Source organism: Labrus bergylta, chromosome 10 (assembly GCF_963930695.1).
Source record: "Labrus bergylta chromosome 10, fLabBer1.1, whole genome shotgun sequence".
In the NCBI taxonomy this organism is placed as follows: domain Eukaryota; kingdom Metazoa; phylum Chordata; class Actinopteri; order Labriformes; family Labridae; genus Labrus; species Labrus bergylta.
Genome location: NC_089204.1, coordinates 5,696,041 through 5,840,219, shown reverse-complemented (window position 1 = coordinate 5,840,219; position 144,179 = coordinate 5,696,041). Strand labels below are relative to the sequence as shown.

Sequence of the window (144,179 nt, the reverse complement as noted above, 5' to 3'; positions counted from 1 at the left end):
ATGTGCACACCAATTCTTTTTTGGAAGGAGTTTTTGAGGGGACAAAAAAAAAGGTGGAGGAGTTATTTGTATTCTTTTCTGGCTCTGCTAGGGAAAAAAAAACTTGTGCGCCTCGTGCATGACAAATACACACCTCTATCTAGATGGTGCTTCATGTTTATATTGTTAACTACTTTCCAATATATTAAAGGAAGAATATGCAACTTTTTAATCAAGTAGATGCCGCGCTTAAGCTCCAGCACTAAACCAAAACAAACTGCTGTTTGGTGACACCTCTGCTGTTCTGACGCCTCTGCTTTCCTCCAGCGGAGGACTAAAACAGCTTTTACACACAAGGGGAGGAGCCGGCCGTCCCGTCCATGTAAACACGGCTCGGACTCGAGCTTCTCACTCATTGTAGACAGACATGACTCAGAGACACATTTACACAGGATAGACTTGATTTCTGATGTTATGTGTAAAATGTTGCACATTCTGCCTTTAATAAAGAAAATGCATCACGTCGCTGCTGAATTATAGCAGTCAATATATAAATGAACATCTTGTCCTTTGTACCCAAATCACACGGTTTCTCTTCACTTCAAGCTCTGAGAGCTAAAATGCAAAATTCCACCAATGTGACACACATATTTTCATTATACTAGGACTTTATCAAAAGAAATATCTTGTTTTTCTCATATTGCAACTAGTATAGGTGCTTTGGATGTCAGCTGGCTGTTTGTTGTCAGCTGCTCTGACTCCATTAATCATGTCTGGGCACCTGTTTAGCAGCAGATTGTTGTGGGGAATGCCAGTTTTTCCGCTAACACAGATGCTCACAGACCGAGAGGTAATCGGTCATAGGCTTTCTGTCTGTTGAGGCTAACGTTGCTCTCTTCAGTGATTCAGAGTACATTCATTTTTATTTTGCAGAGAGGGTTTAGAAACTCCAAAACAAGTGACTTCACGTCAACCTTCATGGAGATCTGACTGTATGTGACAAAGGTACAAGGAGCCTCTGCATTACAGAGGCACATTAAACTTGCACGTATTACCCCATTTTTTAAATTCCATGTTTAATTTATCCTAATAATACAAGATATCTATTAATCATGAGTCAGAAAAGAACATGTACCACACCTTCTGTGTTCATGCACTCAAATTCTGTTCTCCAAATTTCTCGTGTTTCTTGACCTACTTAAAATAAGATACAACAGGGGGACACAATATAATCTGCTGCACAGAAGTAGGTCACACAGTGCGCTTTGAGGAGTCAATTTAAGTTTTTTTGGAGATGTGAAATCTAGCTTCTCTTCATTGTGAACTTTCCCAATGTTCTCCCAGCTCTGTCTTTGGCTTTAATAAGAGCCTGTTTTGAATCTACTCCATATTGTTCAATGTTATTGAACAAACGTCCAGTGCAGGAATCTCTTTGGAAATTGACTCCTCCTAGCAAGACGGATGAGGATAACGTGAAAAACCCTGCCATGAGGAAAAAGCACACTGTCGTCAGTGTGGGGAAGCCCATTAGCGTCGATAATTTGCCGTCATCTCCTGCTGGAAGTAAATGATGCAATGCTGCAGTAGTCTAAACTAGATCTGTACTCCCCTCCCCAAGGACGGATTTGTCTAATAACAGCCGCACCAACTAGCTGAGGCTGAAAGACATTTGTCGTCTCCTCCTGATATTCTCTTCTCCTTCTCATGACTAATCCTCTGTAATCACTCTGGTCATGTGAGCAAATATGATTGTCCTTGTATCAACACCACAGCAGCAAAAACCTGATTTGGATGGAGTTTCTCCCTTATTCTTCTTTTTTGTGGCGTTGCAGGAAAGAAAAAAAGAAAAACAGCTGCTGTGTCCTGCGGCAGAGTTTGTACTGAGAGATTACACAGTGAGCCTCTCTCTGGCACTTGACAGGGTTTTGTAGTCTCCCACACATTTCTGGATAATATGACAGACTTGCTAATCTGACATGGTGTTACCCCCCTGTCACCTGATCACTTGCAGGATTCTGATATTAAAAAGACAGCATCCCAATGACGAGGGGAGACAGGCGGAGAAAGGGAGAGACATTACATATGAGGAGAGAGAATAATAATGGAATGAATCCCCAGACAGATGGTGCATGCAGGAGAGATGAGATATGCAAGGCGATACATTTTACACTGGGTGTGGGTTTAGACAGACTTTAACTCACACATTGTGGTGATGAAACCTTCAGTTTGACTCTTGTTACAAGTCCTCATAAACTTTCATTTTATATGATAGACTTGATCGAGTGCACAGAGGGGAGTTTCTATTTTTAACTTGCTGGGATTGAGCAGGTGATGGATTAAAATATCTATGGATGAGTGCAGTACTGGAGGCTATGAAGAATACTTATTCATTTACTTGTTGCTTGGAAACACTGAAACTCTGCAGATTCGACTTGCAGAGAGCCTCCCTGTTGGATTCATATCTTTAGCGTGATATCACACACTTATGGCAACACTGCCAACCTGGCGGGCAAGAAAGGCTTCCTACACAACGCGCCGTACGCTACAGAGAAAGTTATTGGTCTAAGTTGCCACCTACGTGTTTAAATCAGTTTTATTTTGAATCTTTTAATAGTTGAATGTGATGCTCTCACAGGCGAACGAGAGGAGCCTGGGTTTTGCTTCTACAGAATTTAATGAGAGAAAGAAAACCCAGCGAGGAGGAGATTGTGGATTAATGATGTAAGATGCTGGCTGTCCCTGTGAGGGAACAAAAGAACAAACTTTTTCTCATCCTGACATCAAATATTGTCTATACTTCATCAAGATATATTTCTGCCTTTTAACTAAAATGACTGCCCTAGAACACTGACAGTGACAGTTGACAGGGATCCTGATACTATTATTAAGAAAAATTAACTAGCTTATGTAAGCTAATTAGCACTTACTGATGCTTGGATGATGAAGAATTTCTTGCCCCTCACTTCCCAAACGGGCATTACTGACCCAGATGAATACAAATACCGTTACAGGCCTAATAGCTATGGCTATTGCTGTAGCTATAAAGCTGGAATTTTTGCTAGGTTCAGGCTTGAACTGTTGTTGTTTTCTATCGTTATCTCCTTAGCAAAGCTAGTTAAGTTGCTAAGGCTAACGCTGGAGTTGCAACTGGGTGATAGATGTAGGCCTAGCTTGGGTTGTGGTCAGGTTAAAGCCTGATTTATACTTCTGTGTTTAATCTATGACGTAGGATAGCATAGCCCTGTAGGCTCCATACACAAAAGCCTACGCACGTTTTTCATTTCATGGGGACTTTGCATTACACTTACACAGACCTCAGCAAACCATGTTTGTATCTCAGCCTTGGACATTGAAAGCCAGAACCACTCCATCAGGTTGTGTTGAACTGTCCTATGTCTTTTTATTTGTTTTGTTTTTGTCCACTGCTGTAAATCAAATTTCTCTTCCAGGGACGATAAAGGTCTGAACTGAACTGAACCTTACACTCGGTCCTCTTGGTCTCTACCTAAGTTACCTTGGTTCCTGTGTTGCCTGAGTTTGGATCCTGATGTTGGTCGGGTTTTTGTTTGGGTTCTTTTACTGTCAGGGTTTTATTAGTTGTTGTTTGTGTGTCTCTTCTGGCCGTTGCGTTGTAGGCTTCATTTTCTGTTGTGATTTGAGTTCTTATGTGTTGTTGTTATGTTTGCTTCTGCACCCGTCAAAGCACTTTGTAGAACCTTGTTTTTAAAAAGTACACAAACAGATAAAGTTATTAAAGGGACATCAATGATCAATGATCAATAATCACAACTACAGTCTTAACTTGTCACAGTCATGGTGGGACATTAGCACTTCCTGTAAATTGATTCTAAAAATTAGGTAGCACAGTGGTTGTAGCCTGGCCTTTATCAAGGTAGTTTCATATGCCTGAGACCGTGCATTTGTTACTTTGAAGCCGTTGCTACTATAGGAAGCTGCTTGATTAACCTACTTTGCCTAGTTGCTAGTTTCACAGATAAAGATGTTATATGTGGAGGACAGGTTGTTAATTAAATGTTTTTGAAGTCCATAAGATAGGTCAGAAAAGGGCCATGTATTACTTAGCCGCCTGCTCGACCCCCTTGTGCTTACACATCTTTTTTGAACGTTGCATGCTCTTTGGTTCATTAAGAGTGTCTCTGAAGTGCTAAAGCAATGTGTTCAGAATACAGAAGACCCCAGAACAGCCTTACCACGGACACAAGGCATATGGCATGTTTGAAAATGCTGTAAAAGACCTTTAATACTTGATGAACTGCTGCTGGTTTCAGGCTAAATCTCAAAGTTATTTGACCTTCTTTTTACCCGATCAAGCTGTAAAGTTTTAAAGTAGGCTAGAACCCTATAGGAGGAAGATCTAAAGAAAATCATTCTCACATTAACTCCATGAGAGGTATAATGACCAGGATTTGCCTCTTGTTGTTTAGCATGAGGGAGCTGTGTAATGGAGAGCACTGAGTCAGAAAGATATATAGCATTATTCTCTCATCATATCATGAAAGTTACCCTCTAAAGCTCATTATTTTCTCAGAAAAAAGTCTGCCTAATCCTGCTCTACTTTGCCATGATTGGCTTGTACCACTGGGCTGAATTTGGTCAGTTCTTGTTGCCCAGAAAATCTGCTGAAGCTTTTTGTTCAAGAACAGGAGACAGATGACCATGTTTGTTGTATAATTCCATTGTAGATTTCTTCTCTTAATCTTTGATGTTTTCTAACATTAACCAGGTAAGCAAGCTGTGGTCCCTAAAGATAACCAACCATAGACTGTTTCACTATTATAACCAGGATTTTCGGTGGGCTAGGGCAACAAAAAACTAGAGAGATATTTGATTAGATTAGACATTAGATGTTATCCAAATTCCTTCTATAAACGCACATCTGTATTGGCATTCAACTAACAATTTGGTAGTTAACACAATCTCTTAACTCAAACTCAATTCTTATGTCTGAAGTCGCTGACCCTAACTAATGTGAATAACTACTGGCTTTACTAGAATATAGCCAGTAAGTAAGTTCAGCAATTACACGGCTACTCAAAGCATACAGTATGTTGGGTGGAAATGGCAAGACTTATAAACTTATGCTTTAGCCTAATCCTTTTTGATCGGTCTTATCACTCATTGTATTTTATATAAATGTACTTATAATTTCTCTACGCTTTTTTTTGCAGGTAGACATTGGTAATGGGTCTCAGAGGCCAGTGTGCGACTTTTTGATCCAGTAGATGTCGCACTTGAGCACCAGCATGAAACCAAAACAAACTGCTGTTTGGCCACACCTCCTCCATACTGAAGCCTGAAGGAGTTATCAATTAGAACGCACCATAATTAAACACCATTTAGCACAAGCAGCAGACAAAATTGTCCTTTGCTCGAGCTGCAAGCACCTGTGTCCTGCCTTGTTGTGTGAGCATGCTAATGTTAGTTCTCTTTAGTTAGCTCGTAGCTTCACATTGCATGTAAATTGACACAGAATGACCGTGATCTAAGAACTCTTACTAACATCCAAATAATCAGTGAGTATGTTTTTCTTCTTCTTCTCTTTAGTCCTTCACTAAAACAGTTTTTATACACAAGGGGAGGAGCCGGCCGTCCCGTCTATGTAAACACGGCTCTAACAACAACACAGCTAGCGGTACTCAAGCATTGTAGACAGTCATGACTCAGAGAGACATTTACATAGGATATACTTGATTTCTGCTATTTATGTGGAACATGTTGCACATTCGCCCTTTAATGTCATCTTTATGAGGTATTTCTTTGAAAAGTAACTCGGGGGGAGGGGAAGGGATGAGCTGTGCGAGTAGTTCTTCAGAGTTGAACAGTCATTTAACCAGGATCACAGTCTCACTCCCCCTCCAGTGTAATACAGCAAAACTGTGCTACAAAAGCTATGTCTGCATGGCCCATTTAGCACATTTAGAAAAAAGCAAGATCAAGTTTGTCACTTAAAGTTAAAAATAAATGTTGTGTTGTCTCCTCCTCTACCCTGAGGGGGCTTTAAGAGTGGGAGGTTTCAATTATACAAAATTAAAATCTAATGAATTTCTTAAGAGCTTTGAAAGACTCCTCTCAGTGCTCCTTTATTTTTTTCATTCTCCCTCTGCATTCATCATCTCCAACTTTAAGGGCTTTCACGCTTGCCCAAAACTCCTGAAAAACTCCTGATATCTCCAGGCGGAAACTCAAAGCAGATTTTTCACTCGGACTTCACCCAGAGTTTCTCCTGCCAGCCTCCTAGTATTTTTCCGCAGAGAACACACCAGGATACGATCTGGAGAATTCACTTCAAGCCAATGGCCCAGGTGTGATTGTTAATATCATTTGACAATCTCCGTGCATGTAATTAAACAGCTGCATTATGTTTCCTGTTCGATACGTTCTTCTCCACTCTTTTGTTGACATTGTGATCCCGTTGAACTACACGTAGCATTGATATAAAGGCAACTATTCTCATTTAGTAAAGCGGACTCTGTTGCTTCATCTGCTACTTCTGCGTCGTTCTTCTTACATCAATTCCTACCTAAGGAGACCCCCCCCCATCTTGTCTAACAGTGATAGTCTCCCACTGTGAGGTGCATGTGTGATCATGTTTGAACAGCTAGGTCAGGAGAATCATCTCGATATTTTCAGGAGTACATATGTGATGCAAATTTTTTTAACTCTACTTATGTTTGTTTCCAGCAAATCTTAACACTCACCTCGTTCATTTTGCCCTTGATTAAGCGTCCTCATCAAACACAGTAACTTTAATTACCACTGAGTAGTATTGATTAACCGTTTGATAGTGCTGTCACATAAAGGCAGGGTCTGGAGTCATAGCTGCGGCTGTGAGATAAAACTGCTTCTCTTGACTTCATGTTGAAATTCTGATTTGGAAGACTTTGTTTAAGTTTGTTTGAGATGCATTCTTTAAGTACAGTATGTATACAGCTAAGGTCTCTGCATGTAAACTCATTCATAACAGAGGTCTATTCATTTCCATGGTCGTTAATCAATATCTCTTTGTATAAGCTAGCTTGTGTTGTTCAGAAATCTCATTTACTGATCAAATAATCATTTCAAAGCATGGAGAGCGGGTGTGGAGTGTATTGATGTTTATTGTACATCTTCTGTAATTACTTCCACAGCCACAAAGATAACCTCAACAACGACGGCCTTGTTCAATGGACATGTGTGTTATTTATCACACTTACAGACATGCAGACAATTGCTCTCTGGAAACGTGTCCCTCTGTTTTTCACAGACCGTGCCTCTTTATCCAAACCAACGATGTGACTCTAATCCTTCACAGAATATTTATGTCTTTGCACAAACTATTTTTGGTGACTTTGAACATTTTTAGCCACTTTGAAAAGCATCTCCAAATACATGTGGTGCAAAAACACAGCACTCTCCTGGTGCACTGTGGAAAAGTAATTCATGCTGTGAGTCTAGACATGTCTTTAAATTGCAGCGTGTTAGTCAAACCTCAGTGAGTCTTGTTCAAATATGAGATTGATTCAGATTTCAGGAGTGCAATTAAGTCCACAGCCTATCAAGTTAGACACCAAAACAACACAAAATAAATCAAAACAAAATAAATAAACCAACACAGGCAACAGCAGCATTCAGACAAACATGTCAGTGACAACAGATCTTAGGGAATACTAATGAGCAGGATTTGGGGTTACTGAGGTAACTTCAGGGTTAACTCTCTGTTTACAAAACTTTGCAGGTGCTTTCCACTTACTTTGGTAACTTGCCATGGTAACTTATACTGAATACTACACCTGCTCCAGAGAAGAGGTCATGTATATATAAGAGATCAACCTGTGTGAAACTCTGCCTACTGACCAATCAGATGTCTCGATCACAGAGGTCTTTGAGTTGAGCGTGAGAGGAGGAGAGAGAGAGAGAGAGAGAGAGAGAGCAGCAAACACTTTTTGTTTTCCATTAACATTTTATATAGGCCAGTATAAATATATTATTGTAAGATATTAGGAAAGCTTTACACTAATCATCCTGCGGCAGAGACTAAACAAAGCACTGAAGCTTACTTTGTAGAAATAAGATTTAAAAATAAGCGTACTGACCTGCTTGTCAATGCCCAAAGCAGGAAAATGATTGGGGGCCCAAAATGTGCAAATTTTGCAATGACAGTTGGAAACCTCCCTAAGTGGGGCCCCATTTGTCAGCACTCACTCTCATTGCCTTGCTGAACACTACATGGATTGGAGGACCCCCCCAATTAGTTTTTGACCCAACCGACTCTAGAATCCCCATTTAGGGCAGACTGTTGTTAATGCTAACACCGCTAAGCTTGCAGTGTAGGTACACGAGTACTTCAAGACAAGACCAAGATCGAGACCGAGTCAAGACCAAGACCATAAATGTCACTAAAAAATCATCATCTTGTGTGTCACTCATTAAGACTGTAACACCGGGAAGGTTGCGGCCGTAACCGGGGGAGAAGAATCTAATTATGAATAAACTAAAGTTAATTGTTCTTTAAAAAGAGGTGTTTTCCATCTTGACTGGTTTTGATTTTAAAATCTGGAGTCCGCCCAGTCCGAGACCAAGAAACGGCCGAGTAAAAATGCTTTCGATTCCGAGACGAGGCAGATACCTTCAAAAACTGTCTCAAGATTTTGAGCTCTACAACACTAGCATAGCCCGACCCTGGGTATGCTGAACTTAATTCAGAGTACAACCCTCTGCAGTGTGGAGCCAGGTCATAGAAGAATTTCAGAATCAAAGCTCCACATCAATAAATGAATGGATTGTTATTATAAAAACCTCATAACATATGCAGGTTAAAAGGGACTGACCTGGATGTGTAGCTGTTATGTGAATACATGTAGTATGTGTCAGATGTATGAGTGGACAACCATCAGGGCTGCACAATCAATTCCATTATGAGCATTCACAAATAAACATCACAAAGACTGAATCTATAGCTGTAAATAAGACAAACGATGTTCTGTTAATGAGCAAAGCTTTCTCACTCAGCATACACATGTTTAACCTGCTGGAGGAGGCCTGGTTATTATGGCCATGCTTTAACATTGTTTTAATGGAACAGCAGACAGACTGAGTGAATGACTAATACTCACTCTTTAACATTTCTTTATTCATTGCCCATGCTTCTTTATACTCATATTGTGTCGGCCTTATAAATATCGCTGCCTGTGATCACATGTACGTGAGTTTATGTACTCGTCTGCAGCTCTGTAGAGACAGATGGCGGTGTGACTATGTGTTTTTGTTTACCTTTGTTTTTGTGTTGACAGCGTGCAGACAGAGACCGTATGATGAGTTTTCCCTCATGGTGTCACTTTATGCAAAACCATGTCCTAATTACAGCTCGTAAAATTTTGGAGCAGAAAGCCTGACGCAGGAGAGGCAGACTGTGGGATGACATGTAAACAAACTAAGTGCAGCTGCATCCATCATCATCATTATCCATCTTCATCCATCATCCATCATCATCCATCATCAGTCAGTCAATGCCAAACTACAGGTCCATAAAAAACAGATACTTTGATCCCTCTTTGGTCAATAGTATTACATTCTCAAATCATCTTTGCTTACCCCTTGTTTATTTTCTTTATTTAATTCCTAACAGGGCATATAACAGCATGTTTTGGTTACTGTATAATCACCTTTAATTAATAAACTTTGCATTTTTATTCATCTTAAAATTAGCTCTATGTAGAAATGGTATATGGGGCCCTCTTCTACAGTGTCAGCCATGTTGAACGAACTTGAGCTGTTCTCACTCCGTTCTTTTCTCACTCCGTAAAATATGGCAGGTTGATCAGTGATTCAATGTGTAGAAATATGTCAACACAAACAACAGGTTATGTCGCTGCCCTTTTTATGGAGAAAATCTGGAAAATCTGCAGGTTTTCTTCACAATATCTACATTGCTTGGATGGATTAAGAGAACACAGAAAATCGACAAATGATCCCTTTAACCGTAGACGAGGACACGCCCTGGACAGCTACATTACAAGACCAATGCTGATAGACATGTGCATTTACAAACTTTTAGTCATCCCCTAATTTGACTTACTTTTAAGGCATGAGTTTGTATACTTTGCAACTTTTTGCAATGTTGGTGGAAGGGACAATTATAAGATAAGATTTAGAGGTTTAGAGGTGCATTAGGGTTAATAGGAATTCTTCTCTCGGTGTAAGGAGAGAAAGAACTCGGCACAGGTTTGAGACCTGCAGGCTGAACTCTGCATGGTCAGGGATAAACAATGCATTCAGACGATGGACATTGTAATGATAATGCAATCCAAAAAAAATAATGGTGTGCAGTTGTAAAGCTTAAGGAACATTGTGTGATATTTGTTTGTTTTCTTGTTGCTTCAACATTGTTATTTTTAAAGACAGAAGTTTTTGGTTTTATAAACTCATATTTTTCGTTGTGACATGGCAGAGGAACACAAACAGACACACACACAATGGTTCTTTGTGCCATGGCAAATAATGTAGCAGTTTCTTGTTTTTCTGACCGGTTGGACCTTTCCTTGTTGCTTTCCAAAACACCGGAGAAATGTTTGGCTGGTGTGAGAAGCATTACCAGTTTATGTGTCTGACCCTGTGGCTGACTGCTGCTGGAACATTCCTCCTGCTGAACCTCTTACTGTTTATTACAGCAGCCACAGTCTCACAGAAACTCATACAAACAATGTGCCAATCAGAAAGTTGGTGTTCTCTCAGGAGATTAGCAATGCACCAACTTTTCTGTGCCAACAATAGAAACTTACAGAAGCTCTCTGAACCTGTGGATTCAAATCAGCCGGTACATCCAGTCATGAAGAATAGAGTTATTTACACTCAGGCCCGATGAGGCCGGGCTCAATTCCTTTGTTCTGTTAGCTTATACAACTTCTATTTGTTGTGTGGGTTTAAAAATACCCCTCTTCTTTACAGCTACAGTTTGAGGTACTGTTATATTCATACAATGCATACAGTTGTTCACAGCTCATTATCCGCTAACACAGACGTGTCCTGTAGTTGACCAGCTCAGAGTATGTGCTTTATTAACAACCTTTAAATAATATATGCAGTGTTTTATTTTCATACTTTGATTTGGAACATATCCGCATAGGATGTTTGCTATGATCTATTCTCCTTGCACAATTTTTATGCATAATAATGTAATTTTCCCAGTGGGTTGTTTGACCAGGTCACTGAATACTGATGGTTTATCATTAGCTCCCTTTGGCCTCTTAAAGAGACATACACATAGTAGCTTCTGTTTAGTGGTGGTAACAAGGTACCCTTTAATTTTAGTGTGGGTGTCAAAGTATCCTTTAGCTTCTGTTTCAAGGAACCCTTTAGCTTCTGATGTTAAGTCTGTCTCAAGGTCCCCTTAAAGGTAGGCTTGTCCCCAGCTAGCTTTCAAGGCACTTTTCAGCATCTGTCTCAAGTACCTTTTAGCACCTGTTTAAAGAAACTCTTAAGCCTTGGTTCTAAGTTTCCCCATGCACACTTTTACTTTACTTTAAATATCAGTTTTAGTGCTGTTTTAAGGTGCTTGTTTGCCTCGGTTTTAAGGTACCGTTTGTCTCTTAAGCTCTCTTGAAGTGTCTGTTTTTATGGTAGCAAGTGGACCCAGACGTCCTTCTCCCAAGCAACATTTTCCAGCCTGTTTCGGGGGATTCAGAGGCTTCCCAGTCAAGATTGGCTTTATAATCCCACCAGTGAGGTTTTGGTCTCGAGATGCCCTTTGTATTTGTTTTATTCCCATTGGATGTTTTGATTGGCTGGGGATGTTTCTGGGTGGGGGGCAGGTGTGTCAGCAAGTGCCAGCGGGCAGGTGAGTTTAGGAATGGATGCAATTCAGCGATCGGACGCCATTCAAACCAGCAACTATGGCAGATAGCGGCAAAAAAGATACAATATTTTCATAATGAGGCGAAACACCACATGGTGAAAACTCGTTCCCAAATGAGGGTAAATCTTCAGTAGGCTTTAACCTGCGGGCGCAGAGTTGGTCTGCTTCCTGTTGGACAGGCAGGTGCCAAACATCCGCTGGTTAGCTTGTGCTAGTGTACAGTGTAGTTACAAGCAGTAAATGTACACTCTACGTCCTGCAGAGAGTGTGAGCTTCTGGTAGCGATGTTTCCAGGAGGAGGAGGGGCCCAGTTTGAATGTTGTGTTCACAAGCTGCAACAAACAATGCAACTGACTCCACCTTTAAAGTACAATAAGCATACTGTATCAAGTCAAACTATAGTGTCTAAACAACTGTTTCAGGGTAATATTGGAATTTGATGTTATATAATATAACCTGAAGGTTTGCACTCAAACCTGGTCTCCTTCATGAAAGTCTCGACTTCGACTGCCTCCTTAAGCAGACTTCATTGGTCTTTGTATTACATCACCTCTCTCTGCCTCAGGTAACACTTTATGATTACATAACATTGCATTTGTTTTTGTAGGTTATAGTACAAACACAGAATGAACCATTTTTCAAATTGGCCAACCCTGAAGCATTCAGTGTGTGAGAGAAGGCGAACGAAACAGTAGAAAAGAGACAGATAGAGAGGAAGTAAATATACTCAAAGGGAGCCAAAGAGTTCCACTGTGCAGCACAAATGTTACCCAGGCACCAAAAAGCACTGCAATGATGAAGCTGACCAAACAAAAGTGCAGGTAGAGCCAAATGGATCTGCTGCCGGCTTGCCCTGCAGAGTGATTTATACTTTGCTAACAGTGTGGAGGCATGTCATGAATGCTTAGTTTACAACATTAAGTTAAAAATCTTTTCATCAATATCTCTGCAGACACCAACACATGGCACATTAAAGATGTGACCATGGAAAACTAAAAACGCTCTACATCAGTAAATTGTACATTTGCCTCTGTATATTAGTGTTTAATTGGCCTATTTTTCAAACAAAACAAGCCCAGTGGGAGTGTGCTTCTGAAATTGGGCCCCCAAACCGTTTGATTTTTCTGTGACCGAGGAGGTGAGAGCTGGAGGATATCGTACAGGGTTTGTTGTACTTCTTTAAAAGTATCACACCAAGATGTAACCATAAAAGCCAGCTTATGAAATATCTCCTGTAGGGTAATATGTTCAGTTTTCATAATAACATTATAGTTTAATTTCACACTCTGCATCTATCAGTTTGGTAACGAGCTGTTGCTGAAGAATCCTCGACAGAATGCAGTCATGGATGTTAAAGTTTTTTTTAAAAAGATGATCTCTTCAGACGCCTCGCCATCCCTTCATCCATCTGGCTGATGCAAACATCGAGGTATTCAGTGTAAATCCAACGACTGCACTGAATCCTCTGTTGGATTTCCATTGAAGTGTGTTAGTGTTTGGATTTCAAACACCATCACAGTGGAGGGCACACTTTAACAGACTTGAAAAGTTAAGTTTGGATAAAATTATTCATTCTCTAAGAGTTAGATGAGAAGATTGATACTGAGTTTCTCGTGTCTGTCGACCGACTTTTAGCCACACGGGCCAATGGAAAAGGCTCTGCACGCAACATGGACATTTCATCATACATTAAAGTTGAAATGGTAAATGTACAACTTGAGCTTGGTTTTTGGACTTTAAGAAACTGCTCAATTTAGCAGCTAAATGTAATGCTATGTTCAATGGTAAATGGACTTAAGCTTGCATATCACTTTTCTAGTCTTCTGACTACTCAAAGCTCTTTTACACCGCAGGTCACACCTACACATTCACACACTGATGGCAGAGGCTGCTATGTAAAGAGTCCATCAGAAGTAACTGATCCCATTCATTCACATTCATATGCCGCTAACAAAGCAGTGGGAACAACTTGGGGTTAAGTGTCTTGCCCAAGAACAGATCGGACATGTTGATGCAGGAGCTGGGGATCGAACCCCCAAGCTTCCAGTTGAGAGACAGCCGACACTACCAACTGAGCCACAGCCACCCCAATCTAACCCTAACCCCTGTCCAGTTTGGCCAACAATTCCACTAAGAGAGCAATAGAGGTCAAATAGATATCAAAAGTAGGGTTAAATGTGCTTAAACTCAAAGTGAAACTCTATAAAGCTGAATATTTAGGTCCTGGTTCTCTTTGTGGTCAGTAGAGAGACACTTTTTTGTCATTGTCAGGAACTGGTAGTACAGAGCAGAAGCCAGCATGTGTAAAAGACCAGGAGCAAGAGGAAAGAGCAAGCTGAGCTGTTTGTAGCCTCAACATATCTCATCTGATTAGCTCTCAATATCTAATTTGTTCAATCTGCATTAATCTTTACACTTTTTAATGTTTAATGTGTTTTAATACTTCTGTCCATGTCACTTCTCCCCCCCTGAAGGGTCAGACTTCAAAAATCCACTTTGTCAACAAAACATGTTGGAGGAGAAGCTTACTGGGTGAACAGCAGGTCCAGAGCTGCCTGTGTCAGCACACAAACCATTTCCATTGCTCTTATGTCTTCTTGGTGGAATTTCCTTGAACATTTTCTTTAAATGTGAAGCATACAGAACAATTTCAAACAGACCTTACGTTCACTACCGAGGGAATCTGAAGTGCTGTGAGCAAACTTTCGTAACCTAACAACAGTAAGCGTCAATGAGAAGCATATTGAGTTTGAGTATATGAGCGCTGCCACCGTTAAAAAGCTGTCATTGAACACTGGCCCTCGCTGTGCCTGGTTGAATTTGCTAAGAAGAAGTAAAGGTAATTTAGCCCCCGTCTGGAGGTCTGAATGCTATGGGGTATGCTAAATGCCTTTGTTGGCAATTGAAAGGGCTTCTGATCTTTTATTTTTTTTAAATTAGATTTATCTAAACAGCAAAGCAGGTGAATGTTGTTCTTCTCCTTTATTGGAGTTTTCCAGAATTTGTATCAGCAGTCCGGTTTGTTTGGCACCTTAGAAAAGCACATCTCAGATGAGGACACCCAGATGTTGCTTGTGTGAGGTTATCAGGCTGCTGGAAAGACACAACCTGTGCCTGGCATCACATTCAGCCATATTCAATGCATCCTTTAACAACGTGAACAGCAGTGATGAAGAGCCCAGATGATGATCCTCAGACCAGATTTCATCAGCTGGACCTGCATTAACTCTTGACATGTTCACGGATACGTCTCGTCCGACCTGGAGGGAGACACTATCTCTCACTCTAATTCTTAGACTTTGTGACATTTCTCACAGCCCCTGGTTCATCTGAGACCGAACGGCTTTTAGTGAAGCAAATGTTTCCAACAAAGAGAAACAAGCTGCAGTTGTGAGAGAGCTGGGATTGTCTCCTGTGGACTCACAGGAACACTTTGAGGACGATAACAGCACAATTCCATTTCAGGTGAAAAGGTTATTATCTTTTTATAGCCTTATGTTTACTTCAGTTGCTGCAAGCGGGTAGAAAATCACTTGGTTTTTCAAAGTTAAGGGCATAACTTGCTGGATTTTCTATCTGTTGAAATTTCCATTTGAGGTTAAAAATCGCCGAGCATTGACGAGCTGACAGACTAACAGTCAATGTACCCTCAAGGCTATTTTTGACAGGACATTTGATGGAAAAGGATGCTACATATTTTCCCCTCTTCTCCACATCGTGTCTTTCAGAAGCACATCCTTTTTATTTGACTCTTGAAAGTCTGAATATTCCTGGAATCTCTTTCTGCACCTGCGCCAAGCTTTTTTCCCTGGGTATGTGTGGAGATACATGTGAGTAAAACAAAGGCAGAGAACAACAAAGTGAGCGCTTGAATGAGCAAGAGATCAAGTGGGGAAAATATTTACAGAGAGCAGTGAGCGCTAAAGGGTGCCACAGACAGGCAGAAGGGGAAGAAAACACAGGGAACCAATTATATACCTGGTGTGCTCCTACCTGAGCTAGCAACGCTGCAATGGGCTGTGCGTGTGCCTTTGAGGAGCATTTGCAGAAATAATTTTCTGCCATTTTTATTACCATTCTTAAGTGAGTAAAACATCTCTGCACGTTCTCTGATAACCAAAGATCCCCTCTAGCGATGCATACACATGTCTTGAATAGGATGCCATGTTTTAGCTTCATGATTACCTTTTCAGCTAATGAAACTCTATTGCAACACGCACACTTTGATTTATTCATCAACCAAGCGTGACAGCTCGTTCTGAGAGTTACTGCAGTCAGCGCAGCGCCAAGTTTCAAACAACTCTAGCCACAAAAACAATTTAATTCGCAGACACCAGAACAATGAAACCTCAGGTGGAATGACAAGTCAGCGGAGCGCCTTGTGACATCTGTCTGTGTGAAAGGAAAGCAGCGACGCCACTTCCAGTTTACCCCACATACCACCGTCCCCTCTGGCAGAGCATCTGTCTAATGAGGGTGCAAACTTGTTCCTGTGAAGACTGAGTTTACGATGCTTTCATATCAGCAGGTTTCCAAGTCTTCCAGGAAGTCTACATACAGTAATTAGAAAAAAAAAACACCCAGAATGCTTAGCTCTATAAGATGCTTTGCATTAGCCATATCTAAAAACCCAACAAGCTGTATCCTCATGCTACATTTTATGCTGTATTTATAAAACGTGTTGCACAGACAAATCTTGCACGTGTGTCTGCAGTCAATATATTTTGACTGGTTTCCACTGTGCAATCCAAGCATTGGGCCTTTAATGATTTGGACATATTTAAAGTTTAATGAAGTGGTTTTTTACTCTGCCAGCTAGGTACGCCAACCTGTCAATAAATCCAGTGAGTGTGACTGATGGCTAAATCTTCTTGCTCCATTAAAGATTATCAATATTACAAGACCTCCAAACAGTCTGCATGTGTGTAATGCAAACTTTTCGCAAAATAAGGGGGGTATATTTGTAAAATCAGTAAAATGGTGTTGTTGGAAGCCCTGCTTTTTGACATTGTTAACGGTACATGATTGATTGTTTTTTTGAATGTTTAAATATCCTTTAATGTTAATAAGTAGCTACTATTAGTCAATAAAGTTTAAAGAATGGGCCTTTGGAGGTATAAAACACAAGATGTCTTCATGAGGTTGTAGTTGTTCTTTGTCTTTGGAGTAGTTTTTGTCAATATTTGTGTTTTTAAAATGTGTCTCTTTGTACTCATTTGTGTCCCAGCAGTTGTTCTGTGTATCTGCCTTTTTTTTTTTTCTGTCGGTGATAGTTAGCATCTCTGTCATCATTTTTTCCCATATTTGTGTTAATTTTGTGCTTTCTTGTATAAACTGAGTCTCTCTGCAGAGCTGAGCTTTTGTGCTCTGTCTTCATCTTGTTGCAGTTTGGGTAATTTTTTTGCAGAATTTTTTATACCTTTGTTGAAGTTTTCTCTTCTGTCTCTTTGCCTCACTTCTTCTGTGTTTAATAGAAGCTTTATTGGGCATCATCTAGTTCTTCTGCATTTCTATGTGATCTATTCATCTTGACTCTGCAGAGATAAGTAGAATCTATTGTCGCGGGTCTTCAGCATGTGAAGTGTTCTGGTTTTTGTTTGTAGTACATTTGTAGTCCCAGCTGTATTGACCAATTACTTATCAGTAGGCTTTGGTGTATACAAGATTAACATTCCCTATGGAGAGCAAAAATCAGGCTGAATATTATCAGTGCTAATAACATACCAGCTCCCATTGGCGGTACTCTAACAGTGATCTATTTGTCTCAATGAACAGATATCTGCATTAGTGCAGCTAACAATCCATTATTGATCAAACAGTTCAACTCGAGCCACAAATCTGCTTGATGCTGTGTCACAAAAGCTACTCACTCACTTTAGATTCCTCGACTACCTGTGAGACATCAGAAATGATTGATCCGACCTCAATTCCACCTCCATGTTTTACAAATCTGCATCATCATTTTATTTTGACAAACTTTTTCCTGTCAATTGCAAGTAAAGCATAACAATTATTGTTTTTCTGGGCTGATACCGCTGTGAGAGTGAAGCCGCTGTATGATTTATTATCTACTGTTAAACTGAGACTCTGAAGATGAACAGGTGCTACTCTGGGATGTTATAGACAGGTGTGAAAATGGGGGGGAAGCCATTCTGGGAGTAAAAGTCGGGAGGGATCAAACCCCTCGGGACCTGAACAGATTATGGTCCCCCAGTAAAATTTGTCCATTTCCAGCACTGGTTATAGATCTAAAAATGGTGTTTGTACATGTAAACGTTGTCCGTTTCCAGAAACATATTTTATCAGAAAATGAATTGGCGTTGGAGTCAAGAGTACACTAACTGGGACCATAACATACCCGAGGCCAAGACAAGACCAACATTTAGGGATCAAGACCGAGTCAAGACCAAGGCAGGGCGAGACTGAGATAAGACCAAGACCATAAATATCACAGTAGAATCATCAGCTTTTGTTCAGAGGTCGTGTCACTACCTTAGACTGTAACACTGGATAGGTTGCGATCGTAACCAGGGGATATAAATCTAATTATGAATGAATTGAAGTCATTAGTTGTTTTAGAAAAACTGCAACACGAGAAAAAATGCTTTCGATTCCAATATGAGAAATTCAAAAAGAGGTCTCGAGACCAAGACAAATTTCAAGTACTTCAAACACTACGATGAATGACTATGGCTTCCAAGACTGGAGATCTGCTGATTGATTTCTGAAGAAGGGAACTGAGCTTTTAGCAGGTCTGAAATCCATGATCATTCATTGTGAGACACAGGAGGAGTCTATGGGTGTAAAGACGTAAAACGTTATTAAGGCTTAAATTGAAAAATCGTTATCTTAGGTAGAAATGTCTCAAATGAAATCAAATATCAAATGAAATTCACCTCTGAAGATTAAAGAGAAGCGGAGATTTAAATGTTCCTTTGTGAGAAATGTTCGCTGTCCATGGTGCTGAAATATTTCGAACAAAAGGTTAAGATTTATTGTTATCCCTCTTTAAAAAATAATGATGCTTTTATGGTAAATGGATTGTTGCCCTTTAGATCAGCTAGATCTTGACCTCTCCAGTTCAAGGCCACTAGATTCCACGGATGGTAACGTGTCATCAGCTCAGCAAAGTGCGCCCACTCCTGCATAAATAGCGGATGAGTGATTTCTGAGGCTTTGCACTAAAATCTATCACCCAGATGGGGAGGGCAGGGTCACCTTTCAAATGATTGAAAACACTCTTTTATGAATGAATGGATGGATTGCTTAAAGGATTGTAGTTGTGAGGATGTTGCATAGTGCATGGCCATGCTTATATCCCAGCGAGCTCTACTGGCTCTGTGGTCAGATGTTAAATTGCTGAACAAGATAGAGACACTCTGCAACGCTTGAGTGGCATCTGAAATACTCTCAAAGACTCACTTCACTTGCGCACTTGTAGAAATATCTACATATCCACAGATGAATAATGCATCAAACACTCAAAGCCCCCTGAGACCCTGAGAGATCACTGGCATGAAAGCTTTGGTTTCAGGGAGCATCTTGACTCTGGTGACCCAGGTCTAAGTGATGGGACTTGGAGAACACAGCCTACATAAATCATACATAACACATGCACATGGCCATGTAACCCTGGGTGGAATGGTTCTGTGAATGCAGCAGCAGCAGCAGCAGATGAATGAGGGCTCAGGTGGATGCGGGGAAAATACTCCAACAGGATTTTAAATTTGACAGTGAGATAGAGAGAGAACAGGAGGCGGAGATTCATCACAAGCGGGCCTTGTGGTGCGGGAGGAGGTTGACAGCTGCACGGCCTTCGTATTAGCGGGCTCATCTTCTCACCTGTCCCTTCCTCTCACATGTATAAAGAATTAAAGGGGGGAGGGTCCCTTGCTTGAACTTCAAGGCTATGCAGAAGATATTAAGCCCAGGAATATACTCCAAGGACAGCAGGACATGGCAGGTGACACTGTGAGGAAAATACTGCAGGACTGGGCAATTACAACGTAACATAGGAAATTTGCTTTTCTGATTTGATTTTAGGTATTTGGTTATTGATTGGTGAGTTATAAGGATGGAAGTGTGTCTTATAGCAGAAACGTCAATATTTAAATGACCATTTATTAGAGGTCACTGCCCTGTTTTTAATGCTCTGTCCGAGTGAATATATTCTCCCCCCTACTGTGAAATAAGATTTGCTCTCTCACTCTGAAGCCTTTGGCCCTTTAAAGCAAACCATCTCTTTTAGCGTGTGTCAACAAGATTTGAATGGTTACACCCAGAGAGTAAATTCTTCCTCAAGGTTCTTTATTTTAGTATGTGTAGAGGCGGAAGGGTGTAGTTGTGACAGTGCTTGCAAGAAAAAAAAAAAAGAAGTGTTAAATCACAAGTCCCCCTTCCATCTTCAGATTACATAATTCATAATTCGGCCCCCTCCCAGAGGTGGGCACATTTTGACAAAAATGTAACTCCCTTCACAAAAACGTCAACTTCGATATCAGTTCATCAGATTCTGTTAATAATTAGCTGAAGTTGAAATTAACGTAAACCGGTAAAAATCATCAGCTTTTTTGCAATGCCACTAGATTCAAGTTCTTAAGAGGCCATGAGAATGTAGTAAACTCTAAATTACACAGGTGTCTGGTTTGAATATTTAGGTCTAAAGTGTGTTTTCTCATAATCATCGTCATTTAAAAAACTGTTGTTCTTTATATATCACTCATTCTACATAACTAGAAAGCTTCGGTTCTTGCGACCATGTAAACATATCAAGATCTAACCAACACAGCAGCCACAATCTACACATCTGTCAGACCACCAACAAACTAAACACATCTTTCTGATCCATTTCTCTCACAGTCGGAAGGTCTACTATACTCATCCGGTCATAATATTCCACCAAAAACTGTTCTGTTTCATTGGCAACAATCCCCATGATCCAAATCCATTAAAATATTTAATCCAAACACATGACATCCATAAAGATCAACAGACTGCTTCAAAATTCCTGCTGTATTCAACTGCACTAACTTATGTACTCTGACCTTTCAACTGACAACTGATATGACCAGTCAGGATCTTCAGTTCACTGTTCCTAGGCTACTAAAGTCAATGAGAGCCTGAGTAAAAACAGGACTTTCTTTGCTTTTGAAATAGGGAAAGAGGTTAGATTGCAAAAAAGGTTTACAGACCGATGCAGAGCTGGATAAACACTGAAGCTTCAGTGTCCACTACATGGTGACCTGTGTGAGCATCGACTCTAGAGAGGAGGGGGCGGGGGGAGACAGCTCTCTACAATGTTTGTATTTAGACTGCAGTACCCATTTTAAACATTAGGTGTCAGAGTTACATACTGCTCCTTTAACATTACCTTTAACGTAAATAAAAAGATATTAAAAATCTTGGTATCTTTATTTCTTTTATAACAGTTTTTTCCCGCCCAGTATCTGTGACCAACTCAAACATACATCCTTTCTCTTTACCTGCTTTTATAAGAACTGAAAGGAGAGACAGGAAATGCTGGTTGACAGTGACAGTGAGGACGACATTTTACCAAAGTGCCAAACCAAACGTGTCACATGTACACAATATGAGCCGCCCTGACCTTTACATTTCTGAGCGTCCTCAGGCTAACATACAAAAATGTGTAAGTGTGAAAGAGGTGTTGAAAATGTCACCTCCTCTGACCATCACACATTGCTTTTTTTTTTCTCCAAGATTGAACTGATTTATTTAAAAAAAAAAATAATAATAATAATTTATCTTTCCTTTTCAGGCAACCAACAAAATGCATTTAGATGATCTTGCACCTTCTGTAATACAGTATACATACTGTCAGTGCTTGGTTTAAAGCTGCATTCTGATAAGACTTTAATGATCCAGATAGGGAACTTCTGCTTCTCTCTCTTGCCATCTCAGTAAAGGTCAGAGACCAGAAGGGAAAACTTTATTATTTGAAAGCGGGGTAAAGGGTGAGTGCCCTACTTGTGAGCTTAACCCCTTTAAGGCCAGTTATACGCTGTGTGAGTTTAGGCTGTTCTGACCTGATTTCTGAGTCACAATTCGGATTTTGAAGTCAGGCAGAATTTAAGCTAATTTGTGATTTGTTTGCCATGCAGTGTATGAGAGGCCCAAGGGCTGATCACAACCCTAACCCTAACCAGACTGGTCAAATTAATTTCTGGCGTTTTTTGAAATTTTGGTTGTAGGACTGTATACTCTTCAACAGTGAGAACAGGGCCACAGGCTGATTCCTTAACTTTAGGGCTTTTTTCTGATTGCACCAAATGTCACAGCATCTGAAAGCACCATGGCAACAGCTGGCATGTCTGTTTGGTCTGTCTTCCACCTCCTATCATGAAAGTTATGAACAAGAGCAATGTTGGCAAGAAATAGTGGCAGACCTCCAGCTGATGAGGAATATGTGTCACTATTCAACTTGTTAGTTAGCTGGTGTTTATTGGTGATTCTGAGTGTGTGTGTGTGTGTGTGTGTGTGTGTGTGTGTGTGTGTGTGTGTGTGTGTGCGCGTGCGTGTGCGTGCGTGTGTGTTTGTGTGTGTGTGTGTGTGTGTGTGTGTGTGTGTGTGTGTGTGTGTGTGTGTGTGTGTGTGTGTGTGTGTGTGTGTGTGTGTGTGTTTGTGTGTGTGAGAGTGTATAGAACTGAAGAAGCCTTTGGGAGGAGAGTGAAACGTCTTGAAAATCTTCAATCAAGTCCAGTTGCCTTCGGACAAAGATGGCAGTGAGAAGGCGCTAAAAGTGAGAACAACAGAAAATTGTTATTTGGTGTTTGTACAACTTTATACAGTTTGTATGTAACAGGAACTGTGTTTACGCAATTATGAAAAAGCGTATTCAGGTCAGAGGATCCATCGTGAAGTGTTGAAAATGCAGGTCAGATTGAAGAGGTCAGCTAAGAACCCTGGCTGAAGATAAAGCTCATATACGCATGTGCAGAATCACCTTTCTGCCTCAAGCAGTCCTCAGCTGGAAGGCTGTTTGCCAGAATACAGACTGTGAATGGTGGTCTCTTTATACCCACTTCCGCCTGCCCTAACATCCCCACACTGAGCTCCAACAGTTACAGCACACGTGAGAAGAGATTGGATCAGCTGCTGCCTGACTGGCCGCCCCTCACTCCCCCTGAGGTGAACAGTTTCCTGTACACCCACGCGGGCAGATTCAGAGGTAAGGTCTGCAGGGAGGGTGTTGAGCTCCATCAATCAGAGGAAAATTGTCTGGCACACGGCCCTTCATTCCAAGAATCCTCTCCTGAATTTTAGAGCTATCTCCCCCCCCCCTCCTCATACAGCTGATTAGAAAGTCTCATAGCTCTAAGTGCTGCTGCGAAGCGTTAAACGTGCACTGACAGGATTATTGTCACTTGATTTCTTCAAAGTACCAAAATAGAGACGGCATAATAGCATGGTGCACATGTTGTGTGTCAACATAGTCTCCATTATCAGATTAAACCCCAGTTTGAGGTTTGAAACAAATGTTCTCTAAACGCCTCTAGAGGCAAGTATCTCATGTAAAGGGGTGACAAAAAATACTCCTCCATGGTTCAGTTGTACCATAAAAGATCATATTTTCCTCTTGCAGTAATGGGAGGTTAACGCAGAGCACAACATCATGACAGATATTTTGGGCTTTCATCTCGAGAAGCTTTGGATACTCCAAATCAGCTGCGAGTCCATGGCGTGCGTCATTGCGCAGCGGCGCGTCCAGCCCACAGTGGTTAATGGAAATCCGCTGACAGAGCACAACCAGTTGTTTGCGCGGGCATATGTGCGCGCGGATCAGCAGGTGCTGGTTTAACTGGGTGGAAGTCACACTGACATCAACGCACCGATCTGAGGGACAGCGCTTGACGTTACGGACTCTTATTTCCAGGATGCGCTGACATATGTGACATGCACGCGACGATCTGCAGTTACAGGTAAAGTTCTGGTATTTACTTCAATATCCTCGCTGATTAATGTGTTAAAAGATGATCTCGTTGTCATTTTAGAGATGTTTTCTGTCCCTCCTTTGAACAGCGCGTGCGGTCTGATGCAGGGTGGTTACAAAACTCTGAGGACGATTTAAACTTAGAAGTGTGCCAGTATTCATTTTATTTCACCGACATTATCCAAAAATATATAAAAATGGTCATGCGTAGACTATGATTTCACTCGGTGTTATTTAACAGCCAAAATGTATGCGTCCATCCTAGCTCGCGCGTGCATGCGTGCGTCTCCCTCCTAAAATCTGCTGCTTTCAATTAAATTTGCCTGTGCACGCTGCTGGTGCACCAGTGCGTAAAAGATGCTTTCTGCATGTGAAGGAGGGTGAGGAGGTTAACAAGTTTTTTGCTTCACTAAATCATTGATTGCTTTTCCTCATGCAGAGTTATTTTTCCTTTTCTTGAAGATTGTACCCAGACTATCAAAAGAGCAACAATCAAGTGTTCCAATAGTGCTCCTGCTCATGAAGGGAAACCTCTAATTGGACACAGGGGTGGGTTTAAGCATCACAGTTATCAGAGTGCACAGAGGTGAAGGTCAGAAATTGATTTGATAGAGACCCTCAGGGTGGTGTGGCAGGAGGTGGGTTTTACTGGGGAGGATTTATCAGCGTTTATCAATACAACCTGTGGACGTTTACAAGCAGAGTTACCTTCTGTTGAGACTTTCTGATCATATGTTTTTTACCCAAAATCTGAGTTTCCAAATGTGCAGATACCACTGCTTTAGTATAAAACTAAACACCAGCTGTGAACTATATAGTTTGGATGTGATATTATTGTGATCATGATGTGTCTTGGCTCAAATTAAAACCTTTCTAAACATTAAAGAAAGGAAATGAATGTCATAGAACTACCTTTTTTCTGTGTTTACAGTCAGTCCTAACTGAGAGAGATCATGAATAAATACAACTTTTGTATGAAAAAGATTATGTAATCATCTGTGTCTCTTGAGTCAGTTGGAAAGTGGGTGAGAAAATCTGATTTCATAGCATGAATCTGTTTTATTCAGTATTTTGTATTCCCAGTTTGAATCACTGGGTTGGTTTGGTTTGAAACTAATAATAAACACAAGATGAATCTCGACCGAAACACAAGTACTAAGCTTCATTGGGCACTCTTATATTCTCCTCTTGCAATACACGATAGGCTTTTGCAATGAGATGAAATCAGTTCTACTTCACCTTTCTGAAACAGCTGTTGCCAGTTGCAACCATAATGCTTCCATGGCATGTGAAGAAAAAATGTTTTCCGTTGAAACCATTCAACTTTTCTGGTCTGTTTGATTCAAAACATAGGCTTGCAAACTGGTATCTTTGTTTTAGACTGTCTCAGAGTCATTTCCAGCACTAGTATCAGAATCAGAACCGCTGTAGCTCTTATCAGCGTTGAGGTCTTCTTTAACTAATCCTTCTCCAGCAGCTCTGCAACAGATAAGATGTGGAGTCAACAGACAAATGCTCCCAGCAAAAGCAGTGATTCTTCTGAGATAAAATCTAATTAAAATCACGCTAATGCTCCGTGAAGCCTTATGATGAGTCCTCCTCTCATTTCCTCCAACTATACTTACCACTTGATACTGCCTGTAATCAGCAGAATAAGCACAGATTGCGTGGTAATTGGTGCACATTTTGTTTTTCTCCAAACTGCCAGCTGCTGTTCAGATTGAGCACTCACAGAGCGGACAGACCAGTCGTCAGACGTCACAGGCACAGAGAAGCAGGGACATTAACATGAATGCAGAGATAATGGGAAAGGCCCTCTGTTATCTTCAAAACTCCAGAGCTAGGGCTGTGTTTTTTTCTCCCCTCTCTGATTACGGTATCAGAGTGCCGATGCCTTCATGAACATGTGGCAGCGTGCTGTTTTTTTTTAGTTGTCTCAGTCTTTATTGATTTCCTGTTTGCTTCCTTTACCTGCTTATTGACTTCTTTCTGCGGTCTGGAAAACTCAATGGGAGCTCTGCTGTGTGTCACTAGAATGGAGGGCTGGTGATTCATCTTCGTCAGGTTACTCACATCTCTCGGGGCAGGTGCAGACCTTCTGACCCCGTTTGGTACCCGTACTACTATTTTCATCACTTCTTAATATATATGTACTGAACTCTGTTTTGTTTGCAACAGGTGCGTGTCCAGATGTCTTTGGGACATTTACTGGACCTATAAAATTCTCCTTACAGCTGTTTGTTTTACCACAGCTCCAATAATAATTTCATAGTATTCATAACCTGCAATATTAAGAAACTTTTATTGAAGAACTAAAAAAATGTTGCATGTTTGCATGAAATTGATTTGTTTCTCATTGTTTAGACCAGTTTGCTCCCATTAGAGTAATGGTTTCTTTCACTGATCTGAGCAGGGAATTCAGGAGCCTGTAATTTTTTATTTATTTAAAAATATAATAAGCAACATTCTGATAATGAATATCGTATCAATCAATGTAAATATATTTTGGAGGAATGACTTTCTAAAAAAGGAAAAATAGGAGTGAAGTCAAACTCTGGGTTTTTTGTTCTCAGCTCTGTATTCACACTGATTAGACAGCATTTCCTTCAGCTTGTTTACGTTTAGATCAGAAGCTATCAGGATCAACAACATCACCCCCCCCCCCATTGTAGCTCTGCAATCATGTAGGTAAAGAGACACTGACCCAGGACTTCCTTTCTTTTTAATTACATAATGCTTTTGCAGAAATAAGACCCTATAAATAAACTCAGATTTGTTGTGCTTTTTCCACCTTAGAACCAGAAAGGGATAAAAAAAAGGCACAGAGCCGCTGATATGTGTGACAAACCCACCCAGCTGAGCCTCACCAAGCGCAGGAGAGTTCAGTTAGGAAATGGCTGAAATGTCTGAAAGCTGGTCTAATGAGAAACTCAAAATGCAAGGAGCACCAGAGCAGTCTACTGATAAGAAAGTGTCTGATTTCTGTTGATTCTTGGGCATGGACACTCTTGTAAATGAGATTCTTAATCTCAATTTGTTTCTCCTGGCTAAATAATAAAAAAAAAAAAATGCAAACGGAGTATAATTGTTTATATATATACAATAAAAATCTAAATGTATGTCACACAAGCCAGGAGGGTATTTTTGGAGTCAACAGTGGCTCCAGCCCCTTTTTGGACTCTCTGTGTACGTGCCAGGTTTTGCAGTGCAGGTGCGTCCTGGCAGCTGTTATGTCACTCTCTGGTTCTCGTCTCTTGGGATCTGGCCTTGACTCAGTGGCACACTGTCATGTGTCGTGGGTAATGTAAACTGATAGCGTAATTCCTTCTGCTGTTGTCCAGTCTCAAGCTGTCACAGTGGCCAGATGTGTCTTCAGATCAGAGCTTCTCCCTCAGGCCTTTTCTTTTCAAGGATTACATGTGATTGAATGTGAAATATGAGCAAAGCCCAGAGGTAAAGCGACGTACTGTATTTTCACTTAAGAGTGAAAAGGTCTGTTGTATCTTTATTTGTTGATGGAGTAGTTTGACATGTTGGTCAACTTGTCGTCCTTTTGTAGAACGTTAAATTAGATTACACATAAATAACATTTTCTTTTTTATATAAATTAATTAAAATGATTCAAAAGACTACATATTGGATATTTGGCGCTCGAACAGGTCGCTGAATGCAACTGCACTGTTATAAAAATGCAGTGTATTCATGTTGCCACCCCGGGGTTGGACGTGCAGTCTACTGTTTCGCCGTCGTGTAAAAGCCTGTATGATATTTACTCTATAGTCCGGCTTCTTGCTCTCTCCGTTTATCTTTGCAGCTCCATCCGTCGCCGTCCTCTTCCACCTCTCAGCCTCTGCCATTGTATCAAACATCATAGACGGGCTAACTGTGTGCTTTGTAGTTGAATTCTGGTGTTTGGATTAGTGGTGTAAAGCTGTACGCACTTCTAAATGGTAAATGGATTTGAGTTTTCTATGAGTGACCATAAGTCATTAATTCCATGCGAGCAAATTCATACGCCGCCAACGAAGCAGTGGGAGCAACTTGGGGTTAAGTGTCTTTCCCAAGGACACATCGGACATGTGGCTGCAGGAGCTGGGGATCGAACCCCCGACTTCTCACGAGATAACCGCTGTCCAAAGTGCTAAAGTTACATAGTGCTGAAAACAGGCTACTGGGGTGCTCTGTGGCGCTCTGTGGCAAAGAGATAGACGCCACTCTCCCTGGTTAAAGTTTTTGGTCCACTTTAAAAGTTGCATTTTGTTGCTTTATGCTCGGACATGGACACAACAGTTAGGAGGGGTTGAAAGTGTAGCTGACAAAGAGATTGTTTCTGGATGCTTGGTTAATTTCTTAGGTAAAAAGTAGGAATTTGTGCAATTAGCCGACTAGCAGTCTAAGTGTTGTTTCCCTCTCTAGTGGGCACCAGAATTACTAGTGAACCTGGTGAAAGAAATTGTTGATTTGTTTATCAGTTCAGCCCCGCAAAGCCAGTCAAATGTTGGATCTAAGGTGTATTACAGCCTCCCGCCACTAATCAGTGGTGCTGCCATGCTGGCATAATGCTCTACTGCCTTAATTTAAACCAGCACAGTGGACGGATGGCGTCTCCTCCACTGCGTTGTGAATCTGTGTGCGTAGTTACAAATCCATGGAACGAACCCCGCGCAAGTAAGCCATGGGGATAGATTTACTATTTACTTACCTGAGCCTTGGGGGGGGGGGGGGGGGGGGGATAAAATCACAGTTTATTAAAAAGCTTTTTTTTTCTTCCACTCCAGTTATAGAATTTGTTAACCCTTTCAGCCTATTGGAAATCAGTGAACCTTTCCCCTCAGAAATCAATATCAGTATTGGTAAGTATTGTCTCAAAAATCCATTATAGGTCAGGCTCTGGTAGCTTCAAACTCACCACCAAAGCTGTAACGATCTTCTCATTTGACTTTTCAAGTAAAGAAAAAAACTTTCTAAGATATTGAACCATTTCTTGAAAGGAAACTCCTTCTTATCTACTCCTCTTCTTCATCCTCCTTCTCCTCCTCCTCTGGTGCTATAATAACAGGCCTCCAGATTTCAGTATATATAAATATATGGAGCACTGTTGCTATCTCCTTCCAATTATAATGCAGGGCAATGGACTCTGGAGACTGTCTGGGAGTTTGAGAAGCAGCAACAGTCACTCAGAGCCTGGACGGAGGCTTCTCAACCTGCAGATGAAACAGGGGAGGAGTGACCCTCGCCTGGACAAGGTCCACAGAGCCCGTACTGTTTCTGTGAGACTTCGCCTCAGTGTGCTTAAAAGCGCAAGAGAGAGAGAGAGCAAGGAGAGGGTCTCAGTGGGGAGGTGAGCTCTGGAGTGAAGTCCCTTTTATATTATAAGAACTGTTGGTTAGACACAGGCAGCAAACTCAAAGACCCCACTCTGACCGCACCCTGTAGATCCTTTGGATCTGATGAGGCTATTTGACTCACTTTTCTTCTCGCATTAGTGATTCTGTAAGAGGATTGGGATTTCAAATATTTTAGAAATTCTAAAGAAATCTAAAAGAAAAAGAAGCGAACCGAAGTTTGAGTGCAAAGAAGAGTGCTTTCATATGGCGAGCGTAGGAAGTCAGAAAAAGACCCCTGCATATTGCATTTCTTTATATTTTCAATTGTTTTTTTAAAACTATGGACGGATTGGGACAGAGAAAAAAACTTTAGTCCACATTTCATTCATTGGATCGGTGTGTTCATTGGTGGAGCTCTGACTGTTCAGGCAGAGACTGTAACGCGTAGTGTTTTGAACCCATAAGCATCACACTTGTTCAGTTCAGCACTGAGGCCAGAAGCCCGAAAAGTCCAGAATCCTGACTGGTCAGGAGCAAACAGAAATGAATGTGTGAGGCTTGACACGCACTCACACACTCACACACAACAGTACCATGTAACAGGAGGCTGAGGACGAAAAACGAGGAGACAGCAAGATGGGCAACTGGTAAGAAGTCTGTTAAAGCGAAACTATCTGAGAAGGCAAAGACAGGTGAGAGGCTTAACTGCAGTGAGTGGGTAAAAAGTAGAAGCTTTGATACGGGTTTGATGAGGTGCAGCTGTGTGCACAGGTGAGCAGAGTTGAGCTCGATTATGCAGAGGCAGGGTGAGAGTGAGCGGGTTAGAAGAGGAGCTGCACTGTGACATAGACGTTCAGATGTTTGTTGGGATATGGATTATATCACTGATGTTAGACGTGCCCTTATAAACAGGAACTGCAATTAGGTCTGCTCGCCCTTCAGTACATGAAGATTACATGGAAATAACTACTTTAAGGTCAACTAGTCAAAATCATTTAATTTATTGAACTAATTTAAATGAGCAATCTGTTATATATATATATATATATAGATATCTGCTGAATGAAATGATAAAGTGACCTTACTATATAATCAGACATTAAGGAAACATGTTATGTTGAAGTGCTGGCTTCTCTGACAACAATGAAGCAGCCAGTATGTCCTCCTTCTAACTTTAGATTCTGGGCCTGAATGCTCTGGATTTGTTTGGACCAGAGAAGGTAGGAGGTTTTAAGACACCCCCACACGGCCGTTTTGGACACCCCTCGGTTAGCCTGACTAATGGCAAAGCAACAGGTGTTGCAGCGATGGAAGCGGGCAAGAGAAGTGGTTCAGATAGAAGTGATTGTACCCGACCTAAAAAGCCTCTGCATGTTTCTAATAAGCTCCACGAGCAGAAACGTGCTCAAACTAGGATCAATATTGGAGATGCTTTTGAAAAATGGAGAGAGGTTAGAACACAGAAAGGTTTACAGACCGATGCAGAGCTGGATAAACACTGAAGCTTCAGTGTCTGAAACATGGCAACCCCTGGCACCACATCTCCATGGCCAGGGTGAGACAGCTCTCTCCAATGTTACCAGTGTTTTGAATTTGGACTTCATTACCTATTTAAATGCTAAGTGTCAGAGTTACATATGACTCCTTTAACTTGCATTGGGGGGGGGGTATATATGAAGCGCACTACAAACCATTCTGTGGCACTACAAGCTTTACATTAGGATCGGTTAAAGAACTTTCAACAAACATTCCTTAAACTTAAGATCTGTGAGGCCTAGAGATAACATATCTACATAATAATTAATAAATATGACAGCTGGTTTTAAGCTGCAGCTCTGAACTTAACCTTGTCCCGACTACTTTTTGAGTTCAGAGGTAGTTACCATGGTGATAAAGCTATGTTAAAACCCTTCAGGCTCAACAGATCCGGCTTAACCTCTACAATCTCGCTTCATTGTATACCCTGCCTGGAAATATTTCCTGCATTTATCAAACATTATGATTGAATCAACAGCTTCAAAGCTTTGCTACAGAAAGAGAACAGAAACGTGTGCTATCATTAAGTCTTGGTTATGACATAAAGAAAAGACAGTAACCGGGGGGACAGGCTGAATTTGGGGATGGAGCTATGAGGCCACAGAGGTTGACATGCTACTGATGTGACTCATACAGTACGCCTTGAATAAGTACATTGAAGAGCGACAAAGGGAGGAAAATCCAGAGACTTAGAAGAAGGGACTCAGTTCTGCCTGACATTTCTTTTTATATTTGCCGCTGCCCTCTCTCAACTCAGTTTAATGTCATGTTTCCAACAGTTAGAGCCACAGTTGAAAGACAGGCTTCACTTTGGAGAACTGTTACCTATTGGTGGGCGATATAACAATCTTAGATCGTGAAGGATTTTAACGTGCTGACAATCTGCCAAAGCAGAGAGATTGTAGAACCGGGCTAATGTGTTTATTCATTTATCATGCTGCAGTTTATTCTCCGACACAGACTCGTCTCCCTCCCTCCTTTTTAGCTCCGCAGCGGTGAAAACGAAAACAAAACTTAAAAGTAAAGTCCGCAAAAACAACTCCATCTCGGTTATATGCAACTGTTCTGATATTTTTCCAAACCGACACGGCATGAGCAACAGTTAACTTATCTGCATAGTTTGCACAGTTAAGTTTACATCTCAGGTAGCGACACAAGAAACCGTTTAACGAGCCGGAGAGACGTTAACAGTCAGCAGATTCAGTCAGACAGAGAGGAGCTCAGACAGACAGTGATGAGAGATATAACCCCGGTGTTTAAAATGTTGCTGTCTGTGTTTTCTGCTCTCTCTCGGTTTTTAAAAGTTATTATCAAGCCTCTCCACCCAAAGCTCACCTGTTGTGATAACCAAATTTATAGGGATTACACTAAACAACGTCACACATTGTGTACAGCAGGCAGGTGAGAGTGAGTAACCATGGTGACTGTCTGTCTGTCAATCAACGATGTCCCGCCCCCTCTATGAATAAAACTCTTCTTTCAGTAAAACTTGCTTTGATCATGTGTTACAGAATGAACACATTCTGTATTATGTTTGATTATATATAAACAAAACTAAAGTTAGTCCAATGATGTCATAAAAAAACACAGCCTATAAAAAAAAGGCAGCAGAGCCCATATGAAACTATAGCTGTAGGAATTCTGCAGGGCTAAATAGAACAGAAACACAAGAACTCGAAGTCTACAAGTTTTTAAATGAATGCATCACTGCGTGAAAATGTTCCTGATGAACACAAAAAGAGGACACATAACTAAATCATTATTTCAAAGTGGTGAGGAAAACCTTCAAATTGTGCATAAATATTGATCAAATTGAGGGAAAGACATTTCTGTTGCTAAAGATCTTCTGGGTGAGACCTCCAGACCTCCAACAAAGATGTTTTTAACTAGATTAAACTTGTCAGCACAGTTTTTGTGCATTTAAAAACATTATACAGGCAAATAAGTTTGGTTGAACTGGTCAGTAACTTACAAATTTGTCTAAAGATCAGTATGAAAAAAATCGTGATAAAATCGTGATCGTGATTTTGCAAAGAAAAAATCATCATATGATATTTTTCCCATATCGCCCACCTCAACTGTTACCCATCATCCCAAGTTGGACTGTTCTTCACCTGGACGTTCACTGAGCTCAGGTGGGTGTCTGGAGAGATTTAAGAGACTGACAGGAGTGAAGATATCCGAGCCTTACCTCAGGCACTGCTTTGATGATCAGGATAAAAACAGTGGTAGTCAGCAGACAGCTCTCTGTGTGCACGACTGTGCTTCTATTTGTATTTACAAAGTTGTTTTAGTTTGAACACACAGATAATGTAAAATCAGGCCCAAAGAAAGGTGTGCAAGCCTTGCATGGAGATGGCTATCACGAGGAGGTTGTTGTTGTACTGATACTTATACTTCTTAGCTTGATGGCTTATCTTCCAATGATACTTGTCCCACAAAATCTCAGGAGATCCATCTAATGAGAATCCATGGCATTTAAACAACCCAAGACTTTTTTCTTATACAGTATGCACAAACATGAGGCTCAGTGGTAGAGTCCGATGTGTCCTTGGGCAAGATTCTTAACCCCGAATTGCTCCTCCTGCTACGTTGGCGGTGTATGAATGTGTATGAATGGGATTTGTTAATACTGATGGACACTTTAGAAGCCTCTACCTTCAGTATGTGAATTTTGTGTGAATGTGTAGGTATGACCTGCAGTGTAAAGAAGTACTTTGAGAAGTCAGAAGACTAGAAAAGCGCTTTACAAGCTCAAGTCCATTTATCATTTACCTTGACAATAAGAATTTCAGGCAGACTGTCCCTGAATCTTCCTGAGTTGCTTGTTCACATGTCTATCCTACAGCAGGAGATTATTGTTGTCAGAAGAACACAAAACATGATGAAGCAGTTACAAAACGTGCAGTTACAAACGTTGCAAGCAGTCTACGTATGGTTGTGGGTCGATATAAACGTCACCACCCCGCCGCTCACTCACTTTATGTTTTCCTGAATAGAACCTGCTGCGTTCTCACCTCCGCTCATTCTGACTTCTTGCGGAAAAAATTCAGCTGTTGAAGTAAAGAATTTGGCTTTTTGTGTTCACACATGCAGCTCACTTTAAGGAGTTTTTTCTGCGAATGTGAAAGCACCATCAATAGATAAATAATGAGAGTTTGAAGTTACCGAAGCTTTTGTCAGGGTTAGAAATTAACAGTAAACATTCTAAATCATATAAATAAATATAATAATAATAAATAATTCATCAGTAGGACCTTATAGAGATTATGCGTACGATTATACGTACGATTATAGAGATTCTCCCTGCATTCCTTTTTCTGGAAAAAATGGTCTTACAGGTTGTCAGCTGGTTACAGGTCTATTGCATCGATTCTGTTAAGGTTTCTTTTTCATGCAGTGGATTAAAATCCACTTTAGATCAATATGTGTTGGCTGATGTTTCCATCGAAGCACTGGAGCATGCTAATGATCTTTTTGCAGGGTGCTTTTTACGACAACAATCAATGCAGCTCTGAATTTTTCCCTTTTTGCCTGCGACACGATATCATCACTTTACATCCACAAACTTTTTGCGTGTTCATGCGCTTTCTTTATTTGGCAAAAGTATTATTTTTAAAGGGAACATATCATGAAAAATCCACTTTCACAGTGTTCTTGAACATATATTTGGGTAACCTGAGTGTCTACTGACCCACAAAATGTGAAATAAAGGCAAGTTGGCAAGTTTATTTATATAGCACATTTCAAAAACAAGGCAATTCAAAGTGCTTCACACAAGACATCAAAAGCATCATGACAGAGGAAAGAAAAGAAACCCATGGATAAACCCATCCAGTCATTTGTTTGTGGTCTACATAAGTCTTACAACACAGAGAAAAATGCTCTGTTTCAAATTTGCTCAACTTGTGATGTCACAGTGGGACTCTGGTAAAAAAAAAAAAATCCCCTCCCCTCCCCTGATATCTCCACCCATGGACTCCATCCCCAGCCTAGAACAAAACTTCTGCGCAGGTCTGCCATTTTTAGTCTCGCTACAGAGGAGTGATGTCTCCTGGGAAAACTCAGGAGGGGCTCATTGCATTTAAAGAGACACACACACCAAAACGGAGCGTTCTGAGAGAGCTGGTTTGTACAGGGTCACAAACCTCCTCTGGTGCTTGATTCATGTTATATTTTGACCAAAGCACAGCACAGATGTTTCATTTAGACCACAGGGGACTGTTTGAAAAGGTGGAAAAGTGGGATAATATGTCCCCTTTAATATACAAGTTGTCTTCTTGATTATTTTGGGGTTAAATATATGACACCATAGGATGCATCAATCATTTCATTGTAATGATATAAATAAGTCAGACATGGTTAAAAAAAAATCATCCCCAGTCCCCTCGATGGTTCTCCATCTTATGTAACACGCTCTAATGTACCAGCTGAATGGCTTATTCAGACCTTTTAATCTGTTAACCATTCTGCATGTCATACATAATGGCGTTCCTCAGCAGGGGTCCAGATGTAAGTGCTGGGAGAGATGAACAGAATACACAAAACATGTAGTTTAAGATCCTATCATACAAATAGCAGATTGTAGCTTCTAATTGCAGGAGCATGGGGAAAAAACACTACGCATTTTGTATCAACGTTTGCATTTTAACTCTTTTTTTTTAAACGCTGAAAATACATTGCAGTTAATCCCCGTAACCGTGCTGAGTGCGTTTGATTTCCAGCCCAGTTTATTCGTCCTCCAGTGCATCACTCGGAGAATTACACTTGTTTTCATACATTCTTAATCAAGCTTAAATTACTGTTGAGTGCTACACTGCGGAGTGCACTAAGAGCTTAACTGATGCAAGATTTTAAAACTGATATGATTGAAGAAGAGAAATAATTCACTCATTATGATTATGGCGTGGGTATGGTGTCTCTTTTTAAAGCTGTAATAAAAATAAAACCTTTTTTGTTGTACATGTTAAACCACCCTCTGTTTAGCTGTGAAGCTCTGCCGCATGTGCTGCAGACAATGGAGCAAAGTATTCTGCCTAATTTGGTTTTACAGAAATACAGTACGTGAAACGACCATGACTTCTGAAGCTGTGCATTTTGAACTGGTGACAGAAATAATGACAAGTCAGCACAATGGAAACAGTGAAACATGTAGAGTCAATGAGGATCCTTTTTTTTTGGAGGCACATTAATTGTGATTGCTTAATGGGTCACGCAGTCAAGGGACTGACACCCAAGAGTCCAGACTTTAAAGCCTCTGCGAAAGTCAGTCTTGACTTCATTTATGTCATGCATTTATTGGGAATTGGCTCTTGCCATATTTGAATAGTTTGAATTAGTAATGAGAAACTTCACTCAAGTAACCACAAACTTATCTTCAAACCTAAAGCAGGAACAAACTGCAAGATAATCGGGTCAATTTAAGGCTTGATTCCCCCCTTCTGACAATCCTAAGCAATCACAATTTTTTAATGGCTTTCCTAAGATTATCTTGCCAGAATTTCCTGAGTTGTGTTTCTGATCTGATCTCCTGTTGTGTCGGGTGAACCACGAGGACAGCCGAGCACGCAGAGCATGAATGAAATGATAACCAATCGTAAAGCGAGGTGACTGAAGGAGGAAGAACAACGGCCGCAGAGAATACATTTTTACTGATCTCCAGTTTGCACCGTAAAATCTACAGCCCATCGTCATGCTGTCTCCACATTATTATCTAAAGCTGAACTTTTATCTTTGTCAATTGTCAGTTAAACACAATCGCAAATTCTTCCTGGCAATCATCCGCCGAGTTTGTTTACTCTGAAGTCGCATTAGACTGTGAGAGAGATCGCAAGATTTCCAGTTTTTAGAGTCAGGACTCTGGTAGTTGGCGTACAGAGTCTGATAGTGTGGTGTGCTCTTATGGTCACATCTTTGCCCTCCACACTATAGGAACAAAATTGTTCAATCTTCTTCGTCAAAGGTTGGGTCTCTCACATTTTCAAAATCTGATAAGATGTAAAAATCTTTAAATGTGGGCCAGACATAACCGGGTAGTTTTGGTTCACAAACCAGACTAAACTGTGATTTGTTTTCAACCTGAAAACAAATCACAGTGTTTGAAAGGATTTCCTCTTCTTCATTTACTTGTACTTTCCTCTGGTGTTCCTGCGGTGCCAACAACATGTAATGCAGTTTGAGAGCTACCTTTTTTTTGTTTTTATATCCCATCAGGAGCATATATGCTGATTAAGCCTGAACAACATGAGAAAGTGCAATGACATTGTTCAATATAACGATGAGATTTGAAAGATTTGAAGGACGCTGAATCAACAAGTATTAAAGAGAATATTTTACACACCTGGGTTTTGCAAAATGTCCCAAAATAAATCCATAATATCAGATGTTGTCTCTTTCTATCTGGCATCAGTTAATCTGAGGGTTACTAGTAGCTTGACCTTAACATGACTGCAGGTTTTTTGATTTCTTTTTTTTCTGCTTGAATGAATCTAGACTGTCTAGTCTGTCTCTCGCTGATAATGACCTGTCAGCTCTCCACTTCCTGAATTGTGTCTTGTAACTAAAATTCCGATGTAACTCGTGATGGGAAATACATCTGCAGGATGATTCCAAGAATATGTATGAAAAAAAGAAGGAAGCCATCTGCAGTTAGACTCTGTGCATTATTTACATGACTTGAACATGAGTCATAAAGCATGTGTTAAATGAGATCATCAGCAGAGAGTGAAACATTGATGCACGTCTGTCAGAAACACTCATGTCATTTATCGCAGCCCGTTTGACTGTGACAAAGTTGACAGCAAAGACATGTAACAGAAAGTGGGCCATGCTGCATCATCCCAATGCTTTAAGAGCGCTAGTAGTCTGTAGTTCAATCTCTATAGTTACAGAAAAGTGCAGCCTATTTTGCTATAGATTTTGTGAGCTTTGCAGAGTCATACTGCTAAGATGTAATGTCTGGAGATCTGTCAAAAGCAGCTTAGACTATGAGTTCATGTAAACATTAAAAGTGTGGTCCTAAATGTCACTTTCACTTGTGCTGTTAAATAATAATTATAGTATTTTTAACACTGGGACCTATTTTTTTTTTATACATATTTGGGGAATAAATGGGAAGATTGGCAGAATTGCTCCAGTTGATCGCCTCAGCCGACAACAATAAGGCAGAGTGTAATTGCTGGGATGAATTTGTGTTCAGTAAGAGAGTTTTTTTTTGCCTCTGAGGATCAGGTTGTTCTTCTTCTTAAGTTTTCAGCAATATCATGGGAAATTACCCTACAAATAAAGAGAAGGTATTTCTTTTACAGAAACAGGTAAATCTTTGCTCTTCTCAAAATCACCAGATTCCATTTAGAAAAGTGATTATTCCATCAGGCAGACAGAACATGAGAGTTTCAGATTCACTGATGACTAGTATTTGATAAAAACTAATGATTAAAACACAAAGGTTTCACAATAACAAAGTTATAGAGGCAAAGGTAGACCAACACCTCCATGTTCTTCAAGATCAAATTCATGTTTTGTTTTTTTATCAGTGTAGTCTGTTGTCTTTAAGAGCGTGGTGTGAAAGCTGTGTCTTGCTTTTTCTGAGACTGTCAGTAGCAAAAAACAACTTTTAGTGGAAGCACTTTGATTTGGAGCATTTGCCCTGAATAAATTTTCAAATTTCAGCCATTACAGCCTTCCTCGTGGCTGCTGGCTGACTCATCCAGTTGTAGTAAGTTTTTTTTTTCCGTTTTTTCATTAAGAACCTTATTTATATATTCAGATTCATATAAAAATAAGTTACAAAGTGCTTTACAACTAATAGAAACCCAAAACAATGTATCACAAATTCACAATGAAAGCAGATTATTTGGAAAAAAAACAAAAAAAAAAACAGATACCTGTGCTCCAATCAAAGGACAAGCAGCCAGTGAAGACACCCCCAACCCCAACCACGCCCCCATGCCCCACTGATAAGTTACATAACCCACCACATGGCAATTATTGCCTCCACAACCCAAACAGCCCTGCCAGCCCTCAACAAACCAAGGCTCCGTTCATGAGGGCCAGCCAGGCAGTAACAACAACAATTCTAACCTACCCTACCTCATGGCACCCATAACTCCCCCTGACCCGACCATGCGGACCAATGGGCAGCAAGAGTCAGGATACCACCCCCCTTCACCTGTGTCTCTTCTAGTCTGTCCTGCGACACCTCAGGGAAGGCTGACAGCGAGCCCCAGATCCCTCCCCTCTCCACACCATTAGACCCTAAACATGTAAAAATATGGGCCAGAATAACCCTTTAACCCTAGCTGTGATTAGAGCAAGTCTCACCTTCTACAGAGCCACACCACCATGTATCAATATTATGTAACCAAAGCTGTAATATTACAACTAACAGGTCTCACTGTATTTCACGCCCACTCCTCTGCAAAGCCACTTTTAACACCCTGGCCACAGAAGTCCACTGAAATGAACTGAACATTAAATATTTTCTTGGCCCAGCTTGTCGTCCACATTAGTCGGGTCTCTGTGCTGAAGTCATTCTGGTCTCTGAAGGTTTTCTGTCTGCTTTCATCTCAAAAGATGCATGAGGGAAAAAGAGAGAGAGAGAGAGATTTCCTTTGAAGGAAACTGCGTTATTACTTTTCATCAATGTCTGGAGCTTTCAGACTTGGAGTTGGGGTGAGGTCTGTAAGAAGAGGTCATTGTGCTGCACACAGACACTCCCTACGGCATGTCAGAACTATAATTTGCTGTTGTGAAGTTTAGAAATACAGTATGTCTGTAAATAAATCCTGCATTTCAGTCTGTCAGAGAGTCCATTAAAGATAAGCCAGTGGCACAGAAGAAGCAGCATTACCCAGGAGATAGATATCATCTCAGTGTAAAACTAATCATGTAAAATGCAGACTGTAAAGATTAAAATCAGCATCAGACTATCTGCTGTGTGTACCAGCTGATCAGGAAGGTGTAGGCGTCACTGGATCGGCACAACACTGCACTATCTCTGTTTCAAACGGAGATAAAAAAGTATTTTATGCATTTACTATCATCACTTGCATTCTTCTAAATTGCATGTTATTGTCCTTTGTGTGCTTTTATCACAGATAAATTCCAGCTGGTGTCTCCGCTCAACTTGCAGCCATGGCTTTCTCTGTATCTGGAGGGACCGTGTTCACCATCCTCCTAATTAGCAGGTAAGATGGCTCACAGAAGGAGAAATGCACCCGCTGGGATGTTCAGCCACTAAGCTCTCCAAGTGCATAATCATGTCGTGTCAGATTCTAAATGTATACCAACCAGTGCAACCAGTGCATTGTTTGTTTAGATGAAGCTGAGGAGAAGATAAAGAGGTAATCAGATGTATCATTTTCTTGTGAATCATCAATACTCAAAAAACAACACCCCATGCTTTACACGAGAAGCAAAGACACCACTTTGACACATTCTGATCACTGCTGAGCAGAACTGATGAGGCAGCATCCAGCATCACATGTTTCAGACTTGCATACAGTTGTTGTTATAATCCCTGCAGAGGTCACACAGAGAGAATGATGGAATGTTTTGCTGATGCTACCGTGAAGAGAAGCCCGTCGTCGTCATCTTGCAGTTTGTTTTCAGAGCAGAAAACACACTTTCGCTGCACATTTCAGATAAACCCTCTGGGTCTCGCTGGATCCCGCTGTAAGATATTCTCTGTATAGTGCAGCGCTACTTTGCACCATCAGCTCTGGGATTAATGTGCAGCAACACGTTGCCTGCTGCATTAGTATGTAGTCAAATTCATCAGCTTTTATTGCAAATTCCATACGCCAAACTATGACTGTTTATACATGAAATGAATAAATTCATGAGCCTGTAAGCTCTCACACGTCCCATAGGGATTTTGGTTATTGCTGTGTTTCAGTCAATTCAGTTGGTCGACATCTTTGGACTACATTAACTTGTCTTAAAATGTTATGTTAATGTGAAAATAATTTTTAAATGTAGCAACAGCCGATAACAGACATCAAGAGACACATTGTGCTAAAAACCAACACCCACTAGTGGAAAAAAACTTCTGCAGGGATTCTTTTAGCATCTAGCATCTACCAATAATTTAAGTTACTATTAAAAGACTCAAGGCCTCATTCACAAAAGGATTGTGCTGGTCTTGCGCCTGCTAAAGTGCAAATGAAGCAAGGAAAGAGCACATGTCAATGCTTCCTGAACTGCGCTCCAGTTTAAGTGCACAGTGCTATTTGCGCTAATTTAAATGAATCATGTTGCAGACATTTTGGGGGCCAAATATTTATTGCCATGAATATCTGATTCCCAAACACAAGCGCTAACAGCCATGTGCAGTTAGGGCGACATTTTACTTTCTGCTGAGAGTTGGTGGTAACTGCGCAGCAGTATTTATAAAGGATGTCACAAGCAAAGGTTCCAGTGATCCAAGTATTCCACCTTTTTATAACATACAATAAATCATCTGTAAATAAAACTTGTACATATTACTCAGAGATTACTGTTATTATAAGAATCAGGGGTTAAACCAGTTTGAGGCTGTCAAAAGATCAACCACAGCACATACGCACACACAGTGTCCACACAGTGTGGAGACGGGCTGGGTAATTTCACAGATGGTTTTATCTGGTCGAGATGTTCTTGCTGGTTTGTTACAGGGATAAAGCTTTATTAAACACGGTGAAAGCTGTTCCACATCTGTCGAAGACTTGCCTGCACATTAAACTGCACACAAAGTGTCCTCTCCCAAAACCGCTCGGCTGTCAGGATGAGAGCGCACAGCTCCGCTCTTCACAGCAGAATGAGGAGAATACCATTAGTGCAATAAACGTTGTGAAGTGGACCTTGAAACAGATCAGATAGCGAACGTTATTGGTGCACAATTCAGAGAGCTATTAGTGGACTCAATCTATCCCTGAAGAATCTCCCTCTTAATATTGTTGGTTTGTCTTTAAGTGTCTCTTCTCCTTACCTTGTTGTTTTTGCAGAAAGTATCCGAATGTTCAGAACTGAAATACTTTGATATGAGACTACTGTATAATGAAATCTCCTGAAGAGATCAACATTTAAAATAACAACGATTACATAACTATGGCCGGGGCTGAAACTACAGTACAAGCGTTTTAAAATCCAGGTTGCATCATGCACACAGAAGTCACCTCACAGATTCCCTTCAGTCTAATCTCCGATATGAACACTCAAATGATGCAGTTTGTTATATTACAGTCTGTTGTTCTTATATATTTTAAAGCACTTTCTAATTAAAGAGGCAGTTTAGGTTGTTCTAGAAACTTCTATTATCATTATTGGAACAAAAACAGATATTAAGATTCAGGGAGTAGCATTTTGATTTGCAGTGATAATGTTTAAATGCACAGTTTGATTCCTGTCTGCTGAGTGGTGGAAAATGAATTTAATAAATGTCTTCTACTTTTATTTTATTAATCTGATCCAATCTGTGATAATGATCCGATTCAAAACCGTGTGATTTGTGCTCCCTAACACCACTAATTCCTTAATAAGTAGCATTGTGTTGTTGAATAAAGTGGGTCTCATGGCAGTTGGTGAAATAGTTTGTGCATGTGTGTATTTCAGACCTTTGTGTGTGAGCAGGATGTTTCCCCTCAGTGTCATTAAGTATCTAAACATTTGGTTCATGACAAAGTATTTGTAAAAAACGTAATACTTTAAACATAAGGATGGTCATTTTCCAAAACTAGCATGATTTTGAAAGTAGCATTCCCTCAGTGCTCGGTCTACATCCACCCCCTCCCCTCTGTGCTCCCTCTAAAGCCACGCCCCCTCACTTACATGCACGAGCGCCGTTGTTCCAGAAGTGGACCTCAGCTCATCTCTTACATTGTGTAGAAACTACGTTGTCTCATGTCTCATTCAGCAGTAAGTAAACTCACAGTATAAACTCCGTCATCAGTGACGCGCTTTGAGTGTGAGCTAGAGTACACAAGAGGTAGAGAACGAGCAGGGAGACAGGAAGGCGTGATTGGTTCATCAGGTTGGTACCTTGTGGCAGACATTGGTTGAAGTTTTTACAGACTTGCAACTGCTACAGATGGGGGATTTTCTTCTTTTTTTTCAGAGCGCATGAGTTAGTCATTTCTGTCAGGACCTAAAGACAACTTCAACCAAAATCTTAAAAAGTGGATCCAGAGGAAATTACCAACCCTGCCTTTGAGCCCCAGCATGTAGAGTCTGTGGGAAGTATGTTAGCATTGCTGAGGTTAGCATTTAGCTCAACGTTACAACTTGCACTCATGTTTAAGTCTTAAACATTCATGCAGGTAAATAATTTGTGTCCGTCTGGTCTCATTCAATCCATTAAAACCTCTTTGATATGTAATAATATCAGTAAGAAATACTGTCAGGACTAAGTTGTGCTTTGTGCTTAAGCTTTTGGATAATTGAATCCCATTTGAAATGAAGAAGAAACAATCGAGCGAGCAGCTTGACCTAGTTTTGCTCTTCAACTGGCTTCAATTGAAAAACAGAACATTTGAATTTATTTTTGGTTTCACTGTGGTTCGGTGCAGTGATCCGAAGTGTTTCTAAATGGTGGGCTGTTTATGAAAGTGACTTCTTCGACTTTTTGGGAGTTTTTTCAGCATTAAATAATTTGCAAACAGTGACTGAGACAGTTTGTCCAGAAAAGTCAGACAGAATAAGAATCTAAGAGTAGTTGATTTTATAGGGAGGAAAATCCTGCTCTTATATCTTTTTATTCTGCATTTAACTGTCATCAGGAGTTTTTCATTTTCATAATTCTGTTTAAATTGATAAAAAAAATAATCTGGAATAGCTAAAACAGAATTCACATGATTTACATCATCTCTAAAGCGATACAGGTTTCAGGGATAAAAGCATTTCAATCAGGAGAGACTTAATTAGGAATTAACTATTATTTATTTAACAATTTAGGAAATAAATGTGCAAAGTCTTAGACTCCATCATGACGACTTCATGTACTCAGAGGGGTAATGAGGACGACAGCAGGATAGGATACCCCCCTATGGAGTCTAGAGCCTGGTGGTAGTGGTGATACCCCCCTATGGAGTCTAGAGCCTGGTGGTAGTGGTGATACCCCCCTATGGAGTCTAGACCCTGGTGGTAGTGGTGATACCCCCTATGGAGTCTAGACCCTGGTGGTAGTGGTGATACCCCCTATGGAGTCTAGACCCTGGTGGTGGTGGTGATAGAAGAAAGCAGGATGTGATGAGGAGTGGGTTTCATTTGAATAAATGATATCAAACCTAGACTCTGAATTTCAACGACAGATGCAACACAACATCTATTCAGTAAATTGAGCAAATATTGATAAATTATTATTATTATTTTTACATACATAACTGTATGCTCAAAGTCTACATATACAAAGCATTTTGAGAAATGACATCACAATCAACCAAAACATGGACCGTTAATGAATGAATGAATTGCAAAAGATATGAAGACATCAGTCTGAAGGTATTACGGCGTCCGTTACTTTATGTGCATGGTGACCATCAGAAACCCCCGTCAGCAGCCTGCTCAGCTCAGAGACGTTTATGGCTTTAGCGATCAGGAATACCAGTGGAATACAAATGCACTCCAACCTCATGCATGAACTTTCATATCTACATTATTGACCCCACAGCTTTATGGAGACTACCTGTGACCTTGACAATGCCGAGGCTCTTAATGGGTCATAAAAGACTCACATTCATCGTGGGGAAAAAGGCTAACGGGGACATGAATTGCCAGCTTGAACTCTACGGAGAGATTGATGTCTCGTTTCATTTTGGGGATAATGACACACTGGCAAACGCTTGCATGTCAATCCAGCCTCACATAACCTCCTCCTCTCTTGTTCCTGTGAAAACCCTGGCAGCACTGGAGCTCTGTTTTTCTCCCCGAGTCAAAAGAACAAAGCGAGGAATTCAGGAGGAGAGGCTGCGGATCACAGCTCAGCTTGTTATTCAGAAAGGGTAGAAAAAAAGCCCAAAGAATAGAAAAGGTTTTTTTTAGACAAACCCTGATTCATTGTGGCATATGGCCATTGATTTAGCTTTTGATAAAACATTTTCTGATTAAATTTGTTTTATTTGTTTTTGTATTGTTCCATCTGCTCTGATTTTAATTTGATGATTACAGACTGTCTTTTCCAAGAGAACTCAAAATTTGAAGCAACAAAATTGGAGGCGTTGAAGTAGCAACCCCTGAGTTTATCAAATTATATTAAAACACTTTGGTTCCTGTGATAACAAGTGATTTCTGGTTGATCTTGAGAAAACAACAAATAAGCAACCAAGAATAACTCATCACAGGAAACGAAGTAAAATAATATGTATGGAAGCATGTCCTCTTCAGGCTTCTGTACAACAGAAGAGTCAACAGACATCCTGATTATTTCTCGCCAATATCAAAAGTTCCCTGTGGAGTTCCTTCTGAAAATTCTGAATTAATCAATTCCATTAAATTCAAACCTTCATTCATTCTTGAAAAGACTTAAAGGTTTGCCTTATTTCCAATGCTACTGTCACTGTAAGCACATACAAAAAACATAAAGAAACACAGTGTCCAGAAATCAAAGGCCATAACTCTGCAAGAGAGTCTTCAACTCATATAAACTGTACTCTAAAAAATACTCAAATATGTCTTTCAAAATATTCAACATTCAGCCCTCACCAACCTGATTAAAGACCCATGCATAGCACCATCTCTGCTGACACATTAAAGGATTTTTTTCTTTAGTGAGGATGAAGTATGTGTTAGTATATTACCCATGAGAAGTTGCCAGCTAGTAAGGCCCCTTTAATGAGAAACTGGTCAGAGTGGATACTAGGCTATACAACGCTGCAGACTGGGTCCATTTTTGTCAAATAATTTAGAAAATATTTAGAAAAACTAGCACAAAAAACCAGAAAGAAGGAGGTTTTTTTCTCAACTTTCCCTTTGAATGCAAGCAACATTGTTTTAACTATGTAAAGGAGAAGCATTATGCTGTTGTTTTATGGATTTGACAAAAGCCTTCAAGCGAGTTGTTGATTTTTCTCTCATCTAAAACCCTGTAGAACAGTCTTTGACTCACTTGGTTGTACTTTGTGTCAGAGATGACTTTTAGATAGATTTCATAGAGTCATAGTAGAATATATCCAATCAGAGTTCATAAAAATCACAAAAGGTGTTCCACAAGGATCACTCCTCTGATCTTGGAAATTCTCCTTTTAGATTACACCAAACATTCAAGACAAAGATCTGAAAGCACAATATCTAAAACAAGAACTGAATCCACTGCAGCTCTGTTTACAATTGTTACCCTGAGGATTTTCCCTCTCAGGTTTAGTATTTTTTTCTGTCATCACTGCAAATTAGGAAAACCTTGATGATTCCAAAGCTTCAACAAGGGTCTGAAATGAATTAGGAATACAAACACACACAGCCTTTCCATGTTTACCAATCCAAAGCTTATAGCTCGTTAATGCTAAAACTCTGATTAGAGAATAGCTGTTCAGGGAACAGGTTGAGCCAAATTAATATTAGCCTAATTAGTTTAATCCATGATAAAGTTATCAAAAATGATCCAAGTTAAATATTCTACATATCCCTCCTTTAAAATACAATTACTGACTAATTAGTCTTCCTTTGTTTAAACAGCCTGAGGGTAGGAAGCTAAAACAAGCCCTATGAATTCTCTAAGCTGTGTGCCTCTCTGAGTCATGATGTAACGCACATTTTCAAACCCTATCTCTTAAATGAGCCTGGGATATATGGATAACATAGCATGGCGTATAGGAACCAATAGTGTCACAGCGCTGCTTACAGAAAGCATGGATCAACATTTAACTGAAGCCCGTTCAAGCAGATTAAAGGCTTACCTCCTGCTTTTCCTGCTTATTCCAAAGAGACATGACTTAGTCGTGTATAGAAATCCATTTCACGTCAGCTTTTTTTATTGATTGTCACAGCACGGATTAACGTATCCCTATGCTCAATAATTACATGATTGGATTGTTGCAAAGAGTCCACACATTGCTCATTGTTGTGCCATATCAAAAATATTCCGTTGTGAGGATTAAACGTACAACAATGTTTACATTCAAACATCTAAATTAATTAAAAATATTTTTTGTTGAGTACTTACTTCACCTCAAATATTTCCAACAGTTATCAAAGCCAGAGAAATCTGTACTTTTATAGTTATAACAGGACGTGTCTTGTCGAGGCGGCCGCCATGATGAGCCACCATGACAGACAGAATGTCGAATCATTGCCGTGGAAACATCGGATGTTACATGAAAGACCGCTGTATAAGGAAGCATGAGCTGCTACTGAAAGCTGCCGTACTGTTGCTGTATGTGCTAAAGTGATAACAACTTCATGGAAAAATATACTCGGACATATTCTCTTCCTTCGCCCGGTCGTCTTGACTACGTCCACCGGAGTTCGTTTTCACTGGGAGGGGAGTAGCAGAGAGAACTCCCATGATTCCCCACCAGCCTCGATGTCATCTTTTATTATTGTTGTATTGATTGAGAGCCCCTTGACGGCGGGAATCTACATATTGTCTCTTTTAGTATTGATGAAAAGTATGTTGTGGTTTTGGTCTGGTGGTGTATGCATGCAGTTTGAATATCTCTAAAACCGTGAGCATAATGCGGATCAAAAAACGAAACTCAGATTTGACTCCGACAAGTGTTTTGGCACATTGATTTGTAAGACTGATCCTTAATTTGAACTCTTCTGACACGTTAATGCTCAAGGCTGCTCACTGATGTCACTTGTCAAGGGATACTAAAATATAACAGGACTGATGTTTGAGAGTGGATGTCAGGGCGCCACTCGGCTGAATAACATCCTCCTCAAAGCTTCAGGATCTCTGCGGTTTTTTCACTTACATTCAATACCGCTCTGCCTCGTTAAATGGTCGTATTTCACACGAGATTCAGGCGCTGAGTAAACTATCTTGTGTCTGCAGGAGACATTTCATGGAAAGTCTTTAATGGAGGGTGTTTTAAATGTTTTAGTCTAAAGAAAAAAAGAAATCATAGTGCCTCACTTCCTCTGAGGGAAATAATGAGCCAATTGATATTCTTTAAAGTTTCTAGAAATCGACTTTTTCTCTTGACTATACTGCCTGTTGGTAATTGCCTTTCCTCGCCTGTTTAAAACCCATCATTTATCATTTTCTGCTGCAAAGCTCACTGAAAACCACTTTTTCATGTTCATTAAGTTTAATTGTGGGTCCCCCATCTGAAACAACATCTTCCCTCTGCTGGGTTCCTCTCCCATTTCCGTTTTCACAGCAGTTAGTCATGCAACCATTGTCACTTATATTTTCCCCTCCCCGCTCCAGACCTGATTACACAACAGTGTTAAACTTTCTGAACCACAGGGCTGCATGTAATCATTGGCCTCTTTATTTCCGTGAAAGCAGCTTGTTGTTTACTCCTAACAGATTACTGAGAAACAATACTTGCTCCGATTGGTTTTCTTTTTTTGTAATTGGGGCCGTGATTTATACGGCTGGAGGAGTCAGAAACTTTTCATCGAGGAGGCAAGAACTTTCTCAGGTTATCAAGAACCTTTTGATGATCTGAATTATTTACTTTTTTGCCTGCTGTAAACACTTTCTACGCTTTTTAGTCTTTAACAAGCGATGACTACAACCTTTTAAGTTTCCTGCTGCAGATGTCCAATGTGACAGATGTTCACATGTAGAGGTCTGACACTAAACAACAAAGTTATGCATGCTGCATTGGTTATGCTCATCTAACCCTTCTGTTGCCCTGTCACTCCCACTACGTACAGAGATAATGTTCATATTAGCCACTTCAGCTATATTATGTCCAAACAAAGTCGATCTTGTCCAGCTCTGACCATTCCTCTCTTGGAGGAATTTATTCTTCTCCCCTCTGGTTGGAGGTACAGGCTGCCCAGGACAGAGCAACAGATACAAACTTTCATATGTTCCTTGTGCTTCATCCCAAATATGACAAACTAAAACCCTATTTGTCCTTAACTACAAAAGATGAATCTTACAATTAAGGACATTTGGATTTAATGTAGGTGACATAGCACGTACCATGGGGCTGCATATTTGTGTCTTTAAGTATGGTCTCAAATTTCAAAAGTTTCTGACTCCTGGTTGAAGACTTTCATACCTGACATATAAGCTGAAAGGTCAGTACTTCATCTCTGAGCCAACATAAATCAAAAACCTAAGACATCATTTAAAGCAAATGATGTCAAGCAAGCTTTCCTTCCAGTGTCTAAATGTGAGTCTGTGTATTTATCAGCGATTCAGTATCCAGTGGGAAACTTCACAAGCTAAAACTGTATGTTCAGTATTTTCTGCGTGAGATCCTCAAAAGCTCCGAGGTCTATTTCATATTACAAGTGTACAAAGCTGGAACCAGGGATCGAGGGTCTTATTACCAAGATAACACTTTGTAGTGTCATTTTAATTAATACTAACCAAGATCTTATTTTGGCCTCCCTTTGAGCTCCTAAAAATCTTGCAGCTTGTAAAAAAAGATTAAATAACGAAGCATGCGCTTGCCTTAAAAGGGATGTTACATTTTGCTGATAGCTTATGCTATCGGACAGAGACCCACAAAGTTCAAACCTTAACATTTCAGAGGTTTTTTTTCTTACAGTATTGCAGCATCCCTCATGCTCACACTTTTACACTATAGTGAATAACTAATCCAAACGCGATCTGAAATATCTCTGGCAGTCCCGTGATACATATGGTACTATAGTGATGAAGAAAATGTGGGAAAACTTTGCTCAGATATTCATTGAAAAAGTAACTTCTTTCTTTAACTAATAATTCAAAAGTATATATTTAGATAACTAGTTTAGCTTGTTCCTTTTCCTAAGAGATCAAATTCAGCAGCTTGAGAGAAATTCAAATTATGACGATGTCCTTCTTTCTCTTGGACATTGACAGTTTAGCTAACTTGATTGATTTACTACTTTGAAAAGGGGAAAAGACCAAGCAAAGTGCATACAGGTGCAGGACAAAAAAAAGCACAAGCTGCAGAAAAAAGAGAAAGATCCACACACTGCTCAACTTTATTAAGGGCAACGTTTCGATCCTAAGATCAATCCCTTTGGATCGAAACGTTGCCCTTAATAAAGTCGTTCATTGGGAGCTGTACAGTGAGCAGACCTCTCTCTTTTCTCGTTACTTTACCACCCCAAAGCTCCTGCTAAAATGGACTCTAAATGGTTTGTTTTTAAAGTGTATGATGAGTTATTGAGCTACTTGACGAGTGGGGTAGTTTTGAAGTTATTGACTCGACTGTACTTTCAGCTCGGTCAAGATCTAGTACTTAAAGATAAGACATAAAGTTTGAACAAGAACATTATGGATGGGTAGCAAGTAGCCTAGAAGTTAGTGCCTGTGCCCCATGTATAGAGGCCAAAGTCCTCAAGAGCGGGTTCAAATTCGACCTGTGTCTCCTTTCCAGCATGTCATTCCAAGCTCTTTCTCTCTCTCTCTCTCTAACTGATTCCAGACTATCCACTGTCCTGTGTCTAGAATAAAGGCATAATAAGCCCCAAAATAAATCTTGAAAGAATATCATGGATGAGTTAAATTGGACGACCATAATCCAATGAGTCTTATTTTTCCAAAGCATAGAACAAAGCATTTTGTGTTTTGTCAGTCTTTGGACTATGGGAGAAAGTAGGAGTACCCTGAGAGAACCCATTCATGCACTGGGTGAACATGCAAACTCTACCCAGACACGTCCCTGTCCGGACTTCATCCAGGAATCTCCTTGTTGTAAAGCGGCAGCACTTCTGCTCAGATAACAATACATTACACAGTTGGTGTGTGGATGGCAGAAGTCCCAACTCTTAAAAGTAAAAGTCTTTAATAATAAAGTTGTTACCATGATGTGACATCACAAGTTGGAGGTAAGTGAGAAATGATTTGCTACTTCTCTCTTCAGTCTGCTCCCTTCCTAAATGACTATTGTATTGTTCCATGTACTCAGCTGTCCTCTGGGTTCAAATACTGTTGGGTCTTAAATACCTCCCCCCCCCCCAAAAAAAAAGAACTCTCTGTCAAGTTTCTAATCTAAACTGCTCTCCACCTCAGAGGGAACAATGAAGCGCAGATAAAGTTCAAACGTTTACTGCGAGTTGTTGCAGTTCTTTTTAATTCCTGTGTTTGAGCTCACGCTAAAAATACTTTTGCCTCCTTCCTATTTTCCGTCCTGTTGCTCCCTCAGTCACATGCAAACAGAACCTCTGGAGGAGCTGCATGAACTTTTTACCTGAATGCACTCCTGCTCCCCTCTCGTTCCTGGTGTCTGCAGCCTGAGGGACGAGTGCTCCAACTCAACTCTTCACAAGCTGATCTGATTCTGATGACGGTGTTTCACTTGTTGAAGTCGGGATTTTTAGTTTAATGAGCTGTTTAAGTAGAAGAGATCTAAATGGAGAAAATCATAAAACTCTGTGGTATGGTAAGATAACCTGTGGGTGTACAGGTGAAAATGCACAAGTGTGTGCTAATGCATTTCTCCTTTGATGGGACAACAAAAAAACGGACAGAGCTGCATTTTTTGCAACATATTTTCACCGATCACTGCAGCATTTCCTCCTTAAAGACGTTGTTTTTTTTTCAATTATAAATGCTTCAGAGAAGAGATTAAAGACAGCGTGCCACTTTGATGAATTTTCTTCCTCCATCAAAAAAACATCAAAACTTAAAAAAAGGGATGTTAAAGAGATTGAGGCATTTCAAATTATAATTAAAAAGTTATCTGCAGAGTGGTCGTTGGCGTCTTTAAGACTATATAATTAGACTGATATATTTACCCTGCCGATATTCTCGTCTTCGTATCAAGAAAACTTTATTAAGTGCTGCTTGATTAACCCCGAGAACACCCACAGGATCCAGTATTAAACGTCGTCTCATGGATAGAATGAGATGCCTAAAAACTATTGTTCATTGTTGTGTTTTTGTCGGCAGCTTGAATCAATGTAGATTCCTTATTTAGAGAGTTTTGATGGAAGAGGTGCTCTCTCCTGGTCAGCTGTGTGCATTTTAGCATTTCTGTGTGTGGTTTATCTCCAGAAATTTGAGGCTGGTTATAGGTGATTTTAGCTAAAAAAAAACACACAAAAACTAAATAACACAAGGCGGGAAAACACAGGGAGCACGATCTGAAAGACAGAGACAAGGGTGAGTACAAAATAAAACAGGAAATGACAAAATACTAAAATAAATTAAATGAAAAGGAAAACATGACCTCAAGGAACTTGACAGGTTGCTACAGTGGCACATACTGTAGGTTTGGAAAATAGCCTGAGGTTTAGCTCAGTACTTCTTTGTAAAGCAGCACTGTACTTTACTGCACGATGGAGCTGAAATCAGCGATCATTTGTGTAACTCTCCATATTGTAATGATATGTGTGGACATGTTTGTGTCCGCCAACATGCTCGTTAATCAGTTCGTCTGGCGTTGAAATGAAAACAGTTAATTATCCCGCTGGATTTTCTGGATGGTTGCATTTTTATTCATAACTGATGAGTTTGTTTTTCCCCCACTAATGGCTCCAGTCTGTAATGGACGGGTACGGCACATATAGATTATCCATAGAGGCGTCAAATGCAGCTTTGATGATTTCTCTTAATGAAAATTACTTGATGATTGCGGGGTGGTGATGTAGATTCTGTCAACACAACGTCAGGCTTCAGTGTTTGTTTCAGACCCCTTCCTCCCACTTGATTTATCTTATCCAGAGGATATATTTGAATATGAAATGAACACATGTTTGGAGCGGGGTGATTTATTATCATAGCTGCAACGAGTGATATCACACTAAATCAACACAATCAGCTGATGTCTCTTTGAAAGCATCTCTGAGAAATCTTTCTGTGTGGACTTCTGTGGCGCGTGTGGACAGAGTATTTCGTCTCATCTCTTTGCTGATCCTCTCCTGTATGTCTGTTCATCATGTTTTCCAAAGAAACATCTAGTCCAGGTTTCTGCACTGTTTTTTTTTTTTTTAAAGATATATTTGTGCCTTTATTGGAGAGATAGGACAGTGAATAGAGATGGAAATCAGGGAGAGAGAGAGTGGTCGGAAATCAGGTCGGGTTCGAACCTGGGTCAATCAGGACCGGATCAGCTGCTCCAGACTGGTAGGTGTGTGTGTGAGAGAGCGAGTGAGTGTGTATTTGAGACATACATATGAGACAACTGAAACACACATATCTCTCTATTAGACAGCTGTTGATGCTCCGATCTGATTTATCATGCACAATGTGAGAACTCACAGTGTGAGCACATAGTTCAGATTTATTATCATTTACTATCAGGAAGGCAGAGCCATTGTTTGCTACTGGGTTAAGGTACGTCTGAATTTACTCATCTTGGGAAACCAATAGGACAAGTCAACTCCTTATAGTGTATGCCTCAATAAAGCCTAATTCTATTTTTTTAACACAGAAGAAAAAAGCTCTTGCATAAAATAAAATAAAATAAAAAGTTTGTCCCCGGACCCCTTGGGCTGGCTACTCAGTTTCTGAAGGCTTCATATCCCTGTGGAAAGTCAGTCACCAGCCCTTCATCCCACACAATGCAGTCAGTCATGTCCCTTTAGGGTAAGACATGTCTACCAAAAAAATGTTCCATACCTCCTGTTAAAAATTAACAAAACATCAAATAACCAGTATTCATCCTCGGGGGACAACGGATATCAGTACGACATATGTCATCCAATCCCTGTTGTTGTTTGGATTTAAACAGACTGATAGAAAGCAGTGCTACAGATGAAGCATTAAGAGAGAGACGTGTGTGCAGCAGCGTCGCTGATCTGTGAATGCACCTGCATCCAAACAGCACAAAGTGTATCATATCGTATCATACTGTAATTTTTGCTTTGACGGAGAATGTGGAGAATGCTTGGCTATTCTATATAAAAAAAAAACATCCAGTAAATGTGTTGCTGTCTGTAACAAAAAAAAACCTGCTGATAATCAGTTTTCAAAACTGCTGCTGTCTGTGATGTTTTTCAAGCTTTTCGATTCCTATCTTCACTTTGTTTTCATCGCCGGGACGACCGGCCGGCTCATCCCCCCGGCGTATAAAAGTTGTTTAATTGAGCGACTAGATAAAAGAAAATAAGAATAACATATTGTACTCACTGCTTAACTGTGTTTCTAGATCACATGCAGTGTGAAGATACGAGCATAATAAAGATCTCAAGATAGCATTAGCATGCTAACACAACAATACAGTGTGAGTTGTTTTGGTTTCATGCTGGTGCTCAACGGCGACATCTGCTGGATCAAAAAATTGCATATTAAGCCTTTAAAGTCTACACCTTTGCATATCCTGCATCCTTTGAAGAGGGATTGTATTTCATGCCAGCTCGACCAAACAGTCTCATTAACCTCTGTGTTATGTATTCATAGGAAACTACATTATCCTGCAGCACTGACCACAATTCTTTTGCATAAAAAGAAAGCAGTCACGGACCTGCTCACCTGCATGACAGCAAGCCGCCCATCAGGGATGACTGAATGTAATGTTCAATCAATGGCTCATGGCTGATCCTCAGGCCACTGTCTCCATTAAACTGCACAAAGAGAGGTCAGAGTTTGGATCCATAAACATCAGTCTCAATCAGGTCCTCAAAGCCCGTCAAGAACCCTGCTGGATTTGTCTCACAGCAAGTTCAGAGAGTTGTTTAATTTCTCTGAAAGACTCACAGGAGAAATACACCTGGCTTCAGCTTGTTAAATCACACACTTCCTGTTGTTTTACTCATCCGAATCACCCTCTTGTCATTTAATAAGTTTGATCTTTTTTGTGTTCATTTAAAAGATCTATGAGACGTGGACATAGCCATCATGAAGTCTCACTCTGGTTTTTAAAGTCAGCTTTGGAATCCTATAGTTATGCTTTTTTTTTGCCATCACCATTTTGGCTTTTGGGGTCAGAAGTTCAATAAACAGCATTGTATATGCACAGAGACCGTTGAGGCTAATGTGAGAAAAAAATACAAAGCCGCTTGTTAATCCCCGCCCACAGTTTAAAAAAAATCCTTTCACACGGTTTACAGACTGTGCTGAAAGATTGCAAGTCCGTGCATCGTTTACAAATCCATGTTCACTGATTAGACAACAGATTGTTTTTTTCCCCCTCATGATCTTAGCAAATATGTGCGTATCTCATTTTTGACAACCTCAGAGCAGACAAAGTCTTGTGCTACACACTGCTATGCAGTTGGGGGTTGGGCGCCTTGCTCAAGGGCACTTCAGCAGTACAGTAGGGGCTGTGGCTCAGTTGGTAGAGTTGGTCGACTCTCAACTGGAAGGTCGGGGGTCCATCCCCAATCCTGCAGCAACATGTCCGATGTGACCCCAATTTGCTCCCGCTGCTTCGGCTGCAGCATATGAATGTGTATGAATGGTATTATTTACTTCTGATGGTCACTTTACATAACAGCCTCTACGGTGTAAAATCACTTTGAGTAGCCAGAAGACTAGAAATACTTTATACAAGTTCAAGTCCATTTACCATTTACTCGGGAAGTGACCTGCATCTCACCAGTAACCAGACCACCCTTCAAATTTTGATTTGCACAGGGACCCCAACCCCAAGCTACAGACTGAGCTCCTGCTGTGTTGTTAATTGTTCACTGCGGTCATAATTAGCAGCTCCTTGAGTGACAAATTACCCTGTACAAAAGGCAACTGACGCACATTAAGAACACAATTAACACTGACAGAAGCAGGCTGTAAAACTGACATGAATAATCCAGTTCATTTACTGTATGATTCAGGATACTGTTTAAGTCTGATTGTGCCGGGCTGTAATTGATTGAGCGCTGTGTGGATGTGAGAGGGCACGACACGCTGATAGAGCAAAGTGAGCAATTCTTCACTTTAATTGGCTGTGGAGCATTTCATTGACAAATCTCTCTCCTTCAATAATCAGCAGAGAAAGTTTCCTCCCTGCATGTATAATTAAAAAAAAAAAAACATAATGAGCAAAGCCTCATAACTCTGTGGCTGCAATTCACGAGGAATGGTATTTTACTTTTAAGCAGACCTATCACGGTTGTTAGGTGTACATAAAGTACATGTGCTACAGATATGGTTATTGTTTCTCTCTATCGGTTCATTACAATCAGTTTACCAGAAAAGAGGTTACAGCAGGTCGCTTGTTTTTTGTTGGAGCAAATTGGAAAGTTGTCTGCAATCATCAGCTATCATTGTCTGACAATGATAATCTGCTTTTGGGAAGGGGTGCCTATTTCTCTGTAAATTTGGTGCATCCTGCAGTTTGAACCAAGACTTCCTTTTCCATCACCTCTTTTTTCCATAACATCCCCTGAAGGATGGCCCATTCATCTGTTTCTCGTTAGTCTCATTGTCACTTGAGTTGAAATGTTTGATCTAGAACAATTTGCTCACTGCACTTACATGCAGATATCTGCTTTTTAGAGATAACTAACTCATTGTCAGATATCTGCCGATGGGAATCAGTATGTCAATAAGTTAACTTTGCCTGCTTTTGCTCTCCGTATACACAGTTTTTCCTGCTTGCACCAAAGCCTGCTGAGACATGATTGGTTAATACAGCTCGGACTGTAGTGTGCTTAAAACCCTCAAATCTTTACAACAAAAAGGTGATGTTATTTTTGTTTGAAAATCTCTTTCAGATTGCTTTTATGTTTTGATCAAACATGCAGGATTATGCATACTCCAATCTCATGAAGCCAATTTTTGACTGCCCCCTGGTGGACGAGGGCTTTAACTGTTTTTTTTTAACCGCATAATACCATTGACAGGATTCCCAATCTTTCAACTTCATATTAGGAAAAAAAACCTTCAACTTTTCTTTCAACAAAAAATAATACTCTGGTTTATATAGTTCACTAGATCACGTTTAACAGGATTAATCAAGCAATCGCTCTACTCCGCCGGCGAGAGGTCTGTTTAGAAAGGGTTAACAGGCCTGCTACACTCAGGCTAGATATTAGACCAAAGTAGGCTAAACCATACAAAAGTATATATATATATATAGCATCCGCACTGATTTGCCTGAAGTAAAATCACATGTTTTTATGTCACAACTCTGAGATTCACAATCCAGTAGGCTTATGAAGCCAGTAAATGTTCTATTCTCTGGCAGTGCAGCTTCGGGAGCTGCCTGGGATAGCATGAAAGAGAGAGAAACAGCTGCTTTTATCCACAAAAGCCTGCAACATGAACTCAGGAGGGTTTTTTTTTTCTTGCGGCGCCTGGTTTTTCCTGCCCATGCATCTCCGAGCACGGAGTGGCTGAGGGGTCTGAGGAAGCCTGGAAAAGTCCCTGATGAGCAAGAGAATAATCTCAGCATATGAGAGCGGCAGTGACTCTCCTCAAATCCCATTTCACAGTGGCAAGAAAAAAAAGAATATTCTCTGCAGTAGAAGAAAAGAAAACGTTAAATGCAACCTGACAGGCGAGGCATCCAGTGAGGGGCTAAAGTTTCTGGCACACCTCGAGGATTGAGCTAATGCCGTACATTCTACCTGTTGTCTATTGCAGCCTGTCACTATAGACAATGGATGCCTTGTCTGATTTAACAGCATGTCGCAGTGAGGAAGTCACCAGAGAAGCTCATGCAGTGGAGCAGTTTAATTTTAGCTCACACAGAGGAAATATACCAACTTCTGTTGTTGAGCATGTGATCGTGCATCACAGGTGCTGTGCAGAAGTGAGTCTGCAGCTCCGGCAGTACAGGCAAGATTAAAATGATACCAAAGATTTTTGATTATTTTTACACAACACATGTATGTATAGCTGTTTTCACACACAATTTGCAATCGTGTAAATTTCAAGAGTATTTCATGCAGGCCGCCCCTGAAATCTTTCTGAGTTCACACATTCACCTCGCAGTGGGAGACTATCGCTGTCGGACAGGCGTCGAGAATCTCAGGAGGAAAGGCATCTGACTTGAAAATGCCAATCTTTGAAGTTATTTGGATTTAATATGTGTCTTTTTTTTTAGAATTTGCAGCAGCTATTTTTAGTCAAACATCTGATCGTTTTCAACTGGCAGTCTGTGATATTTTGCAGCATCTTTATGTTGGAATTTAGCAAAAACGCTGAAAGATGTTGTCTGTGTCAGTTCTCAGTCATCCAGTGCTTCATCCAACAATGTCATCCTTGACCATTAGCATGCTAATGATCCACAGAGGCTTACAATTCTAGCTCCATCCACCAAAAAGTTTAGAACTGAAGAAGGCTGTCGGAGGAGGAGCGGTGAAACGTCTTCAAGATCTTCAACCAGTCCAGGTGCCTTTGGATCAAGCGTTGAACTGAGAGATGTTCAATTAAATTCACGGACTTGCCACAGAAGTTCCATAGCTGACTCACAAATTGACTGATATGAAGTTGATGAAAGTTAATGTTTTTGCTAAAAGGAGCCGGATTGCAAAAAGTGTTATCGTCAAGTCTACAAATACTGAGACCAAGACAGGACCAAACTATGTTGGGATTGAGACTGAGTCAAGATCAAGACTGTTTTATATCAAAGACAAATCCACTTCATGGCTTTTGTGTTGAGAATGCTTACTCAAAGAAAGCTTGGGGATGTTGAACGTTTCATCCTCCTCAGGTCCTTCATGTGTGTCTCTAAAAGGCAATAATTAATGACAAAGACAAAAACACAAAAATAACCCTTGACATGATGATGTTTGATTCTATTGGCAGACTGATCAAGGTTAAACACTTGTTAGTAACTTAAGACAAGTATTTTCTTTGCTGTTGGTCTGAACGCTTATTAAACTTGAGCCTCTGACTGTAAATGTCAAATGAGGATCTACATTATTTCATACACTTTGTTAACCTTCAGAAATGGATGACTTTATTCTATTCATGATGCCACATTATTGGTCCGACCCCTCGAGCAGAAATTGTACCAATTAGCCGATTAAATGTGATTAAATGTGATTAAATGTGATCAAATGCTTTGTAGTATTAATTTGACTGACTGAGTTAGAAAGCGTACTCAGCCATATTTTAATTACCGTCCATAAAACTCATCAAGTTTATCTTCCTCTATTTAAAATGCATGTGCCACTGCCTGTTTGGAGGTATACATAACTTAGTAAAACATGTGTACACGCTCCTGAAGGAGGAATGTTTTACCAAATTGGTCCCTGTGTGGAAACAGAACACACGTAATGAAGCCTGTTGTTGAAGCTCGAGCATCATGGCGTACGAGCGGGATGTCTGATTGTTGAGAGGAGGGGTCCGGCTGACGGAGTTTAGGGAAACAAGAATCAATGAGGGAAAAGCGGGAAACGGGTGGAGGCTGCTGAGTGGGAGGAGGAAGAGGGAGAAGGGGGGTCCACAGAGAGCGTTACTCAGCTCTCTGCAGGGGTTTATCTGCAACTGAATTAATCTGTTGTGAAATGTGCAAGAGCTGCCAGGACTGATGTCTAATGTGCATTGGAAGGGGGGGGGGGGGGTTGTCGATGGGGGGGCGGGGGTCTGTAGGGAGGCCATGTCATGAAACAGGATCTGAAAAGGCGAATTCCCCCACAGGGTTTAAGTCTTTCATTTCCAGCCGCCCTGTCACCCCTGTAGTACTCTGTCTGAAGCTGTTTTCTCCACCCATGCGTCCAGCATCCAACACAAGACACATCAGCATGACCTGCAGGCCTCACTATGTATACTCTACATACAGTCTGTGTACAGCTTATATACTGTACATACAGCGGAGGGCCAACAGCTGTAGTCCCTCATAGCTGAACTATATCTGCTGGCCAGATGTTCTCTTTGAACTGTGTTCTACTTAGCTTCTTTTTTTTTTTGCTTGAAGGATTCACTTTTAATAGCATTTCTGTGTTGTAGCTGACTTCTATAACTTGTAACATAAAGCTATTTTAATAATCAGACGAGGTACAGATCACAGATTCCTGAATACCAGATCCAATCAAATTCTCCAGCAAAAAATGTCCAAACTTCCAGCTGTTTTAATTCACGATAGAGCAGAACATTTTAAGTGATGGTGATCGGCTACAACGTTAACATGACCACATGAATCCTGGCAGGTTTTTTTTACTGCCTGGTAGCTTTTGAATCGGTCAACATTTTCTTTTTCAGTATCCAGTTTTTAAAAGCTGCACGCTTTAGTATTTACTTCATGTGTCGTCTTCAAATTGGACATTTCTTTGTCATCCAGCTTTTGTGCTTTTTATCGCCCCTCGCTTTTTGCTCAGAACTGGTTTTCGTCATCTCTTTTTACGTCCTTTTTTTGCCAGAGAAACTTTAGATGTGCTGTTGAATTGGCAAATCTTTTCCATTCTCTTATTGTCTTATCATTGGCAATGAAGCTCCAGCCAGTAACAGCTCTATCATTAAAGTATTTTAAAGGGCCTTTAGCCTTTATTTCAAGGGACAGTTACAGAGAAACAGGAAGTGTGTTGGTATTAGTGCATGGCTTTGTGAGTCTATAATCATCTGTGGTAACAGCTGGCAGGTACTTGTTGATTCTTTTCTTACCCTTTAGTTAAAGGCAGGGTTAGTCATTTTCTAAAACTAGCATGATTTTGAAAGTAGCATTCCCTCAGTGCTTCGTCTGCACCCCCTCCCCTCTGTGCTCCCTCAAAAGCCACGCCCCTCACTTACATGCACAAGCGCCGTTGGTCCTCATCGCTTTGAGTGCGAGCTAGTGCACCATGGTGTAGACAGCGAGCAGGAAGACAGGGAGGCATCTGATTGGTTCATCAGATTGGTACCTCGTGGCAGACATTGGTCGAAGTTTATACAGACTTACAACTGATACAGATGACGGATTTCCTTCGTTCCTTTTTCTGAACACATGAGTTATTAATTTCTGTCAGGACCTAAAGACAATTACAACCAAAATCTTAGAAAGTGGATCTGGAGAAAATTACCAACCATGCCTTTAACTGTATAAAAAGATGGACAACATGACAACTTCCCCAAAATTTTTTGGAGCTCCCTCTACTGGCTGGCTGCAGCATATGTTATAAAGACCCCGCCTCCATATTAACAGATGGGACATGGGTCACTATCAAACCCTTATACACGTCACATAATATTTTCCAAAACATGATTTCTGTTATAAAAGTTCTTATTTATCATTATGATAAAGCCAAAGTGTTCATTTTTACACAGTTAAATTTTAACAAATTAACAGATGTTGTAAAAAAAGGGGTGACTTGCCAGGAATGGCAGCTCTGTTGACAGATGAGGCTCCTGCAGTGCACCAGATAAGCAGAGTCAAGGAGGATCGATGAGAGGAACATTTTAGTACTCGGGAGGACTTTGAGGCATGTCCTCTTTATATGCAGTCAACGGTGACCACTGAGTATTTAGCATAAATTATTTCTGATATTTTTATGCATATTTGTGCCAAGCCACCAGTCACTCAACGGCTATAATATTTTCTATAGTTATCATCATCGTGCTGCAGTGAAGCATCAGACACTGACTGCTCATGCTGCGAGAGAGAGATGAGAAGACAGATGAGGGACGGGAAGAGACGTAATGAGGGGACAAGATACAAACAGGAGAATAAGCAAACCTCAGCGCTCGTTACAGAGAGGAGCAGGAGAGGATCGTGATTGTGACTAAGAGAGACACACTGATCATAGCCTCCTGCTGGCTCTTCCTCCCTGCTGAGGTCAGAGAGTTAAGAAGGAGTGACTTGAGACCAGCCAATTAGCACATTAGAAGGTGTTGTTTACATCCAAAGTGACTTTGCAGTGCCATGACAGATCAAGCTCAGAAAACGCTAACTCTGCTGCTCCTGTTGGCATCCAACTGTTGAGCTTTTAGTTGAAGTGGTATTCTGCTGGATGCATTTCTGAAATCTCTTTGGTGTGCCTGTTGAGTGTTCAAAACGGCCGTGTGGGGGGTGCCTAAAAACTACCTTCTCTGGTCCAAACAAATCCAGAGCATTCAGGAGCAGAATCTAAAGTTAGAAGGAGGACATACTGGCTGCTGCATTGTTGTCAGAGAAGCCAGCACTTCAACATAGCATGTTTCCTTAATGTCTGATCATATAGTAAGGTCACTTTATCATCTCACTGATTGGACCTGTACATGGATAAGGTTGACACCATCCAGTTTATTTTCTGGCCCTTTTAAGTTAAATCATCCAGACTCTAACTATTCCTTTACTTAACTAACAAATAAGGAAATCCAGCGTTTTAAATTCCAGCATCATTGTATCAAAGTAAGTTCTGTTCAGACTTCAGAATCCCTCGTGGTTTATGCAACAGCTCAAAGGTAAAGTCCAGCCCACTCAGGCTGTCAGTCCATCACAGGGCTAACAATCATGGACAGAAAGAAAACAATCACCCTTACAGGCAGGCCAAGTTTAACCTGCATGTGTTAAGTCTGTGGGTGGAGGCCCAGCGGGTGGAGGCCCAGCGGGTGCGTCATCGTGATGGGGTGGGAGGTGACACTGAGCTGTCATTCCACCACCTCTACCTTATATATTAGATAACGTGAAGTTCCACCCTGTGAAAGCTGCTTTATTTTTAGTCTATCCTCAAATACTGTTCTCAGAAGGTGTGTTTGTTTTCGGCTTATAGTAATGTTAAAATCTGAATTAAAGCTCACTGTAACTTTGTATGGCAGAGGCCGTCTGCAGCTCAGTTGTGGCCATTCAGTGTGTCATCCTGTTATTCTTGATTGGCAGCCGGGTGGGCAGGTGTGTCAGGTCTGTCAGAGTGCATTCTGGGAAATTGTTCAGCCTGCTACCATCTGGGGAGAGAGGGACCCCACACTACATAAATATGAGTGATGTTTGTGTGTGTGTGTGTGTGTGTGTGTGTGTGTGTGTGTGTGTGTGTGTGTGTGTGTGTGTGTGTGTGTGTGTGTGTGTGTGTGAATGCATAAAGTGGGAGTTCATGTGTGGTTGCAGCTCACATTTTAAGTCTCCTCCAGTCTTCCTGATCATGGCGCCGTGCACATAATAACAAAGTTGTTAACATTAGTATCCTGTGTGATTGTGGGAGGATTGTAAGGATCTATCTCTCTCTCTTTTCTCTGTCAAGGCTGAGTGGATAGAGACTGTTTGGCAGGTTGGAGAACGCGTCTGCAGGTGAAGGCTTAGACAGCTAAAGTTAGAGAGTCTGGGGATTTACAGGGCTGAATAGAGTCAAAGAAGCAACGTTTCATTGTCAGACTGCAAATCACTGACGCCGAGCATCAAAGATGAATAACTCTGCCATGCTCAGAAATCAGATCTGTGATTTTAGCACAGGTAGCTGTATGTATTTTACATTTAGAATATTTTCTCAACCTTGATTTGTATTTCTACAGCTGTACCCAACTCACAGTTTTAAAGGTTGAATCAAGATTTTTACTGTTTGATATGAGAATTTGACTAAAAATCTCCAAACACTTGAGGACTCTAAGCTTAAAGGTCCAAACTGAATGAAATTATAAAGTGACCTTAATGATCAGCCATTAAGGAAACATGAGTGTTGAAGTGCTGGCTTCTCTGACAACAATGCAGCAGCCAGTATGTCCTCGAACCAGAGAAGGTAGGCGGTTTTAAGGCACTCCCACACGGCCATTTTGGACGCCCCTCAGTTTGCCTGGCACACTACAAACCAACAGAGGTGTTGCAGTGATGGAAGTGGGCAAGAGAAGTGGTTCAGATAGAAGTGATTGTACTCGACCTAAAAAGCCTCTGCATGTTTCTAATAAGCTCCACGAGCAGAAACGTGCTCAAACTAGGATCAATATTGGAGATGCTTTTTGAAAAATGGAGAGAGGTTAGAACACAGAAAGGTTTACAGACCGATGCAGAGCTGGATAAACACTGAAGCTTCAGTGTCCACCACATGGCAACCTGTGTGAGCATCGAAACTAGAGAGGAGGGGGCGGGGGGAGACAGCGATCTTCAATGTTTTGAGTTTGTACAACAGTACCCATTTGAAACACTAGGTGTCAGAGTTGTATATTCCTCCTTTAAGGGCAACATGAATACATCTGCAGCCCCCCTTAAACTTATTTGAATGTGAAACCAAGTAAATGGGTCTTTTTTTAACAGGTTTGTATCACTTGGTCTGTTTTGGGGAGTAGGAGGCCTCTGCATATAATTTAGCTCACTGAAAATCTTGACAAAAGATGAATACTGAAGGAGTTTGCACAAACTAGAGTGGAGTGACATTATGAATTAATGGTTAACAGATAACAGCCGTTTGCTTCCCTGTTTTATCACATCACTCCTTTTTAAATGTTCTACTTTGTCTTCATTTGAGTTGCTGCAGAGAGCTATTTTTGAAACCCGCACAGACGAACCCACTTATACAGTTTCACAGATGAAAAAGCGTTTGTGAATGTAATGAGGGTCACACAGGGCGACCCACATTGATAATGCACTGTGCCAGAGGCGGAGTGCTGTCACCGCCGTCACTAACATGGCTTCCCCTTCCAAGACTGCTGCCTGCTAAAACAACACGCCCGGAGCCATGTGAGTGAGACTTTATGCAGCGTAGCTACAGTGTGCTGGGAGCCAGTTCCCCCATCGACTAAGCTGATTTGACACAGCCAGGTGATACAAGTTCTGAGATTCATGGGGAGGACTTTCTTTGGCTTTTTCTTTTTTTTTTGTAGGAGCTGGTCTAGTCTAGAAGTCCGTGTCTGAGGAAGTGAGGCAGCCTATCTGTGAAGTAATAAGTAATATAAGTCATTATTTAGATGTTTTTATAGCAGCTATCTGTTGGATTCATACACTATAGGAATTATCCAGTAACACGCGTTGTACACAGGTATGTGAACATTAAGGCTTACGAGGCAACCAGTCGTCTACAGGTAGCGTGGTTTAAAAGCAAGAATATTTGAGCCTTTAAAGTAACCATTAGGGAATCAAATATGTTGGTTTAACTCTCATGGTTTCTACTGAATCCCTTGTTTTCCTCTTCAACCTGGAACAAAGCTGTGAAACATTCTCCTTTTGACAGCGCCTTAAAGCTTCAAAGAATAGAAAAATGCCCGCTTTGTGAATATGCTGAACTGCTTTGGATTCTCTTTTCCATAAAGCTCATAGACTTCAACTTCCTACAACATAACCCAGTTATAATGGGTCACATGTGGCATCATATCATCCATAAATTATTACATTCTTCTTCTTTAGATGTTTCCATTTGCAAACAAGGTCATCACAGGGTCGGCCTCAGCAGGAAAGCTTCTCTTCTCACCTTTATTTTTCTAACACCAAACAGAAACAGGATGTCACTTTTCTTTATAAGAAGAAGCAACAACAACAACTTAAAAACCCAATGGTATGAGGAAAAAAAACTAAAAGTGATCGCCAGCCATTTCCATTAACTTGTTTACAACGATTAAGGCACCAGCATGAATTTAAAGCAGCGTGTTCATGCTAACAATGAATGACTGAGATAACGATCCTTCTCTGTGCTTATCACACATTTGAATTCTGCAGTGACTGAGGACGACTCTGTCGGTAGGAGCCGATGAATGTTTTCTGGCGCTACACATGACCCGATCTGTCTCGCTGCAGCCCCGTTCTTGCATCACCACACGTGCCCCCGGGGCTCCCTCTCTGCAGAGCGGGCGTTCTCTATTTAGAGCCTGATTTATACACAAACACACACACACACACACACATAAACCACTGGGGCAAGGCGCAATGAGTGTTCTTTTCCCCTGCCGCAATTGCCAGCAATATAATCATCTTCCCACACTTCAATGTGCCTTTAAGGATAGCATTCAGACAGAATGAGGGGAAGAGAAATCCCATGAAAGCAAACAGTAATTTGAAAAGCGTAAGTGAACAGAAAACAACAAGATGGATGGTTTAGAATACTCTGAACTCAGTCACTGCAAGGTTTTTTGTGTGTATATCCTTTTTGTTCTTTGGTTTTCCAGCGCCATGTTCACATTTTAATCTCTGCTTTCACTCAGCATGGTTTTAAGACTTGTGGTGGAACTCAATCGATGCCCCGCAGATTCAGTGAATAGCGTGCTGCTCGTGAAGACAAACCCACCTGGTAAACACACAACAAGACTAAATCATATTTCTGCTTCTCTCCTCTTCTTCTTTTCCTCTCCCTGTCTTTGTTCTCAGGTTGTTAGAGAGTTCTATGCTCAACGCAGAAGTGAAGGAAGGAGAGATTCTGCCTCCTACCATTCAGAAGCTGATGAAAGGATACAACAAGTACCTCAGGCCTTTCTTTGACAGTAAGGAAACTGCAGACACATGCAGCCACAGGAAAAGGCAGAGCACTCAGGGGAAATGTGGCTTTGACAGAGAGTGAGATGGGTTCATATACCGCAATTTTCCTCCTGCATGTCCCTTCTGAGCAACATGTGCTGACATACATACATTTAGATTTACGGTATGTGTGTTATAAAACGAGATTGAGAGAAGTTAATGTTAGAAATTCCCTTGGGGAGGAGGAAATCCATGCAGCTCAGTGAATAGTGCATTAAATACTAATATCTTTGTAAATCTGAATTATAGTTGTAAGTATTCAAACTAAGATTACAGCTCCTCTGATTTAGAATCTAATATTCAGAAGGTTGTAACAGAGAAACGACGTCTATCTCAGTGGATGGTGAGTGTCATTTCCTGCAAATCTCTCCCCATAGCAATATTGTGCTCAGCTGCAGGAATCCATCAAAGTAGCTTTATGGTTTGTTTTCCGCTGTTGATGTGCAATAACATCTCAGACCTCAACGAGGCCAATGCTAATCATACTGTAACCACATATCCACCAGCCTACCAACAGGGGTTTGGCATGCAATGATGATATAAAACACATTTGTTAGCTTGTAACCCGTAAGGGGGGAAAAAAAAGCACCGATGAAGAAATGTGTTTGACTGTAAACTGACCTTTAGGGGTCAGATAATAGTCGGGGACTTTTATCTGATATTTGGTCAAATTTGGAATACAATCCTTACCAAACATTTCTTCAACAATGTATTAATAAAGGTGTCCAATAACACAGAAAAAGATACAAGTTCATCTCCTGTGGGGCAATCCATGAGAGCTACTGAAAGTTGAGGTACCTGGAACCTTATTGGTTAAAAATAGAAAATATCTGCCATTGAATCAGGCTTCATCCGTAAATGTTTACAGTCTATGAGTACACCAAGTTTAACTCTGCTGTGGCTCACAATGATTGATCAGTTTACATTTTTAAGCAGACACATACTTACCTACAAATGTCTCCTGTTATTCTGTTACCATTGACTCACATGTAATGTAGTGCTGTTGGTTTATGGCCTTTTTTAGCCACACATACAGCAGGAGTTAATTTGGTGCAAGGTGAGTTTGACTTTTTGTCAGTGTCCTCCTCTCCACAGACAGCCCGCGGCACAGTCTGAAAAGACATTTCTGAAAAGGATTGTCTCCCTTTCTCAAAACGTAATCATTATTTCTAATACTCAAGCAACCTTAAAGGATTAGTTTGACCTTTGAGTAAAACACTTATTATGGTTTTCTTCATAAGAAGATTAATTCCACCCCAGCAGCCAGCCACAGCCAGCACAATAAGTGTAGTTTAGCATAAAAGCTGAAAGAAGGAGCTAAAAGCTAGCATAGCTCTTTCTGCAGGTGACAAACGGTTGGTATAGAGGTATAACTGGGGATGTATATGTGAGAGGTTCAAGCTTTATGTCCATGGCAAAGACCTTAAAACACAGATATGATATCTGCACTATGACAACAGGCTCAGTGATCTCTCTCTCTCATAAAAAGGAAGATTGAAAAGTGAGAGAGGAGAAGAATGGGAAGCTGAAACATAAAAGAGCTGCAAAGTTGACGGAGAATCAGGGAGAGCCAATTCCCTAAAGGAGGTTCAGACTTAACAGACTGCCGCTGCTGGTGTGCTGACAATGTGGGGTCTTTTAAAATATGCTGTCCTTCAATAACCTTTCATTACACAACACTATGCTCTATTATAAAAACCTCAGATTGCTACGTCGTCTCAATATACTGTTACGCCCCGCCATAAGGCCATTGGGCTAACAACAATCCACACATTGACCCATTAAAATACACTAAACACCTTAACAAAGCCAAAATAAAGGGATTTATTATCAACATTACAAACTAAATGATAACAAAGATCAACTTGGAAACAAAACACAACAAACGACACAATCCCTGACTGAGCAGCACAGCAGTCCCAACTCCAAATGCCCCTTCCAAAATGCCTCCTCAAAATGCCTCGCTTTCTGCAGCCAGCACTGGCCTGGTGTACCTCGTTGTGCAATTAATAGCTTCACCTGGGCTGTAGAACAGAAAGAGACAAACAGTACAGGGACACATACAGCCGTAACAATACTCTGAAACATGTGTGGGCCCAAACTGAATAAGATAAACATTCAGATATAATACGATGAACTTAAACATGCAGCAGCTGATTGTTTACCTTCTGTGTGTGCAGACGGTCCTGTCACTGTGGGGATGAGCCTGGACATTGCCAGCATTGACACCATCTCAGAGATTAACATGGTAAGACGACAGTTTTATTTATTTCTAATAACCTAAAAACCCTCTGTGGTTAGTTTTGTTAAACTCTCTATTTCAGGGGATTGCCTCGAGTTTTGGTATTTTCTGTATAAAGCCCCGAAGAGCTCAGCACTGGGACCTTTCTCTTAGTTATCAGGGGGCGCTTGCCTTAAAACACTTAGCACTTTTTTTATTCATAGCTGTATAAATCATTGGCTGAAAGCCCGGCGTACAGTGTACTCGACGGTCTGCTGTCACTGAATGAGTGTTAGCAGTTGTACCTACACAATTTAAAAACATGCCAGTAAATCATCCGACCGATCGGGGTCTGATCAGCCCGCGATCAGGCCGTTGTGCCTCTTGCAAAACTAACGGCTGAAATTCGTTTCAGTCGGACGACAATAGAAAACTGGTCTAAATTGGCTTGAATTTGAACAGTTTAGCCCCGGTTTAAGTTAGTTGATGTAAAGACTTGCAAATATAAAATCTTTTTGTTTAGACAGTATAGATCATTATGTGAAGAAGTTTAGAGACTGACAAAATGTAAATTTCAGCTTCAGTTATGCTCTTTAATACAGTATCTATAATGGATTTTTTGTTGGATGTTGGTGTTCAGAGCAGAGAGTTCTCTCACCATATTATATTCTGTAGTGGTTTCTCAAATGGTACCAGTTGGTTGGTACCAGTTGGTTTTTGTATTCTAGTCACACATATGGGCCCTGATGGAAGCCCTGAAACAATAAGCCCCCCCCCTCCACACACATACATAATCCTAGAATAAACCATGTATGTAGCTACTTGTGATGTAATATCAGGACAATGAACATGTTGTTACAGGACATGTAACATGTTGTTACAATGAAAATGCTCAAAATAATATGTTACATTTTGCTGACTTGAAACAATTTTGTGTATTTCTGTTGCTTGAGGAACAAAAGGGCTTAGGGACCTGACACCATCAATATCCAACAATGCAACAAAAAAAATCCCACAAGCTGACTAATGAAATAGAAACAAACAGGAGAAGCTTGGTGTGCAAAAAGCTCAGCTCATATTATTATTGACATGGTTATTAATACTGTTTAAAGTCCACAAGCTCTGTGTGACCTTTGAGCCTAAATCCTGCAGGACTACACGGCCACCATATTCCTCCGTCAGCGCTGGACTGATGAGCGTTTGGTGTTTGAGGGCAACAAGAGCCTGAGCCTGGACGGGAGGCTGGTGGAGCTGCTCTGGGTCCCGGACACCTTCATAGTCGACTCCAAGAAGTCCTTCCTCCATGACATCACCGTGGAGAACAGGCTGATCCGCATCTTCCCCAATGGGACCGTCCTGTACGCACTGAGGTGGGAAAACGAACAAGCCTGTTGGTTGTTGTGTTTGTTTTTTCTGCTTTGACAGACAATGAAAAGTAGGTCGGGGGAATGGAGAAGAAATTGTCTGAGGGAGGAAGCGTGGGTTAAGTCTTAGGTAATGTGCATGCAAAGCAGGGAGCTGTGTCAGTTCTATTACTTGGGCATTAGATTGTATGAGTATTTGATCTGCCAATACAAAGATGTGTGGGCTATCAAAGCAACTCTCATCAGCGTCTTTCCAGCATTTACTGCTCTGTGTGCAAGAGCTTAACATCTGAAGAGCTGTTGGCAGGCTTCTGAAACGTGCTGTGGCTCTTTGATCGGGCCAAGCAGACAGGTAATAGATAGAAAGGTTAAAGATGATCCAGGAAGTCAATTTGTTCAGCTCTTTAAGTCTGTGATGATGGGATTTACACATCCTACTCTACTTACACATCCTGTAACCTCTGCCTGCCTTTGAGTTGTGTGAGAGCTGTCCATGGTCCTGATTTCACTCTAATCACTCACCCTCTGTGACTTCATCTCAGGGAGGATTAGGACAGAGTCATGAGGCAAAAACCAAGGTCACAATAATCTTTTCTATAAAGATCTGAGCTGATATGTAAACAATTTATTCTATACAATTTAGATAGACCCTTTAGACCCCTGTCATTATCAGGATAATCTTCAAACTGTCAGCAATGTTTCACATTGATGAAAGCTCAGCAATCATTTTCTTTCCATCATTCTTGAAAAGTCCGCCTCATACATATTGCATCAGCGCCGTCTCTCCTTCATTATCCCTCACGGACCTCAGAGGACCGGACTTGTACACTAATGTAATCACTGATGTAGAGTAAAACATTAGACTAACACAAAGACCATAGATCCACCAGTTTTCTTTAATATCTTTCAATATCGTGCATTTATCATCAAGTGTGATCTTTAGTTTTAATAAAGATAACTGCGTCAAGACGCACAGAGCACACAGAGACACAGCGGTGGCTTCACACATTTCGCCTTCTCGTTCACTCAGCATGTCTTCATAAGCTGCACGTATTTCTTCTGTAAATAATTCAAGTGTGGACATTAAGCCGGGGCATCTCTGACAGGATCATTAGGCATATATATCCTCATAATTAGTCACAGAGCAGACGGCGTTTCCCACGAAAAAAAAGGGGCCAACAATCAAACGTTTTTGTTCGTTGATCAAAGTTTTGATTAATAATATCATATCTACGGTCTGTGGTGCAAACCTAGCTTAAATATAGAACAATTTCGGCAAAAACAGAGGACCCAGCAGCCCACATATTTTCAATAATGATCAAAATAGCGTTTTTTTTTTATTTATTTTTTTTAAACACAGTGTTTAAACATTAGACTTTGAATACTTACACATTTCTTCATAACACTCGTAGACCGGCAGAGCACTGTCGACGTAGCTGGGCTGCGTAAGTCATCAGGGTAGTACGCTAAATGGGCGGGGCGTGTTACCAGTGCTCCTCCCGCCGGACCCTACTGCACAGACTCTGGCTCCAAATGACGTCAAAATCGCAAGATGGAAACGCCCATAAGATGACCTGGGTCGTAATCATGCTAGGCTGCTGTAATCAGGACTAATTAAACAGTTTGCACTCCAACAGATGAAAAGGGGGTTGACACCATGAGATAAACCGATTCTTTGCCATAAAGCGATCTGCTGTTTGTGAGCCAATAACTTCAGGATAACTGGCTGTGGTCCTTTCTGCTGTAAGATGGTTTGTTAGCTCTCTCAAGAGAGTAAACATGTCAAAAGTTTATCATCCTTATAATGAAAGAGAACTCTGTCCACACCAGAGGGGAAAACACTCTTCATCAATTTTGTATTGTGTGATGTTGTTCTCATTTTAGTCTGCTAGAAAAATGTCCACAAGCTGCGATGTGTTGGGGTGCACTACCAACATGGTAAATAACCCTGAACTAGGTTTTTATTAGCATAAAAAACCTATCTTGAAGAAGAAAGGGAATATATGTGAGGCACAAAAAGGAAGAGTGTGAAAGCTGTAGCAGCAATTTGTCCAAAACAAAAGAGGCCTAAGCTAAGCTAAGCTATATGCAACTCTAGAGTCGACTTTTTTAGTTTCAATGATGCTGTCACCAGGTGATTTTCATTGACTTGAATATCCCGGTTTTGATGCTTGTTTTTTAATGTCATACTATCATTTCCCAATTTCACAATCAGGTTTAAATCCTCATCCTGATTTTGCCGCCTTGAGAATTCCAAATGAAAACGGGATACTATGGCATGAATACGCCATACCCCGGTTTCTGACAGCTGCAGACAATCTGCACAGGCACGGCCTCAGCCAAGCATAGAATCAATAAAACAAAAACATGGTGGCAGCAATGAGAGTGTCTTACTTCTGGAGCTACAAAGAAACTGAGTTTAGTTTTTCTGTAAATGAGGAATTAAAAACGTTTGGACGTTTAGATGGAGAAATTCTGACTTATTCAATACTGCATGCCACAGTGTCCTGTTTTCTTTCTGAGTTCTCTGGTTTCACAAAGGGATATGGGCCTGTCCTAGTTTCTGAAATCAGGATATAATATCAGCCCAAACACGAAAATGGGATATGTAAAAACCCTGATCAAAACCGAGAAACTCAAGTCTAAGTAAATTTACTCAATGACGAGGCAGGAAAGCTCAGTCAGGTGCTGCACTGGTTCACAGGAATCTGTTCACCTCATCTCACCATCAGTGGAAATGTTCAGTTTAATTTAAGTAATATCAGCTACGTTAGCTCATTTTATGAAAGGTACAAAGTTAACTGTTGCTATGGATGCAGCTCTAACTGAAGAGTCCAACAGACTGTTTATGTAGCAGTGGATAAAAGCATTTTAAATCAGAGAAATAATTTCCAAATCAATATTTAGTTACACATTTTTGATTTCCTGAGTAAGTAGCCGTGTAAGAAGCAGGATAATGTATAATGAACCCCAACAGGGTGAGACAAGAGCCCTTTACTTCGCTTATGGGTCCTGCGCCCAACCTGTTGGTGTTCCATTCAACAATAACAACCCACTCATTATGCATTATCCACTAGCACTGTCTTTCCCACCGGTGGGCTACACTTACAGAGTATTACTGGTTTCCTACGAGGATGGTTTTATTGTCAAGCACTGAGGGGGCTGATCTTTTCATGCATACATTTTTTTTATGCTATATACAGTATGTTGTCAAAGAGAAACAAAGAAATGGAAAACATCACTGGGAGACACACGCTGCTTTAATAACTACTGGGGGTGTATGGGGAAGTCATATTACAGTAAATTGGGTCAGGTTTTAACGCTCACTACAGTTACTTCTGTACATATGAAATGTACGTTTTGAGTTATGATTTATATTCAACATGACCATGAGAGCTCTACAGTATAAACAGTGCAATTCCATTTGTTGATTTCTTGACCTCCTCCCAGAGAACTGCTCTGTTTTTTTTTTTTTTTATGGGCTCTTTATCCTGTCAGAGGAAACGTGGAGGAGGGGGGAGCTTCACAGTCACAGAGCAGCACCAGCGAGCCTACCCTAACCCAACAAGCCAAAAAGAAAGTGAGCAGAGAGGGACGGCATCCTCAGGGGGTTAAGGCTGTGAAGAACTGACAGAGTGGAGTGAAGGAAAGGGACAGCTATGAGAAAAGTTTGAGCGCAGAGCCTGAGGGGGATACATGAGAAAGCACTGAGGTGATGGGTGCTAAAGGTTTAGCTGTTAAAAGGGAGATTCATTAGAATTATTGTTGTTTTTATGTCTAGTTAGGAATGGGAAATCTAAATATCTGTGGCGTAAAATAAAAGATGAAAAGGCTTGTGTACATTTTCTTTCACATTCCAGGTACATTTTACTGCCTCCTTCTCCGTTTAAGAGTGTAATGTGCAACACTTCAAACACAAATATAGGCTCACTTTATTTTTTACTGGGGGTTGACTTTCTTAAAAAAAACTGTGAAGTCAAACTCACTGTAGGTTTGTTGCTATACCTTGAACTTAAAAACCTTCGCTATGTAACAACACCACAGGTAACTGAACCCAAAAGCACGACTCACAACGCAGTCTTTGATAGTCTTTCAGGTGCAAAACAAAAACTCTATTAAATATTCACACAATCAGAAAAAAAACGTTGGCAAATCTGCATCATAAGTGGTCATGTAGACATGTCTTCAACCTGTTCATTACAATTGAATCTGCTTCATTTGGGTTCATATTGTTGTAGTGAACCAAGCATATGACTTGTTAGATACTGTGAATTTGCACGATGGGACTACTCCCCATTAAACTTGCAGAGGTTCTACGAGGGAATGTCTCGGTCTGAACACAGTTTAAGTGTTGTAAAATATGGGGTGTAGTTATGTCAACATCATCTCATCATCTCTGTTGGCTGCTTCAACAAGCAGCCAACAGAGATGATGAGATGATGTTTTATGACTGAATCACATCAGTTGTCAGAGCTTCGTGCACAGCTTGCTATGATGAATTCTACACATCAATCAACTGCATTTAACTCATCTCTGACTCAATGTATTGATGCTTTTAGGCAGAAAACTAACAATTTAATTATAACCAATACATGACATGAGTCTCTTTATAATTTAAAATGTATAAAATGATCAATATTAGGAAAATGAATAAGTTGTGATATTTGGTTGTGTGTGTATTTGCAGGAGGACATGACATAAAAAGAAGGGCACAGAATTGGTGGATGAAGCAACAGAGTCCAACGTTATAATGACAGTACAATCTATAGAACTAGATAGATAGATAGATAGATAATATTTTATTGTCAGACGTAGTCTGAAATTTGACTTGCGTCACAGCGGCTCCGTTTGCGGCACAACAATTAAGACAGGAAACAAAGATACAAACATTTGACACAACACTCAAACACAACACAACACTCAAGATATAAACATTTGACACAACACTCAAACACAACACAACACTCAAGATATAAACATTTGAAACAACACTCAAACACAACACAACACTCAAGATACAAACATTTGACACAACACTCAAACACAACACAACACTCAAGATACAAACATTTGAAACAACACTCAAACACAACACAACACTCAAGATACAAACATTTGAAACAACACTCAAACACAACACAACACTCAAGATACAAACATTTGAAACAACACTCAAACACAACACAACACTCAAGATACAAACATTTGAAACAACACTCAAACACAACACAACACTCAAGATACAAACATTTGAAACAACACTCAAACACAACACAACACTCAAGATATAAACATTTGACACAACACTCAAACACAACACAACACTCAAGATATAAACATTTGAAACAACACTCAAACACAACACAACACTCAAGATATAAACATTTGAAACAACACTCAAATGCCAAACAAATGCCCAGAGGCCCTAAAGGTGCTTTGGTCGAGGATTCAGCTCCACATTTTAGGATTGATTGGTGAACAAAAGAGTGTTTCAGTCTGACCTTAATAAAACGTGGGACCCTGTATCTCCGGTTTGATGGTAACAGTTCATACTCTGTGTTCAGGGCGTGGTCATGGTCAGAGGCGATGCAGTTAGCCAGTCTTAAAATGCTTTTGTTGTAGGCGGATTCATAGAGTCTTTGCATGGGTTGGCCTACAATCTTGCTGGAGCAGTTTAGACTTCACAGTGGCAGACATACACATATACCATGAGGTGTTACAATACTGTAGGACACTTAGAATCACAGAGGTAACAAACAAAAGAAGAATCTGTCGACTCGCCCCAAAAGATCTCAGACGGCGGATTACATTTGTCAGATTACAGATTACAGATTACATCTGTCTTTTTACAGATGTAGTCGATGTGATCTTTCCAGGACAACAGATGGTCGATCATTATACCCAGATATTTATAAGATGACACTTGCTTGATTTTTTCATCATGAATGAGAATAGGAGCTTTATGAGCATCAGATGGTGAACCAAATACAATTTCCTCTGTTTTCTTTGCATTGATCTCTAGAGCGTGTCTATCACTCCACATAACCATTTTGTTCACAGCATGTTGGTGCAGTCCAGGGTCGTCAGAGTTACTTAACAGAGAAATCAGAGCTGTATCGTCAGAGTACTTCAGAGTGTACTGATTTTGTATATCAGACCGACAGTCATCTGTATAAAAAGTGAAAAGCACATAGAAGAACACCTATGAACTGAGAAGAACATACTGGAGAGAAGAGAATAAAGCAGCTTCATTTACATGAATGAATGTCACACTGGTTGTCCACTGGTCTCGTGTTGTAAACGTCCAGCCTTTATTGGAGAGATAGGACAGTGGATAGAGTCAGAAATCAAAGAGAGAGAGACAGAGACAGAGAGTGGGGAATGACATACAGGAAAGGAGCCACAGGCTGGATTTGAACCTGGGCCGCCTGCTTGGAGGACTACAACCTCCATACATGGGGCGCGCGCACTAACCACTGCCGGACTGCGCCACATCCTTCTGTATGTCAGTAGAATACCACAAATTAATGTTACTCAGGAGCTTGCAGGAAAGTTCTTGGTGAAAAATGTGGCTGTTTGCAGTCACACATGCAGCTCAACCGGAACGTTTGGAGAAGTTTTTTATGCATGTGTGAGCTCATTAGATGTGTTTATTAATGAACTGTTTGCTGTGAAAGGATAGAATTCAGCCAGATTTTGTCATACCAATGGAAGATTTCATTCTCAGTGTTCTCAAGTTGAGTGCAATAGAGGATTCAGTATGGAAATAATTTTATATAAACAAAAATAAAACAAGGCAGATGATTTCTTATAAATGCAAAAACTTAAAATCAAAGCACCGGATGATGTTACATAACACGTCCTGATCCAGAAACTACTGCCGACATCTCATTCACTGCAAGTATTCTTGTCTTTATAACGACTACAAAACATTTGTGTTTTGCAGGATCACCACCACCGTGGCCTGCAACATGGACCTGACCAAGTACCCGATGGACAAGCAGACCTGCACGCTACAACTGGAGAGCTGTAAGGACTCTTCAACATTTCATAAAGACAGGGTGAAGTGTGAGCTGCGGCTTGAAGCTGTGCCGCTGAGGCTGTGTGTGGGTAGTGATGTCAGACATATGTGATCAAACCCAAAGGATCAAACAGTTCACATCCTCTCATCTTCTAAACTGCTGCTGCTGTGTGTGAGAGAGAAACGCTGCATGCTTATGTCACACAGCAGACAGAAATGGCGGGGCAATTCAGGCCACAATGGGGGAATTCTCCTGTGTGTGTTTTCTGTTGTAAGTGGGTGTCATGGTAGAGAAGATGAAACAGAGAGGAAAGTTAAAAACATCTCCACTTTAAAGGAATATTTAAAAAAGATTAGAAACTGTTATATATGAAGCTGAAGGCAGGAGTCTCAGATAACTCAGCAGGGTTACACAGCTAGTTCTCTCCAAGGCTCAAAAGTCAACTTAGGACGTCTGCGCACTAGATGATTGTAGGCCTGATTTCGGTCCCCAGTTTGCTTCTCAACGATCAGGTGACGTGGCTCGATTTGAGGCTTGTCGCAACCGGTACTTTGTCCGAATAATCCTCAGGTGTGTGGGTGCTGTCAACACGATTATTTCAGGAGCAGTTGCACACTCTTACAGCTCACAAACATAAACACCACTGTGCGCCAAGCCAAGTGAAATGATGTGGAATGATGTCTCAGGAAAGATATACTTCACTTCCTGCTGATAATATCGATTGTCCTCCATATTTGTTTTTCTTCTTAAGTCACGTATGATCTTGTACGTTTGAAGCTACATTTTTATTGAATTGAAACATGTCAAGATCAATTTTTTTAGATTTGTAAAAGATTGGGGGGGGGAGAAACAGCTTCCTCCTCTCCCTCCTCCTCGTCTCTCAGCCTCCCTCGCTCTTCTGCCATTTTTATTTTCCACCACGCTTTTTTGCTCGCTGCTATTAAATGACAGCCAGCCAGGCTAAGCTCAGTCTGATCCCTGCCAGAAGCCCACCAGGATCTCAGTGCCAAATAAAACATTTAACGGCAGCTCCAGTCCCACTTAGCAGACAAAAAGACATCTGGAGGTTAGAGCTGGGTAACTGAGAGGATGATGGCTCCTTCCTCCAGTGCTATTCCCCCCCCCCACCACACTTCGTCTCGTTCACTTCCTGCATCTTCAATCTTTCTCTCATCTCGCTGCTACTTCTCTGCTGTTTTCTTTCACTCCGCTTCTCCAACCTCCATCTTGCTCAGTCTTTAAGTCTCTTTAAGAAGATGTTTAGTCAAGGGTTCATTTCTTTTAATGCTGTGCCAAAAGTGGATCCTCTGCACAGGAAGAAGGTTGAGAGACAAACTGGTGGTGGGAGGTTTTTTTTTTTTTTTTAGAGCAGGATTGAAGTGACGGCAGAAAGAGTCAGAGGAGAGAGTCACTCTTTTATGATCTTTGATTTCAATTTACTTTTGGCTCTGGCTCCTTTATGAACTCTTTGATGGGGGGCTTCAGCTTCTTCTTTTTCAAAGGATGTTTGCACAACAATGTCAAGGAAAATATCACTAGTCTATAATATAATATCTAGTCATCAGAATGAGAGAAACACTTATTTTTTTGATGTAATGATACAGTCTCTGATCATTATTTTATTAACTAGATAAAATGTAGCTAGCACATAAGCTATAATAGCATTCATTAATCATATGGGGTGGCAGTAGCTCAGTCTGTAGGGACTTGGGTTGGGAATCAGATGGTCACTGGTTCAAGTCCCAGCACGGACCAAGTCCAGAAATTGGCCCGGTAGCTGGAGAGGTGCCCTTGAGTAAGGCACCTAACCCCCCCACCAGCTCAGGAGCACCCCCTGCAGGCAGCGCCCTCACTCTGAACTCTATAAAAATAGATGCATACATTTTAAATGATATAACTGTCACTACCCATATACTCCCACACATCTTTACATTCAGATGGATTATAAACAATGCATCCCATCGACGGCGCAGTCTCACATAAATCTCTGCTTCTCCTTCGCTGCCATGCAACAAGCATCACATTTATGCCTTTAGTTCCTAAGCACATAGCACAGTCTTTTCTCAAAAAGTTACACAGTCTAAAGTACTCTTTGTTGTTGTGTTTTGCTGGTCTGGCTTCAACTGTTGGCTCCACACTGCCCCCATGATTTCCAGTTGAATTGCAACATCTGGTCTGTGTCTGTAAGCTTCCAGAAAACCTGCAGCAATACAGATGAAATGATCAAAGAGTGTGGACAGACTGCTACGTCTGTATCCGTATGAATGAGACATTTTAAATCACTGTTCATGAAGTCACTGGTTCACATTATATATGTGTGAGTGTTCAATGTGGATGGATGGATCTACTTAAGGAGAACAGCAGGATGGAGATGGATAACTTTCTCAGCAGCACTTCACTGTCATTCATTCTGCTTCACAACAACAACAACACTTCCTTCTTGCTCATCACATGTCACTCAGTTAGCCAATCAGAAGCTAGGATGATTAAACTCAAGGCAAACATTTTGACAACCACCAAGGTAGATTCAATATAAAATGGTCAGTTACTAGGTGCTACTAAAAATATTTAAACATGTAAATATACAAACATTAATCTAAATGACCAACAGATTTCCCCGTACCCAGCCTATAAGTTCTCAGGTGTGTACTGTTGCAGGAACATACCATGAAGAATAAATCTAATCTCTGTTGCACACTGAGAATGACTTTACTGTATTTCATTGTGAGCGAACAACGCGTTTCATCTGTAGCTTCATCAAGTTCGCTCAGGGCATACACAGGTGCAAGTATTAACTTTGTAAACTCAAATATATGAATTTACTTCACTTTTAAAGCTTACACTGGCTTTAATGCAGTACTAAATGAGTGACATAGTCATTGTCGTAGTCCTGCAATTTATGACACAATATAAGTACTCTCATCAACGCATACTGTTTGGTGATTTGTTTAATCTTTTAGCATAGGCTGTAGAGAATCTAGGGACGTAAAATATTTGAAAATACTTCCAAGAAGTGACGTCATGAAAAGCAAAACTACCAAAGGGATCACTTGAAGAGTTCTTAGGGTTGAAGACAAGTTAGCAGTTAAGGTACCGTATTTTCCGCACTATAAGGCGCACCGGATTATAAGGCGCACCTTCAATGAATGGCCTATTTTAGAACTGTTTTCATATATAGGGCGCACCGGATTATAAGGCGCATAGAATAGAACGTGTTTACAACTGAACAAGGCTGGGAGATATTGTGAATATATAAATATAAATACGTATAAAACTACGTTTTAAACGTAGTTTAAGTTCACAATAACTCAATGTTGTTCAAACGTTAATGTGCATATTCACAATATCTCCCAGCCTTGTTCAGTTGTAAACACGTAAAAGAAACACAGTCTGATACCGCTAATTCAAACGTTAGTGCATTACTCAACATTGTTCCGTTACGTATAACACGTAAAGCTCACTTTTTCAGTTCATTCCCCGTCCACGAATCCCTCGAATTCTTCTTCTTCAGTGTCCGAATTGAACAGTTGGGCGAGTACGGCATCCAACATGCCCGGCTCCCTCTCGTCATTATCCGAGTCAGTGTCGCTGAGCGCCGTGTACAACCAGTATGGATCAACCAATTAACCAATTCATCCATATATAAGGCGCTCTGGATTATAAGGCGCACTGTCGTTTTTTGAGAAAATTAAAGGCTTTTAAGTGCGCCTTATAGTGCGGAAAATACGGTAATTAAGCTTTACCTCATCTCAGATATCCGTCAAATACAAGACAGGCAGAATATGATCATAAAAATATCAGAAGGTCCTCCTCTTCCTCACCACAGAGCATACATAATAACTGGAACATTTAGATATGTTAAGGTGTTTTGGTTTCAGTTTTCTAATTGAACGCCTCCAAGTGAAAGACTCTTGATTGTTGTTTTGTTAATTGTCCTGAAATAATGTCCCAAAAGGTATTCAAATATTGTCTAAATCTTCCAAAAGGAACAGGACAGTTTGCAGTAAAGCAGTAAGGCCTCTGCTGCTTCTGTCTTCGCGCCATGTTTCCTGGCTCACTCTGGTCAATAATGCATGATTCTGTACGAGTTTAATGGGAGAGCAACAGCAAATTAATGAACATTTCATGTTGGAGCAGATGATGTGTGTTTCAGCTTCAGCCAACTGCATTTCCTCTTACATTTATTGTTTGTTCTCTTGCTCCCTCTGCAGATAAATTTGAGAAACGACAGTGACACATGCTCTAAGAGCCACACTGCACTCTTATTAATTGATAGCATGATAATTGCATTGTTCTCTTAAAAGCTCTTCTGCACTAAGCCTGGGTGTCTTTGACCACATTTATCTTGTATGAAGTTTTATTTGGGTTATCATGGCTCTCGGGGATCGTGCAGTGTGCAGGATTAGTGTCTCACAGAATGAGTTGAGCTCTTTAGCAGGACATTAGAGGAGGATGAACAGAACAGATATGTTTACATTAATGATTCCTGTTGGATCTCTGCATGTCAAACATTGTTAGAGTGAATAACAGTCTGTGTCCTGTGTGACTGAAAGAACATACATGAAACATTTAAAAAATAGGATGTTTTAAGATGTTTTGTTGTTGTTGTTGCTTGATGTGAAGTGTTTTTCTGTTCTGTACTGTTTACATACTGTGAATGTTGCTCTGTGCACACTCCACCCTGCGTGCTTCTCTGGGGTAACATAACATCTTAAACAGGATGTTTTCACATTCTCTTTGGTTCTTGCCAAATGTTCCTCTTGTGCTCATATAGAGGGATTTTACCTCCCACTATGGGTTGCAATCTCAAACAACTCATCCATAAAAGGATCACACTTTAGCATAGCTGTAGCAATTAACATTCCCATCTGTTCACACAAAAAGCCACTTTGGGGTTCACTTAACCACTGATAATTTTTTTTCTTTAACGTCTTCATCACCACCACTGCAAATATTATGAATTCCTGCAGCTTTCTGGGCAAATGGGTAACCTAGATGTAATTTTCTTTTCTGCACAACAAACTGTTCCATGAGCAGGAAAATGTATGGGCGTGTTTGATCCACCATAAAAAAAAAAACCATATTATCGTATTATAAAGTTTTATTGTGAATGTGTCAGCGTGCATACATCCATCAGGCAGCAGGCCTCAGGTGCATCCTTATGGGTGGACAACAAGTGCAGAGGCTTGGCAATGGCTGAAACAACTTCCTTCATGAAAAACATGCAGCATATTCAGAAAAGACACAAATTCAAAAGCAAATGCAACGACTGAAACATGCTGCAAATTAAACAAATGTGTTGCAATTACAGAAACAATACAAAGTCAAAAACATAATTATTCAAAAAACATCTGCGATTAGACAAACCCTGCAGATCTAGCCTTAAATGGAAATACTCCAGGCCTGTTGGAGCACTCATTGGAACAGTTGAGTATTTACGAGAGAGAGAGTCGAGGAGAAGAGGAAGAGGATTTATTGTTGGGGTGAGGGAAAAAAAAAAGAAAGATTGTTTAAAATACAACAACTAGGAGATTCAAAGCAAGCCTTGTCTTGATTTGGGGGACACTGGAGATGCGAGAGAGCAGAGCCCCCTGCTCTGTCCAGGGATGCCTGGAGCTATTGGGCTAGCTGCAGGGCTGACTGAGGTCAGTGGCTACCACACCCCCTGGTTCTCAAAGCCTAACCCACCTAGCCTTTGCATTCGACTCCTCTTGCCCCGCCTTGCTGGTCACATGTGGATCTGTGTTCACATACAGTATGTGGACCCATTTACAAACTTTAGGATCTGTATTTAGCATTTGAAAATGTTTCTGCAATGATATGAGCACCATACAATGTTGTGAAGATTTAGTATAAACTCTGTAAGAGCAGTATGGACTTAGAGAGGCTCTGATTTGATGGTGAGAAAAAAAAAAATATGTTGTGCTTCGCCTTCTATGCCTTACATCACTGATTTCTCTCCTGGATTTACGAGTTATAATAGCTGGAGGAAGAAGAGGCTTTTGCTATGTAGTATACACTAACCAAGGTCCTTGTGTTTTTCATCCTTCAAAGGTTGTGGAATGAGGTTTACAAGTTGAAAAATGAGTTCTAGGATCAATCTTTAGAAGTTATTGTCTTCCCTGGGTGAAATCAAAACAACACAAGTGTTTGCTGTTTCAATACACAAAGGTTTTCCACAAAAGGCTGACTGTACCTGATGAGTCAAAAATATTTACCAGGTGATTTTATATTCCAGAGCAAAAACATAGATTTTCCCCTCTTGGCCATAAATCACAAATGGAGAGAAGAAGAAAAAATAGAAAATGGACCAACTGTTATGTCTATATGTAGTAAAAAACATAAATATGATCTGTTGTGTACATGAAAAATATTGATTGATTGAACTTGACTCATTTACATGAATCTATTTCATGTAATCTTCCTAGAAAAGTAATTTCCACCACCTTTTCTCTCTGTCTCTCCTGCAGGGGGTTACAACATCAACGACGTCATGTTCTACTGGACCAGAGGAAACGAGTCAGTCAGCGGGTTAGACACCCTGCAGCTGGCTCAGTACACCGTGGAGGATCACTACACGTCCGTCTCAGAGGCCGTTTATGAAACTGGTAACAATGACCTTCAAGCTAGTTTCATGTTATTTCATTGTTTGTTTGTTTTTTGGGATCTAAATTATGTATTAGTGCAGAAGAAGACATTTGACAGATTGTAATGGATGTAACACTTCTAACCAGTTCAGAGTATCTCCTCTGAAAGTTCTTGGTTTTGCCACTGGCAGGCTCCAATTGTTAAAAGGATCTCTGCAAAGATACAGTAGAACTTTCTTTTAAGAGTAGACTTCTTTGATAAAACCCAAATGTTACCTTGCAGAAGATTCTGGTTTGGCACTTCCTCCACCAGTTTGTGCTGTTGTATTCCTCTGTTGATTACAATGGTCCAGTGTTATATTTGCACCAAAAAAAAACACACAAAGACAAATACTTTATTATCAAAGCAGCAGTACATGAGTGAAATATTGCTATACATAGTACAACTGGAGCTCTTGTTAGTTGTTATCAAGCACACTGACACACTTTTCTTCCTTTTTTAAAAGGTAATTACCCAAAGCTGGTTTTCCACTTTGAGCTGAAGAGGAGCATCCTGTACTTCATCCTGGAAACTTACGTCCCTTCCAGCCTGCTCGTTGTCCTCTCATGGGTCTCCTTCTGGATCTCCTTGTCTTCTGTTCCAGCACGTATTTGTATAGGTAAAGTCTACAAACCCTTGCTTAAGGTATTTTCTCCACTTTAGTAAAGAGATAGCGATCCCCACATATTTAAACCATCAGAATGTGATGTATTGAAACCCAAAAAGAGGTAGAGGATTCAAACACAGTCCAACTAAAATGTGTATTTAACAAAAAGACAAGTCCAACTTCAAACACTGAAAAAAGTCGTTCTTGTTGGGTTTTTGTTGCTCCAAATTCTGATCACAGTATGTGCAGGTATTCATCCTAACACTAAATATTTATCATTGCATATAACAGTTTAAAACTGAGTATAAGGAGGCTACCTGGCTCTAAAATGCAGAACAAATAAATAAATAACTATCGATGGTCATTTAAAGGTTAAACTGTACCTCACCAGTGTCTGTGTGTGTGTTTTGTTCCAGGTGTGACCACAGTGCTGACCATGACCACTCTGATGATGGGAGCCCGGACGTCCCTGCCCAATGCCAACTGCTTCATCAAGGCCATTGATGTGTACCTGGGAATCTGCTTCAGCTTCATCTTTGGAGCGCTCATCGAGTATGCCGTGGCTCACTTCTGCACCCTCACTCACGCTGATGCACACATGCTCATGGTGAGATACTCAAATTAAACTTAATTTATTCAGCTCCTTTCAGACAAATTCAGTTGCAGTTCAAAGTGCTTTACAAAAGAGCGGCCATACTATGGATAGCGATTCTGTATTCCAGGGCTCATCATTAACTTTTGAGGAGGAATCATTTTACCCTTCTTCTATTTCAGGTGAAAATGTCCAGAATACATGTATTCCCTATATTCTCATTTTGTATTTAAAACACTGGAAAGTCATAGAACACATTTTTCCATGGGAGTAGTATCATTTTATTATAAAAAATGAAAGCAGTTTGACTTTAAAAACAAGTATTTCTCCATGCTCTTTGTCTGGGTCTCAGCTTTAAGATGAGCTGATGCTAACTGAAGTCTAATTGCAGGCTTAAATCTGTCTTCCTCTAAAATGAGACATTTAGAGACAATGATGTTAGGAGTTTTAAAACACAGAAAGTAATTGGTTCAGGAATGATTTGAGGCTGGCACTTGTGCTCCACTAACTGTAGTACTTGCAGGTATAACATGAGACTCATTTTTTATTATTATTTTTAAATACTTTATTAATCCCTGAGGGAATTTCTGGTTTTACATTCTGTTATTGAGAGTCATACTTCTCACACACATAGGCCCGAATCACACATGCACAAACAGCATGCATTAGTGGAAGTGCCCTGGCACCTCTCCTGCTACCAGAACAATGCACCAGGACTTGAACCAGCAACCATCCAGTTCCCAACCCAAGTCCCTACAGACCTAGCTACCACCACCTTAAATAGGCTGAGCCATGAATCTAGTTTGGTTCTGAACTTTCAAAAACATATTTCTATGATGAAAGCGTTAATGATGGGTCCTGCTTATTTTGTAATGATTGTGATTAGAGCAGCAATGACCTTTCCTACCGCTGTGGTCATCACTGTCTTTATTTATAAAGTAGTTAGTTGAGCTCAATGTTGTGTTGTAGTCAGTGCCGTCACTGTGCTCATTGTGCTCATTGTGGTCATTACTGCTTTGGGGTCATTGCTAATAGTAAGGTCATTGCTATCCTTGTTGTCCATGCCTTTGTTGTTGTTCGTGTAGTTGTGGTCATCCACATAACATGCTTTTTCTATCTTTGTTGTCATGTTGTGTTGTGATCATTGCTAATGCTAATGCTAATGATGTGTTGTGATCATTGTTGTTATTATGTCATTGCAGTCGCTGTCATAGTGGTCATTATAGAAGTTGCTGTGTGGTCATTCTATCATTTTGTCCATTGTTCATCATCATAGTCATTTCTACTGTTGTGGTCATTGCTATCATTTGGTCAGCGCTGTTTTTGTTATCAACCCTGTGTTGTGGTTATTACTTTCATTGTGGTCATTGCCGAAACTTTGGTCATTGCTGTAGTTCTTGGCATTTCTACTTTTTCCATCTTGTTTTGTTGTGGTCATTGCTATGATAATGTCCATTGCTATCTTTGTGTTCATGTTATGATGTGGTTATTGCTAATATTTAAGTCAATGCTAACTTTGATGTTTTTGCAGAGATTGACCCTGCTTGGTAATTGCTCATTGCTTATTGTGGTCAAGTTGCATTGCTAAAATGTCTACCATTGCTATATTTACTGTCATTGCAGAAGTTGACCTTGTTGTTGTTGTTGTTGTGGTCATTGCTGTTGCTCAGGGTTTAGTTATACTTGTTGCAATTGCTATCAAAATGTTCATTCCATCATTGTTGCCATTGTTATTGTTGTTGTCAGTGCTGTCATTGTGTCCATGCTATCATCACAGTCATTGCTATTGTTGTTGCTATCACTGTTGTCATTGTTGGGGTTGTGGTCACTGCTGTTGTTGTGCTCACAGTCGCCGTCTTCCTGATGTCGGTCATTGTCATTAGCTTCATCGCCATCCTTGTCACCACCATCATCATCATCATCATGCCATCATGATCACTTTTGGGTGAGTTGAACAAATGTTAAAAGCACTTCGAGATGTTTAATGTTTACTCAATGTTTACTCAATCTCTCCTCTACTCTCACTTTCTCGCAGTATGGCCACCACATGCACGACTTTGAAGACGAAATGAACGGCATCGTCACCACCATCTCCACTCACTCCACCAGGGCAAAGAGACGCAAGGAGCCTGCTGCTACTCCCACCCCAGCTCCTACCTCTCTAGAACTCACTGTCAACCCGTCCAGCCCCTCGGGCAGTGAGCCAAAGCCTGAGGCGTCACCCCCGGAGCCGACCCACTGGTGCATCACTGTTCTGGCCACCGTTCGCAAAGTGCTCAGCGCCATATATTGCTGTCGCATTGAAAACCCCCACCACATAGACAACTACTCCAGAGTCACCTTCCCCCTCTCGTTTGTCATGGTCAACCTGCTCTACTGGACATATTATCTCTACTTTTAGCACTAGCTTGAAGCCTCATGTGTCACAGAGAGCCTGCGACACAGCGTATGTAGAGGAGAACTGTATTTTATTTTATCGTATGTATGTACAGTAAGTGTTATTAACGTGTGTTTGAGATGAGAGTTTTAACTTTTTAAGTTTGGATTCATGAGCAAAGCAGAATACACATATCAGATTGTTTTAAGGAGAAAGTCATGGTTATGATGACAGCTACATGTTGAAATATTAGTCACTATTTTGAGTGATTATTGTGTCCCCACAATAAATTTACATTTGCGGGTTTTTATTGAAAATTAAGCCGACCTTCTCATGACTGAGTTTTGGTCAATTTGCATAAACCTAAACATGCGGTTAAAAAGAAAGAAGTGGCCCTTCTGCATAATTATTCACCCTGAAGTTTATTTCTGGATTGCTACTTAACTTCCTTTCCTTTTCTGCCTGCAGGTACAACATTTAGCAGGGAAATATGAAAATAATGGATTTGAGAAGGGGTTTTGTTAACTCCAGAGGAGCGAGCTTGAAATCGATTAGGAGAGTGTGTTACAAACGGTCTCCTGAGGACGATCATGTCCCCTTCCCTCTCTTTTTTTACCTTCATGAGTTTCTGAATTCACCGAGCGGTGCTGTTTTTGCTTTGCCGGCATTCATTATTTCATTGACGTCATAAATGTAGTGGCCTTTGATCCCTTCAGTTGTATTCTGAAAATCTGGCACAAAATCCATCCACTGTGTGAAAGCTCTTGTCGACAGCACATATCTGTGCTGCAGTTTTCATAAAGGTGTGTTATGAAACACTATGCCCCAGTCTGAAACCATACACTCATTCCCTACAACCCCCCCATATGGAGTTCTCTTTTGTTGGCTGTATAGTGAATGATAGGCATAAAAAAAGAAACGTTTCTGACACTGCTTGCTGCTGTCTCGCCAGCCGCTGATATAACATCATTGCTGTCACACAACTACGCAACCACTCAAACGCTGGCTGAGGCTATAAACAATAACAGCATGAATTTCAGTGATTACTAATCTTATACTGAGCATATTTTCACAAAACAATTACATATAGTAAATACATTTAAAGTACTGTATTTATGTTTATGGTCTAAGGCCTGTCAGGATCATAAAACAAAACTAACATTATTTACTCTTTATTAAAACGGCATCAAGTTTTGGTAAAAAGGCCACCAAATATAAATAGTTTAGTGTCTTCTGTGGTCCGTTTTGTTGCTGGTTGTCTTCCATCTGCTATGGATAAGAGCCTTGTGTGAAAGTGATTGCATAGAGACTACGAGTTGTACACTACTTTTCACAATGAATTGTGGGATACAAAAAGTCCACTATATTGGGTTTAATATTTCTCACTCATAACTTGGACAGCACCGTTAAATGAAACCACATAATGTTTAATAGTAAATGATATTATAACATGTCATTTTAATTATCAAAAGAAGCTTTAACCAGCTAGTTCCTTTTTAGATTTAACAACATTAACACAATATAAACAACACGCTGTTGCTCCAAGTGAACATTATGTAGGTAACCTCACCTTTGATATGGTTAACCAGGCTACCATGCTTCTCAACTTAGCCAGCAGAAAAATCTTTTACACCTGATCGCTTTCTTGGCTATAGGCTATAGTCCTCATTGCAGCGGCCGTCTGTTCAAAGCTGACCTTGGCCCTTTCCTGCATGTCACCCCCCCCCCCCCCCCCCCCCCTTATCCCAACAATTTCTGTCTCTCTTCAACTGTCCTGTCCAATAAAGGCAAAAAGGACCAAAAAATAACAACTTCATCATGTCCCAAAATCCATTGGTTTATATTACAAATATCTTTTAACTCATAAGGTTATGTCATTCTTCTTGCATTTTTTGTATTATATTTTACACTATGGGAATCCCAGGGTCTTGCCCACTATACTATAGCTATGTGGATATACATCACAGTAATGGACACATATACAGACACAGACCATGGGATATAAGCGAGACTCCCTTTGTGCTGCTGGTTGAGATTCTCACTTTTCTTTTGTGACACAAAGCAGTCATCCGACCTACATGTGTTAGACTATGTAGAGTGATTTGAATATGAATGAAATGGTCAAACCATTTCAGCAGGATGTCGTCATTCTTGCATTATCCAGACAGAGAAAGCACTTGGATATGACATGCATGAGGTGGCGCTTGTTTCCTCAGGCCGTTGTCATTTTCACTGTGTGTGTTTTTTAAGTTCAGGCGATGCTGTCAGTGATGTGAACCAAAGAACCAAAGATTCCTTTTGATTTGCCGTTACTCCTGGTTTCCCCTTTCGGTTCTCAGCTAGCAGATTTTTAGATGCATTTTCAAATGTTAATATCATATTTGTAACTCATGCAACAGTTCTGAAATAGCATGCAGTCAATCAGCAGATGAACTTGATGATTTACATTTCAGATAGAAAACACAGGATTCAGTTAAACAACAGAGATGCATGTTTATTTATTCAGTATTGCTATAACATACTTGCTCATTCCATTTTAAGAACTACCATTGGATGTCTCTTGAACATAGATGCAACATAAATTTCCAATATGCATTTTAAACTATCTTCTCATCTCTCAATCAAAACTTTTTGATTGCTCTCATTGCCTGATGATATTATAAATGTTTGATTCTGTTCTTCCTGCATGGTAATCAAGTGTAACTTTTGTTTCTTCTGCTTTGCCTGTTTTTGTTTCGGTTGGATATGATGGAGAAGAAACATCATACAAACTTTCAGCTGAGGCCATTGGAAGGATGTGATGTGTGATTTGATCAATAATTTTTGATTCCGGGGTCTCTTTTGGTGAAGGATATCAACCTTCTCTTCTCATTTTTTTATTTGAAGCTTGTTCTTTGAAAGGATGAGTGAATGAGCTGTGTGGTGACCTATTGAAGAGGTTAATGTGATAAACACTGACTGTCTGGTTTTATACCTTATAGCACCATGGTTGTAGGTTTGATAGTTATTTTCTCAGTGAACAGTGCAAGAAATGAACGCCAGAATGGAGCCAAAGAACAACAAGAGAACAACTCAAGCTCCCCCTCAGCGTGGATGCAAATTATACATTTTGCTGCCCAATTATGAAGTCGATCCAAGACTCAAGAGCGTCAACTGTCCTATGGCTCCATGATCGCAAACACATTTTCAGTGCTGCTTCTGTAGGTGTGAACGGACACCTTTTTACGGCAGTTACCTTAAGAAATGAGAATACAATGCAGAAACTAAGGAGCACCAAGGGCGACGTTGACAGGACACTGAGCAACATTTCAGCAACATTGGGTAATAGAAAATGAAAGATGGCTTCCATTGGACTGCCCTATCCTTCCTGTTGTTGGACGTTGCAAATACTGCGTCAATGTGACGTTGGGCTGCCAACCTCACAGTTCCTTGGACATCTTCATGTGAAATGTATTTATATACTGTAGTATCATGTTATATATAGGCATCCGTTTGCTTAACCTGTTGTAAATAAGTAGTAACACTGCATGTTTATTTGGTGTATGAATATGGATGATAGCAATAAAAGAGGATTAAAGTGTTTATTGTTTACACTCTTGTGCACTTAATTGATCGCTAAAACAAGAAAACACAATCTTAAGAAACATGACGAGGACTTTAATACAGCCCTCTTAACGTTTTCTTCTGCATCAGTTCAGGAGGGAGGTACTGATGGAGCTGCGTGTCGCCGCACTCTTTATCCTGCCCTTCATCATGTTAATGTTGTTGGCCTGCTTGTACACTGCACACAGATACACAACATGTTACTGAACAGGTATATCAGTTTAAACTTAAGGGGGCGAATTGCATCTTCTTCTCATCTAAGGTTGTCTAATACTGATGTCTCCTCGGGTTGTCCCTCCTTGTAATTTTATTTAACCCTGCATATTTTCTGGTTGTTGTCAAATACTCACACTAGTCATAGGGTTGTACTGGAAAACATAAACAACTAAATAATGTTAGGAAATAATCACATTCAGATCATAAACTTCAGAAAATATGGACGTGGTCTCAGTGATATCAACCATTGGTGTCTGAAGAGGCATTTTGAAGCCCAACAATAGCAGTCTCCATATTGGAAATGCTGCCTCAAATGTACTTTCTGTCAGTCTATAGAAACAGACAGAGAGGTGGTCCTGAGGCAGGCCTTAAACCACCTGCAAACAGCAAATGTATGCATACCTCTGAGCCTTAATAAAATCAAAAGGGATGAGTTATAAAATATTCAACCACCATACAGTGTGTCCCAATAAAGACATGAGCTATTCAGACCAAAACTAGTTTTTGTACCAAGCTGTTAACATGTTTAATTCTGCTGTAAAGATGTGCATTTTCACATGGGTTTTAATATGACTCTCAGGGCTTTTGGAGCCACCCTCAAGTGGACACTCAAGAAACTACACATTTTTTCACTTCCAAATTTGCTCAACTTTTCAACACTGGAGGTTTCTACTTGATTCAGATACACTTCATTTTGTCCAACCAGGTTATCAACCTGCTCATATTGTGTTCTGACATAAATTTATTAGGAAGAAGGATGAATGATTTTAACATACATTAATCTTGGTGAAACCTAACCAAGAAGTTTTGCTTTCTTTCATAGATTGATCAATTTTGGTTTCCAACTGCAATAGATTAATCTGCACAAAACAACACTGCATCATCTGCAAATTAATAGATGTAGCAGTAAAAAAAAGAGGACACAATGTTGATGATGTATAAGTGAAAGGCACAGGACCTAAATAAGAACACTGTGGAACACCTTTTGTTTGGTATAAAAACTTGGTAAGCTTGGTAAAAATGGTAGCTTCCTAATTTGACCGATTGCTGTCTTGTTTGTAGGTCCTGACCCAATTCCAGGCCAATATTTACAACTTTGATTATCTTGGAGAGAGATACCTCTTAACTTTGGTTGTAATATTTTACAATTGGTTGGTTAACTTTAGGAATCACATCATGGTACCTGCTTCTCCTGGGTGTAAGTCCTGCTTTGTTTGACCCCTTAATCGATGACGTAGGCAAACTTATCTTAGTATTTAGACACAGTGTCATACTTTAATCAAGTTGTTTGAAATATTTACTTAGAAGGGCCCAGGCTAAGACCAGCTTTCCTGCAGAAATGCAAAGCAAATGTATGTTTGTGAGTTGCAGAGAGCAGCAGTGTCCCAGTGGGATTTTGCAGAAAGTGAGTCTTAAACCCCTGCAGCTCCATTAGCTCTGAATCAGCAGAATACAGAGAGGATGCTCAAAGTTTGTTGTACTGTACATTCTTTACTTTTTAATGACGTACTCTGGTGGAAAATACTCTTTCGTCTTCCAAAGCAACTGTGCTTTTGGGTAAGTGGATTAAACATAGCTGTTGTTTTGTTAAATTAACTCCAATGGTATATTTGGGTGAACTATGAAAGTTCTGTCCATCTCCTTTTTGAGATTATGAAAAAAAACAACTTGGTTTAGAGCTGATCCCAGTTCTGACTCTTTGTAGCTACTTTGTTTATTCAGCTGATGATTATGTTTTAAGCCAACCAGGAGCTTTACTAGCATCTTCATACATGTAAGGGTGTGACGCCATTGTTAAATCAATTAAAAATGGCCTGATTTCAGTTGGTTGTAGGCTATGGCTACAAGAAGCTTTTTATGAGGTCACATGTGACTACCAAACTTGCACATCTGATTAAAACGTGGTTTGTAGGTCACTATTTTTAATGTGGCACTATGAGGCCTCTTTTTCACACTCTTGCATACAACATTTTTTCCAACACTTCCGATGTATGTGGGTTTTTTTCTTGGATAATCTGGAACCTTTGGCTTCCAAAAATGGAAACCATTTGGTCTGAGAAGAAACCAACAATACTCTAAGAAATTAAGGCCATAATGTCACAGTTCCAAGGCGAAATAAACCCAATAGCACAGCTCAGTAAAAAAAGAAACAGCAGTCTTTACTTACAAAAGTAAAGACAAAAGAGCAATGCAAAACAGAAACGCAGGAAAGCTAGCGTAAACACACTGAGACAATCTGGCAGAGGGTAATGAAAGTGAACTGGTTAAATGAGCTTGGAGCTAATCAGACAAAGGAAACAGGTGTGTGATGGGAATTAACAGGTGAGGAGAATCTATGGGCATAGAGGCAACCAGGTCTCAAATGACAGAAGAGTTAGAAAACGGTATATACAAACAAAACTGAACACATGAATAAAGAAATTATGATACAAACTCAAAAGCTAACGATGAATAACAATGGGCAAAACAAATGTCAGCATCACAGGCAACACAGTGTGAAGGTTTGTCCTCTCTATATGAACAGGAGGACTTGATTATGAAGATCAAATCATCCTGTAAATATAACCTCAAGTCATTGTCTTTGTTGGGCTTCATAATCCCAGCAATCCCGTTAAACACAGACCACAGGGGGAACATGGAGCATGAATCAAAGGGGCAGGTTTTGACCTTAATGTGTTCTCCTCATTATAACAGATATTTAATGATCAGCAGGGATCACACATGCACCTTTAAACTAAAGGATATGACTGCACAATAGAGACACAAAATGACCAGTGTTAACATTTGCATCTCTTACTTCATGTTGTAAAATCTTAATTTTCATGGTTTAAATATATACTAATATTGGCTGGTAGGTTATTGTAATTTGACAGAATGCCTATTTCTATTGTTCTCTTGTGTTTTAGTGTGGGGCAGGCAAAATGAGTCTTCTTCTCCCTGCTCTGTTAGGGACAAATAATAATAACACAAATAATAATAATAATAATAATAAGACATTTACAGCCTGTTAGCTTCCTCATTAAAATTTTATTGTGATTGCCAATTGCAGCCAAGACGTTGTGTTGATTGCTGTGTTTCGTGTATATTTTCTCCAAAATGAGTCGCTCAGCTTCAGTTTGAAGAACAACAGGCCGAAAAAACTTGACACAGATAGACAAGGAATCAACCACCAACAATCATTACTGTGATCAAAACTGTGTGATTTAGACTCATATTAGACAAGTATAAATTACCCTTACACTGCATGTAGACTCTGCAAGAACTCACAGCATAAATGGACTAAAGACAGAACTATGCAGTGTCTTGCTATACGTTTATGACCGCACAGTGTCGCTTAATATCTGAATTTTAAAAATCCCTTATTGTCCTCATGTTGAGCTTTCATGTTGTGTGTCTGTGAAACCTTTATAGTAGCTTTGCAAGATTTGCAGCTTAAAAAACGTCTTATTTGTCTGATACTGGCGTCAGTAAAAATCATAATTTCAGTCTCTGCCTGAAACAGTTCGTCCGTCAGTTCGTCTTTTAGGCCCCCCCTCCCCACATGCCCACTTTCTGATTGGCCAGCTCTCTGGAAGCCTTTTAGGGGGATAACACTGCAGGGCTGCCAGGGGAGGACTGCTCTCCAGTTCTGGGAGAAGAGAGTCTATGAAAGAGGTTTCACTGGCTTCCGTAGAGGCTTGAAACTGTCTTTTGAAAATCTTGGTTTCATGTCAGGGAACTGTTGTGTGATTTGCAGAACAAGCTGTTTAGCGCCCTCTGCAGGCTTACCCTGGGATTACGCCAACATACATTTACCTAATCAGCCACTTTAAATAATTCAATGTAGAATAAGAAGTGATGTCTTAGAACACACATGAATACATGGAAAGAAGGAAATATGAATGTTAAATAATGATTCAAGGATTGATTAAATGCTTTCTAACATTTTCAGAATCCCAGATATCTGCTCTAACATTCCCAGTGTCTGGTGGTGGTGAGGCTCTTTGAAATATCAGACAAATCGAGTTTAAGCTCTGATAAGATGAGTCGGATTGTTCAGCCTGTTGCTCTCCCTGCAGGACAGCGAGATTGATTCTGGTTTGAGGGAGCAGAGGAGCAGAGAAAGTTATCACAGCATCTAAACAGATCTCGGGGGGGGGGGGGGGGGGGGGGGGGGGGGGGGGGGGGGGCAGAATAGAGCTTATACTATCAGCAGGAGTGAAACCAAGACAACATTCATATCTGCAGGAAAGTCACACAACAATGAGAAATAATGTGTGCAATCATTTTTCCTCACAGTCCAAGGAATATCAATAGAGGTCTAATCAAACACACGGCTGCAGGAGGAGAAGAGGCTGCAAGTAATTACAATCTCAGCGAGCAGATAAATGTCTAAAGTCACTGAGATTATTGACACAGAATTGATGACACCTTTTCAGAGCATGCAGTGAATTGATCGTGCTGTAATGATGATGGTTGAAATGGACGATGGATTCATGGTAAGATTTCTATAACCAAAACTAGGGCTTGATTTGTATAGCACGTCGTATACACTGCAGCATTTCAAAGTGCTTTACAAAAAATTGGCCTAAATCTATGATTTAGGCCAAGATTAGGAATGAAATCTATCAAATTCACCTTTAAAATGAAGTCTGCAGCCGATAGAGTTGGCTGTGTTAATCTGGGAGATGATGCCATGTTTATGATAACAAAACGCTGCATCCATGTGTAATGGTCAAACTCTTGGCGAGGGAATTCCTCATGGTTTCTATGTCACAATGAAGTCAGAAATGTCATTGGATGTTGAGCCACAGAGAGACCTTTACACAAACTGAGAGATTTTTAAATACATTTCCCTGAAAATTTCAGGCAGACTGGCCCTGAAGTCTTGACTTAGTCGTCTACACATGCACCTCATAGTGGGACACTTTGCTGGACATCTACAGGTTTTTACCGGTTTTTACAGATGAATGTGTCACTCATTACAATAAAGATCTGCATAATAAACAATTTTTCTTTTGGTGTATTTGATGCTAAAACTGTTACCTCCCTTTTTCCTTTTTGTTTTAAAGCTTTATTTTTATGCCTCTATTTTAGAGATAGGATAGTGGATGGAGTCAAAAATTGGAAAGAGAGAGTGGAGAATGCATGTGGAAAAGGAGCCACAGGTTGGATTCGAACCTTGAGGACCATAGCCTCCGTACAGGGGGGCCGGCACTAAACACTAGGATGCTAGCGCCCTGATTGTATCATTTTTAAACTACAGTATTGCCAAAATTTAAGATGAGAATCTTCCTCCACCATTTGCCTTTTTTTTTTCTTGCAGCCTGCCAATCGGTCTGCTTTTTTTTTTTAACTACAGCTTTCCTCATCAACCCTGTGATTAAGATCCAGACGGCTGATTTTAGTCTCAGAGAATAAATGGTGTGACGTGTCCTCAGCCAGCTGATTCTGTAAACAGTCACAGTGCAAATTTAAACCGTTTAACCTTGACTCACCATGAAATGTTCCCCTGACTCAGCCAGCACAACACAGCATCAATGTGCTGCCCTGAGTCACCACAAGATGGCAGTGTGCAATCACATTTCACAATCTTGCTGCTGTAGTGCGAAGGAGATGCAACTGTGCAGCAGAGCATTAGAGGGATGAGATTGACTCCCATGTTGATGCACAGAGAGAGAATCAGCTGTGATCAGAATTGATTGATAATCCATCTCTGCATTCTTTAAAGCAGATAATGTGTGTTAAACTTGTTTGTGTTTATTGTTTAGTGTCAGAGTTAGTCTCTTGGGGAGGGGCGGGGGGCTGCAAGTTACAGTCATTGCAAAATAAAGGTGTTCATCAAAAAACGAGGTCCAACTTTGTGATCCGAATGCTTCAGCCGTAGTGTAAACGAGCATCAAAATGATGGAGGCGACTATCAGATTGATGACCAGTTGGTTTATTGATTTGCCTCTAATATTTATCGATGTTTACAGCACACACATGTTGTGATTAAGCCCAAATATGTACATCACTGAGTTTCAGTATCATCACTAAGAAGTGCTTTTAGAACCACAGATATAACACAAGTTCTCTATGCTTGAAATGTTTATTTAGATTTATTTTACAGGTGCATTTTTGGAATGAATGGGAATCTTATACCGTATTGTTTCCTCCTCTGTTTATTAAAAAACATATTTACATATTTATTCCCATGCGTCTGTGATGATTACAGAAAAAAAACAAATGGAAAATAACCTCAAAAGTCAGATGACCCTGAGAGATCAACCCCCTGCAAATTAAGAAAACATTCAAGTAGACAACCCTCGAGCAAACAAACATATCTTCATGAATTTGACAATAGATGGGCAGTATTTAAAGAAGACAGAGATTATCCCCCGGGGACCAATAAAGTTTTTTTACTTGAATTGAATCATGTTGTGGTGCTTGGTTTTCATGGTGCGGTCAGGAGAGAAGAGTCAAGTTTACATAGATGTGATGTTAAGTTAAAGGATGGACTTCGGACTACTCAATGCGCTTTTACACTGCATGTCACACCTACCCATTCACACTCTGTAGGTTGGGTCGCTATGTAGTATAATCCATCAGAAGTAATTAATCCATACATACACCGTTAAGTGTCTTGCCCAAGAACACATCGGACATGTTGACCAGCTAGGGATCGAACCAGCCGCAGCCACTCCAGATAATGATGTCATCTGAGGCCGATGCGATGTAGAAGTCGATCCAACGGTCAAGACTCAGCAGCGATGGGGAGGTGGAAGGGTCGAAAGTAACGATGGCATTAATGAACTGGATTTTTATTTTAAAAAGGAAAGCAGCAATATGATAGGCCAACGATGAGGGAGTGGAGCAGCTCTATTGGATAGATGTGAGCAGGTGATGTGGACGGGAAAATGAGTGAGCATGTGTGGAGGAGTGTGTGCAGAATACAGTCTTGCTTAATGAACATTTGCTTGAGCTAAATATAAATGGGTCAGATAAATATTAGAAACACCTCTCAATATGAAAGTGTGAAGACCAAATATCAATACAGCAAGTCCTCCCATTTTATCATCATTACGATCATGTATTGAATAACCAGTTGATCATTGTGGCTTGTTGTTGCTAATACCACACATATCTTTTACTACTAGCATATAGCTATAAATATGTTTTATTTACTGCAGCTGCTGTTGATCTCTCTTTGTTTGTCTCTTTCCACCTCTCTTTCTGAAAGTCAGATACAGTCCAGCAGATGGCTGTTCATCAGGAGTCTGGTTCTGCTTGAGGTTTCTGCCTCTTAAGGGTTTTTTTTTTCTTGCGCTGTTACTTTGCTCAAAGTTGCTTTGAGTGCTGTAATCATGATAGGTCTTTGTAAATAATATAATGAAGAGTAAAGTCTAAAGTGTCTTGAGATAACGTTTGTTATGAATTGTTAGCATACGGAGGCGCTGCTTGTCAACAACCAAAGCAGGCAACTGCTTGGGGTCCCAGACCAGTAGGGGGCCCCTGAGGGCTCACAAACTTTAAACCAAAGCAGTGGACCAAACGTGCACACTTTGCAAAGACAGTAGGAAACCTCCCTAACAGGGCCCTAGTTGACAGCACTCACTCTTCTTGCCCTGCTAAACGTTGCATACGTTATTGCTGTGAAAACCAAAGATCGTCAATGAAAGTCACCAAATAAATGAAGAGAAATAATCCGTCTGAAGGAGAAAAAAAGAAAAAGGAAAGAAGACTAAGAGGAGTAATCGTCAGGACACATACAGACATGATGGTGATGAACGCTGGTTAGAGGGCCTCACTATTGATTCTTGCTTAGGGCCCCAAGAGACTCGAGAACTGCCACTGTAAGTATACAAACAATGATTGAGATTGATTGATGTAACTTGGAGAATTTTGGCTCCCTGACACACAACACAACTTTAATAACTTTCTCAAAAATAAATGTGGTTCTTAATTTTTACTGGATTAAGCTGAAGTGATTCCCAGCCACCGTCCCCTGCAGTGAATCCTGGTGATACTTCTCAGGGATGTCAATGCCAACCAGAGGAGGTCACGATGACATTTACTAAACAGGAGAACATATGTCCACATATGTGCAATGTTTGAAGGAAATCCCCCCGAGCTAACTTATTGACAGATGAGTGTTAATACAAATGTGTAAAATATACAGATTTAAATTAAATCATAGAGGAGGAAAACTGCCAAGAATGAAGTGCTGAATAACTGCTCTGCTGCACTTCAGCTAAAACTAACATTACACACTTCTCACGGCTCATTCTCTGTCAATCAGATCTGCCTGTAATTGGCAAGCAGGACCAGTGGGACCATTACCCCCACAAACTGGGCTTCAATCAAACCTTTTAATCACTACTCGTTTAGCTCCTCCATGTTTAACACACTCCCCTGCTTCTCATAACAGATTTACTTCCTCTCAGACACAACGCTCTGTAGAGGGAGGTTTGAGGATGCCCGGGGGATGCATGAGGTGCTGTCAAAGGGTCACTTCAGTGTAAGATAGAAATTCAAAATAAGGACAAAGATCTGCAAAAAAATGTGCAAGAAAAACTAAGAATCTACGAGGACAGTTCTAATCCCGATCACCTGCGGTACTAAATTGGCTCAGGTGAGAACAAACAGCTGAGAGCCATGTGCTGCTGTGGCACGCCGCAGAAACTGTCAACACAGACCTTTTTCACAGCAGATCATTTGACTAAGCACAGGTGTTGCTAATCCCATTAACGATGCCTCCGTTCCATTTCAGGTGTTCCCGTAAATCCCGACAGTGTGACAGGGAGCCAGCAGCATGCAGAACACCAGAACCTGAAAATGTGTAAGGTAAGCAAAACCATCATTCAGTTTAGTATTACAGATGATGAATGATTACTCCAAGACACTCAAAGGTGTGAATCGTAAATACATCTCCAGTGGAAGAGCCGTTTGAAGGTCAAATAGCTGCTCAAAACAGCACACTGACTTACTTACTGACGCCTATAGCTTCTTTATGGAGCATAAGCCATTGACCAGGGTCCGCCCGTTTTCTGTCTTGAGCGTTCGTTTACATGTTTGTCTGCTGTGTTTGATGTCTTGAGGTCCCTGCATCAGATGTTCTTGGGCCGGCCTCTCTATCTTGTGCCTTGGCGGTTCTATCTGAGGGCCTGTCTGGTGATGCTGTTATTGGGTTTCTGCAGTGTGCGACCAATCCATCCCCATCGTCTCCTCCTTATCTCCTCTTCCACAGGTTTTTGACCTGCTCTCTGCCAGAGGTCATTGTAACTGATGGTGTCTGGCCAGTGGACATTTAGGATCCAGGCATTTTGCTTTTGTTATTGTGATCTTTGTTATCCTTCATATCTCTGAACCGTAGAGGAGTATTGATTTGATATTGGAGTTGAAGAGTGGTCTGCCGGCTCATTTCTTTGGAGCTCCAGGTGTTCTTGAGTTGTGTGAATGAAGCTATTGCTTTGCCGATCTTTGCTGGTTCTGATGTCTGCCTTTGTTCTGCCCTGCTCATGTATGACACTACTGAGGTATGTAAAGGCTTTCTACTTCCTCAAGTGCTGTTCCCTCCAGGGTCACTGGATCTTCAGTGGTTGTGCTGACCTTGAGAATATTGACGCCTACTCAGGGTTTTTCCTGGCTCAGAATGAGCCTTTGGGGGGTGACTATACGCGCTGTAGTAAACGTTTGACCAACGTTTTACAGTATAGTCTGTGAGTCTGTATTACCTTATTTGACATAAATCTGTGCACTTCCTGTTATTTCTGACCATAAATAATATTATCATTATGTTTAAGTTACTGAAACCCCAATTAAATCTGGTAAAGAATTTTTATTTTTTTTGCAACAGTGACACAGGGGAGGAAAGGGATTTTGAGGGAGAGGGGTGTAATGAGATTGGGAGAGGGGAGGTCACATTCTCATTGCATTTCACCCTCTTCCTATGATGTCTGCTGTTTTGCTTTGAATTGTGTTTTCGTTTTTCATACACATTTGTTTAAGTACATTTATTTGAGTTAAGGTATTATGTCAAATAATCACAAATTTAAGTCACAGATAATTTGGATCATTTGATCAGATCAGGAAACTGAGAAATAATAAAAATATATCTGTTGGCTATAACGCGGCGCTGTTTGACAGTCTGTGTGGAGAAGTTCACAGACTACAGCTGGCTGACGTTACGATCGTTAAGTTATTGATTGTTGATAAAAGTAAACACGGAGGAAGTGAATGGCGAAAAGTTAAACGTACGTTCCTGACTCGGTCCATACGGATAGCGGATCAACCGTGTTCCGTTGCACTACAAGTCAACAGGTGCGCGCGGTGGTTGGCGTTCCGGTGTGTGTGTTTGCAGCCATGTATGTTGGTGTGTCTCGTCTCAGACACACCAACATACCCCCGTGATGACCCGGCTGCAGACAGCAGAAGAGCAGGGACAAGTAGCCGCAGCTAACCTACATCATACGCGGTTTAGTATAGTTTTAACATGACTGTTGGGATAAATAGTTACTGCCATGAAAAGCATTGCTCTTTGAAATTAACTCGCCAAACGGAAACTCAACCCTCATTTAGTGCTTGTGGGTGTCAGCGGAGCGTCCGGAACCAGTAAAAAGAAACGAACAGTCAATCAGCTGGCTATCCAGCGCGAGCCACATGTGTAAATGGATGAGAGGGGAGATGACTGCTAGAAGTCAAAGACGTCGTATTTAAGTTTATGTTCTGCTTGTTCAACAGTCGTTTGATGTATTGATATTTTTAACATTCAGAGAGGATTTGATTTGCAATTTGAATTGTCTTTTTTATTTTGGCGCTTGTGATTTTCCTTTGGGGCTGGGTAAAACCTCTTTGGGGGGGCGCCAAAGAATTCTCTATGCAGGAAAAGCCCTGCTACTTGTGAGGATGTGTCTGCCAGGACTTTTGTCTTCTGTTGTATCTGAGGTTGAATATGAGATAGCAAAGCCAGGGCGTCTGCAAAGTTTAGATCCTCTAGTTGTGTGGTGAGTGTCCACTAGATCCCATTTCTCCTCTGTGCAGTTGTGGTCTTCATTATCCAATCGATAACTAGGAGGAAGATGAAAGGGGAGAGTAAACATCCTCGCGGGACACCGGTCTTCACTTTATCAACATGACGAAGAAACAGGCGCCGAATTAACAATAAAGCAACCTCAGCAAGAAAAAGCAACATGTTGTTTGCACATTTTTCTTTTAATTCCCAAGAACCTTTTAGTCCTTCAGTGATGTGTGTGCAGCTGCTCATGGCTGCGCTCCGCTGCAGGCCCAGTGGGGAAAGGCGCGTGCCATCCAACAGTGCAAAACCATGGAGCTGACGGACCCCAGCACGACAGAGTACTGTCGTGGAAATTGGGAGTTAAAATGTCTGTTTCATGCACATTGTGTCAAATATTTAAAGCTTTACTGTGTTCATCAACCCTGCCAACAGAGAGACAGATAAAACCCTCACTTAACTCTTTAATACACATCGCCGATACAAGAAGCATTCTGCGCCACATCATGCAACGAAGGGGTCATGAACAAAGTCTATAATTATTAGATTTTAGCATCTGAAAGGATCATTTGAATGCCCTTTGTGTACCAGAAAGAAAATGGTTTATTGACAAACACAATGCTATCAGTTTTACACAGAGTACCTTTCATAGTTTGACATTTCCAACCATTAATTTGGACCACCACTGGAACATCATTTACCTACAAAGAAGAAGAAAAAAACGGACTAAAAGCAACATCCGCAAAGGGTGGAGAAAAGAAGAGAAGCTTTTAACTTGATACTGACGTTTAACACCTGTCAGCTAATGTGCCGTTAAAGATTATGTTGTTGAACATGGTGAATTTATGACGGTAAAGATACAGCAACCTGCTCATCCTGGAGGGAGGATTTAAATACTACATCTTGTAAAATAAATCCTTTTAATTTCTGTATGTCTAACACATTCAATCCAATCCTGACACTAACAACAGCTGAGGGTTCACGCTTTAAGTCTCATTTTAGAGGATTATATTATATTCTAGTCTGTTATACATGGACTTCTCTGAAAGGCTGACATTAAAGAGGAAATATTATAGCCCTTTTCTACCTTTTCAAACAGTCCCCTGTGGTCTTAATGAAACATCTGTGCTGTGCTTTGGTCAAAATATAACATGAATCAAGCACCAGAGGAGATTTGTGACCCTGTATAAACCAGCTCTTTCAGAGTTTGGGTGTGTATGTCTCTTTAAATGCAATAACCCCCCCTGAGTTTTCCCCAGTAGATATCACTCATCTGTAGCGACAATAAAAATGGCGGACCTATGCAAAAGTTTTGCTCTAGGCTGGGGGTGGAGTCCATGGGTGGAGATACCAGGGGAGGGGAGGGGATTTTCTTTAACTAGAATGCCGCTGTGACATCACAAGGAGAGCAATTTTTCTCTCTGTGTTGTAAGACTAATGCAGACCACAAACCAACAAAAACCATAACATGTTCCGTCGCCTCTCACTTTACACCTTACAAGGATTTTCACCTGATGAAACTTTAAGTCTTTGTCTTTTCTTGTGATAAATGCAGCTTTCAAAAGCGCTTGTACATTAAAGACATCTGAGTTGACATTACAGGAAAAGACAGAGTGGGATTCATGAACTACTCCTCCTAATAGTGATGTCATTGATGCAGTGATGTCACAGGCCCTGTTCAAACCACAGACTGTATAAACAAATGGACAGCGTGCCCTAGCCAACTCATGTTATAAGCGGGGTGTAAAATGATCAGGTTGTTGGCATCGGGGGTCCTGCTCACCCTGAATGGGTTCCTCCCTGTTCACTATACATTATCCATCTTATTGCACAGCTACTTACTGAAGAAATTCATTGATTGATTAAACAGAAAGTCTGGGTTCCATTTCGCCATAATAACCTGCTCACTAAACATCATCCCTTACGTATCACTAGTTAGATTTGTTGATGTCAGTTTTGTGGAGGGAGTCACCATGGCAACAACTATGGCAACAAAAAAAAGGATGGAAGAGAGAGGAAAGTGTGGTTCATCAGAAAAAAAGTCTTCTATTTGGAGTTATTTTGTATTTAGTCGTGACAAAGTTGACAAATCAATCATCATATGTTCATCAAAATCGTGTGCTCTTTACATTTAATAATGCATATGAATACAGAATCTGTTGGTTAGTGACATTATTTCTGGTGTCTAAAGTGTTCGGGTCTATGTTTGGAGTCAAAGTAGTGTCTTTCACTCATGTTCCTGCTGCCATTGGCTGCTAGCAACAACACAGTCAGTGTGGAGAGTAAGAGAGGCAGAATATATCAACAATCCATGGCTATCATCTGATGATCATTTTCTTTTTTATTAAACTCGATGAAGGAACATCTGCATAAAAGTACAGCTCTTAATTCAGTGGTTGACGTTGTCTCTCAACTCAGACTCCATTCTTGTTTTTCTGGTTGCATGTCAGACGACCCATGCAGCTAAAGGAAATCTTTGAAATGAAATCGTTTATTGCTTATTGGAACAACCTGAACATGTGTCAGCTGTTCCCAGAGGGGTCAGGCGATAGCCGGTTGTAAAACATGTTGAACACGTGTTGTGGAACTATTGGTCACAGTTACATGAACACTTGTCGGCCTCATATTGAACAGTGGTATCTCAGATATCTCCTCTCATGCAGGCCTAATAGTATAGACGTAACCAGGTAATGATAAGGAAGCAGTTTCATTGTCCCTGTGGTGGTTTTATCGCTCCGCCTTCAGTCATTCAGTTCCGCACAATCAAACACAACAGTGTTATCAGCTGAGGCTGTTTAGCACAAAATCTTATGAATTGCAGCCCCATGCTCATTGTCAGGTGCAGCTGCACATCATGAACGTCGTCTTTCACCTGCGCATACACATACACACACCTCTACCCCCCGCCCCCGCCCTGCCCATCTGTGAGATCACAGCAGAATGGCAGTGTTTAGCGTCTATTGAGAGACCCCTGTGCGGGGCGAGCTGCAGTGATCCCTAATCTGCCCTGAGATCTGTGTTTCTCCCCGTGGCCTGTGAGCAGCGTATAATTGGGCTCAAATTGGAAGCAGGATCTGAGCTTGTTTATATAACAAGCATTTCGTGTGATAATGACACACTGCTGTCTGGTCTGTCGGCCTCTTTTCTCTGCATCCAAAGCTCTTGCATGGCTCCGAGGCAGCAGGCGGGGGCCACATCTTTGATCATTGACAAATTAAACATTTAGGTGTACAGTGTCTAAAAACAGCAGAATTTAAAGCAGAGAAAGTAAGTTTGCATTGTCAGGCAGCTTTGATGTTGCAGCTACTCTCTCTCTCTCTCTCTCTGTCTCTGCATGTTCGTCTTCCTCGGATATTTTGTCAGAAGTTATTTGAGTGGAATTGCTCCGACCTGGCTCTGGATTTCAAACTCGTGTTCACGCTCTTGTTAAGCCTGTTTCTCTCGGTGTGTCTCTCTGCCGCTCTGTCTGTCTGTATTCTTTTGTGTCTGACCTCAGAGATCTCACAGAGAGCCAGTGATGAGTCATAGCTCACACTGGAGCCGCTGCATCGCAGTGGGGAGTCGGGAATACAGAGCAGCTCAGGCGTTTTACCAACACTCACAGACACAAACATTTGCACTGACAGAGGAGACAGATTCACATGTCCTCACATGCACTATGAGTATAAAGACGTCACCCAAGTTTTTAAGTGACTTTAGTTTAGTGCAAAAGCAGGAGACAGTCTTGGATTATATCTGAGAAAAGTCCATCCTCTCTGTCTTTTGCCTCCTCCACTTTTCAGAAAATGTGTGCTCAAACAGGCCGTTTGGAGATTTTCCCTTCATGACAACACAAAGGGTAGTAGCCCCTCCCCCAGGTGGGTGACACTCCCACAGCTAGGTGTTTATTCTACCCTCTGAGTCTGCCTTCTCATCGTAAACAATAGGACATGGAGCGAGAAAGCCCGAGCAAACACAAGCCCTTCCAGAGAGGGGGCGTGGTCAGACACAGCTCATTTACATTTAAAGGTACAGACACAGAAACAGTCTGTTCTGAGCAGGGCTGAAATAGAGGGGTTAATAGGCATGATCAAATACAGGATCAGAGTGGATTTAGAACAAGAAACTTCACACACATGTTTTGACGAGCTCTGAGACTTATTTAAAGTGGTTGTGTTTCTCATATAGGATATCCAGAATCGGTGCATGTGCATGTTAGAGTAAGCAAGAGAGAGAGAGAGAGAGAGAGAGTGTTTTCAAAGGGATGAGCTCATGAACTGTAACTTCCAATTAACAGAGAAGTCCATGGACACACTCGCAAACACACACTCATACAGACATTGTTGTTTCTTATAATGGCTCTTTCCAGGCAGCCGATTATCTTATTGTCTAACCCTGATTCTGTAATAAACATCACTGTGACGTTCCGGCCGTCTCATTCTATTTTGCAGGAATTGTCAGGAGCCCCTCCACGTCCCTGATTAATTTTACTCTGAGCTGTGATTGAAATTCACGCTGCTACCTTACACACCGCTGCATTAAGAAAGCTTCCTCTGCTGTATCCCTACCATCGCTCTCCGTGCAGTGTTTGAGTTTCATCTCTCTGTGACTAAAGAGCACGTTTTTAATTCTCCCACCCCTACACCTCCCGAGACTGCAGTGGGTTCTCAAAAGAGCAGCCTGCTGTGATGTATATTTCAGCTCCTTCCTTCAGCAAACCCCTTCTTAAAACCTTTTTTTTTTTTCCCCTCCACTCTATGTCTGTTTTCGTTCCTCGTGTGCTGTAGTCGTGACATCAACCCCGGAAAATATTTAGCTGGAGAGCTCCTGCGTCGACAAAGCTCTTTTCTCATCTTAAACAAGTTTCTGCTTCTCCCCTGATCAATAAGTCTGGTTTGAGCGATGTGGTGGCACACATCAGAAGTGAATAAAGGAGGTGCAGAGAGGAGAACTGACTGCTTTGTCCCCAGGTGAGCCTCAGTGGGAGTTTGAATGCATTTGGCCTCCAGCGAGAGAAAGTATAGAGATGAGTCATAGTTCTGACACATTCTGGCTCCAGGAAGTAAGCAACATGTCCAGCCCGCAGCAACAAAATACAGTCCATGAATCATGCTGAGCAGTCTCCTCTCAGCTGCTTTACTAAACAAATCAGGTGTTTTTGAACATGCAGGACCTGAGTCTCTGCTGAGAAACAAAAAAGAATGCAATATGACTGCACAGTGGGAGGAAAAGCAATAAGATTTAACGTCATTCTTTCATTTCAATTTCTGTACCTGAACACACACACACACACACACACACACACACACAGACCAAACTCAGAGAGAAATGTAGCTTTAAGTAAAAATTCAAAGAGGCACTCTTGGCTATTTGTCATAAAGTTGTGGGACTTGCAAGAGATGGATTTATTCTATTCCAGTATGCGTCAGCCATAAAACACCTGGATCCTATTTCCCATAATGCAATTGGATTACATCTTTCATTGCACAATCCTGTGCTGGTGATTAATGACCACATGTCAAACTCTAGGCTACAAGTTTCTGTGATATCCTTTTAAAAACGTAGTCATACCTGACTGAGATTAGCTCTCCTGATGATGACTTCATTATGACATCGTCAGGTTTCTTTTTAATATACTTCCTCCCAACCTGTTGTACGCACTATACATATGCCGGGTAGTGCTATAGATATGTCTCTTTTCTTTTTCATTATCCTTAATTACAGCTCAGAGTGGAACTTGTTCTGGGTCCACCATCTTGCAATGAGCCACAAGTACATGTAAGCAGTCCGTATACAGACCTGAAACTTCACAATGCTACTGGGTTTATTTTGAAGTCAGGTCTATCAATCCTATCAATATTGAGCCATGCAATATTGATTTTAATGGACTGTTTGCTGTGTGACTAGTTGTGAAAAGCACACCAATGGGTTAGGTCAATGGTCTCCAAAGTGGGGGTCACAAGCCTGCAAGATGGGGGTCCGTGGATTTCCTACAGAAAATAACTATAGAAAATAGTTGTATGGTATATGGTCGTATTCTTTTGTGATGCTCTTTTGTGTTACTAGTGTTTGAATAGGCCTGTTAGTGCGTAGGCGTGGCTGTGCCTCCAGGGTCAGAGGGGGTCCCCAGTCTCTGTCGTCTTTATTTTAGGGGGTCACAAGATGAAACGTTTGCGAACCCCTGGATACGGTGGTGGTGGCAACGATACATGTGCTCGTCCGCCTTCTGTATTCATGGTATCTGATCATGAGTATTTTTCTTCCTTGTGCATTCTTAATCTGCAAAACAAAAGTGTTTTATTATGTGAACAGGTAGTTCTGTGCAGGGACGGGAACCCCACCCCCGATGAAAACAATCTCTGAGTGGACCGCAGTGGGATATCACAGCAGCACATAGAGCAACAGTACGACAGCTTTCAGTAGCAGCTCACACTTCCTTACGTAGTGGTCTTTGTGTTTCCATGGCAACAATGAGCACGCCGTGTCTGACATGGAGTATTAAAACTATTAATTAAAGGTTTCTCTGGCTTTGATATTTGAGGTAATGTAAGCACTCAACATAACATAACACTATAAAAAAGCTTTAGTTCATTTTTAATTAATTCGAATTTTAGTGTAAAAATTCTGCACACTACACCTTTAACTAATTTTAGGAAATTAACATCATTATATCAATCTTGCAAATTTTTTGTTTGTATACTCGGCACACACACGCACACAATCCCACTACACACTATACTTTCAATAAAATACACAGCCATTTTCCTCCTCTTAGTGCTCCCAGGATTCAGAAGAGGCAAACTGAGGGATAAAAAGAGTCCACAGAGTCGAGCTCCTCCAGATGACGAGCTTTCAGCGAGAGGAGCTTTGTGGTAAACTCCTCTCAAGTGTTTACAGAGCAGATCCTCATCTGTCTGATCCCTCAGCATCATCAAACTCTTACAGTTTGATTATGTTTAAAAAAGGAAATCTTCACAGAGACTCAAAATCAACTCATATCCAGAGGATGCTCATAATGGTTTGATAGTTTTTAATCAGCGTTTTTGATTATTATTTTGGAACTACAGTGCCCCGATTTCATTCTTATATTTCATGTGTTGACCTATAAATATGACATAATCGTATTAATACTTAGTGCCTGTGTCCACTAACCTGTTCAGTTAAGTTAAACACTTTCAGTACGCTTACAGACCTCTTAGTTGAAAGAAATTCAAAAAAAATTTTAAACACCGGACTTGTGATATTAAAGGTGACATATTCTCATCCTTATCAACCACTTTAAATAAGTCTCAGAGCTCCCCAAAACATTTGTGTGAAGTTCCTTGTTCTAAATCCACTCTGATCCTGTATTTGACCATGTCTATAAACCCCTCTATTTCAGCCCTGCTCAGAACATGCTGTTTCTGTACCTTTAAATGTAAATGAGCTGTGTCTGACCACGCCCCCTCTCTGGAAGGACTTGTGTTTGCTCGGGCTTTCTCGCTCCATGTCCTATTGTTTACGTTGAGAAGGCAGACGCAGAGGGCAAAACAAACACCTAGCTGTGGGAGTGTCACCCACCTGGGGGAGGGGTTACTGCCCTTTGTGATGTCATGAAGGGAAAGTCTCTTACTCTTACCCAGAGTTTTCTTTAGAAGGTAGCAGTAGCTAATGCCAGTAAGGGTCACTTGGGAAGCAGGAGTGCCATATGACATCTTTCATAACCTTGAATCTGAGCCGGGTGTTGTAACATTGAGCCCGCAGAATATAGATACTTTTAAAATGACTTCTGTGAGAGATGGAGAAAGGTGACTGAAAAGACAAAAAAAAAAACAAATACAGAAAGCAATACCACACCTGTGAGGTTCATAAACTGTCATTGTTGCTCCACAAACACAGAAGCTGTTAAAGTTGTCAGTGATCGCAGCACATTCGGGGGTGGTGGTGAGGGCAGAGAGTGGCAGCAGCAGGAGAAGAAGAAGAAAAAAATAAAGAATGAAAGCTCTCAAAATCTTCGTATCACATTTCATCTGCAGCCTGCTACATGCGTCGAGCTGGAGAAAATGGAGAAAGTGGGTTTTCATGGCTCCCTCTGTAGAGTAATCAGCAGCAGCAGCTAAGCAGAAGTGACAGCAGCGGTTTGGGATTAGGGTCAGTAGCTGCACACAGCTTGCTGCTGAGACAGAGAAAGAAAGAGGAGGTGGGGGGAAGGGGGTCTGTGTGCCAGTGGGCAGGGGCCAGCTGGTGCAGGGATGGCCTGGAGGTCTGGGTTAAATCAAGGAGTTTCATTCAAGAATAACACTTCAGCAGCTCAGGCTGATTAAGCAGCCGCTCACCTGGAAACAGAGCTGGTGGTGTTTGAGTCGTGTGCAGGAGCAGGTTCGTGAGCAGGTGTCAGAGGACGACTTCAAAACTTATGACAGGACCCTGTTTCGCTCCGTGTGACCTTGAGCGATAGGGGTACTCTGATCTCATGTTACTATTTTTTTAAGGCTGACTTCACACTAGACGATTTTCAAATCTTCATAAAAACATGGGAGATTACATGAGGTCAGTTTCAACCAGTTTTTAACATTAAAATCCTCTGAACGTACACATTAGATGATTCGGCCTGACGCAACGTGAGACCACATACCTGCCGTTTGTAGATGAAAAACCAAAATGGAGGACCATCAACGTCCTCAGTTGCATCACACACTAAGGCTCTCGTGTTGTTACTATAATTCCACAAGCTGCTCTTCTTTTTCAATATTCCTCTCAGGGTCAGTTGTGTTTAAGTTGGCTACCATGTTTGTGAGCTGGTAAAGTACGTAACATCTGGCAACCATTTCTTTATCCACTGTAGGTTTTCTACAAATGAAATACAATTAATGCTTTAAAGAGGTTTTTAAATTTCAAGGGCTTTTTTCACAACTGCTGTTTTAAATAATTAATGTAATAATCTGTCCATTGATACATTTTGTTCCATCATGCTGACATATTTGCTTTACTGAGATACTTGGACCCTGTTTCTTCTGTCTGTTGTTGTTTTTTGTTGACTTTGTAACTGACTCCATTGTCATCGTAATCTAGGTTCAAAATGATCTCTCTAGTCTTAAAAAAGAAACATTGATGTCTTTAAAACATACTGGAAGATGAATTAAATTACTCATTCTTATTAAGGTAGGTTCCAACTTCCCTCTAATTTGAAATAAACGACACCAACAGCAATAAAGGTGTCTAATTATTTTTTTAAACTTAATTTTTATCGAACAGATTCTGTCTGAATCTTAAGAAATATAAATGTCTGACTATGTCTTTTTTAATTGTACCAAATTATTGATTTCTTCAAATCACTTCCACCAAACCTGAACTAGTTTGATTTGAATAAAACTTTCATGAAGCTATCAAATTGAAAGCCACTGCGCCATATCGCACATTTGCAGAACGAACGTCGTTGGTTGGCCGTTGGCTATAGTCTTTGCAATGTGTTCAAGTGCAACCTTTTTGCCTTAACGCCCCCTTTGCTTGTTTCCCGTCTCTGCAGCGGTGTTAGCAAACAATATATACTGAAACATGTAAAAAGACAAGGACCTTGGTGACAACTGCTCTGCGTTTGCCCTTCTTGCAACCATGGAGACTCGTGACATACCAGTACGACAACACCACACAGATAAACCAAACGCAGAGGACATTCAAACATTATGCAGTTGTAAATACCCATCGCAGAATTATAATGTTACACGTGAATGCTCCACAGAAAATGGATGTTACATATGCCAAACTGTGCTCTTGGATCTCACTCAGAGCTGTATGTGAACTTGCTAGGGTGCACGTAAAAGGTCCCAAAGGAGCCAAACAGAGGATTTTAATGATGTGTAGATGACTGAAAGAACTGTGATTGGTCTTTTTGTAGCAGCTGCATGTTTCCCCTTACATATCTCCAGCAGTAGCAGTTGTTTATCTCACTGACTAATAACCTCACCAACTTCCTCCTGTCTAAGGTTGGAGTAAACAAAAAACAATTCCCTCTCAAGAAGCAGCTTGAAAAATTGATGTGCACCTTCTCTTTAATGTAACACACATTTGCATTTGGTGCTATAACGGAGCTTCTGTCGGTGTAAAGCGCTTTCCTGCCATGATTGTCATCCTCTATGACACAGCAAACAGAAGCATGTGAAACTCTGGATCCAAAATAAACGCTCGACACCGCCTGGTAATGCACAACACATCCATCATGTGCTGCAGCCTCGCTACAACAGGCGGCAGGTTAAACGTCTCTCCACCTGCAGAGAAATGAGAAGTCGTCTGGATGTTGTGGGATTGGTGAAAACAAATGAGAGCCTTACTGAACACTCTAAACTGAATTGATTTTAGCATCTGTAGATACGGGTAGCATAGAGGTTGTTACACCTTACACAATAAGCATTTTGTCCCTCCTTTCCATATGCAGCGTAACAGGTTTTTAATTGTCAAATAAAAAGTGAACAAAAGCTGAACTACAAAACTGAACTGATCAGTTGGAGGAGTGACACTGATCACTGATAGTGGATAAAACACAACCGGCTTATGTTGAGATCTGATGGGTTAAACAGAGGACGCATGGTCCCAACATGCTCTGTTCTTGTTCACTTGGTTATTGATATAACTTTGTATAAAGTGCAAATACACACAATCGGACTGTGTCGTCCCTCAACCACTGCCGTCCTCATTCATGCACGGCCTGCTCCGACCTCTGACCTCAGCGGGAAGGGAGTGTGGACAACAGATATACAAGGAATACAAAGGAGATCAAGAGCATATCTTTCATGGAGTTAACGTCACAGTACAGATTACTCTTATACGTCATATCCACCTCCTCAAAAATTTAACAAAGCTCATTTCCCCATGGAGAGTTGTGTTTTTTGCTGCACATTAATACTTTCTTGTTTATTCTGTCCTCTGCCATTTTGATTAGTCGATATCACAATCAGATCATTTCACATTCTTGTAGTACAGCCCCTGGTACCCAGCCCATGTCCTCCTGAATTACTGGAATCGGAGCAACGGACCCAGGTTCCTTAAATGTGAACTCAAATTCAGTGAGGTGATCACGTCCTGCACATGACTAAACTTGCAATGAATTATGGTAAAGCCTTATAGGAAAGTCTGCTGATATGCAGACTCATGTAAAGAGTCTGCATCAGAACACACCTGCTCTTGATGATTTCACAGAGGGACAGCACTAAAAACATACCTTTGAAAGTTTCATGTGAATGATCGGAGCTGACCCCTGAGCTGTTTTCCTTTCCCCTTTTGTTTTTATTATTTACATTTTCTAATACACAAAAGAATGAAAGTTTACACTGACTGTAGTGGGATTACTTTATTGTTTATTTCAATCCATCAGTTATATTTTCCACTTGTCCCCTTCCCAGCAGACTTTGGGCATTGGGCTTTATACCAATCATTACGTTAATAGTGTTATTCTAGGAATTATACAATTTCGTATAATTGCAGTTAATAATATCAGTAAATCACGGGCACACATATCAATGATAGGTCAATACATTTCTAAAGTTGGCTGATTTGCCAGCTCTCATTACTGAGCTGAGTAAAATACATTTCCATCACTAGCACTAAAGTGTGTGAGTGTGGAGCTTGGGGTTCAGCCAATGAAAGGGCTCAAGGAGGACTCTAAAGTCCGCTCTCGTCTGCACTGGTAGCTTGTGCAAAGAGGATGCAGTGGATGCTACATGATCAAATATTATTTAAAATTTTTGACAAGATCCTAAGGCTGCAGCATTCTGAACAAGCTGAAGACTTCTAACAGCAGAATGAAGCAAGAAAAGGGCATGATATTTACCAGGTCTGGAAGATAAGAAATCATTATTTGGTTTTCAGCATCAGGCGGAAACTGAAGACACCGGCTGCTAGCAGCATTGCAAGGAAAAAGTGCATTTATTTTTTATGAGAATGAAAACAAATCAAAGGTTTCTGATGGTGAAGCTTGCAGGAACAATAAAGCTTTCATTTTCTTTATTAACACTTAAATTCTCATCCTAACGTCAGTAATTTTCTGGTTTAACAATTAAAGCAAGGTGTCATAATTAATTTGACAATAATACAATTTTCAGTGTGTTGTTTGATAAACATGAAGAAGCAATTATCGGAGTTGTTATTAACCTGACATTAACTTCCTCTGTTGCTGTAAGGGAGCAGCAAAAAGGCAAAAGGACAAAGGTGTGAAAAGAGAGAAATTGCTTTAATTAAATTGTGAAAACTCAATACTCAGAGCGAAATAAGGAGAGGTAAAAAATGAAATAAAAAGACATGGCTGCACTGCAAGGAGGTCAACCCAGCAATAAAGAAAGAAAGGCTTCAAACTGAGGACACATATGAAAGAGACAAACTTCAAATGACACACACCAGGGTTTTCCACATGTGGATTCATCAAAGAAAGAGGTGAAATTAACTGACAACAAAATTAAACATCTAAAAAAAGTAAGAGAAATATGAAGTGTAAATAATTAAAAAAAAACACACAAACACATATATAAAGAGGAGACTGAAAAAAAAAAAAAAATGAAGAGATGTTTTAGAGGATCTATGTCCCCCCCATTCAATCCCCCTGTTGGTCTCTCCCACTTCCTGTGGGCAGGGCTTAAAAAGCAATCTTGAGCAGTGTTAAACCCTTTTGTTAGGGGAGCACATGGCAGACTCGTGAACCACAGGTAGACACCTTTACACCTTTTTTGAATGTGTTCAAGCGTTGCCATGTCATGTTCTGAATTAATTCAAAGTTGTTTTATCGGAAAAGTGACGGACTTACCTAGTAAAAAAAACATGGACAACTTTACAGCTTTGTACATTTCGCACCTGCTCTACGCTTACCTTTAGGTTTAAATCCCTCTTGTAGTGATGGCGAAATGAGGCTTTGTGAAGCAATGAGGCTTTCCAGCCAATTGTATCGCAAATAGATTCATTACTCGAGGCCTCATTTAACACGGTGTACACTAGTGACACCTACTGGTCAAAACAATTTAGAGCAGCCAAATTATTATTGATCATATCACATGCCATTGCATTACTGACATGTTATAGCAAATTGTACTACTGCGGTAACTAATAAGGATTCACGTGATATTACTTTTTTACATAACTTAGTTAATATAATCATATTATCATTCGGTGATCTTATTTTTTTATGATTTCCTATCAAGATATAGCCTATAAAACAACAATAATATAAATCTATTGTTTAACAAGTTTGAGGACCTATGTTAACTACAAGTCCAGGAAAAAGGAAGATTGAAAGAAAGATCCTTAAAGCACACCAAGCACTTCACCTTCAAATCAAAATAATAAGCCATCGATAATGAACACAGATAATGATGATAGTGACAGAAATAGTAACAACTAATGGAAGCGATTCAGCATGGCAATACATGAAAGCTTTATAGCAGAATGGTTATGGCAGTGTCATGTTGACATCGAGGTTTGGGTTCGGTTCCTGGAAACGCTGAAAAAATGTTTTGTTTTAACGTTTACCTTATTGGGAGATGATAACTCAAAATGCTCCCAAACAGGAGACGTTTTCCTCTTTCTCGCAGGCTCCATTTCTCGAAATAAATAGAACCAAAACTCCAACCAACTAACACAAATTCACAAGGAGACATGACAAGTGGGTTTCGCTTCCTCCTTTTATCCACAACCCGAAACACAAACAAATCAATGATGTAGTTCTACTTGAAGTGAGGCCTCGTTTGTCATCAATGACGCGCTTCTCTGAAAATGACACGAGCCTCGATACGCGGCCTCAGCTAGAATTGCCCTTCCTACTCGACACACGCTTCAAAGTCTCGGTGTCAAACGTCACATCACTACCCTCTTGCATATGTTTATATCTGAAGCTTCATCCTTCTTTACGCCTTTTCTTCTTCATATTTATGCTGTTCAATTTACAGGTCAAAGCCCAGCGAGGGATGTAGTCTCTGTGATGTCCAACATTGCTTTCTGAAATGGACTTTTGAGGCCAGCCAATGGTAGTCGCCATATTGAAAATGCTGATGTTTAGTGAACAGAGAAACAGGGAAAGAGAGGTGGAGCTGAGGCGGGCCTGAAGCCACCTGCCGTCAGTCAGATCTGCCATGCCCCTAACTTTGAATAACTCTTATCCTTCATATAATCAAAATGGATGAGTTATATAAAATAAATCACCCTCTGTAGCGTGTGCTGAAAGAAGACATGAGATTCAGATCAGTTTCAGCTTTTTCCCGGCTGTACACGTGTTTATTTGTGCAGTAAAAATGGGCCTTTTGATTTCTAAAGGCCTTTTAAACAGCCTCAAGTGGACACTCGAGGAACTGCAGGCTTTGCATTTCCACATTGGCTTAATTTCTCAACACTGGACGTTGCAGCTTGTTACATGTAAAGTTAATTTGTCTTCCAACCGCATTATCTAGGTGTGTTAATTCGACTTTGAGAAATCCAGCTATAGGATTTCTGTCTGACTAACATGTTGTAAAGATCCAGTTCTAGTTTCACTCACAACGAATTATGTTTTTTAACATCGTGTAAACGTTCTGACTGATAAGGCGGCTACAGTTTATTTGAGAAACAGACTCACAAGATGAATTAAGTGACTGAATCTTGTTTTTATTTTAAGCAGATGTGACAGTCAAAGTGCAACATCTACAGTAGAGACAAATATTGATACTTTTCTCTTCCACCCTCATCTGTTCTGACCCAGAGAAACGGATCAGTCATCACTTCCACATTAGTCTGCGTCACCTCTGACTGCTGCCGTCGAGATGCGAGTGAGATTTGGCAGCCGGCGGGCTGCGCTCGCCTCACCTCGCTGAATCATGATGCATGATGTTTACACAGACATAAAATCCCCCCTCAGAACTGCAATGCTCACTGCTTCTGCTAATTAAGAGCAAGTGGATATAAACAGAGACACAACCTCACACCAAGCAGGCACCCACACACACAGAAACACACAGGCATGCAGATACACAATCATACACACTTGCAGGAGGATCAGCTGTGCACAAAGACAAGGCACAAAGATCCACAGATATTTTATTATGCAGGCATCAGAGTCGGTGAGCATCAGGTTTCTGCTCTGTAAACATCAATGAGAGAATATTCAGATCAGACAGAAGCCTCCCCTGGCACCCTTTATTCTGAATAACACATAATGTGAAGTTACTGATCAATATAAACTCTTTAATATTTACAATCAAATAATAAAACCTGTCAGTGCTTCGGTATATTATGAGAGACGGCAGGAGTCTGAGGACAGTAAAGGAGGGTCAGTGTTGTATTTATGAGTGTTCAGAGAGCTGTGATGCTGTGATTTTTATAGTCAAAGCTTGCAGTGAAGAGAGAGTGTGTGTGTGTGTGTGTGTGTGTGCAGCACATCCCCTCACACACAAACACTCACAGGAATAAGTCCTGTTGAAGAGCAGCCCTCTCCAGATTAACTTGTCACTAAAGTTGAGGGCAGCGGCAGTCCTCTGGGCTTGTCTTATCCCGGGGCAGATTGGCCTGCCGGCTGCTCCTTCTTATTTAGCGAGCTCTTATCTGACACACAGGGAACCGGCAAGTCAAACCAGGGATGGGCACGCAAAGCTGCTATCTACGACATGCAGCGAGAAATATACTTGAAGCTGCTTCAAACCTGCAGCAGGCGAATCATTCCTTTAAACTTTGATTGGATTCATCTGATGTTGACCAATTTAACACTGAAACTACCAGAAGTAAATACCATCCCCATATTGATCATTTCAACCTTAGTCAGTAATCAGTATGAAAGCTAATAGAAGATTGATCTCTAATGCTATGATTACGTTACTCTATACTTGTATATGTGTAATGACAATAAAGTTGAATCTCATCATCTCATGATAGAATATGCATTAGCCTCAAAAACACATAACAGCAACACAATTATATCAGTAATGAACAAAAATGATTTAGTAGATTTGTATAAAGCTGCAATTCTGGCATATTTTCCTGCTCGGTTTTTAAACATGGACCCATTGTGTTCTGAAGTACACTCTTGAAGGCCCTCGATGGCGATTGGTACATTACAAATGCTCAACCTAACAGGCACAGAGGTGGCGTTCAGGAGGTTGGCGCTTGATTTAAACTGAAAGCTCTAGTGAAAGCCTTCTAATATAAAAAAGACAAAAAAAATGCTGCTTGTCAAGCAATCTTTGTTTTATTAAATTTTAAGACTGAAAAAAAAGAATAAAATATAAACACTGACCAAAAGTCAGGGTGTTTGTGGAAACACAAAACATGATGACACATGTAAATGTATGATGGCTCACAAGTGATGATCGAGCGAGCGCTTCCATAGTTACCTGATGGTTTACATTGCTTGCTTGCTTTTTATCTGCCATTTGCTTTAACTAGATAGATATAGGGATTTAACAATCATGTCTATCAATAATAAATATAGATATTTTTCCTCTCTTTTTTATATTAAACATTTTCTCCAGACTTAACATGCATTATCAGTTTCATTTACAAGTCATTTAATACATTAGTACGTTATTTTTGAAATAGTGGAACTCCCTGTCATTTGCGGAAGTCTTCTCTCTGGGGGTGGTGGCTCAGTTGGTAGAGTCGGTCGTCTCTCAACCTGAAGGTCAGGGGTTGGATTCCCAGCTCCTGCAGCCACACGTCCGATGTGTCCTTGAGCAAGACCCTTTGCTCCAGCTGCTTCGACAGCTTGTATGTATGAATGAGATTAGTAACTTCTGATAGACACTTTACACAGCAGCCTCTACCATCAGTGTGTGAAAGCGCTTTGAGTAATAAGAAGACGAGCAAAGGACTAAACAAGTCCATTTACCATTTACCATTCTCTGAGGCAGAAAAACACATGTTAGGAATCACTGCTTTGGGGCGTATAGAACGGCAGTCTAAAGTGGAGTCTTCTTAGACTTGATGATGGTTGATAAATCACTGAGTTTAAACACACTGAGGCATGGAGGTAACACTTTGATGAAAGAAGTGTAGCCTCATTGAAGGCTCACCTGAATATTCATGTTCAAGAGCTGAAGAGGAGACGAGTTAAAAGAGAGGAAAAATGAAAATCAAGTATTTTTCTGACCCATTTTTAGCTGACAGAAGCAGAGTGTAAGGATGGGTGGTAGTTGGCAGCCACTGGACCGGAGTTTTCCAGCAATACAAGCCTTCATGTATATTTATCAGTATTCATTTAAATTAGCCCCAAATATCAGAAGAGCATTGAAGCCCAACAGACATATTTACATGTTGGAGTGAAAAGAGCTGAGGCAGGGGGTCTAAGATGTGGATCAGACACATCTCAGGACAGATTATACATTATTGTAGATCTCATTTCTTCAGACGCTTCTGATCAGGGCGCCTCAGATAGTGCAGTAAGATGTCAGTTTTCTTCTGAGCTTGAGTTAGCATCTTCTCTGAGCATCAGCTTTTTTTTAAAGTGGCAATCAAAAAACAACTCAATCCCCATAGAGACCTATATTTTAACAAGTTCAACTTCACCTTTACAGCAGAAATAAACACATTTACAGCTTGGTACAAGAAACAGGTTTTGGTCTCTATTGTAGGGATGTAACGATACACCAGACTCCCCCCCTTGGAGGACTACAGACTCTGTACATGGGGTGCATGCACTAACCACTAGGCTACTGGTGCCAACCCATTAAGTTTTACTTCTACCTATCTCTTTTCGGACACTGTTACTTTTTTATTTTACTTTTGCAACTTTTTTTTTAATTTTTGGTTCGGAATAAAGTCTTTCATTCATTAATTCAAAAAAAATAAAACATAAGACACTGACCCCTGGTCGTATATCCAATCACTTTATCAACATTATGTCAAAACAGGTACTAAAAGAACAACAGATCAGGGGCACTGGTGGTGCAGAGGTAAGTGCGCGTACCCCATGTATGGAGGCTGTAGTCCTTCAAGCAGGTAGCCCAGGTTTGAATCCGACCTGTGGCTCATTTCCCGCATGGCATACCCCACTCTCTGTCTCCCTGATTTCCAACTCTATCCACTGTTCTATCTCTCCAATAAAGGCACAAAACACACAAAAATAAATCTTCTGCTTTTTAACCTTCTAGTATCTCCTGTGATCTTATGAACATAAGAACCCAGCTTCTTGGGTCTGCACTTGGCTGCATGAAGCTTCAAAACGGATCCAGTGGGGAAGTGTTGGTAGTGCGCTGTAAAATTATTTAAACCAGAAATCAAATTTCAGAACAGTGATCAAGAATAACCATCAGATTTTGAGATGATCTCAAACAAATTCATAAATCAGTGACACTTAACGTCTGGACTAAAATATGAGCCGAACAGGATCATTCATAATTAAAACGTCAGTGGAACTTAGCTAACTTATTTTTGAAATGAACTCTTTATTCATCCCAGCAGTGCAGCAATCTAAATTATCAAACACATGCCAAGTCATGTAAAATTCATGACTCTTAAATGTGTAGCAATGAAGAAATCTTCAACATGATTCTTTTAAGAGAAATGTAATATTTCAGCTTCAATGACTCGGAGCTTTTCAGAAACAGTCAATGGAGATAAAATGTCAGTTTGAGGGAGAGTCAATGAGACACAACCGTTTAGCTTTGCACCGTGTGTACAAACTCAATCAATGTGCTTTACAAACACATAAATCAATGTTTAGCTGAAGAGAAAGTGGCCGATGTTTATCCATTATCTCTAATATACGTCTGGTCCAACTTGTGCTGCTTCACACATTTCCTGTAATTGTGGGCTCTTGTTTTTCTTGGTGGACTGAAGGCAGTCACCGGCTTGATTGGGATGTTGTCTCTCGTCTGTCCGGCTCTCTGTTTTCAACACAATGACAGGAAGTGATGTCACAGATTGGGCTGCTTTTATTCGGGGTACAGTGGTGGACAGTTACCTACGGATCAAGTCTATAGAGTGCTCAGTCCCAGACAAAACCAGCAGAGAAAAATATGATTAAATATCCTTTATGTGCTTCTTCCTGAGTCAGCACACTGTTTATTTGAAGGCATATTTGATGTGAATTTTGTTGAATAAAAGGAGGTCAAGTATGCTCATTAAGTCATGCATACTGAATCTGTTTTTTTTTTCCCTTTTGAGAATCTGAGAATAGTTTGACCCGTTGGTGACTGACCATGCAGGCACATAAGGCATGTCAAGACTCTTTGAAGACAAATCCTGTGTGACCGTCTCCTCGGAGACTCCGGGACGGACGGCACAGAAGTTATTTCAGAAAGTAAAACCAGGAAAAGCTTTTCTGAAGCCTAAAACACTCTATACAGCCATATTTTCATGGGCAAATTCTGTCCCAGTGGATTATCTGTGGTAGTTTTTTCTAAGGTACGCTACCTGCAGCCAATCGTAAATCGGCGCTGCTTATTACCAGAGCTGCAACCCTGCAGAACCAGCTTCACAAGTGACGCCAGGGAATCAGGGTCAACATTTTGCTTGGCAAGCATCCAGTGTCATGAACTGGAGGGAGTGCGAAGGAAGGGGAAGAAATGAGGAGGAAAAAAAAGGAGAGCTGGAAAAAGAGCTAATATTTTTAACTCGTGCAGTGCGTCACAGAGATGTGTGTGCCCGTACACTGAGGATCAGAGCAGCCCGAGAGAGGAGTAACCTCAGCCAGGATCGATCATCAGCTCCTGATGTTACTCACAACAAACACTTAGCCTCAGGTTATGTTTCCATCAAGTCCACAAGAGGTTGAAAATATGTCCTTGTCTATTATTGTAGCAATATTTCCCTCTCTTCTATGTATATATACAGAGATGGTCTATATGTGTGTGTGTGTCTGAGCGAGCCGTGTTCTCTGCATCTACTGTTGATTCAGCTGGAGCCTCATGAATGCCTGAGAGCTCTCTGACATCCTCTGTCACTGGGCGCTGCTGTGCAATCATGACTCAATAAGACCAGAAAAATCAAGGGAGAGCGAGAGAGTGAAAAAACACACATCGGGGCCGAGCAGAGAGGAGAGCAGCGGAGCAGAGGTTAGTCGGCCCCGGGGGTTTCAGGGCCTCGCCACTGAGCTTTACATTACATCTGTCTCATTCCAAGACCTCCCTGTAGAGTACAGTATGTGTGAACAGGAGAAACCATTTAAAGGGAGTCGATTGCCCCCAGGGTTTACATGTCCTCCATAAGAACACATGTGACCAAATGTACTGCTGAATTTGTGAATTTGATCAAAATCAAATTAAGACCTCAATCAGTCTTATTGTAATTTATTTTAATGAGAAGCGTATAGGGTCAGGACCATAGACTGTAAATATTAACGGACGAAGCCTGAGTGACGTCAGCCATCTGTTCCTGCAGGGGGCTCTGGAGACTCATCAGCAGCAGCCGCCATGTTGGAAATCCTGTCTCAGTCTAACTTTCAGTCAACCTAACGACAGGCTGAGAGCTGGAGCTGTGGCGGGTTTTAAGCTTCCTGACAAACCGTTCCCACCTGTCAATCATGTCAGCTACGGGACTAACTATGGATAACGGGTATCGTTCATAAAATGAAAACGCTGTTTGAAAAAAATTCACCCCCTGTACAGTGTGTGCCAGTGATGACAATAACTAATCAGAGCTATTTGTTTTCTCGTACCAGGCTGTAAACATGTTTATTTATGCTGTAAAAACAGCTTTTTTGCCTGTTGTGTGTATGTGACTTCCAGTGTTCCTGGAGCCAGCCTCTAGTGGACACTCGACGAACTGCAGGATTTTGCAATCCCGCATTGGCTTGCAATGTCTACAATTTGAGAATACAGTCAAATAATTAAGTCTAACAGTAAGATATTTTAAATTGCATTTTGATAACAATGCTCACAAAATTAGAAAGTTATACCACTCACCCCATATGACTTCCTGCGATAAAGCAACCTGTTCAAATGTTTGAATTTTAACTAGTGATTGAATATAAGTTTTAAAGCAGATGCCAAGCAGTGATTCTGTAAAAAGAAGCACACAGTCCGTGCAAATGGTGAACTTTAAATTATTCAATTAAGTTAAACTTTCTGCAAGTATCTTCTTAAAAATAGATCAGAGTCCAATTAAGTCAATTTTTCTCAGATCCTGCATTCTGTCCTGCAGTCTGAAGAGGCTAGAGAATGACTCTAATTAGCCCAAATTGCTATAAAATCAGAACCCTGTTAAATGATGTGTGCTGAAACCTCAAAAAGTTCAACTTCTTCCATACAAACTTAATTTTACCTCCTTGATTTCACTGTTTCTGTAGGTATATTTTTGTGGTTTTCTTTTTAGGATAGCGTCGACGTCAGTGCAGGACGCCATCAGGTGCACATCTCATCTTCAGTTAAATAAAGAGACTAAGAACCCAGAACCCATCTGCTGGAGCAGCTCTTTCATTTCCTCCTCCATTAATGCTGAACGTTTCCTCACTCACTGAGTACAGGCCTGAATTAGGACTCGTTTTCAAGTTTAAAAGGAAAAAATAAAAACGATTTTATGAGGTTGTCTGTAAGAAATATGTTAATTTCAAACCGCCACCATTTACATTAAAATAAAGTGAGGGAAGGGAGAGGGTGTTACGCTCAATAATTCTAACAAAAAACAGTCATAAAACTCTTCTCGGAAGCCCTCTGCAACCCCGTCCAAAAACCAGGGGACTGAGATGTTTATCGCCTCATGACACTTACATAATAAAGGTCATAAATCCCCTGCTTAGTCATGTGTTAAATGTATGTGGCTGTTTTAGTCGTCCATGTGTCCATAAAGTCTTCACTTGTTGAGGGATGTGTTTAACTGACACTGAATGTGTTTGTGCTTTGCAGAGCGAAGGGGATTAATTGACATGAACAATAAACCAAACAAAAAGAACCGGAGCTGGCTGAGATTCACGTTGTACTTCAGTCAATAAAAGATGTCGGTGGTTTGGTAAGTCGAGTAAAGAATGAGGTTCTGTAGCTCACACAAGAGTCAACAGCAACTGAGCATAAGTAAATGGAGACAGATGGGTGGAGATTTCCTGCAAAAGATACTGAACGCTGAATCTGGATTTACCCAGTCTGACAAATCTCACCCACCTGGTACTCATAGTAGGGCAAACTAACTTTTCTAAACAGAATGCAAACATATCTTCATCTGTAGTCTGTTGGCAAACACTCAGCCAAAGTTCATGGAAACAGTTGGTAACTTACAAAAAGTTATATTACGTATGTGTCGACTGTCTTTAAAGAGTTAACAACAAGAGTTAATAAAAATAGAGATCCTTGTAAGGATACATGATATAAGGTACTCTTAGGGTGGTTTCACACAAGGGACCCAGGCCCGGATTCAAGTACGCTTGACCCCCAAAGTCCGGTTGAACACAAACGTACCATACTCAGGTACCGTGCCTGAAAAGGTGCTCTCTCGGGGCGCTGGTGGTGCAGTGGTTGGTGCGCACACTGCATGTGTGGAGGCTGTGTTCTTCCGGGCGGGCGGCCCGGGTTCGAGTCTGGCCTGTGGCTCCTTTCCCAGATGTCATTCCCCACTCTCTCTCCCTGATTTCCAACTCTAGCCACTGTCCTGTCTCTCCATTGGAGGCACAAAATGCCCAAAAATAAATCCTTAAAAAAGAAAAAGTGCACAAATAAAGTGTACTCGAGTACAGTCCGTGAGAGATGTGAATGCATCCGTGCTCACGGGAAGTTAGCTGCTATATGACATCATTCTAAACAGCTCCTGTCACTTCAAAAGCCATTTTATTGGCCCATTTCATCCTCTGAACTGCACGATGGATGTGGAAGTAGGAAGAGTGTCATTGTTGGCATTTCAGAAATAACAAAAACATCCACAGTTAGCAGGACGGAAACAGTCCAAGAGTGGTTTCCATGGTTGCTTCTTCTTCTTTCTGCTGTTTGGCGGATATGCCAAAACAACCAAGGCTATTCATCAGATGAAAATGGGTAGAGCGTTACTATCCTGAGTGGAGTGATCTGGGATATCTTGACACATACTCCAGTTTCTGAGCTGTAAGTGGATTTTCCTGTGGAAGCCATTTTTGAGAGTTACGATATTATGTTGTTTTGTATTTATTTTAAAACGTGCTAATCGGTAAAAGAGTCTGCTAATTAAATGCAGGAATGGTGACTGCTTTGCTTTGACAGCTAGAAGACCTTTCACGATTTTTTCACAGAGGCTCTCAAGGTTTTACAAGCTCAGCTGCTCAAGGCTATATCTGTTGTTTTGGCCCATGTGGGAATGCTCCATGTATGACCTTCAGGTTTTTTAAGGCCATGTTTTTTGTCTGTGGCCGATGCCAGCCGCACCCCTCGCCTTGTGCCCACAGCCCGCTGCATCCTCCCACTCTTTACTGTGGCACCGCGATGGAACATTCGGCGGGGAAGCCGAGCCGCACGAGCCAAATACGCGGTCTTGACCAATTACAGAGAGTTTGGAGAGCAGGGTTGGGTTTGGATGGCAGACTGAGGAGCTCAGGAAAGTGTGAAAGCATAGGAGCAGTCGGATGCATGCGGGAGGAAAACGCCACCAGCACATCCTGACCATGAAATGCCCATGGGAATGTGTCCCCGTCCAGAGTTGCTTCACCCTCCTGGCGAGCTGGGTCTTGGTGAGGCAGGGCTTAGCTGGAGGTTCCTGTGGTGAGCAACATATGCTTTCTTGATTTCCTCTCATCCATCCTCTTTGATGTGGGCAGGAAACAGAAAAGAGATGTTTCTGTATGAAGGCCAATGTCGAGGATGAGTGGATTTGAATTAAGGGCGGTTAAAAAAAGAAGCACTTACAGTACTGGGTGCACACTGTAGTGCAGCGGGGGTGAACTCAGGCCTTGATGCACTCGCACCAAAGAGTCCGGCTGTAAGCCTCTCTCAGCTCCATGAAGAAGACGTCTCCAGAAGGAGCTAAAGCGTGACTTTTTAATAGAGAGGGAGGCTAAGAGATAAAGAGAGATCCATCGACAGGCGTGAAATGTCTGCCGTGGGAGAGCCTCAGCTCTGACTCTGTGATGACCTATCTCACAACTGAGAACAAGTAGCAATTATGCTACAGAAATGTTCATGATGGAGGAAGGCTATGGGAGCACTGCTGTTACCCCCTCGCTATTCTCAGTTTACAGCCATGGGGGTCAGAGTTCACATGCAAGCTGTCCCCCCAGGGCTGTTTTTAGATTTAACCTACCAGACAATACATCTTTGTTTGAAAAAAGTCCAAAGTACAGGTCATTGTAGACGTCTCTGTTTCTTAAAACCCCTTCTTCTAAAGATCAGGACAATAAATCTGAGGTGTCGCAAATTCAATAGAATCAAAGATTTAGAGAATTGTAATTTAAAAAAGCACTCAGGGCTATATTAAGGGGTACATTCAAAGCTCCTGTGAGGAACTTTCAGTTTGAAGACAAGCTTGATCTTGTCCTTTACAAACTGTTAGAGCCATTTATACATGAGAGTGTAGTAGATATCTGTTGTGTTCTGCAGTGTTTGATCTTCTCTAGCCAGTGCAGCATGCTCAATTGAAGGCAATTAAGACCGCAGTCAACCCTGGCAGCTGATTGGTTGAAGCTCACAGCATCCTGCCAGTGCTGGCTTGATTGTTTTTATTGGGAGCTGTGGTAACACACTGGTCTCTGACCATGATTTACATTTAGTTAATTTGTAGTTTTGTATTATATATATTTTTTTTGTATCTGTAGCAACAAGATAAACTTTCAATAAAGTATTGAAATGAAGAACCTGGATGAAGAATACATCAGCATCAATGTTTTCAGGTTTGCAGCTTGTGTGCACATTTTTTTTTTTAAATAAGACAGAGCCACACTAACACATACAGTGTTTGAAAAAAAAATTTCATCCTGCTTCTTTTAACAGTCAAATATATCACTCATCGGGAATCTTAAGTGTGGAAAATGAAACTTCAGGCTCTTTCAGCAGCGTGAATTTATCCCTTTTTTGACACCTACCCCCCTGATGTTGGTTTCAGACATTAAAACTTACCATATAGAATATTTTCATACTGATGGTCTGGTTTGTTTTTGTGGGTAATGATGTGGTATTGGTATTCATTTTAGTCTGTTTCATAACAATTTAAGAAATCCTTTCAAATTATTGTGAATACAACAACGTCCAGAATGTTATACAGGTTTTCATCCGTCATTCGTTTGATTTGTCAGAGCATTTTATTATCATTGAATATGATATCATTAAAATATGATCAGCAAAAGAGCTATATCTCCTAAAAATACAGATAAAGATTAATCTATGAAGAGATTTTGAGCAATAACTACAATTTAACACGTCTGCTGCAGTAGGAAAACACAGACACTGACAGCCATAGAAAAGAACATGTAAACAGCATTTCCTGTTTGGATATCCAGAGTTAGGCCTTTTAAATGTTTAATTGTAGACACGTAGAATATGTAGTGATAGGTCAGGATTTAAAGTGTATAAATGCATTCAGAATATTTAAATTGGATTTTTTTTTACTCTAGATTGTGAAAATCGACCTCTACAAATCATTGAGCCATAGTATTTTGCAAAGCTGGAAATAATCACAGTATGTACGGACAAAAATGCAATAACTTTCTAAACAGCTTAGTCTGAAACATGTCATTTCTGCCACAACAAGACACATCCTGTTACAACTATATTTAAAATGAAGGATTTCTCTGGCTTTGATGTTTGAAACATTTGAGGTAATGGAAATACTCAACAAAAAATATATATAACATAGGTTTGTCCATTTTAAATTAATTTAGATATTTTAGTGTCTTAATTCAACATATTACACTCATCAGAGAAGGATGATTTTTCACTTCTGTTGAACGTGTTCCTGCAGTTTTTTTCATCATCTAAGACCTTACAAAAAATATTTATTTTCTAAGTTTAAAATAGAAAAATGACAGTAAGTTAAAAACAGAGGAGTAATATAAAACAAAACAAAAGACAGACAAGTGTTCATGAGGTCATGGAGAAATATATAGGCAGTTTTTTCCTCCAGCAGTTGTTTGGGACATGTCAGAGAGAGAGGGAGGTGTATGTTAGTGAAACTCAGACTTCTTCAAATATTTGTTGCTTCTTCCTTCCAGAAAGGTTAAATGAGGGGGCGGGATCTCTGGCAGCTTTGTCTGAAAAAGTGCAGCTTCAGGCATGCAAGGCTTTATTACCTTCCTTTTCCCCTGTGTGGGACATGTGCAAATACAAATCATAAACACCCAACAATAAAGACTAGTGACGCCCCTGTCCTGAAAAAAAGGCCAAGTATTGTCAGCTAATTCCCATGCCAGCGATTGCATCACAGTGATGGGACTGCAGTGCATCTCTCTCTCTCTCTCTCTCGCTCTCTCTCTCTCTCCGCGCGCCCTTTCCCAGCTCTGTGTCAGATTTGCACACCATCCAAAAATAACTCAGATGAAAGTTAAAGGGCAGCATGTAGAAGTGTTCTTAATGTCAACATAAATAAATATGTTATTGTTAAATCTTTCAGAGAGACAAAAAAGCCACAGGAAGACATTCTTACACCTGAGGATCGATTGGATATGTTCGGAAATATTGTTGTTAAAGAGAGCAGAGATGAGCTCAAAGCTGCAGGTGAATTGAGTGCGTCTCGCTGGCAGACTGTTTTCACTGTTTTGTTTTATGAAAAAAAAATCGTATTTTAAGGCTGGAAACATGATAAAAAAAAAAAAACGGCTCGTTGAAATTGGATTTATTTTGCAGTGCCCTTCCTCTCCTTCTCCTTCTTGCCAGGAAACCTTCCCATGGCACTTCATCTGCTCATTGGATCCCCGATCACGCAGGCCGGATTATGGATGAAGACTAGAATACTTATAAGGCCGAGTTCACTGCTGCACCACAGAGCTGGGCCTCGCATCTCCCTGCCAGTACTGTGTGTCAAAACAGCAAAATAAAAGCAGCGGTAAACAGCCTTTCAGTTCTCCAAAATAGATTTTACTCTTGTCAAACTTACCGTCGAGCCTCAGCAGACGGGAGCAGAGCGACCTCCATCAACGCTAATGATGACAAACGAGCGAGCTGATGAAATTTCACAATGATCTCATTGAGACGAGAAAACAAGAGAGGGGGTTCATGTGCAGCGCGTTTATGAAACTGGAAGGGAAACAGTGATTACAAATGAATAAACTGGCCTTATTGTCCGCAGCCTCCCCTTAAAAACAATTTAGAGAAAAAGCTGTCATGTGCTCGGTTTGTAAATGAGGCGAAAACTACCCAAGCTCAAACTCTCTGCTGGCGTCTGGTGTGTGAATCTTTCACTCTCCGGCTGTTGGAGGCAATAACAAATCCACACGCTCGTAAAAAGAGAGCTCTGAAGATTAAACCCAGTCGTCTCTGTTTAGATCATTAAACATGTTCCAGACCTTCACAGAAGTCCTTGTGCCGTGCCCCGTGGTTGGTGGTCAGTGGGTCCACCCTGCCGCTGTAGGAGCACTAACACGCCAGCTCACACCACCGGCCGCCATTCTCAAGTTTAAAAGTAGCTTTGGTTTCCCAAACCCTCTTGGCACCTTATTTCAGTCAGTCTGATGGTAAATTCATCCCAGGGTCCCCTTACAACCAGCAGATTGTTCAGTTCATGACATGTAATTACGGATTCATACTGTGCTGTTGTACTTTTAGGGTAGAATTAACATTATCACTCTTCTGACTGTGGCAGCAACAGCTCGTTCCCAGTCTCCATGCAAGAAAGAGGCTACAGCAGCTTGGTTGAATGCTATTACTTCAAGATATGACGCTGTAGGTAACGGGCTAGTGCCTTATGGTAAGATACGTGTAGCGATTCATGGGTCATGATATGATAAGATGTGTATCTCAATACATGGAAAAGTTGAAGAACGCACGCACATCACTTGATTAGGTGCTGAGTGAAAAAATATTAGTTATGATGACATGCAACACTGGCTCCCAAATCTAGAATTATTAATAAGATATGTGCATATAAGGAACACAATGTTCCGAGCCGGATATGATGCATATTGTGATATATGGGCCAAGATACGATAAGTATCGCCATAATCTATACTACTTACTGAATTTAAAGGTGGAGCTGAGAATTCAGCTCACTGGGCAGTGCATTTAAACACAGCAGGCAGTATAAAGAGTGCTGCAAACAAAATGAAGATTCATCTTACACTTTGTTTTGTGTTTATAAGTTTGTTGGACAGTAAGCGATGTAAAACCATCATAAGTTCAACATAGGGTTAGCATCTGAGAACACATCGACACAAAGACAGCTAAAGCTGAGGCCAGTCTTGTGCTTACAACTCTGAGGTTTTCAAACACCTGATTGCATGGGTTTGAATAGAAAACAGGCGCTAACAGAGCAAAACACTGCGTTGTCAGACACATGCCCTTAAACTTTTAACACCACATTTTGGATATTGTTGATTGTCCAATACACATTAAACATGTTACCTATGATATAAGATATGTTCAGGTTTCAGGTTTTATTCTCTTAAAGAGGACATATTATCCCCCTTTCCCCCCTTTTCAAACAGTCCGCTGTGGTATAAATGAAACATCTGTGCTGTGCTTTGGTCATGAATCAAGCACCAGAGGAGGTTTGTGACCCTGTATAAACCAGCTCTGTCAGAACGCTCCGTTTTGGTGTGTGTGTCTCTTTAAATGTAATGAGCCCCCCCTGAGTTTTCCCCGTAGACATCACTCCTTCGCTAGCGAGAATAAAGATGGTGGACATGCGCAAAAGTTCTGCTCTAGGGGTGGAGTCCATGGTTGGAGATACCAGGGGAGGAGAGGGGATTATTTTACCAGAATCCAACTTGGGACATCACAAGGAGATCAAATTTGAAACTGAGCATTTTTCTCTGTGTTGTAAGACTTCTGCAGACCACAAACAAAGGAGTGGATGGGTTTATTTCGAATTTTGTGGGTCGGTAGACACTCAGGTTACCCAGATAAATGTTCAATACACTGTAGAAGAGGATTTTTCATAATATGTCCCCTTTAAGTCTAAGTGGAATTTTTTTATGTATATTTATTTCTTACATCTTGGGCCTTGCAGGTGCAAAGCACTAAGGGTACTTAGATCATCAGATTTCTGATCCTACAGGCTTCTGAACTTGCTGCTGTATTTGATGAGTTGGATGTGAGAAATGTTTGCATCCCTGGGTCAGAATCTTTTCCCCCCTCACTGAGACGTTGGTTACATAAGCCTTTCCTTTGTTCTCTAAAGTGATGAAGCACTTTATTTTTAAAAACGTGCTTTTATAAAAATATCTGACTTGATTTGAGTTGACTTGTCTTGACCGAAATGCTGCGGGCTCCGAGCTGGTTAAAAGCCACGGGCTCGTGTTGGTGTTCACTGTGTCACAACACTACATGTCACAGGTGCCCGGTGCCCACTCGCATTTCATCAGACGTCTAGCAGCACATGTTAATATTAGGGGGGAGAAGGATGGCGTGTTTATGCTGATTTCATGTCTGGACATCTTATGTCTGACTCAGAGTGACTGACCAATGGGTCATGACCTTCTGGGACATGAACCTGCCGCCGCTGCTAAGAATGGACGGTGGGCTGCACTCATTCAGAGCGTCTGAGTTAATGCATTATGATTGTGGTTGATGCAGGGGTCTTGTCCTCAGGATTGTTTTCCCAACAAGGAGGGAGTCCAACAACAATATATCAAAATCCTAAAAAAATGTACAGTAATATGAAACATTGAGGATGTTATGCTAGCATTCATTTGGTAAAAAATTTTGGCCACCTACTGAATGCACATCTAAAAAATGCTAAACACGTTTAGCTTGTGCTAGCTTGCAGTAAATGTACACACTTCATCCTGCAGTGAGTGAGCACTTCTGGGGGTGATGAACCCAGGAGGAGGTGCCTAGTTTGAATGTTTTTTTACAAGTTGCACCTAAATAATGCTACTGACTCTACCTTTAAGAAGTTTGTAAAGCTGATGGAAACCACAGAGTTGGGTTATAGTCTTCTGTAAAACCTCATGATGTTTTTCTTTAGTCTTTTAATCCAGTGTTTTTTTTATAAAAGTTTGTTTAGAGCAGCTTGAAACCTGACTGACAACACTTAAAATAAAAGAGGTTCATTTTGTTTAAAGGTTAATTCACTAAACCCTGTTCAAATAGTAAAGTTTGACTTTGCTGCAACACATGAACTACTGTAAGTAACCAGAGAACATTTAAAGCCAGACATACACGAGGGATTAGGGAACCTTACATGTACAGCTGCAGAAACGATAAGTCTGTATGGAGCTCATGCTTTACATGAACATGTTTAATTTATTAAAGAAGGTATTTCAGCCTCAGCTGACTCTCTTCTGGCTGAAACACAGAGGGGCCCTTACAGTATCCTTTTGCTGTTTCACACCCTCCAGATAACGGCGTCATAAAAGATTGTGCCATGAAACCAGAAACCACCTGTCACATTCGCTGAAAGCCAAAACAACAGCTCGCACCTTCTTGCTCTTTTTATCATCCTGCGTTCTTCGGGGACTCCATAAAACCTGAATAAGTTAAAAATGCCGCAAGCTTTAATCCTGAGAAGTCACAGAGTAATAATGAGAGTCTGTCATCCTGCTGAAGCCTGGCCTTCTCAAGTGCAGCAAGTAAATATTTAGTGAGGACTGCGATTGCTGGCGGCCATGAACTATTCATCTCTGTCACCAGGTAATAATGGAGAGCAGTGGAGGCTAATGTGAGCGAGTGAAAACACGAGAACATGTTGTGCAAAGACAGACCGCCTACATAGCTTGTGTGCAGTCGACTCCAGTCCTGCATTGTGCTCTAATGAGTCTTTTTGTTGAGTTAACACAGGAGTCATAATGTTTAACTGTAAAGAATTTTAATGTTCAAATAATGTTGTTTTTGCTGATTAGGGAGCCCATTAAAAAGAGGTTGTCGGTGTGAAAATGCGACCCCTGCCAGTTTAAAAACCTTTACAGATCTTTCCAGTGCGTGGTTCTGTTTCCCATTAAGGGCATTCAAGAAGCTCCATGAAAAACCACCACTCCTGTCTGAGGACATGTTTTCTGCAGGCTCCATTAGAGATGGATTACCTCAACTAGTAATGTCAGCTACACTGGGTGACGTTCCTTTTGGCTTCCCAGGGGTCCGCTGGCGGGAGGATCCTCCTCTGCATGTTTAGGCAGGAGATAAATATACATCTGTGTAAACACGGCTGAGTGACAGTGCGAGGGGGCACAATAAGGAGGGAGTGTGGCCTCCATATGTGGATAAACACAGAATGGGAGGTGCGTGTCCTGCCCTGCACAGCCCGCTCCTGTAGGGAGGCCGCGGCCTGTGTTTGCCTGTCAGACTGAAGAATGGGGAACACGGGCGGCTCGCGGGGTCAGTGGGAGCGGCTTCAAACCCTCCTTTGTGCTCTCTGGCTGCGTCGGAGACAATGTGGATAATGAGGGAGGAATTTTTGGACACGGACACACAAACACACGCAGGGAAAGCACCTCGCCCCGGCCCTGGGGAGCCCAACCAGCCAGCTGTCTCACAGCTTCTGTCTCCCCGGGGTCGGACACTTCATGGATCTTCCATGATTGATGTCAGTGGATACTGTGTGTTCAAAATGTCCATCCTCTAATCCCAGTCAGAGGCAACAGAGATTTCTACAATTATTTCCTGTCAAAAGTGTGTGATATCTTAACCTCATAAGACTTTTTGTTAAACCAGCTAACAAACTTTTAAAACATATGCAAGTATTTACAATGCAAATGTTACATCCCCCTCGTGAAGCTCGCTGCTTGTTTTTATGAAAATAGCATCATTCAGACTACAAGTTCAAAGTGCCATATTTACACCCCTGTGAGGTATTACATTTAAAATGAATGTTATGGTAGCATGATAGGGGGGATAAAGTGATCCTGCTGCGTTACAGGGCTGAGATGTTGAAGAATCAGTTTGAGAGTACAAAGACCTAATGATGACGGACCTTCTTAACTGTGTTGCTGCGAAATTGCAATCTTAAAAAAAATATGTTGGTGTAACGAGAATGTTAAAATCAAAACAAGAAGTGATTCTGACTTTGTTGGAACATCCATCCAAGGGGAACAAATTCATATCGTCTGTTAAGATTTTTCCCTGGCTAGCAGCAGCTATACTGTGGATCAGTGGTAGAATCGGTCGTCTCTCAACTGGAAAGTTAGAGCTTCGATCCACAGCTCCTGCACATGTGGAATCTTCTTTGGGCAAGAAACCGAACCCTAAATTGTTCCCGTAGTGGCATAGCCAGTGATGGGTGAATGCTTATGAATGGGATTAGTTAATAGTGATAGGCACTTCATGTAGCAGCAGTGTAAAAGCTACTTTGTGTCGTCTAGAACAGTGGTTCCCAAACTGAGGGTCGGGACCCCCTGGGGGTTGCAAGACACTGTTAGTGGGGGTCACAAGATTCCTTCCAAAGACGTATAAAATGGAAAATTGATTGAAATTGCGTATTTTACCCATTATTGTGAAAATACAAACAAAAAGTAGTTTCTTATAATTTACAAAAATAATATGATGGTGTTTGGGCTATTATGTGGTCTTCTAATGCCAGGGTTTGGAAAGGCGTAAGAGTGTGCGTGGCTGTGTTAAATGTTTTAACCACCTCCAGGGACAATGGGGGGTCCCCAGTCTCTAGCGCCGTTATGTTGGGGGTCACAGGCTGAAAAGTTTGGTAACCCCTGGTCTAGAAGACTAGAAAAGCACTATTGGAGCAAAAGTCCATTTAACATTTTAACCATAAACGAAACCCACGAAACTGCCTCCGGTTAGCCTGTCAGTTTTGGTTTAACTCTAGCCCGGCTTGCTGCTGCTGCTAACTAGCTAACTAGCTGTTGGTGCAGTAAACGGCTTTACCTGAACATGGGCTTAGCTGGACAATTTCCGCTGACTACTGAAATTTAACGACATATGTTTAGCCTCACTCTGTCACCCTCAGTTCCTCACCCTGTTACAACCAGTGAATTTAAGACCCAGATGCAGGACACATATACAGAGGGGTTTATTGGTAATGAGGTTTATTGTGGCAAATGGAGATGGAGATGGGTTGAAGATTCCGGAGGTTAGCAGAGTGAAGGGGACGAAGGCTGACCAGACCAGAGTAGGGGTGTGAGTGTGGCTGAGCAGTTTTGAATCCAGAGAGCAGGTTGAGGCAGATAGCCGAGCAGGAAGGCAGGTGGGTGAAATGGCAATCCTGAAGCAAAAGAAAAACAGGGTGAGACTCAAAAAACCAAAACAAGCACAAAAAGACTAATTTCCAAGGTTTTTAAAAAAATCTTAATTTAGCCAGCAGCGTAGTCTACCACAGTAGTTGACACAACGATCTGGCGATGAGTGGATGGAGAGCCGGGGTATATATACTGCTGAGTTGATGAGGAGATGGAGAGCTGGTGTGCAGGTGAGAGCAGGTGAAAGAAATGAACCTCAATCAGGAGGGAGCCAGAGTGAGAGAGCCGTGACACATCCCCAGTTTTCTTGAAACTAAACATATGAGCGTCTGGGTACAAGCATACGTTGCCTATGGGGCTATCTTCCTAAAAGGGAAAGCCAAAGCTGAAAACATGTCTAATAGCTGCCTAGAGAACGATCAGAACTCGAGTTTTCTTAATTTTTTACTGCATTTAACCAACCAACCCTAGAGTCTTTGAAACCAACTGTTAGCAAGAAATTACAATGACTCGTGTCATTTTGGAGTTACAAAGTGAGGATATTGTTGAGGATAAAAAAAAGTTTGCAAAATGGAAAGCAAATCCATGTGGAAATATTGTCTAAATGTAAATGTTCAGATGTCTTCAAAATGTCAAACTTCCAAAGCACTTTGAACGTCTCTGACAGCTGACCAAAAGTCTTTTTTAAACATCATCATCAAAAATACTGACTGGGATATAAATAAGTGAAACTTCAGTCATTGCGAGACATCAGGGCCTCGTTATCTGTTCTCTTGTGTCAGGAGTCATCATGTGTCTGGGGCTGAAAGAGCGCACACTGCGAGAGAATAGTGTTAATGAAAGCTGGAACTGTATTTTCCTGTATTTATGCCTCTTCATCAATGTGTATTCAGTTCAAAGCTAAATTTTCTTTCTCAGGCTCTGCAAGAATCTGCAGAAAAACACTTCTTCCCCTCCGTCTTCAGTCTGTTTCTGATGTTGTTCAAGTGCAGCTCTAAAGAAGCAAGCCATTAATTATCTGCAAGAGTCCAACGTTGTGTAACTGTGTCAGCCTGGTCACTTTCCAACTCATATTCTTTATTTATTGCGGTCGTTTCAGTAAATGTCAGCTTTACAAGTGTGTCCTTTACTCGTAAAGTGCCCTCGGCTTGCAGCAGCTTCTCACATCAGCTAATCACAGCAGAGCGATATGGATCTGATGCATTAACACAACACTGCAATGTGCCCTGAAAACAGAGGGGAGAATATTTATGATTCTCTAAATTACCAAGGGACAATCTGGACTAGACCAACTCCGTTTTATTTATTGTAACGGACATCTTCCTGTAATCCAAAGTGTTTTCAATATGTCACATAGAATAGAAGAAGTCAAATGTTTCAACCATGGGGCATCGATCAGTATAGTGTCCGACAACGCCAACTAAATGGCAACAGTCAAAACGACCCATGAAAAACAAGCAGCAAATATTAATTAAAAAGTAAATGAAAAGTCCAAAATAGCTGTGCTAAATTGGCTGCACAGCCAACACTCTATGCCTCGTTTTTAGACCCCATGGTCCTGACCCCGGGACCGGTTGCTGCTCCTTGTTGCTGGCCCTATAACTCAAACCACCTGACATAAAACCACCACAACACGGTCTTCTCTAAAGTCAAACATGATTCATTAGGTCTCATGGGGAGCAGAACACTGGGACCAAAGTCCCATCATGGGCCTTATTACTCCAACTATCTGACAATCCAAAGCCCAAATCACCTGTGTTGTGTAAAGGGCATTAGGTTACCTACAAAGCTCATTTAGCCCCGCTGCTAGCGTTAGCTCCATAAATCCTGGAGCTCCCCCGATAAAACCTCTGCTCAGCTGTCTAATCCCCCGGCGTGCAGGTCTAGGCCAGACTCACTTTAAAACGTCAACAGTAAATTCAACCTTATAGTCTCTGTCATCAAACTATGCTTTCTCTCCCTTTTAAGCTATAAATTCACTTCTTCTTCTCCCTCACTCTCTCGCTGCAATAATAAACTGTTCCACTGAGGGCCCCTACAGGCCTGGAGCATATACGTTGAATACTATGGATTTGCAGCGTTTTTCTGAGTGCAGATGTTTTACATTTCGTTTTGATCATGTGTCAAACGTATTTGCAACAGTCTTGGTGTTGTTTTGACATTTTGCTGAATGTTTCTATCATTTGAAGTGTGTTTCAGACGTTGTGTTTGTTGTTTGTTATGAATTAGTTTGACGTTTTTACCTAATGTATTTCGTTTCGTCTCTTGCAGGTCATTGCCCTCGTTGGCAATTGAAGATCCAACCCCTACACATTGAAATCTTCACATAATATCAGCCAAGTATTCCTAAAAGAAGCATTTTCTCACAACGTTATGGATTTATGGAATACTGTTTGATAGCCTATGATGTACTTATTCAATATATTTATAACATTATACAAAGACGTTTAATTTCATTTTGCATGTTGCAGTGTATTTGGGAAGACTTGTTGCAACTGTCCCCGGTCTCCCCTATTTTATCTAATTGATTTTATGTTGACTGTAATGAAATGATGTGTATTTGATATAATTCCTGGAACATAATAGGAAGAGAGAGCATTGTTGGGAGTGTTGCTGAGATACAGAAGTGATTCAAGGTTTAGATAATTTTCAGTTTTGCGTAGGAGCCATAGAAACAGGATACAAAGTGTTCCTCTGCAGCTGTGCTCGAGTAAATAAAGAGCATAAAACAAACAGTCTTCATCGCACAGTCTAAATGTTTGTGTTTGAGAAATCATTCAGTGCACACTGCTGCACACATCCCACAGTGGGGCCTTCAGGGACCCTCGGAGGTGACACAACGGAGTTTAATTTCACTGTTATTCTCTCCTGTGGTTACCGTCTGGATCAGATAGTTTTCTCTCTTTCACTGGTGCTTCCAGGTGAATAAACAGTTAAGAGTGATGAAGAAAAACATGATTTATTGATGAGATGTGTTCAGGTCTGTGTCTGTGGCCTCATGTGTCTATTAAAAGTTAGGAGCCCAAGCTGGAGCCTGTCAGCACTCAGCGGGGAGGGACTTTCTGGACACAAGTGCGCAACAAGTCCAAGGGCGCAAGAATCAGTGGATGATGAGAGAGAGTGACAGCACGCGGTGCAAAAGCTAATACAGCAGACGGATTATTGTGGATACTATACTTATCATTCTCAAACACGTGTTTTCTTCATGCTGTCGCTGGGACGGGAGGATGTGTCGCACTGAAGTTTTCCCGGACTTTGAAAGCGCGCCGTGGGAAGTTTTCCTTTCTCGTGCCGCGGCTCTGAAAACGGCGTGGAGGACTTTTTCTGACACAGAATGGCAAAGAAAGCGCGCTTCACGCCCCTGATGCTGCACTTTTCTCTCTGTTTTAGTTCCAAAAGAAGCGCTGAAGGTTTACAACTGTTTCTGACGCGGCAGGTGACCAACAAGGCGCGAGATCTGGACTTTATTGTCACCGGAGGCAGCGTGAAATTGTCCCGACTGGTCTCAGCAGTTATGAGGATATAACCTGAATATATCTAAATATACATAAGAGAACCTCGGTCCACCATGAGACCTCTGGTTGTTCTGTGCGTCATGCTCGCGCTGTGGGAGTCGAGCCTGAGCAACAGAAACTGTCCGGACCTGATCGTTGACAGCTGTCACTGCTCGGCGGAGAGGTCCAAGGAGCTGAGCCGGCAGCACGTCCGGGTCAAAGTGGTGTGTGATGATGTGGACCTGATGGACACCCTGCAGCCCAGCTTCCTCCCCAATAGAACCGTTTCACTGTGAGTAACTCTCATTTACAGCCTCTCAACACTGCCAACTATCTCTGATTAGGGGGCAATTTGTGCAGGAGAACCTGACTGAAGTTTGGACAAGCTTCAGATTTTCTCTTCTCGATTGATTGAAATAACTATTTGAGAAGAATTGCAAGCTGTCGCCGGATGATGGATTTTGCTTTGGAGCCTTGGAGCTCTCTAGATGCCCCCCTTTAAGTGACGGGACCTGGATTCGTTGACAAATGTGTCATGAATTGATTCCATGAGGTTTTAAACAGTTTTGACATAATCCGTCAGTGAGTCTTTAGAAAGGTACCACCCAAAATAGATTTAACTTCACTTTTAAAATATGAATGAGTGAAACCTTTATTGCTCCAAGGGGAATTTGACTTGCACCTGGAGCATAAACACACAATACAAGTGATAAGAGATGTTGAAAGCATATACCGGACACACAATAAAACCATTTAAAAAAGAAAACAATAAAGTGCAGAGTGCCAAGTTCAGTGCATGTAGCAAAGGACACAAGGCCTCTGTAGTCCTGATCCTGGTCTCTCTGCACCTGCGCCCTGAAGTCAAGACTTCATACTGAGACTATAGGGGGTGCAGGGCAGGCTAGGGTCCGCTGTAATCTTGTTGGCTTAATTCAGGATACTTGTCCATCAGATAAGAGATGTTGTTTTTCAGTTATCTTGCTGCCAAGTTACAATATTATAAGAAATACAATATATTTTGATATTATATTGAAACTCATTACATGAAATATTGGAAAAAGTTGCTATAACAACAGTTTCCATGCTGCAATGAAATTTCAGGAAAACAAAGCAAAAATGGTTTAAATTTGTAAAAATAAATGATTCCTTAACAATATAAACAGGTTAATAAATCTATTCTTTGTTTTGACACTCATCGAGTATATGACTTTAGCCTCTCCTCTAATGGATTCTGATTAAAATGATGAGCTTAATCTAAAAAATGACAAGGCACTGATTTTCTTTTCTTATTCCAGCATCTCCAGTCCGCCTTTTTAATTACTTCTCCTGTTGTTTTGCCACGTTGAAAACCCAACTATGATCAAATATCAACAGATCTGCCAACCTAAAATAGACAAAAAAAAAAAAGAAAAGAATAAAAAATAAGATACAGAAATCAAAGCCAAACAAAACTCTGCGATGCCAAATAAAGTAATGATGATGATGCGATGTAGTGAAGGCTAAATCCTCTTGCACCACAAGTTCATCTCAGTGAGAGTCTTTCTGTGTCTCTGTTGTCCATTATCTAAAATGTCTCTTGTCTTTGGACTGCTGCTCAGACAGAACAAAACACTCCAAGAGGACTGCGGGCTCTCTGCTTGGCTGAAAAAAAGTGATGGAAAAAAAACAATTAGGGTTATGTATCAGATTAAAATGATTATTATCACAACCTTTAGTTAATCGGGTCATCTCAGCGAGAAACCCTGATTACAGCAGAAGAGACAAGAGGGCAGAGATAAGACACACAGCAAAGACAAACAACACAAACACAAACACACATCCTCAAAGAGGCCCCAAAATGAAAAGTTTTAAAGTCATCCAGCTCTTTCGTTCAAGTCGCTCACATCACATGGACTGGGTACTGGGAGGATTTTCCCACAGTCGGTGTTTACTTGTGGGGTATCAGGAGTCACCCAGTCCTGGGATCTGATCTTACAACAACATTTTCAAATGTTAAAGGAGGCTGATGTACTGAGGCAGCTAAAACAGGACACATTTATAAACCAAAGTGATAGTTTGAAGTTGTCATCCTTCTTTATTACGCAGCAAACATTGGTATTTTTTTATTCAAAGATGCTGCACTAACACTCAGAAGAAGCTTCGTGATTATGCCATGTTTTTATTTTTTCCACACTGAACCAGACAACACGCCTCAGTGTGGGATTATAGGCAGCATGTCTGTTTTCCGGAAGCACACAGGTGAAGTGTAACAAACCAGCATTGGCATCTGGACATTTTAGACACTGAATGTACGGCAACCTGTGGTGTTGAAGAATGAGGCCGATATATAGAAGTACAAAAAAAGAGCAGCTCTGTTCAATTTTTGATTGAATCATCTGTTATCGTTTTATGAAGGATAAGGGTTATTTGTGATTATGGGCGTGGCTAATAGGGCCGGGGGTTTTCCCACAACCCCAGGATCACAAAACGTATCTTGATCAGAGGCAAAACATATCGTGATATACATTGATTTTGGATAATGACCTATCCTACACAGAGTTCACTACAACAGCTGTTCTTTATTGTTGAGAATAACAGCAGCGGATAAGGATCCTATAACTTATAACACTTCAATTCAGGTCAGCAGAGATCCTAGAAATACATTAGTTAATTCAGAGATATGGCTATGGTGTTATTGCTATCTGCACCATAGGTCAATTATCTTAAAACAATACATGCAGTAATACCAACAATTACATTATTAATTACGATATAAAAATATCTGAATCAGAATCGGTATGTTTCAGAATCTAATGGGAACTGAAAAAGAGTGGATTGGTGCATCTCTACACACAGCTAACTCTGTCGCTGGCGTAAAGTTGGAACTGCCTCCCATTTATTCTTCATACATTTGGGTGACGCAGAGTAAAGGAAAGTCGATCCACCTGGGGATGCGCAGCAGTGCATGTAGTACGGAAAAAGTCAGCCAATATAAAACACAGTGTTAATGTTTGGGAGCCAAAACTAATTTAATACTTGCGTGGCTATCTCTCTTTAAGGGAAATGAATTTGGAGTAATTGAATAGCCTCAGTCAAAGCAGTTTTTCCCCAGTGATTCCACTTTTACTGATTTTTATTCATTAGTTTGTGACATTTTTAGTTTTTTCTAAAAGAACGTGTGTTGCTTTCATTCTTTGTTCTTATTCTCCATCTGTTTGTGTCCCGTGTGAGGCATACTGAGCTGCATGTTTGTGTGACAGGTGCTCCATTAAAGGTGACTTTATTTGGTTAGGTTCAGGACTAGAAGGCATGTTGTAAAGTGACAGTGTCGTGCTTTACTGACTGTGTCCTTAAAGAATTTAGCTTTAGTGAGACTGCAGCTCGACCTGCCTGTACAAAGGTGCAACATTTTAGTCTTTTTCTGACAGCAGAAATGCTTACAATGCTGTGAAAGTTTGCTCTTTTAACTACATTGCTAATTGAGATCATTGCAAAGAAAAGTGTTGCTCAATGTTCTTCTTATCCCTGAGTCTCAGAAGCAGTGTCCCTCCTGTGTCAGCCACACTGAAGCCTCACCTGTCCTGTGTTGTTACACCTCCTCATGAATCTGTTCTCTTCAGGGCTGTTATTTGCATCCTATTCAAAGTTATTCAAACATAGATTTTGCACTTCAACAGGGAGAAACCTCCTTGAGTATTCATCTGTGCCTCTCTTGTAGATGAAATAGCACTTCAAACACTCGAGGGGTTGATAACTTCCCCCCTCTCTCTTTCTCTCTCTCTCACTGCAGGTGCACAGATTGACTTCTAGATTAACACACTGTTTTATTCTTGGAAACCTGAGTCCTGCCTTCTGAGTGTAACAGCGAATACTAAAAGTAAAGGCCCTCGATGAGTTACAGGCGTCCACTCATTCTGAACTAAGAGCACATTTGATTAATGGTAGCACTTTGCTTACTGCAATTTGTGTGGAGTGGTGTTTGCTTCCGTGTAGGCAGAGGCAGGGCGCTTTTGTTCCCGACGTGGGGAAACAGTTAAAGGCTTTGTTTTCTCTTCAGCGTTCCTCAAAGTGCTGCTGTTTGAGCCTGAAGGTGCTAACAACATTTGATTTTCAAAGTGGAAGATAAATAACACTCAAAGTCGAGGTTTTCTTTAAAACATACAGTAATGATAAAGCTAACAGGATGTCTCTCACAGACCTCAGTTAGCGTTCCAGGTGTGTGCGCTGTTCCTCCCCGAGTCCTTTTCCTTGGTGGACTAAATCTTACGGCTGAGCTCTGGCTGGCCAGGAAGCAGTTTTCCTGCATTAGGAAGTGTGACCTTTGTCAGGCTGAAGTGGCCTCCCTTCTCGCTCTTTTGTTTAGATGTGCTGTGCAAATAAACACATACATATCAGGGGAAGTATGCACATACCGACCTCCTCCTGTGGACCGCCCAACAAATCTCACAAATAGCTCTGATGATCTCACTTCACCGTCGACCGTGAGCTCCTTTACAGAGCCGTTTCCTCAATCACGGCTCGAGCACATTGGTGTCACGTTCAAGTGCCCCAAATGCCAAATCTTAATAAAGATGCAGAATGGGCTTTGTTGTTTTTCCTGCCTTCCTTTATTACTCGATCTATAAAAACGTTTATGAGGAACGAACCCTGCAATAATGCAGCGCCTTGAAAATGCCAAGAAAAACAACTTAACTGGCAAATGAAAAACATTAGCATGAATAAGTAAGATGAAATGAACTGTGCACGAGTGTGTCAGTAACTCTCTGTGCAGCACAACGCCCACCTGAGAGTTTCCCCTCGCCCCCCCCCCCCCCCCCCCCCATCATTCATTGGGAGGGGACCCTGACCTCTGACCTCTGTTGTAATGGTTTGAACCACTGTAGGTGACACCTGTTCGAGTCCAAGCACTAACAGGAGGACGCAGGGGATAAGGTGAAGATTGGATACAGATATGGAAACGATTTTGAATCCAAACATTTGACATTACAGCCCCCTCCTTTTCTTCTGAAGCAAGGGATCAGCCATTAGGGATACTCTTGATTTATGATTATGCACTTTAAGTGAAAAACTCCTCCAGTGTCAGAGGTAATGCCTCACAAAACAACAGGCTAGAATACTAATGTTACTTTAATGTTGTAACACATTATTAATACAGCATCAAAGTATTCAGCTATTAATTTACATTTTCTTGTACGTGGGTTCGTTTACTACACTGCAAGCTACAGCACGCTAGCACGAGCTAACCACCGGTGTTTGGCGCCTGCCTGTCCAACAGGAAGAAGGCCAACTCTGCATCCGCGGGGTGAAAGCCAACATCACTGTCGTTTTGGAACGCGTTTTATCTGCTTGGCCTTCCGCCTCACTATGATTACATTGCATTTTCTCTTCTTTGCTGCTACGTCCACATCTTTCATATTCTCCAGTTTGAGTCGTGTTCAATCGCTGATTTGTATCCACACCTTGGCGCTGTCACTGGCTGGAGGAAACACACCGGCTCCCTGTCCAAAAATGTCCCCAGTCAACCAAAACAATAAAATCCCGGCAGTGGACAGGGTCTCTGCAGAGACAGTCACCAAAGAGAAAAAAGAATCCTGCTGCTTCTCACTTTATCAGGTCAAGCTGATGCTTGTGTCAGTGCACATTTATAGCTCAAGCTGAGCTGCAGAAATGACCGGGACAGCCTTTGTGTCCTTGTAGCATTCACATTAAAGTGATGTCAAATAAAACCTATATGAGCCCTAACTTTTTAAACTGAAGCAGCTGTGGCTTGTGTACACTCAGGCAGACAGACCTTCAACCCCCGCCGCTAACTTTTTGACTTCTTTGTGGGGATTCTTTTCAAACAAACCAGCACCCTGCAAGGTTTTATTTTCTTAAAAGTTTGACATTGTTTTCTGGATGTTTCACATAGAGAGTGATGAGCCTTTAGAAAGTTGCACTGAAAGCTTTGCGTCGCGAGATATCCCGGGGGACGGCATTGGCAAAGTATAACCCACCCTATATCTCTTAATGGCATTCTCACCCAACTAACCAACCAATCAACAAATGCAATAATGGTGGGCTGTAGGCCGAGTGGTTAGGGCGCATGCCCAATGCATAGAGGCTGTAGTCCTCCAAGTGGGCGGCCCGGGTTCAAATCCAACCTGTGGCTCCTTTCTCGC

General features: G+C 40.9%; 2 protein-coding genes across 2 annotated transcripts in view; both read left to right on the top strand.

Annotated features, from left to right (window-relative positions):
- The first annotated feature begins 23,470 nt into the window (after window positions 1-23,470).
- Window positions 23,471-90,281, top strand: LOC109989526 (gamma-aminobutyric acid receptor subunit pi). Its single transcript, XM_020641305.2, has 10 exons — window positions 23,471-23,766; window positions 39,739-39,828; window positions 65,734-65,846; window positions 68,061-68,128; window positions 69,254-69,471; window positions 76,412-76,494; window positions 82,958-83,095; window positions 83,581-83,733; window positions 84,138-84,328; window positions 86,349-90,281. The coding sequence occupies exons 2-10, from the start codon at window positions 39,776-39,778 to the stop codon at window positions 86,712-86,714; spliced, it is 1,383 nt and encodes a 460-aa protein (XP_020496961.1). The 5' UTR covers window positions 23,471-23,766; window positions 39,739-39,775; the 3' UTR covers window positions 86,715-90,281.
- A 47,159-nt stretch (window positions 90,282-137,440) lies between these two features.
- Window positions 137,441-144,179, top strand: part of LOC109997490 (adhesion G protein-coupled receptor A3) — a 197,850-nt gene continuing 191,111 nt past the window's right edge. Inside the window, exon 1 of the mRNA XM_065959473.1 lies at window positions 137,441-138,331. Within this exon, the coding sequence (XP_065815545.1) occupies window positions 138,114-138,331 (218 nt within the window). The 5' untranslated portion in view covers window positions 137,441-138,113. The remainder of the gene's footprint in view (window positions 138,332-144,179) is intronic.

What these genes read in the sequence shown, in the direction of transcription:
- LOC109989526 (XM_020641305.2), top strand. Translation starts at nt 39,776, where the DNA reads ATGGCTTTCTCTGTATCTGGAGGGACCGTGTTCACCATCCTCCTAATT. An exon ending in CCATCTCAGAGATTAACATG is followed by an intron (nt 68,129 to 69,253) that starts GTAAGACGACAG and finishes TAAATCCTGCAG; the next exon opens with GACTACACGGCCACCATATT. An exon ending in CTGATGCACACATGCTCATG is followed by an intron (nt 84,329 to 86,348) that starts GTGAGATACTCA and finishes ACTTTCTCGCAG; the next exon opens with TATGGCCACCACATGCACGA.